This window comes from Ambystoma mexicanum, chromosome 10, assembly GCF_040938575.1.
Source record: "Ambystoma mexicanum isolate Mex_15411 chromosome 10, UKY_AmexF1_1, whole genome shotgun sequence".
In the NCBI taxonomy this organism is placed as follows: Eukaryota; Metazoa; Chordata; class Amphibia; order Caudata; family Ambystomatidae; genus Ambystoma; species Ambystoma mexicanum.
This window is the reverse complement of record NC_090932.1, coordinates 1,046,345,426-1,046,489,604: the sequence shown is the minus strand read 5'-3', so window position 1 is coordinate 1,046,489,604 and position 144,179 is coordinate 1,046,345,426.

Here is a 144,179-nt window from a genome sequence, read left to right as displayed (position 1 = left end):
CACAGCTATAGCTGTAATGTGCAAAAAGTGCCCTCTTTTCTTGTACTCTCTATACTGTCTGTTTTGTTATTAATATTTTATAGTCAGTTTATGAAAAGCAACACAGACAATCTTATACCCGAGGCTACAAAACCTAGGGCGCCATTGTTTTTTTTTGTAGCCGCGGCTATACTAAATTTTGGGAAAATAAATTCAATGTGGAAAAATATTAAAGATGTATTGAGTGTAGTGTTTGTAAACAGTTATTGTAACATTTTACATACTTTTTTATACATTTATAATACATATAAGTGTACATATTTCAAAAGGGTAAACAAATATGCAAACAAAGTTTGTTCAAAACAGGTTTATTTGGGTGGGGATGTGGTTGTGAGTTTTCTTTTTGTCGGAACACATGATATATATTCTTCTTTAGCCCAATTATCTGGATTCTTACTCTCCATGATTTGTCGTGCATTTTCAATGTGATTTTTCATTGATTGTATTTCTTTTTCAATATTAATAAATAGTGCTTTCAATTCTGTTAATGAATCCATGATTAGTTTTGTGGTGCTTCTTGCTTGGTTCTTTTTGATACTTGAATGACTTCTTCATCTGTTTGAAAATTTTTGAAATATTTTTTAAACAATTGAATATATAATACACTATACATATTTGTGTTGGTTGTATTCAGATTTGATAGTAGGTAGATGAAGTATATCTGTTTGGTGACTGATATTTGATCCTTAAAATTGTATTTTTAGCCCAATTTTAAATAAATATAAAGAATGGACTTACAAAATCCAGAATGTGGTGTGTTTTCTTCTGGTTCATTTTCTTCAGTGTCTTCTTTTCTAATTTCTTCCTTTACAAGGAAAGTGACCGTCCCCCAAAATGGCATTTAAAAACTCTACAATGGGAGTCAATAATGGACATACCCCAGCAGGGAATGAGACCAAGACCAAGTGCGGGTGAAGTATAAAAGCTTTTATCTAAATCAATATAGGGCATGCAGAGGACTCTGCAAACTCGGAGAGCACTCTGCTCAACATCAGTAAAACACTCACATTTATTACAAAATCACGTCATTGATGATGTAAGCTATAGGGGGCAAATAAGTCGTGGCGATTCGGTGGCAAAGACTAGATACTATGTAATATGTAAGTGCAGTGCTCCATGATTGGCGGAGGTCCACGTGGTGCCAGCACGGGGTGCTTGGGTCAGCTTGGCTCATCGGGGTGGAATATCAGGTCACAAGCTGTTCGAGTTGATACATCTCGGCTGCACTAACATTTTGCCCTTGTGGCCACACATACACATTCATTACTAACTTCTACTTCAATCTGTCATATAAATCATACAAGTTGTTAATCTAACATCACAAAAGAAATAGCATATAACTCTGGGTCTTCTCAATACATCATCATAAAGTCATTGTTAACAGAGAGGGGCAGGTTCATGAGTCCAGGTGTCTTATCAGGGGGCATGAGTTGGGGTACCTTTATCATTCCACTTTGTTAGATGTAGTAAGAGACATTTTTATAGTATGTTAGTACAAGAGTGAATAACTGCCACCATGGCCAGTCGAGGTTGGGGTGAACTAAAATGCCATTGGGTCAGGGGGGCACATAGCTGGTACATCAAAAGGTGGTGGCATGTGGGGCCTTGTTGCTCATAATTCTTCTAACCAGAGTGTGGAGGTACACCGTGATATTATAATGGAGTCAGGTGTCAGGGGGAATGGGGGAAGGGAAATACCCAGTGTATGTTCAACAGGAAAGCAAGGAGGTGTAGCTGTATTATTCTAACATCAATAAACCAGAGACCTTCAATCAACAGCCCGGCCTTGGAGGGAGGAGGGTGGGGGCTGAGTACACGGCTCTCCAGGAGAAGGGGGAGATGGCCTTGTAACTTCTTGCACGTCTACGTTACAGGGTTGCATGCACATCATTATAAATGAAAAACAGAGTTATGCCAGTACAATTGCATGTATGCACATACATATCAACAATCATGTGAGTTTATGAACACTATTTGTATTACACATTTTCGTAGTTCATGGGTACTGTATTTACAGAATCAATAAAAGGCTTTGTTGACATCACATCATTCACTGGGCTATGGTTTTGCATCTGGGTGTGGGGACACATGAGAAAAGATAGCATAAAAACGTGAGGTTGAACCAATTTGGCGTATACATCACCATCAGTGAAAGTCTTCAACATTCTACTTATGATCAGACTTGTGTACATGCTTAAAGGTTAAACAATTACTTCACACAATGTTTCGTTAATAAAGGCATTGTTTATTTCTTTAAAAAGACTTGTACATATTGCAACACCTAATTGTCCACTTGTAAACGTGCGTATTTATGGGAAATCATATTGTGCATAGGGATTTTACACATTGCTTTTTACATCTTGTGCAGCAGCACTAAGCTTTAATTAGTAACAGTCGGTTTGAATATACATATATTTGATAACTTTACATGTGGGTGTTCTGGGAAGGGCAGAGGTAGTCCCATTTTAATATGAACAATCAGCCTCATGGACTTGAGGCTATTTCATACAAATGGCTTAGTAGCACAGGTAAAGCTGGGTGGCACACGGGTTTAACATTCATGTCTGACACTTCAAACAGGGAACAGGGTTGGGGGTTATTCACAACATATATTATAGATGCTGGGGTCTGTGAGGAGACAGGACATGTTTTGTAGAGGCAGTTTTGTTTTTCTCAGGTCCCCGCTTAATGTCCGGTCATCGTCAGGTCAATGATGTACTGCGGAAGGTGAAAGATACAGTGTTTGTGCTGTTACTTGTTTGCGCCTAGTCGCTCGTGAGAACAGGCCTTCAGTTGAGCCGCCATGGGGAGGAGGGTGAGGGGAGTGCTGGCTCGCTGTGCGCGGTTGGATGGGGGAGAGCCGCAGCCATGCAGGCCGCTTGTGCCACTATGAGCTAGATTGTGGCACTCAAAATGGAGTGTAGGTGTATCACAAAATGGAGTCTGTACCATGCTACAGGGTGAACCCCGCAGCCATCCCACATCCCGGGCCCAGGTGCATAGATGGCTGCCGGCGAGTCATAAGCCCCACATAGATGAAAAATGTAGGGGGAGGGGGTCCTAAAGACCTTTCCTCCCCTTTCCTCCCATACATTAGGATACTTGTCCTCCAGCCAATGCATGTAGTTTTCCATTTTTGTGTGTTGGAAAGAAATACTGGTTGTCACTTCCGATATTAGAATTAGCAATGGAGGAAGAGTACAGGAGAAGAGAAGGTGGAATGTTTCTATGTACTTTCTGATTGTTTGTTCATTGTCTTTGTGGTTGGTGGCTGCCAATAAATTGTCAAGTACCTCAGATGCTGTTGACTTGTTGAACCTATCAGAGAATGTGTTTTTTGAGTGATGTTTATATATGCCAATAAATGTGCATATTATATTGTATTATTGTATTAAGAGTTGTTTTATATAGTATATCATTATTGCTTGAGCGTGAGATGTAGTTGTAGGAGATTGTGATATTTTTGGGGGATATTTATTGTTTGATTGGATATTTGAAACATGTTCATTGTTCAGAAGACTGTGGCGAGTTTGAGAATTTTGAGAATAGGTTCATAGTGATATTGAGGGCATAGGTGATGTGTACTCAAAACATTGGCTTAAAAAACGTTTTGGGTTCTTTAATATTATTTTCGATGTAGTGTTTTGAATGAGAGGTTTATGCTGCAATTGTGAAGACATATTTTTGACGGGGAGTACAGTTTTTTTCTCTTCATGAAAATAAAATTAATTAATCATCTGAAGAAAGAGCACAGAGAAATGTTCCAAGATTTATTTATTTTTTAATAGAGGTGAAGAGTATTTCTCTGATTGAAAATATATTGTTTGGTTATATATTGGTAAAAGAACACAAAGGCTCTTTTAAGAGCCATCCAAAGAACGTTTCAACTATATCGGAAACGGAAAATACCATTGATGCCTTTTTTTAAATAGCCGTAGTTGCAACAACAGCCAATAAAAGGTAGTGCCATGTCAGGCAAAATCTAGCCATGGGTAGAAGTAAGCCAATGATATGTGGTGTATTTTTGACAGCTGTAGCCGCGTCTATGACCAGAACATTAGCCGCAGGTATAACAATTACAATTTATGTGCATTGATCAAGTTGTTGCATTGATTTCACACTACACAATTTAAAATTTGTTTCTGATTCTATGCCCCCATGTGTACCTTTATATTATTTCAATTAATTCACCTTGTCAATATGTCTTTTTGAATGCGTAAAAAGTACTGTAGGTTGACTTCATCCAAAGCCATGAATGCTCCAGTTGTACACCCTACCTTGTGGCAGGCTTTGGTAGCCGCAGGTATGAACCCATTTGTTGTACCTGCGCTTTTACCTGTCTGTATTTTGGTGTAGTGATCAAATTATATTATGGATGCTTCAGCACAGATTTGTACATGTGTTTCTGTTTGAATGTTCTTACCTGAAGGCTAGAGGGAATAGAGTTTGAAACCTTTGTATAGAGTTTGAAACCTTTGTAATACGTGTTTTTCATCACATTTTGAAAAATGGACGTCTAACCGCATCTATAAGTGGGGTTTCATCGTGCAACCGGGGTCATAGCCCTGGTTATGTAATATGGCAAATTAGGGGAGGAAAAATGTTTTTTTTTTATATAGTGTTTAAATGTTTTATATGGTATTCTTTGGAAGGATTGTGTTCGGGTGTATTGATTGATATGGGTTGAAATAAAAACGGGTTGGGCATTTTACTTGTTTGCTTTCTACAGTCCTCTTTCAGTGCTATTGATTTATGAAAGTTATCAAAGTGACCCTTTGGTGAACTTTTCTCATTCTGGTTCCAGAATTCAGAGTGTGCCAGTGTTCTGTGTTAGGCTATTGTGAAGATCTATTAATTACTTGGAGCAGCTGAAGGTGAGTGATAGTGCTTTTTTGTATATTGTATGCACATTTTGTATTTCTAAGATAAATGAAGTATGTGCAGGTGTCTGATTTAGTCAAGTTTATAAGTATTGTTTGGCATGTAGGGCTTTCCATATTGTTTTTTAAGAGAGTGATTAAGCCGTATCACATGTTATTATGCACTGCGTATGTGTGACAAACTATATATTTCATAATAAAGGTTGTTTGTCATTGCAATTGAAAGATGTGATATGAATGTGGGTATACCCGTAGTGTGAACCAATGATTATAACTCTACCCTTGACCAATAATGTGGCTGTGTGTATGCTTTCTTTAGTTGGATATTAGCTTTTTTTTCTGTGACCCTATATTGTTGATTTTGTACTGTCTTCGAATTGTGGAAGTGTTTGAATGTGGCTTTAAAGTTGAGAAGTTGTATGAGACAGTGCACCTGGTGAATGTGAATTTGCTAGTCTTTTAGAAGTAATAATCAATAACTACATTTGGCAGTTTCATATTTTGGGTTTCATGCTATGTAATGTTGTTACGCAATGCACTGACATATGGAGATATAAAATGAATGGGGTAGCATAGTGGGATGGGGAAACAATATTATTGATGAGGTTGGTAAAATAGCTTTCTTGGGCTGGCCGGGGCACTTGGATATTCAAACCCTAGTGGAGTGGGGATGGACAGTGAAGGGAGGACATACTGCTGATATGTTTTGTTGAGTAGTAGTAGACATAAAGTGTTGGTAGGTGAAAGGTGTATAGTGGGTCAGGCCATTGGCTTATGATGCTTAAATAGGCAGACACAGGTGAGGTGGTACGTTTTGCATGTTTGATGATGAGGATGGCAAAGGAGGCCTAATTAAGTGGGTGTTGGGAGACGCAAGGGTGTTGAAATGCCCAGTTATGTGACCTGAAGTATACTTAATTGTGTGTGCCTGCAGTTGGCCTACAGTTGTTAAGTAGAGGCTTTTAAGATGTGAAAACTGGAGCTGGGTGGAGGAATTAAGTGGCAGTGCATTATGTTTGATCTCTTACCACAGCGTCAAAAGCAGACTTGAAGTTCACGTAAACCAAGAAGCGAGGGGGGTTGCCATTTTTTCTTGTCTTGGTTGTCAGTAGGCCAAGGGTAAGAATGCTGTAAGATTTGGATCAGCCTGCTCGAAAACCTGTTTGAAAAGGGGACAGTAGTTGCTTTATATTTACTCATATTTTTAAATCCTTCAGTATCAGTGATACATAGATTTTCTGGTTACAACAAGCATTTATAAGAGACAATAGTTTGCCGGTCATTGTGATCCTTGATCTTACAGATGGGCATTACTATTGCCCTTCTCCAGGATCCGAGGATAACCCCTTCCTTACATACACATGCAAACAAGACCAGCTAAATTTGAGTCCAGACCTCTGGATTCCCTGTTATCAGTATAATAGCCAGGCCAGCTGACCAAGGCGCACTGGAATTGTTTAGTTTTCATATCAAGGATGATATATCAGCCCTATTGAAACTGAGCTCAAAGCTTTTGGTCCCCCTTTGACGGAAATGTGCTCAATGCTCAGAATTTCCCCCCACATGTTTTCCTAATGTGGTTTGTCCAAGTGTCTACAAAAACTGGATTTATGACACCATATGATTGAGGCCTTTTCAAATCATTTTCAGACTTCCATATTTGCTCTTAGTGAAGTTAAGAGTCCACTGCTCTCAAATGTTTGTGTAACTTATGAAAGAAGATTAATTAGTGAGAAACTGCTTAAACATTTACAGAAAGATTGGAAGATTCTCACATATAATCTCTCCGATCAATTGGAATCAGAACTTCATGTAATGGATTCACAACACATGATTACAAGATGGTGTATGTTAAAAATCAAAATTGGAACAGAAACAATAAATCATAATTTCTGGGTCATTAGAGATGTTATTTCTGATGTTTCTATCAGTAATTACATTCTATACTGATTATAAATTAAGTCTGATTTTATTAATCACATAATCCTGATCAGAATCGTTGGAAACCTGATGGATTTAAATAATCATGTGAAGGCATGTTTTGTCTTATTCTGCTGAAGCTCAAGTCAAAATTATTTTTCCCTGAAATATTCAACATTACACGTTGCCAATAAAGGTCAGAAAAAGGACAAACCTTGTTTAATGAATACCTTTGTATTAATGTAAATAACATTTTCATAACATATTGGTAAAGAATTAAGATCCACAAAGTGTCATGTCATAGAAGGTCTAATAAAACTCACAAGCCCAAAGAATAGTTCAAGGTTTTTTATTAACAATTTTTTTGAGATGGCGTAGATTTGTATTGGTTGCTGCTTAATGTTATGTTAAAGTGCATTTGTATAGCGCTTTATGTACCATTGGTATCATTTGAAAGCGCAGTCAGTTGAAAGAGTAGTGTAGCCAAGAGTGCTTGGGTGCACTTGGTATGTGAGCAGCCAGAGTGGTTTTCGTGGGTTGGCTGCATTCTAATGCAAAGTGTGGTGCGGTGGATGTGAGAGATCAGTGTAATGTGCACAGCAAGGAGGGAGGTTTCCAAGTCTGCATTCTCGCTGCTGTGAGGCATGTATGGAAGAATATGTCTTCAGGGGGTATAGCTGCGTTCTACCAGGCTGTTGATGTGTTTTTTGAGCAATGTAGGTATGTGTGCAGATAGACTAAATTGTTTGAGGGGTGTAGCTGCATTCTATTGTTTGTTGATGTAAAGAGGAGCGTGAGCATAATGGTATGGAGGACTGTCGTTGGTTATCGGTGGGCGGCTCTTGGCTGTTGAGGGTATGATTATTTATTTTGGATGGGCAGTCCTTTTCGAGATGCTGTGTGGTTGGACTTGGAGGGCCCATTTTCAGGGTACTTGTCGGAAATTTGAGTTGGGTTGTTGGATGCTTCTTGGGATATTCTGTGGTGATGTTTATTTCCGGTTGGGTCCCTGTAGGAATTTTGAATGGGTTGTTGGATGTTTCTTGGGATATTCTGCAGCAATGTTTTGTTTCAGGTTAGTGCTGATTCTCACAGGACAATGGCTATAAGGCGATGGGTAGATGACCATGGTTGGTCCTTTTGAGACATTTTGTTATTTTACTTGGAGGGCCCATTTCCAGGGATTTTGGGTTTGGTTGTTGGGTGCTTATTGGGATATTATATGAAAATGTGACAAAAGGGTTCTTCTAACTGGTCTCTCAGATTCCCTGGTGTTCCCTTCAGCATAGCCCAGGCTTCCCGGGAACCAAAAACACCTCTCACTTCAACTCACATCTTTCCCTGATCTTAGGTTTCCATATTTCCCTTCCCCCTTTCTTCCTCTCCTTCTCTCCCTTGTTGCCCTCTCTTGTAAATTCTGTACCCCACCCTCTCTTCTCCCACTTAGTCCTGTTTTCTTCTGGTCTCCCTCTTCTATTCTACTACCTACTGCTCTCACCTCATACTTCCTACTATCTCCTCCTTTCTCTCACACTTAAATTATCTATTTGAACCTGCTGTCTTCTCTGTCCCTCTAATCTTCTCAAAATCTTCTCCCACCTTGCTAAGATATTGGGTAACATACCAAAAACAGCTACCCACTTCACTGTTATCGTTCTCAACCTTAGTGTGTCCTCTTTTACTTTTCCCCAACATCCTCTGCTCAGGTGTCCAGGGAAAGGCCATCACTCTTGGATCCTGACCCTGGGGGTGGAGATGGAAGGCAGGATCACCTGGTTGGAGGAGACTTGGGGAGTGGGGAGGATATGTCCTTGGGTGAGACATGGTATCCCCATTCCCTTTTCAGTCCCAGCAGCTGTTTGTAGGTTACTGTCAACCCGTCCCCTTTCCTTCCTTTCATAATGACCCTCAGAAATGCTATGATGATACTGGGATGAGGACAAGCTCAACTAGGAGGACAAATCCTCATTTATGTAAGAAAAACCCACATCAACTTCCCCTTGTTAATAAAGAGAAATATCAGATAAACACCAAAATGAGGAAGAAACACTTCCATTCATTCACACCACTTTAGTACTGAGACAAGGAAGTATCATTGTAATAGCCAGGCATATCCAGCTAATCGGCCTAACCAGAGTTAGGCAATTGAAGTGAAGGACCTATACCTGCAACCCTTTAACAAGTGACAGGTGTATAAAATGGGTGACTGCCAGTGAAAGGGAGTGAAGGCTGGGAGAGAGACGGCCTGGAGAACGAGACATGTCTTGCTGAAGTGGAACAGTCTGGAGGGTAGCAGTGCTGAGCAGGAGTAGGAGAGAGACATTGGAGGCAAAGCTGGCCGTGAGAGTGTCAAGAAGCCTGCTGCCCTCCCTGCCCAGTGTCCACAGAAGAAGCTACGGGGCACCAATGCCTCACAATTGCCGCCAGCCGCTGAGAGAGCGAGTGGTGTTCTCTGTAGTTTCTGCTGAGGGAACGTGGAGCTACCCGCTGCAAGATTACAGGACAGCGAGAGCTGCTTGCTGGGGCTTCCACAAGGAATAGGCAGAGTGGAAAGAAGCTGAGAAGCAGAACCGAGATGCCTGGAGGAGCGATCCCAACCGGTGAGTGTAAAGAAGGGAACACTCATACCTGGGACTAGATGGGCTGGAAACAAGCATATCTGAATGCTGAACTATCTGAAAATGAATATAATTGCTGTGAAAGTACAAACCAAGGGATTTTGAATAGCAAACATGATGCAAAGTGCTATAAATATTTTTGAGAAGTGCAGCAAGCATTATTGAATACCAAACTAACTAAAAGACATGATGAGCATATGTGAATACAGTACAAGATGAAAACAATTGGTGAACACTTATGAATACGGTGTAAGCAACACTTATGATTGATGTGCAATCAAGAGAAAGCAAGTGAAAGCAGGGTGGTGGAAAAGAGTGAACACCATCGATAGAGTTGTAAGAGATACATTTCAATAGTGAACACCATATGAAATGATGTGATATGATATGATATGATATGATATTTATAACGCAGAATACATACGTGTTTCAAGATGCGACAAGGCAAAAAGGGGAAACAATGGGTGGACAGGATACTGATCTTACTAGGGCTAGTGACATTGAGATCACGTAAGTGCAGGGGTGAAGGAAGGGGAATAGTGCCAGGGGAAGGTGGGGAGGAGAAGTGCAAGACACAGGTCAAACATCAAAGAAAAAGTAGTGCAGCCAGCAGTTGGCAGTGCAAGGTTAGGTGCAGACGGCAAGGGTCTGAAAAGTGCGGGCATGGGAACTGTAAGGATGCAGATAAAGACCCAAGTGCAGGGTTGACAGGAGGCAGTGCAGGTGTGCAGCTGGGAAGGAAGGGACGTGGGCCTGTATTTCAGAGGGTAGCCAGGAGACCAGTGTAGTATCAGACAGGAGATCAGCAGGGAAGAGGAAGAGAGAAGGCAGAAGCAAAAAATAAAGTCTGGAGGGGCTGTTCCAGAGGGAGGCAGAAGCTGAAGAGAGAAATCTGCCCCAAACTCGTTGCTTGGAAAAGCGACTGACCCTCAAGGAGTTGGAGGTGGAGGAGTGAAGAGCTCGAGTTGGAAAGTACTTCCAAAGAGAGAGTTGGAGGTATTTTGGTTCTAGGCCCCAGAAGCCCTTGTGGACAATGCAAAGAGTCTTGAACTTGAACCATGCAGCCACTGGGAGCCAAAGCAGACATTTCAGGGCTGGAGAGATACGATCCCTGGGCTTGAGGCCAATGACAAGTCTCGCAGTCCTGTTCTGGATGAGTTAGAGAGGCAGGGGAGTAGAGGCAGACAGATTTAAAAAGAGGCTGTTGCAATAGTGAAGTCGAGAAAGAACCAGAGCTCTGGAGACAGAGAGTTTCTGGGTGAAGGAGAGGAAAGAAAGAATACCTCTGAGGAGGTGCAGTTGGTAGTTTGACTTCTTAGAGATGTCAGTGATGTGAGGAAAGAAGGAAAGTGTGGAGTCGTAGATGACACTGAGGTTCTTAACCTCAGAGGTGGGAGAAGGAAGACGGCCAAGGGAGGCCAGCCAGAGTGGCAGGAAAGAAAGGTGCAGGTGTGCTGATGAGGAGGATATCCCTCTTACTGGCATTCAGGCAGAGATCGTTGGTGGCACACCACTCCTGTATTGCAGATAGACAATTTGAGATGAGAGAAGGAGAATAACCAGCAGAGGGGAGCCAAAAGGTAGCTGCATGTCGTCCACATAGCACTGGAAGTTGGAGCAGAGAGCAGCAATGCAGTGAGCGAGAGGTGCCAGGTATTGGTTGAACGACCAGGAAGAAAGGTTAGACCCCTCGGTAACACAACAGGTGAAGAGAGAGATAGAGGAAGAATGCAATTTGGACCTGGGAGGGTCAGTCCTTGAGGAAAGATGTCAGCCAGGCCATAGCATGATCAGTGATACCCAGATTATCACAGAGCTGGTTGAGCAGGATGGCATGGTTGACCGTGTCAAATACATAAGAGAGATGAAGTAGGATGAGAAGAGAGGAGAGATTAGCATCAAAGTTAGAGAGTAGATCTTCATGGATGTTCAGGAGAGCAGTGTCCATGCTTCTTGCTGCTCTGAAGCTAGACTGATGGTCATGGAGACAGGACAGGATGTCCTGGGTTTCAGAAATGAAGTGAGAAGCTGGGGCTGTACAGAGGGCATGGGAGGGCACAGGAGAGGTAGAGACTGCGGCAGGATTGGCCAGTTCCTTGCTGATTTTAAAAAAGCTTGGCCGAGTTGTGAGATGCTGCAGAGACACAGGCTTGAATGTGAGCTCTCTTCTTAATGAGGACAGAGAGTCGGTATTGCCTTTGGAGCAGGCGGCAGGCCAGTCTGTCAGAAGATGTACAAGATGCTAACCATTTCCTCTCAGCCACCCTACACTTGCGTTTAAGGGTGACGAGGTCTGAGTTGTACCAGGAGTTGCACTTGGTTTTAGGCTTCATGGGGATCCTCATGACAATGGCAAGTACAACAATTGTGTCAGAGATAGCAGAGTGGAGAATAGAAAGGGCTGTGTCAGGGTGTGAATCAGCCAGAGGTGCAGGAAGGGGAGAGAAAGATGCAGCGAAAGCCTCAACTGACAGACGCTTAATGGGTCGAATGACTGAGAAGGTGGGTGGCAGTTTGCGGGTTGGCTTGGCTTGAGGGGTAGAGAGAGAGAGATGAGAGGAGGGGAGAAAGTGGTCACTCCAGGAGAGAGGAGTGGTGAAAGGGTTAGAGAGGGGGAGGTCTGAGGAGATCAGACCATCAAGAGTTTGCCCTGTAGAATGAGCCGGGCCAGAGGGAAGAACAGAGAGAGAGAGAGAGAGAGAGAGAGAGAGAGAGAGAGAGAGAGAGAGAGAGAGAGAGAGTCGCAGAGGTCAAGCAAAAGTCCAGTGGTGAGACAGGAAGCTTCGAGTTGGATGTTAAAGTTTCCTAGGAGGAGGAGTTGGTGGTCGAGGCCAAGAGGGAGGAAGAGAGGTCTGTCAACTCAGAGTGGTTGGAGGAGATCTGACCAGGTGGTCAGTAGATAGTAGCCACTGTGAGTGAGTGGCCTGCATACCAGGCATTCAAAGGGGGTGCAGGCCTGCTTAGTAATGATAGAAACAGGAATTCACTCCGGGTAGGTCAAGGCTATACCCCCACCAGAATGGTTGGATCTGGGCGTAGAGAGGATCTTGTAGCCATCAGGGAGGAGATATCCTGGAGACAGCTGAAGTCAGAGGAGTGTTTGAAAGTTGAGCGACAGGTAAGAATGGCTGGGTGGAGAAGGTTGTCATCCTTGAAAGACTTCTGGGGAGGGGTACACACTCCCTACGGAGGTGTAGAAAGAGCCCTAGGGTGGGCAGAGGAGGTAGGAGGAGAGGGCAAGGTAGCCAAGGTGGAGTAAGAGGGCACCAGAGAAGTGGCAGAGGATGTAGGTGAGGAAGCCAAAGAAGGGTGAGCAGGGACATCGGGAGAGGAAAGGAAATTGATAAGGCACAGGAAGTGTCTATCAAATAGGAGGAGGTTGACCTGAGGGTATTTGACCAAGACAGTGCAATTCAGGTAAACATTAATGATGACCTTAGAGGTGTGGAAGGAAGCCAGGAGGGCCTGCCAGCGGGTGCCAACATTAATGTGAGAGGAAGAGAAAGGAGAGAGAATCCATAGGTCTGGTAAAGCAATGACAAAGAGGATGTCGGTGAGGGTCTGTATGGAGGAAGCACTGGTGTAGGTATCAGCGATCAGGAGACCTGGGTTAGAGACCAGAATATCCTTTTTAAACTTCCCCCTACCAACTTAGTGAGAAGGGCAGGATATTCGATAGAAAAAAGCAGTTGGAGAAGATAGGAGAAACAGAGAGCACCATAGATAGTGCAGAGGAGGGGGAAGAGGAGAGATGGGGGGGTGGGCCAAGAGAGAAGAGCGGAGTGGGGACACTGGGGGAGAACACAGGGGGGGTGCAAGAAGAAAAGACAAAGCAAGACAAGAACAAGTGCTATGTAGATAACTAGCTGAGCTAGTTAGAGGTCTCATGAGAGAGCACGAAAGCACAAGGCAGTATGATGAACAACAACCTGGTTAGCAGGGCAACAAGACCAGAGAAGTCAAAGAAAGAGAACCTAGAGGAAGGAAGAGCACAGCAGTATAAAAGACAATTTGAATAAACACAAAGAACACAGGGCAGTATGGTGAATAGCAACCAGGTTATCAGGGCAACAAGAACCAGACCAGTCAGAGACAGAGAACCTAGAGGAAGAAGAGCACAGCAGTACAAAGACAATTCACAGAGCCATAACCAGAACAGTCAAGGAAGGAGAAACCTATAGGATGGAAGAGCACAGCACAACAAAAGACAATCCACATAAACAACAGAACATGTGATGGATGAAGAATCTAGAAGGGGGAGAAAAAGCAAGGCAGAACACAGAGCAGTGCACATCAGAAACCGCAATAAAGACGGGCGAACAGCTCACGCAAACGAGGGCTCGCACAGGACCGCATGGGCAAAGGATGTGCAGTGCACGCACAAGGGAAGAGGGGTGCAAGGAAACAATGCAATGAAGGATCGCTTGGGAACTGCAGACTAGGGCGTAAAGGACCAAGGTGGCCGAGGATGCAGGCTACGCTGGGACAGGTAAACACTGAAATGCGTGTAACAGTGCAGACCGAAGCTTCGTAGTGGGCAGGCAGGTAACGAAAGGGACACAGAGGCCCACATGATTGAGGGATTGCAAGGGAACGTGCAGGCAAAGGACTCACAGTGCGAGCAGCCAAAGAAGTGGCATGCGAGGAACCAGCAGAGTCGTGGATCGTGTGGGAGCATGTAAAGGGGGCGCACCAAGGACTGAGTGGGGCAGAAGCACACATGCTTTCAAGATTGCGAGGGGCCAAGCAAGTCGAGAATGTGCAGATCAGACAGACAGACAGACAGGGCCATAAGGGACTCTGAGGCAACGCGATAAGGGATGTGACGGACAACGCATGTTACAGGCAAGAGGCACGATCAAGAATGCAAGGGGACACGCACGTCAGAGACATGCAGCACATGAAAGCCAGCGATGGAAGTGGCACAGACAAACTTGCGTAAGGAATGCACGGGACCACGCAGGGAGAGGACCTGGAAAGGGGACAGACTGGAGGGGTGAGAGGGGAACTCATGGAGGGGCGGGAGGGGAATGTGCAGGTAGGGAGTGGCAGGGAAGGAGTGCACTCAGCAAGGGCAGGGGCTGAGACAGAGGTAAGGTTTCAGGACAAATATGGGGAAAGGCTTAGGAGGAGAGCTAAGAAGCACAATGCAAGCTAACTCCCCAACCCCTTACCTGGTGGCCACAGGCAGGAGGGTTAATCATTTGCATAACCTGTGATGGCTGGACTGTACGGTCCAACAACTGTGCGTAGACCAAGTGACCCCTACATGGAAAGAGCCAAGGAAAGAAGATATGAACAATCTTCTTTTGGGCAATGGTTGCTGAAGTGCATGAGAGCAACCTACATGAACTATTGCAAAGCCTGGATGACTAAGCAATTTAACTGGAACTGTTTGAAAGTCAGGAGAGTTGAACTGAGTATAGATTTGGGAGCTGAAGGAACTGAACTCTTGGGGAAGGGAACCCTGAGAACCTAACTTGAGAAAAGCCAGGATATCCAAGGAGGTTTCTGAATTGGTCATTGTTCTTTTTTCAAGTTGAAAGATTGGTACTCTTGGGGAAGGGAGCCACAAGACTTTGTGAACTAAGTTGAACTTGTAAAGAAAAAACCTTGAGACTTTTGGAACTGTGTTGAACCCTTGGGAAAGGAAATCCCACAATCTTTTAAACTGTGTTGAACTATGGGGGACGGGAACCCTGAGGCCTTTTGGAACTGTTCTGAACTTGAAGAAGGAAATGCTGCATGCTGGTAAGATAGCTCAGCGTGTTGAGCGCTCGCTGCTGTGATCTGAGCGTGACCTGCATGTCGCAGGTTCGAAAACTCAGCCTTTCATCCTTCTGAGGTCAATAAATGAGTACCAATTTCAGTTGGTTGATATTGTATGTAAATATGTGCTCTGTAAAGCGCTTTATAAATTACACATCATTATCATATAAGCCGGGAGATGGCAAACCTTAGAACTTTATTTCAAACACTATTTCTTTTGTTGATGACATCCATACACATAGTATATATTTAGTTGTGAAGGCAAGAATAGGGTTTGGATACTGAGAGACTTTTTAGTTGAATTTACTGGCACAGAATATGTTTAGTTTCCTTTACGTAGGGAAATCCCACTTAGGCATAGGGCAAGCTAGGCCTTACTCCATCCTGACCTTTAAGGAAAATAAAACCTTGTATTTCAAAAATAACATCTGTTGTCTCTGTCTTACTTCATGATGCCTTCACAGTTCCCAGTACCATTATCCAGTACATGGTTGATTTGTTAGTGTGCAGTACAAGTGAGCAGCAGTGCAGAGCAGATTCGTTCACCAATTTGCAATTACTCGGCTGTTAATGGTTACAAGGTGGACAGAGCAAAATTGCAGTATTGTCAGCAATATGTATTATACATAGGTCAGCTTATTTCTGTCCACAGAAGACGAATAACACCAAACCGTTCTGCTGCCATGCGCAAAACATCACAGCCAACTACAGTAAAATAGATGCAGACATTTCTGTCATTATGTAACAATGGCTGGGCCGGGATTTTTGATTACACCACATATACACAACCATTGTTGCAGGCACTCAAGGATTCCCAGAGGACAAAAACTATTATCGAATGAACAGCGGAGATGCTCAATATTTTCAACGAGCTGAAGGAAGTAATTGCCACAGCACCAGTGTTAGCAACTCCTGATAACACCCAAGACATTTACCTTTTTGCACACTCTGATCGTCAAATGATGACAGCCGTGTTGATACAGAAGAGCACAATGGGCCACAAGACCCTGGCATATTACACTGGTATGCTTGACTCTGTCAAGTGGTTGTCGGAAGCGGCTGATCTATGGCTTGTTTGTCAGACCCAGTGCGGCTTGTTGACCGTTTTATGATTGTTTGGTGTTCCTTGCGTGCTGCCTGCGTTCAACGCTCTATGTGCCACGCACATGGAGAAGGGCCTGGAGTTGCAGGGTCCTTTCCTCGAACCTCAGAGTCCGAATCCGAGGTCTTGCGACTAAGCAGCTGGGGAACGGGACTTCGCCTGCTGCCGTTTGCGGACCGCGGAGTGACTGCAGAGCTGGAGATTTTGGGCTCAACTCGGGACATGGTAGTGTGCTCGGGGATTAGCGGTGTACAGCGGGCCCAGGGATGCTTTCGAGTTGGACGCTGTGTCTCCAGCTGCAGAGCACCAGTACGTGAGCCCAGACCCCTGTAAGCACTGTAAGTATTGGAGCCTTGGAGCAAGGGCTGATCGGAGCTCAGGCAGATCAGAGCTTGGTGAGTCACGGTGTGACACGGCTATTATGCTGAGCTTAGCTCTGTGTAGTGTGCACTTGTGCAGTGCATTTTTATTGCTGTCCTTGGGGCTGGGGGCAGGGGATATAGGGGTTTAAGGAACCCCCCTTTCTGGCAGTTCAGATTGTCAAGGCATATTACCCCTTGGCTGTGTGTCTGTGGGTTTAGTAGACTGCTTGAACAACTATCACTGATCTACAAATATAGCAGACTGCTTGAACACCTATCACTGACTCATAAATAAGGGATTAACCAGAATTGGACAATTTAAGATTCTTAACGGCACTTCAGGCTACTCAATCTGGGGACATTATAAAGCAGCTGTCCGGGGAAAGGTGTGGTACAGCAGAAACTGTGAGGACTTACTCTAGCCCTTTGGCCTATGCACATAAGGAAGCTTAGGCACTGGGACCAACTCTGGGACCAGCTGCTACTTATTAGTTGCAGAGACTGTGGGGCACGAGCCCTTTGATCTGTGTTTATAAGTAGCACTATTATATAGTGAGGAAGTGGTTCTCCTATCATGAGTGACGGAACAAGTGTGGACTTAATCAATCCCTACAACCATCTAAAACAGTTATTTGCTGTTAAGAGGAATACTGCAATAGGAAAGATGCCTGCGGGTAAGAAGGGCGCAGCAGCAAACTATAACCTACGAAGAAAGAAAGGGAATGAACGTGAGATGAATTTAGGAAAAAAGGATGATGAAAATAAAACTGAGAAATCTGTCCTGGTAAAGTCAGGGTCCATTACTTCTTTCTTTTGCCCTAACTTGGGAAAGGAAAAAAATCTCGTCCCCCAAGAGATGGGCGACACAACCAGCATGAGCATTAACGAACCACAGCAGAAACAGAATGAAGGAGCTATTGACAACAACTCGCTGTTGGAATTATGTTTGTCATGCAAAGATCAATGGCTTCCCCTATGGTTATGGAGGGGGACTCAATTGACCCGCCGATTGAAGATAATCATGATCGAACTGCTCAGGTGGAGCGGCTATCTGTATCACCAAATCTGGCGGCCCTTGCTGATCACACTGCAATGGAAGTCACTGGTGAATCCTTTTCTTATGCCAATGCACTGATTGAACTACAGTCGTCGGTGGCCTCGCTCCAATTTGCCCTTCAGATTTTATTGAAGAGGTGTGGACAAATACTGGAGAATACTATTAATCCTGCCCCCACAATTAATACTAATCAAAGTTTGACTGAAGAGGCAGAGAGCAATCTATCTGAGGCAGTAAGGCTGGCTGCAGAATCTAAAATTACACAGATGCCCGACACTAACGGGGACAATAACTCTGAAATATATTTCTCTCATAAGCAACGAAAGCTAGCTAAAAGAGATGCGATGAAAAAACAGCCCTGCACGGTCGCTTCCCCCTTAACGCCTACACTGCCTGTGGTAAAGCAGATGAAGAAAACAAGGAAAAGAGTGGCAAGGGCTAAAAAATGCAGTCAGATGGGAGAAGGTTGTCTTACGATCTGGTTAATCCATGAAAGGGACGAGGCTCCAGTGATGGTTGAGGAAATGGTGGCCCTTACCCGGTCCTCACTGAAAGAAGAACATGATAAGATTTCCTCAACACCACTCAGCACATGGCAAATTGAGGCACCGAGAGACAAAACAACTCCTACAGTGGCAGTCAGCGGGTCGCGATCAGATGGGAGCAAGAAAAATACCCTCTTTGTTAAAAATTTGTATCAAAGTAATGATCACGAATGGCTCACTCGATCTAACTTCATGACTAGATTACATTCAATTCCACAGTTAAGAGTATGACAATCAGCTGATTTTGAATTTGTTGAGCCTCTCAATAGTAAGAACATTAATGTATCAGCTATACACTGCAATTTCCAATCAACAGTACAAATGATCCAGACATATAAAGACAATTTGATGGACGTGGACCTGGAAGTGGACGCTGATCCCGATAAAGTGGACCTGACTTGTCCAAGGGAAACAAAGAAGTTAATTGAGAACAAGCCCACTGTAACCCTGATCACTGTAGGGAAATCAGTACAGGTTGAAGATATTCAAAATATCCTTAAGTGGTTAGCCGAATCCCTTCCAGTGGCCCTGCATAAAGAATGAGATTACACGATATTATCACTGAATTGTAGAGGGTTCAGCCACTTATTTGCGGCAGATGGCTCGCTCTCTCTTTTATCACCAAGTTCTCACTGATTTGCTTACAAGAGACATGGCTTACTAAACATATTGTATTGAATGGACATACTCTATACCAGTCCTGTGACAAAAATGGTCCCCGTGGTAGACCATATGGAAGTTTAATTGTTGGAATACCTCATGGGGTTAATTCCCATCGTATATTTACAAATTTGGATGATCTACTTATAGCTGTGGAATTTCAAATGTTAATTGAAGGTTGAGAAAGTCCTATTGTTGAATCTGTACTGTCCACTGGGAACTGTTGAGAATGTAGTATTGCAGGATATATTGCACAGGGTCATGATTGATTGGTCATTAAGAAAGGAAAATAAATGCATTATTACTCTAGGGGATTTCAACTGTCATATGACGGGTGGGTAATGGCCCACGATCAATTCTAACATAAGATCAAAATGTATAATGTCACACTCAATTTATGATTATATAAGCCTTCAATGGCTGCGTTTTTTTTAAACAGTGGGGCATGGGAATGATTAACAGACGGACGCTATGTGATCACCCTGGCAAATCAACATGGGAAAGCAGAAAAGCTAAAAGCACCTTAGAATATATTTTTCTCACCCCAGAAATTGCAACATATGTTAGAGATCTTGAAATTAACAGTAATAGTTGGAGTGACAATGCGCCACTCTCGCTATTGCTTAAGATAAAAGAATTGGCAGTCAATCAGAGACCACTGGGAAATATGAGAGCTTCTCATGCTGCTACGCATATGTGTTGGTCCGAGAAAAATATAACTAAAGCGGCAAACGCGATAGCAGCTGAGCAACACCCTGATATAATCTTATTTCAAGATATGTCTGTAGACGGTATTGAAAAATGGATCTCGTTGTTCTCTCAGGCTTATGCCACGGTGGGGATAGGGATGGATGCTGGCGGTCCAATCAAGAGTAATAGATATGACCTTGAGGTCAGAGATGCTAAGAGAATTTTGAGAGCAGCAATTCGAAGGGCTAAAAAGATGAGTCTCACATATACATCCTATTGCTCTAGTACTAAGACGCTTAAGAATAAATATAGAGCATGGATAAAGCAAAAAAGATGCATGAGGACATTAGTGCAATGGCAGGATCAGGTACGAATACTCTGTACTAAAAATACCCGTAATATATGGGCCTTATTGGGTGATGCAAAGGAAAACAGGCAAACCCCTATGATTAACCCTATAGGAGCACATACATGGGAAAGGTTTTTTGACGGAGCGGAACATCTCTCCAGATGAACTCGACAGGAGACCATTGAATGTTTGTCTGCCGTGCCCTCCATTTAAAATAACAGTAGACGAACTTTTACTCAAAATAAAAGAATTAAAATCCTCTCGTTCCCTGGGCCCAAATGGCCTTGCAAACATAGCTTTGAAAACTAATCCGGCATTTTGGGCAGAGGTAATGAAGATTCTATTTGATAGGACAGGAGCAGTGCCCAGTACTCACCTATGCTGATGATTTGGTCATTCTTGACCATACTATCAGCGGATAACGTAGATCGGCAGAGGCGCTGTGGCAGTATGCTAAAACTAATGATCTTATAATTAATATGGAGAAGACTCAAGCAATGATGTTTACCAGTAAAAGAATTGGCCGCACTAGAGTAAAGATACAAGAACTGTTGATTGTGTATACACCTAGTCATAAGTATCTTGGTATTGACTTCGAAAAGGGTAAGGGTTACCTACTATGCATACAAGCAAGAAAGGTCAGAGCTGCTCAAATTACGGCCCTCGTATATCGATTTACTAAGACGCATGGAGGCTATACAATTTGGGCAGACAGTATATTGTATTTACAAGTACTTGTGCCGATGATGGTTTATGGTCTAGAAGCCCTGCAGACAATTTATCTTGATTGGCTGCAGGTTGTTGAGGGCAAGGGTTGGAAAACAATTATGGGCCTTCCTACCTGCATACCTATGGCTGTTCTTAGATTGGAACTAGTGCTTTCCTCATTGAAATCCATGGTATTAAAAATAAGGGCCGAATTATACTTGAAAATAATGTCTACTTCCTGTAACCAATTACTGTTATCCATGAGACAGGAACCTAGTAAGGAGTCCAAGAAGTCCCTCTTCAAGGCTAATATTGAGAAGTATCCAGATGAGATAAAGTGGATTATGAGAGAGGGGGGAATATTGCCCGGCAGTATAAAGTGCTTTATCAAGGAAAGTCGATATGGGGGACTGGATAGAAAACTATGTTCGATTAGAAGGTCTAAAAAATATCAGTTTGTTCAGTATATTTTATATACTTACAAAAAACCTCAGCCATATTTGAATTTATGTCCAGCGCCAAGACTAAGACGATTTATACTTTTAGTCAGGATTAACCAGTTTCCAGTCTTGGCAACTACTGGCGTAATTGATAAGATCCCTATGGCAGATTGTTATTGCCGGCGGTGTAAGGATTACAAAATTGTTGAGACTGGGAAACATCTTCTGACCAGTTGCCCCAAGATGTTGAACATGTACAACAGATATTCGGCAAATATGTGCATGATATTAAACACATAGGCAAAGACCTTTTTTGGCGGCAAAGTGTTAACACTTCCAATTTGAAGATTTTTATTGCAATATATAATGTTTGGCTTACGCTTGAGAATCTGCTTAGGATATCGATTTACGTCAGGGTAAGAGGTTTTTACTGTTGCCCATATTATGTGTCCCCTGAATAAGTAAGTAATTAACTTGGAGAAACATAATTGACCTTATAAGTATATGTTTTAGGTGTATTTCTTAACCTTTTTTTAATAATGTTATGCGCATGATTTTAGCAGAAAGGATGAATTAATTTAGATGATTTTTAGATATTTGTACTTGTCTGTATATATGGATTATAAATGTATTTAAATATGTTCATGATGTATATACTATGCGAAAAGTTTATTTATAAACTAAAGCACATTAATTAATAAATAAATGGTCAATTCCCATGTGAGCAAGCGATTGCTGCTGCTACCTTTGCCATTGAGAAGTCTGCAACGATTACCATGGAGTGCTCAGCAACTTTGTACGTGGAACATGCACTGTTTTCTATCTTGGAAAGCTCTAAATTCAAACTCGCCACACAGTGAGCATTCACGCATGTGATTATAATGTCAAGCCCCACTATCCAAATAAGCTGATGCAAAACAGTGAATCATGCAACCGTTTTCACAGAACATATCACAGATGATGATGAAGTTCATGACTGTGCTACCTCGGAAGGGCTAGATGTAGACACCCGCAAAGCTTTCAATTATGCCCTAGATGAAGGAGAGGTGCTTTTTGTTCACAGGCCTGCCAACATTGACCAAGAGACAGGCCAAAGACAAAAGGGTGCGGTTGTGATCTTCTTAGTAGACGGAGAGTACGATTCCTTAGCACAAAAAAAGTACCCATGCATTAATCAGCGCAGGTGGTCAAATTGATAGCGCTGATAGAAGCAGTCAAAGCGTATCAGGGGTTTAGAGTGACCATATACTCCGATTTGGCATACTACCCCACCACAGTGCATTACGATTTAGCACAATGGAAAAGGAGGGGATTTCAAACAGCAGATGGATCCCCCATGCAACATGCCACCCTGCTGAACAGATTAACATACGCCCTACGCTAGTAGAGGTGGTGAAGTGAGCCACCCATACTAACAACAAAGCCAACATTTCTCCCTGAAATGCTGCAGTGAACGCAGTGGCCAAACATGCAGCGTATAATACTATACCCAAGATAGCTGAGTATCCAGGGGTTGCAAGGATGAAAGTGCAGATGTCACCACCACATACGTCCTCACCAACCATCGAGATAATTGAGTTAGAGGGGCGGGCTCCCCAAGAGGATACATTGTTATGGCAAAAGAGAGGGTGTGTGGAATCCCTGACTCACTTGTTGTAGAGGCAGAGTATCACAGGAAACGTGATTATGCTACATGAGTTGATGGTCATTGAACTTGAACAACTACACTATCCTTCTCATGTATCCAAACAACATATTACTGCAGACATTCAGGATGACTGGTTTGTCCCCAACCTGCAAGAAATGCTGAATGTGTTCATTTTTAACTGGACTGTGTACCAGAGCTATAAAACTGGGCAAACACTCTGCACAATACAAGGCACTCAGCCCCACTGGGCCGTTCCAGGAGCTCCATATTGAATACGTTAACATGGGGGAGCGGTGCAACACGTATTGGTATCTTATGGTGATGGTATGTCCCTTCTCCCATTGGGTCGAGGCTGGTCCTTGTACACATCCAGATGCTAAAAAGGCCACCAAGTTTTGGTGAGAGAGGTATTTCCTCAATGCGGTGTGTGTGACACTTTAAGATTGGATAATGGCACACACTTCTTCAATGAGCTGTTTAAGGAAAAAACAGCACGATTGGGCATAAAGCATAATATGTGTTCAATTTACCACCCCCAGTCCAACGGCATAGTGAATTTGATCAATGTCATCTTGAAAGCAAACTTCCCGAATTGGATGTTACCCTCAGTAAAAACTGGGTCCATTATTTGTCCCTGGCCTTGTTTAGAATGAGAACACAACCCTGTGAGGATCAACACCAACTGCCACACGAAAATGTGACAGACCGGTGTATGCATATGCTTTTATCACTGAATCAGAAGTGCTTCTGATGCTCACAGGGCTCTGTCGATCCTAGGTGATGAGTTTAAACAGTATCTATCAGTTTTGATGCAACCAATCAAAATTATCTCTCAACAGATAGCACCACAACGGGCTAAAGAAGAAACCAGTGCTCCATCAGACTATGCAGGCTCACCACCCCTTCAGCTGCCACCTGGAGATTCCATATACATTTGAAAACTTGTACGCAGGTGAAGCAAACCCAGATATAATGGTCCCTTCATAGTCATGTATGAGACTACATTTACAGTCAAGGTGAAGGGTTGCATTGTTGGGTGTACCTTTAGGATGTCCGACTTGCCCCTGTACCACTCCCTCCCCTTCTAATGTAGCACCAATACATGCTGTGAAATAGTGCTGTTGTTTTCTTTCATTTTGCATACACTGTTGTATTAAGTTAGGCACTCTGGTACAAATAACTGAAAAAAGGCAATTTGTGTATATACAATGGGCCTCATCACGAGTTGGGCGTTAACGCCGCCGGTGGTATTAGTCCTACCACCAACCCCCCTGCGCTATTAGCGCTGGATCACGGGTTTGGCAGTAATGGAATTCCCCACTGAGCCCATTCGGGAATTCCCCTCTCCCCATTGGGCTCAATGGGGAATTTTCGCGCTCTTACCGCCGGCGGATTTCCCGGCAGTGATAGCCCACAATGTTTGCATGCAGGCCTAGATGTAGAAAGCAAAGTTACAACTGACATATATTTTTAATCATTACTAATTCTGAAATTACATAGTTCTGCTATAGGCTTATATGGACGTAAAAGAGAAATGGACACCAGAAGAAAACATGATGAATACAGTGGACTTGGTTTAGCTGCAATGAAGGATGTGCACTATCCTGAATTTAGTAATGTTTGGTACAACAACATGGAAATGTGAGCTGCAATGTGTGCTCCCTGATCTGCCACACATCAGGGGCACCCAAACTATTAGTACCCCAAGAAACATCATTGGACACGCAGTGCTTAGTCCATCTAGCATTATGCCGAGTGCAAAGCTTGTTCCAGGTGCATAGGATATGACTCGTGTTGATGGATAAAGACAGTGAAAAATTTCCCCAGAACAGTAAAATCCTGCTGTGTATGCCGTGTCTGCTCATAAAGAAGGATGTTGTACTGTTTGTATCTAGCAGATGGCAAGGAGCAGTGGTTAGCTGCACAGGTGGAGGCCTGGTGGGGTTTGACGATGAGGTCATATGGGAAGTAAACAACCTGTGTTAAGAGATATGAACAGCACATGTTTCCAAGCTAACATGGATCGAAGCGAAAGAAGCTCCAGTGAAGGTGCAGGTGCAAGACAAATACCAGGTGTGCTTTCAAGGGGTCGGAACTGTTCTTGTAGGGAATAATAGCAAGTGTAACAAGACTTTGCATATTTCATATCACAAAAAGGGTACCGCAGCACTCATGAACATGTACTTGGTGCATGGTCAGCAGGTGTATTTGCACCTCCCACCATCATGGAGGGGCACCTGTATGTTGGCCATGCTGCATTCAGCAATCCTTGTGGTTCCTGTGGCACATCTGGTGACAGCACCAAATACTAGTGCAAATCAACCCGGATACCCCACGCCCCAGCCCCCAAAACCAAGAAGAAATAGGCGCTCACTCAGATGACAGAAGAGGCGTTTGAACTACGTGTCTAAGGACTCTTCCAAATTACTAAAATAAATCCCTGATAAATATAGGCTATACAAAAAAGCTGAAACATTCTTTGCATCAATACTGCTCGCTGGAGTGCAGGCAGCCACAAATACAAAATCGCTGCAATTAGTGAGGTGGGGAATCATCCATTTGGCCAACAATACAGAGTAAGGATGAAATTCTATCAATAGTTAAAATAGGGCGATTAGGTTGATGACACTCCAGAACTGCTATGTCCTCGACATGCTCACTGCCATGGAAGCGGGGGTCTATACTATCTTGATGTACCTACATACTCACAAATGATGCAGAAAATGGTTCCCTCATGCACATTATAGGTGCCCTACAAACAGGAGGTGGCATTGACATAAAGTATTGGTTTGATAACATGCTCTCATGGGCACCATCCTGTACGGGAGCAGTGGTGAAGATACTGGTCCCCATGGTAGAGCTCCTGTTGGTGATGTTCTGCATGTGGCAGATGATCCTTCAATGCTGCATAACGACACCCGGAAATAGCACCATGATGGTGGTTATAATTGGTATGTGGATTGAGAGGCCCATAGATCCCCCAGGAACTGGGATCACACCCCCACCAGAACCCAAGGACTATATCGAACGTTGGGTAGATCTATCTGGTGATGGAGAATGTGTTTATCTATTGTGTACTCCTGAACAATATTTCCAGGCTGGGGAATGTTTGAGAGATGTGTGTAGGGTTTGCGTACCAAGCAAGGCCTTTGGAGGTATGAGGAAGCATAGAGAATGGCAGCAGAGTTACTCAATCTAGGATTAACTGAAGGGAGAATCTTGGGATGCATACCCAGCTCCCCTGTCCCCACAAGTGGTTTAGACTGAGAGCAATACACTAAGAGTCAGTGAACCTAAGTGATTGCAGTGGCAGAGGGGAGAGAAGCAGTCTATAGAAGGGACATTAGAGCTTGCAGGAAACGTAGAGGTTGTAGATGTTAAGTTTTACAAGTGGTGAAAAGGCATGCTGAACCACTGCCTTTTTGCATGTTAAGCACCACAAGACAAGGACCCAGTACAAGGAAATAATAACTGTAGGCTCAGGAAGAATACCCACCCCCATCCCTGCTCCCATTCCAGGCAATGGCATAGAAGGTTTTTCTATCAATTAAGAATAGAGCCATTTTTTTGTCTCACATTGTAGGCCCATATAATCGGAAAGGAATGTGCACAGGGAAGCGTGGGTAAGGTTGTGCCTGGTTTTGAAGGATGATCTCACGAGGAGTAGGGCAGAGGTCTGAAGCTGCCAAAACATGGATCCCAGATTTAGAGCACCCACTTCCCCAAACCTCCAAACTTTCTGTTTGAGCTACCAGAGGCCCACTATCCAAACTCCTAAATCCCTCAAATATCAATTCATCAGAGTGTCCACAACGGGCAACTTGGGGAGGGGGAAGATGCCAAAGGGGGAGCCCAAATAGAATGTTCTGTGATTTGTACTGCGATGTGTGTGGGCTGAGGATAACAATTTTAGGCCAAAAATGGGGAGGCATGGTGAGGGCACCAGAGTGTATGGGATCGAATGAAGCTTCTTGCATTTCTGAGGGCTATCTGAACCTCAAGAGTATCCACTGAGCTCATGTCTAAATAACCAGATGCACATCACATGGTCAAAATGTGAAAAGAAAGGTCTATTCATTTAACAAACCAATTGTGTTGCTACGGTGTGAGCTTATCGAGGCCAAGGTCCACGTGGAAGAAGATCAACACAAGTGATGGCAGCCAATCATCTGGGAGTCAACAAGATGATGGCTATATGTACATATGGTCCCAGCAATGATAATGAAGAGATGATATTGTATACTGTTTTCATCATAAGTGACATTGTGGTAGCTTAAAATGCCTTGCCTGCCTTGAACTAACGAGTGAATTGCATAGCAGTAGGGTTTGAATGTCCCTGCTTACATATAATTTTCTTTTCGGAAGTAAAAATGTTATCCTTGAAAAATGCGTGCTGAGCTTTTTTCCCTAGAGGGTTACATTTATTTGTTTTTCCTGGTTGTCAGGAGGTCTTCCACACAGTAAAGAAAGGGTTATCTCTGTTATTTCACACAAAGCACATAAAGGGGTTGTTTCTGTGGCACTGCCCTCCCCATTACTCCCTCACACAGTTTCTGGGCAAGGACAGACTCTGGTGTTCCCTCCTGTCAATCTAAAGCCCCAAACGCTGTCACACTCAAGGCATTGCCATTTGAATGTCCCTGTATTTCAGAGACTTTTTAAAAGGACCTATCCATTCCACTCATTAGTTCAACACCTGAATATTGTTATACAATACTTATTCTAGCAGAACTGAGCCTCTCTAATCTTGAAACAGGGTTAATCTTATCGTGTACTGCCCATACCCTCATTGTGGAGGATGTTATCTGTGGTATGTTGAAAAATTAAATAGTCTTCAGAGTGACCAGCAAACACCTTGAGGTAAAGGAATCACCCATCCAGGTTGAAATGCTGAATGCAAATCTTACCACACAACTTCAATGCACTTCAGAAATGCTACCCCAGAAAAATGTGCAGGCTTCCATTCGATGAACAAAAAACAGAACAGCATGGCTGATGCCTGTGAGGCAGAAGAAAACAGACAACATTTGAGACAATACTTTCTGAATTTACAAAATGTTTTCTCGGTCAATTCACATGATTGTGGACATATGTCATTTCTTTACACAACAATTCCTTTGGACCCTAATATGGATGCCAGTATGTTGTCACAGATGGCCTCAAGAACACACCAAATCAAAGGTGTTCTAAAGTGTATATTTAAGAATTTTGTGTAGGGGTTTTCTAATGGCTGTATCTCTCTCTATGATCTCTCAGAGGTGATTCCCTTCCTAGACCAGGCATTCCTAAACAATGGGATTGGCAACAGATATTGTTAACCCCTGCTAGTTAATTGACTGACTGTGGGGTCCACAAGGGCAGAAGGGAAATGCTTTCTCTTTTTCCCCACTCTCTCTCTCTTTCCCTCCACCCCCTCGCCCTCTCTGGGAACAACAAACTAGGTCAATCCTAACTAAACTCCTCCAAATAAATCACAATAGTTATCCAACAGGGTCAAGTGCCCCACAAATACACAGGCTTCACTAGCCCACTTCTCTCACATTCGTTCAACTGTTTGCCATCATATATTTGTGTTCCCCATCCTTCCTCATGAGCCAGAACTTTAAGATGTGATAGCAATACCCTTGAGATGGATGGGGATAAAGAAATTACTCAAACATCAATAATCGAATTGGCAAAAGGATAACTGCTTTAATATCAATTATCTAAAACAGGGAGTACAAGGGACATCAATGGACGTCTCAGCGTAAAATCTCTCAATGCATTTTAGAAAAAAGTGTATTTATATAACAGAAAATCTTGTTAGGTGACATTAACCTGCGTATTGCTAACGTCCTCCTACGTGGCAAAATACAAAAACCTAGCGGCAAGTGTGATAGGGTCTAAGAAAACATCTAGGTATATGATCCATACTTGTTTAGGCAGTGGAATAAAGTGATAGTCTTCTTTACATCAGGTGGAGCAACTAAACCCTCCCTTCAAACAGGTCACTATGAACATCCCTAAATATACAACGTTCTATTGGCTAAATAACTATAACTTGATAGTTCGGTCCCTATCATTGTTTTGCTTCTAACCTCCGTCATTACTTTCCCACCTAGGTATAAAAGCATGGAGGCTGGACGTCCAGATGCTGATGAGCTCGTCTTAACCATAGCTTCCCACCAATTAGCATACCCATCCATCATCACCTCAGAGGTCTGCTGTCAATCAGGACTTTGAACTTTACCTTGGGAGTGTTCTTTGCTCTGGGAATTTCAGGGAGTAAAGGCATGCTCTGCCCTCTTGCGTATTTGTGACCATCATGCTCGTCCAACTTCTTCTCCCCACGTGACTGAAGACCACGAAATAGAGCTTCTAGTGTGTTAAAATACTAATTTTTAATAGACCTCCAACGTCTTCATGCCTTCTGAACAGGAGCTTCATTCTTTCACACAAATTGTATCCAATGCTAGCTCACCCGAGCCCGATACAGCCTGGGCTTCTTGGCTCATCCAGCCTCGCCTTTCTGAGATTAGCCTGTAATTTCACTTGTTTGTCTAACGGCGACATACTGGAAAAGCAGCCTTACTTCTTTTGCTCAGCTCTGCTATTGTACTTGGTGAAAACATCCATTCTTTACTGACTTATATATATATGTATATATTGGTGCATGCCGCAATCTATTCACTATAAAGCTTGCCTCAAGAATGCTTTGTCTGCTTGCGTTTTGTTGCATCTGTACACATGCAAAACAGCTTAACATTTTCATAAGTTTCTTCATCTTGATCCCAAAATGTCACTTATCTTCGATACTTCTTGATGTGTTATACAATTGCCTGCATTCTCTTATCTCTGCATCTCTTCTATCTATACACACCGGCTCTGTTCTGTATGACATCATCATTCTCTTCATTCAGTTATTTGTCCTGTTTCTTTCAGCATTTCTTTCAAACGATTGTCACATTGCCTCGTATGCAGGTATGGTTTTCTAAATGGGAACCTTGCCTCCATGAGTCTCCCTGGTATCTGTAGTTTCAATGGCTCTGTACTTGTCTCATACTCTGCCTCCCAACATATAGGCAATATGGGCGAGGTGATTGAGATGGGGGTACTTGGCTCCTTTTCTACACACCCCCAAGGTGATTAATTGAACACTCTCCCATCAATCTTCACCTCTAGACATCTGTATCTGATTAAATGCTTTTTAGGTATCCATATCTGTATGAAACCATTCAGGAATCCAGCCGATTTCACATGCTCATCCTTGTTCCAAGTCATGAGCATGCACTGTCCACTTGGACTGCAATAGAGCCATCTTCCCACATGCTTCTTATGCTTCTTTGGAAACAGGAATTTCGTTCCCTCAGGTGCATGGATACTAGCCTTCACAAAGTCTGTGATTTCTTCATCTGTCAGATCTCTGGCCTTCCACCTGGATTCAACGTCGATCACAATTTTATCCCTATAGCTTTCTTTGCTGTTTTCTTGCACTGTGTGATTGTTATCTTGATCACACAGAATCCCAGCAATACTAGCACAATAAGGTCTCCAAGGAACTTGAACATGCCTGCCATCCATTGTGGAACCTAAGAAAAGAGTGATCCAAACCAGCTGTCATCAGCCATGTCTTCTACTTCATCTATCATCTGGACGTGTAGTTTTGTTAGCATTTCTATGGCCTCTGTCAAAGTTCCATTTTCGTCATCATGAGAAGGTATGAATGTGCAACATGATTCTCTGATTTTTGCACAAACACCTCCATCCATAGCTGTGATCATGTCCAAGACGTATCTATTCTGAAGAGTCATCAGGCGTATGGCTCTCATCTCTTCCCTGATAGCATTGAATCCCTTCATGGTTTTGTTGATCGTCTGCAGCAATTCCCATTTGGTAATCTGAAGCAATTTGGTGTTTGCTCCAACCTGGATTCTCGGCATGAAGATCAATGTTAAAACTGACAAAGTCTAGCTGAACAGTCTTTGTTCATCCGGAATGGAGTCAAAAGTTTCCATTGATTTGGCAGAGAAATAGTTCTCCTTTTCTTTCAATTTGTTTGCTCCACAGATCTCTTCTTCCTCAGGTGAGCATCTGCTTTCGGGAACTGTCAATATTCAAGTCACTTTTCTGAATCACCAACGCCGGAACATGAACATTCACCTGTGTGCATATTCCTCACCCAGCAAGCAGGTAGGCTCATGTAAGCCCTTGCTCCACAGGCCCAAGAGTGATCCATGTTCACTGCTGTTCCAAGACTCATCTTTAGTCCATCAAAGATCCGACTACATTTTTGATTCTCTCCACCTGTTCTTGTGCCATTATATCTGAAACACAGCTTTGAACTTTCCAAAGGCACTATCTGCAAGGGTCCTCCTCTGTCTTCCACCCAGGTCAGTAGTTTAGCAAGTCTCGGCCACAATGGTTTGCACAGCACCTGTGCATTCCAAACAGTTGATTCAGTATGATCATATATCATCCAGGCTCAGCAAATAACCACTCCTTCTCCCATTAGGTGATAGCACTGATCCCCAAATCTGCATTTGGCCTCTGTTCTTCCAATGTTGGATGTCTTCTTCCATTTTTCCTGGACTATCAAGTCTTTTGTTTACTTCCCATCTGATTCCGGCTCCACTTACTCCAGGCTTTTCATATCTGATCACGTGATTCTTGGTATGAGCTCCATCTCTAGTCTTTGTGTCTTTCACATAGTCATCTATATCTGGATCTGTCCATTTAGTTGCCCATTTGAGATAGGCATCTCGAGCTATGAACTGGCCTCTTGTTCTGCAGAGTGCTATGTGTGACAGACAATGGGGGTCATTAGAAGTTTGCCCGTCTGGGAACTACGGTACCAGTAACATTTCTGGTACCGTAGTTCCCGGACCGGCAAACTACGAATTTGCTTGCGGGTTCCATTATGGCTGCCAGGTTTGTCCATTAAGAAATTGGTATCTTTGCCATGTCCTCATTGTAATACTCAGGACATTTCTGTGCTAACACATCCTCTGAGGAACTTCTTGTTTAATTGCTCTCACCCTATAAGAAATACTTGTTTCAAAGATTACCTCGTATCTGATGCATGATCTCTAAACAGGTCTTCATCCATGATGTTAGTCAATCTATAACCCTCCCCAATGGCAATCACAGTGACCCATCATCTGCCATCATAGTCAACTCCATCAAGCATCGCTAATTCTCCTCGTACTACAGCAGCTTGTAACTCTAAAGGAAAGACTTGTCCTTCCTCTTCAACCATAGGTATTTTTTGCCTGAATAAAGTTCATCAGGTATCTTCACAGTCTTACCCACTAAGTATGGCAGCCATGTCAGGAAATGTGTACACCATAGTGAAACACTTATGTTGGCACTCCTTGTATGGCTATTTGTCCTGCAAATGCCATAACAAACTCACACTATGCCCTCATCTGTAAATGAAATTGTCATGTATAATTTGGTCATTAAATCTCGACCCAATATATTGACAGGTGTCTTGAATATAATAAAGGTATAGACATATCACACTCTCCTTTAGAAACTGGTAGTGCATCAGTAAAATGAACTCTACTTGTAGCTCCTGTGAACCTGTGAGTATTCATGGCATTTCTAGACATCAAAAATGTCCCCTTTCGTAAACATGAGAGTGTTGCACCCATGTCAACCAAAAAAGAAACCGATTTGCCTCCTCTTGAGGATGCCGGTTCCTCTCGAGGATTAGGCGTTACTGATAGTATTGAACGCATCAAGTTTCCCAGTGAGCTGTCCTATTGTGGGCACAGCCTCATCCCCATACCTGTGAAGGATTCCCTCCATCAACAGTGACACCCCTTATTCTAGGAGTCATTAAGTGTCCTGTGCTCGTACTTTGCTGTATTTGCATAGGTGACTGCCGTGCCAGCTGTGTTTGAAAGTCTTGCTGTACTCTCAGCGCTTGTGTCTGCTGTACTGTCTGATTCTGAGCAAACACATCTCCATTCTGCTGTGAATATGCAGGCAGGTTTGAAGTACCCCGTCTCGTAAATTGACTATTCTGCACAAATCCTTGACTTTTTCACATGCGAGCCAGATTGCCTGTCATACCACATGTCCAACACGTAGGTGGAGGTCTCCACATCTGTCCTCCCTGCATGCCTTGATTATCATTCTGCATATTCTGAAGCCCACCTTGATTGTTCTGAAAATACACCTGATTATTCTGAAAACCACTTCCTCAAAAAACCTCCCCTTCCCCGTGATATAAACCCATTATTACTTTGGTCAAACCGCCTCTGGTTATTCGTCTGAGGCATGTTTGCTGATTGCTGTGGGCCTGATCCATCTCGACTAGTCAACATTGTCCCTTCAATGGCATACTTGGAGAGTTATTTCTGCACTATTTTTGCCTCTTCGCTTTTTCTAATATCATCTTTCTTACGATTCTTTTCTTGCAACCACCTGAAGTAAGATTTGATGGTCAGCTGAATCTCCGACCATGACTTTGCACACTAAACTGCTTTTGTACTGGATCTGGCAACCCTTGACATAGTATATGATATAAAACAAGTATGGATTTCCCCCAAGCTTTGCGTGTCTCCAAGCTCCACTGCTCTTGAAAATTCTGAATGTAAACAAGCGGACAATCCCCTTCCTGCATCTTTTTTGTCATTATAGCTACCATATCTGATGTGACTAGATACAGCACTCTAAGCGCTTTCCAAAGCGCAATTCTACAATTATTGAATGGTGCTCCATCATGAGCAGTGTTTACCGTGGTAACACCAGAATATCCTGCTCTTGACCAAACATCATCATCTCTTTCCCCAAGGATAGCAATTAGGAGACCCTTAATGTCACTTATAGCTAACGTGTTTCCTCCTCTCATTTTCTGTAATTCATGTATCCATTTTCCAGTGGCAGCAGTTAAACTCTGGAGTTTACACCTTACGTTATCATTGTCCATCTGCAGCCAAGGTATATACTGTGGTCTGGCCCCTCCCTTCTTTAACAATGGAAACTCTGAGACCCCAAATTTGCTCTTCATATAATGATTGTTAATGACTCCAATCAAGCATTCCCACTAAGTCAGTGCCTTGTCTAGGATTGCTCAAGGGAAGCCCTTATTTATATATTTTTATGACAAGTTATAATCTGGATGATGAACCCTTGTATAACGCCCCTCTTTTAGAATCCCTCCTGACCCCACTGAGCCAAGAAGTAGGCTTGTTTTGCAATTTAAAAGATTTATTGAATAATTAAACAATATATATATATACCACAATTTTATAATAAATTATTATTTGATATCACACTTAGACATATGACAGTGATCAACAATGGATGATGTTATACTAGCACACTGGTTTAATTACTTAGGAGTAGTATAGAGGATAAGGTAGCTGAGAATGCTTTATATGGTACAAGGAAATGCAAGGCGGAAAATAAGCAACACAGGAATAAACTTGATATGATTTCAGCAAAACATAATATAATCACTTTTACCCTTTTGGCAATTCACCCCCCCTCTATGGAATGTAAGGAGGTGGAAGTAACACACACAGTCTTCAGGAATACAATCACAGTACAATACGAATTCAGTTCCCCCCTAGCAAGCTTAGAGAAACAGGGATGATTTTAAACACAGGCAAAGTACTTTAAAGGTGGTATGCAATGAAGGGAAAAATATGCTAAAGATGATTTTAATTCCCTATAAGAGATTCAGGGTGGGTGATAGCTACTTTTAATTAGTTCAGTATCACTTTAGCAATGCTCTATGAATGATTGTCAGGTTGCAAACGAATTTCAGCAAAGGAAAAAAAAATATATATTTTTACACGTGGCTGGAATGAAGCAAAATGTCAAATCGTGGCAATTTAGTCGCGTGCGTCGAGCGCAATTACGGAGGAAGTGTAAGGAGTAGCAAGTCGGTTTAGAGCTTGTTGGAAAGCTTAGAATCTCACTTCTATCACAAACGGTTCAAGAGATACAGACGATTTTGTGAAGGTAGTTTTTCAGAAATTAAATTTTAAAGTTTCAGAATGACAGATGACAGTTTTGCAGCTTTGAATCAAAAGAAGGGACACGATTTCTATGATGCAGTTCTCAATAGGTTAAAATAGTTTGAATTAGATTATTTTAAACTAAGAGATTGGTTTTGCACAGTTCTGGCTGAGTACTCACACTATATTTTGGACAGGAATGCGACTTCGTCACGGATCGGGTCAGGATTGGCTGCGGTTCTCTTGCCACTGGGTACTGGTTCTGCGCACAGTGATTTGGGTCAGCTCTCAGCGATCTGGTCTGGGTCTGATCCCTCTGGATCTCTGGTTTATCTGGATAATTCTGCCTTCTGGGTCTGCTACCGGTTCTGGCAAAAGTTCTTGGCAAACATTTCAAACAGCAAACTGTTGAATAGTTTGCAAATGATTTGGAGGCCTGCTGAAAAAGGATTCAGCTTGTGGATTCAGGCCTCTCTGCTACAAGTTCTGGAGTTAAGTTCTGGTCTCTGGAGATTGATGGATTTGAAGTCTGGAGTCTCCCGGCAAAGCGTCCCACAAGAAAGTGGAAAGTGAATGTCCCTGCCTGGGTTCCAGTGGCTCTTTTTATGTCTTTTGAAAGTGGGTGTGTGCGTAGCATAACTGAGCCTGCCCCTCTCAACTTATCATTGGCCCAGTTCTCCTCTCTCCCTTGATTGGGGCAACTGAGTTGTGAGTCAGAGTGATGAGGTAGGTTTATGGTCAGAGGATCCGCCCCTTGTCAAATTGCACACAAATCTATTTCTGATCCAAATACATATTTCCCAGATACACAAGTGGTTGACATTACATGTACATATTACAGATTACTTATGGTACTTTCTGTTCCAACTCTGATGTTTCTAAGAGCTTGCATTCAAAAATGACAACTTATTTTCGTTTTAGTTGGTTTACCAATATCGGATGTTTACCAAAAAATGGCACACATGTACACCGCCTTTCTACACATATTCCAGTAAATTTTAATTTTTCTAGCGTGAACCCCGTGTCTGCAATCTCCATAATTCATGGGGTTTTGCCTCAGAACATGGTACAGAGTTCTAACACCTCTTAAAATGTGCACAAAAAAATCACAAGAATGATGATGTTATTTATATAATTTTTACAAGTCCGCACTATGAATTATCCATCTTTTTTAAAATTATGCTCTGGCCCCGAGGGGTGTGGTTTTCCAAAGCACATGGTAAAATTTCTGGTTTATCCACTTCCCCCAAGCTCAGCTTGCTCACAGATGCAGTGCCCCTCCCTGTTTCCTTCCAAGAGGAAGCCATTTACGAACCCCCCTAATTTAACATTTGCCTGGGCCAAGGACAGTGCTTTGTTTAGTATCCTGCAGTCCCCAGGTGCCACTCCCCTAATTCAATCAAAGAGGTGTCATCTCCTTTTGGCAGGGGCAGCAGAATGTAGCCAGGCCTGGGAACACAGCTGCTGATCAAGTTTCAACTCCTGTCGGGGGTAGTTGTCAGGCAGAATTCAATCTCTTAAGCCAGGCTTCAGCTAAATGTCACTTTGGTTCCCAGTTTTCTACATTCAAATTAAACTTTACACATACAGCTAGAACACTGATTCTAAGTTCAAAACTATGACATTTAACCAATTTCAACCTATGTGACACTCAAAAGTAGGTCACTCGTTTATTTTTAACATTTAGATATTAGTGGCTTTCAGTCCAATTTAACTTAGGCTGCTGACATCCACAGCTCAGCCAGTTTCATTATGAACATTATTTTAGGCTCTTTCTTTTCCCAGATTTTGTATGCACACAAGACTACATTCTGCCAAATGTCTGTTGGTGTTCAGTGAGAATTTTGAATATCTTGCAATGTTTAAAATAGGCATTTTTAGCTTGCATTTCAGAGAAACAAAGGTGATTTCAAAGCGCTTTCTGAGCTAACAGGCACTGCTGTTTTTCCTTTGGCACCACATTTCACTCATGGCGCTTCTGGCCTATCACGCTCGCACTGGTGGGTGGCAGGTCAGGCGACCATTTTGGTGTGCGCAAAACTGTGCGGTCCGCCAGGATTCTGGCACAAATGTGGGCTTTTCCGCCCTCTTGGATTTCCTAAGCCCACAGCACAAATGTTGTAGCCTAATAACTTGAACGTGGGTCAAGACATCCAACAAGCTCCCCCACCCGACTGCACTTTGATTTCGAGTCAAGGGGGAGTCGGGTGCAAAGGGTGTTTTGATCCACGCGCTGGTATGTCCGCATCATCTTCTTCGAATTCCGCAGATGGCACAGTTCAGCATCTTTTACTCCATCCGGTTGGATCGATCGGTTCTCCTCGCCTGTCTTGATGAGAATATTGGGCGGTACCCCGGGCCCCTCGGATCTTTGCTTCCGGTCTCCGGGTTGTTCTCCATGGTTTCATCTCTCCTAGGATGATAAAGCAAAACGGCAATACACATTCCTAGACATTTTTCCACCACTATTAATGGTGTAGCGAACATATACATTTTATACATCCGGATACATTTTTCAGTCTTATTTTAAAAAACAAGATATAACAGGAAACATTTTCATACCAGAATCATGATATTTTAGAGACTATATGCGGGATATTTTAGGGTTGGAACTGAATTACTCTGGAGCGGCCCCCTCCTCCAGTTGCTGCAGAGTGTGCCTGGGATGGCAACATTTTAGCTGATTTATATGTACCCACTTGTCTTCCCCTTCTGTCAGACTACCTTTGGGGATGCGGATCTTATAAGCTACTGGGGAGTTCTTGTCTATAATTTCAAACGGTCCCTTCCATGTAGGCAAACATTTTCGCTGTTTGGCCTGGTTCCTTTGGAAATTGTATAGATAGTCCCGGTCTCCCACATTATATTCCTTCCTGGTTGTCTTCAGGTCGTAATGAGTCTTCATGCTATCAGCTGATCTTTCTAGATTCCGCTGAGCATAGGCAAAAGCATGTTGAAGGTGTTTCCTTAAATTCTCCACATACTCATGAGTTGTGGAGGCATTTATCAACGTCTGCTCTTGGGTCCTGTAGAGCAAATGCTGGGGAAGCACCATCTTGCGTCCAGTCATCAGCTCAAATGGTGACATTTTGGTTGCAGATGAAGGGGTAGATCTGATGGCCATTAGGACCAGAGGTAATCGGATATCCCAACTTGGCCGAGAATCCGCCACAAACTTTTTTAAGATGCTCACAATGGTTTGGTTATAGCGTTCTACTGCCCCAGAAGAAGCTGGTCGGTAAGCAATATGTAGCTTCCTTTTGACCCCCAGTATCTCCCACATCTTTGTCATTACCTCGCTGGTGAAATGGCTACCTCTGTCTGACTCAATCCTTTAAGGTAGACCAAAACAGGAAAAGATGTGGTTAATCATCAGGGCAGCTGCTGTTTCTGCCTTGAAGTTTGGGGCCGGGAGACATTCCACCCATTTGGTAAACAACGATGTGACCGTCAACATGTACTTGTTATCCCTTGACGAGCGAATCACAGGGCCTACGAAGTCGATTTGCAAATCTGACCATGGCAGTGTCATCCCCCTCTTTTGGAGAGGCGCTCGGTGTGTGAGGGATGTTGGCTGAAATTGTGCACACACAAGAAACACCTTCAAGTATTGGTCGAGGTCCTGCCCCATGTGTGGCCGGTATGCAACCTCTCTTAAGATTTCCAGTGTTGTGTGAAACCCCCTATGACCGGCGGTGGCTGCATCATGAACGTGACTTAACATCAGGCTTCAGAATGAGGTAGGAACCACCCACTGATCATGGCCAGCTTGGGATTTCCTTACCAACAAACCGTCTTGGATTCAGAACATCTTTAGACATTTCATCAACACTCTAAGGTCCTCTTTCCCGATGTAATCGGTATCCGTCAGGGGAAAGTTCTCAGGGTCCTCAATGTGTTGGTAAAACTTAACAATTATTGGATCCCTTTTTGAGCCGTAATCAAATCGGCATCTGGGGTCTCCTTACTCCATTGTGCAGTTGAAAGATCGCTGTGAGCAGTTGTCTGGGACCTAGTGATAGCAGTGACCTGGATTTCCCCCAACAGGGACTCAATCTCTTTTAGATCCCCTTGGATGGCCCCGGTTTTGGCCAGCTGATCAGCTAAGTCATTTCCAGTTTTGTCTGGTCCCTCTACTTTGGAATGACCCTTGATCTTCTTCCAGTAGATGGTCAACCCATTCGATGTGACCATATCATCAATATTTTGGATTAACTTCCCATGTTTCAGGGGTTTGTTATTAGCACATAACATGCCTCTGGTTTTCCAATTAACCAGGTGCTCCACGAACCCGTTCCGTACATAATCCAAATCCGTGATTATGACCAGTTCGTGGAGTTGATGTTGGACAGCAGTGAGGATGGCTTGATGCACAGCCATCAACTCTGCTACCTGACTACTTCGGGGACCAATTTTGTACCCAGCGGAGGGTTCTGGGGACTCATTCACCCATGCATTCCCTACGCCGGAGACGAGTTCTTTTTCCCCGTTGTTGTCAACATGGTAAGAGCATCCATCCACATAGACAGTGAGCATTCCCTCACACTTGTCTTCTACAAAGACTTTGTGCGGGGAATTAAGGTAAGCCTCCATGTCGTCCTTGATTTTTAGACTTTCATCCTCGAGACAGTTTTCTCTGGCACAATCATGCAAGTCAGCCAGACCTTGCGCGAGGGGACTCTTCTTGTTTTGGCCATATCTGACCTACACAGGAAAGCCTTGCATTGACAGAATCCAGGAAGTAATTCGGGAATTACTCACATTTCCGGCCCGGATTCTGTCACTTTGGAGGTATTGCAGAGGCTGGTGTGGAGTCTCCACTATGATGTGTTCCCCCTGGATGAACGTGCGGTAATTCTTCAATGCCCACACCGTTGCCAGGAGTGCCTTTTCACAATCGTTGAATTTTTCCTCCACAGAGGATAAAGTTTTGCTCGCATAGGAGATTCATTTATTGACCTTGTCATGCTTTTGGTATAATACTGCCGTCAAGCACATATTAGAGAACCCTGTCTCCAGGAAGAACTCTTTGTTTCTGACAGGGTAAGCTAGGCAAGGCGCTTGTGAGAGGCTTCTTTTGAGTTGTCTTACCGCCTCGGATCGTTCTGGACCCCATTCCCACTTGCTGCCCCCTTCAAGAGATGAATCAGGAGTCTGGTGATCTCTGCGTAGCCCTCAATGAACTTTCTGCTGTAATTAATCAGTCCAAGGAGGCTCCTTAGTTCCCGCAGAGTTGTGGGATCCTTCAGTTTCTGAAGTGCTTCCGCTTTCTTTTCTTGGGGACAGAGACCCTGAGGAGTAATCTCATGCCCCAAGAAATTAACACGGGTTCTACACCACTGGGCTTTCTGAAAGGAAAGTTTTGCTTCGGCGGCCCTCAACTGTGTCAGAACATAACGGATCTCCGCTATGTGTTCTTCCACAGATGAACTTTTGATGAGGACATCATCTACATAAGCCAGGTTACCCCTCGCACCCAGGTCGGGCATGGCCTTATGTAGGAAAATGTTGAATTCATTGCCGGAGTTGAGGTATCCAAATGGAGTTCAGGTCCATGTGTACTGGTGGCCCCCAAAGGTAAAAGCCAGTTTGTATTGGTCCTCCCTACCGACAGGCACGGTCCAGTATCCATTGGTCAGGTCTATTGCAGTGAATACCTGTGACCCCTGAATCTGGGCCAGCCCTTGGTCATTGTAGGCCAGAGGCCATCGGGAAGTATGGACCCGTTTGTTGAGCTCCCTAAGGTCACCGCTGAGTCTCCACTGGCCGTTTGGCTTCAATATTCCCAGCACCGGATTATTGTAGGTGCTGTGTACTGGACATATTATTCCCTGGGACTCAAGGTTCTTAATTATTTCAGTAAGGGACTCCATCGATGCGAGAGGCAGGCAATATTGCTTCACAAACACTGGAGTCATGCCAGGGTCCGTGGGAATTGTTGTTGTGTGAATGTCGGTGCGACCACAGTCATATGAGTCTACCGCAAAGAGATCTTAGAAATCCAAGAAAACTTGTTTCAACTTTTGCTTCTTTTCTAGAGTCACACAGGCATCAGCTAGGTTGACTCTCTCTTCCACCATCTGCCTGAAGCCTGGAAAGACTTCTGGTTTTGCTATCTTAGCTGCCTCCTCCAGCTGGGTGGAGAAGTCCCAGGTCAGAGTGCTGATTTGGACCGGAGGCTTCAGGCGGGGAAAGGCAGCCCTCATGGACCTGGAAAATCACCTCATCCCCTCTGAAGTCACAAGTCACATCTTCCTTACCATAAGGGCAAGAAGTGTTCACCAGGAAGTTCCCCCCATGCCGGGTAAAGATCCTGTCTGGTGTTGTATTGTCATCACTGTCACTGTCAAAACAGTCCTTGGGGATTGGTCCTAACAGTTCATTTCCTAAATCAATGGAGAAATGTCGGTCATCAACCGCCATTCCAATAATGGTGCCTGCGGCTAGAGTAATACTCTTTAAGTTGCTGTTATCCACCTCTATTGGAATGGTGTCATGTTCTATGTTGACTAATGGTGTTGGGTTTACCCCTAACCCTTGCTGTTGGAGGAAATCATTAAGATGAATATAAGCATCAGGGTTTTTCAATTTTTGTCCTCTTTTAACTTTCACTTCCAGGGAGAATTGTCGGGTCCTTTCTAGGATGGTGACTGCCTCCTTAATCTGAATTTCAACTGCATAAGGTAGCAATTGAGCTGACCTAAATGCTTTTTCTGGATCATCAAAGCCCATGGGATTATCCGCTAATCGGGACCAAGCTTTGAAGTTTATTAGGTCCAAACTAATGGCAAAGCGATTGAGAATGTCACTGCCTAAGTAAAAGGTGGCAGTGACGTCTCGCACGACCCAACCATTATGGACTATGCTCTTGTTGCCAATGGAGATTTTGAGCATACACCTGCTTGGCAGGAGATGTTTGGAATTAGGTGCTTCCAGGTCCATTTCCCATTTGTCTATCAGTTTGAATGTGGGAATGGCTGGATCTTTTGGGAGTTGGCGGAACATGGCTTCGCTGATGAAGCTCTTACCATTGTTCACACACACTCGAGCGAGAACAGAGTCCTTCCCACCATTTAACTGAACAGGGATGAACAACTGCTCTCCAATTTGCTGAATATCAGCCAGGCTCTGAGCTGATTTCACATCTTTCTGGACTATCGGAGTGGGAATGTCTGATTGTGGATTAGTAAAGAATTTTAGAGTGTTTCCTTCCAGTGTGGAATACCACCTTAAACTGGAAGGAAGGTTGATTTTCAGAAATAGAGAGGACCCCCCATCACCAGTCTGTTGTCCTACTGCTATTACTGTCACGTCTGGAATTTGGTTGTCCTGGAAGTGAAATTCTACTTGGTCAGATTTTTGTTCAACCATGTGGCATGTGCCGTTTAAACTAACATGGTTGACACTTAATTTTATTGGTCGGCTAGTCTGGGTCCAGAGGACCTTGTTTATGCAATCTATTAGGGGTGACAACCTTCTCAGGAGGTAATTCCCTAGTAAACAAGCGGTGCCCTCTAGCATCACTACTATGACCGGGTGTTTCACCTTGTGTCGCCCAATTTTGATGTCCAAATCTGCAGTCCCCTCGACGGGAATTTCCTTCCCGTCAAAGTTCTGAAGCTGTCCATTCTCCCCCCTTCCTGCATTTAGTTTGTCAAAGGCCCTTCTGGACAGAAGGGTAGCTTGGGATCCAGGGTCCACCAGTGCCAACATTGTACCCTGCCCCTGTACTTGTACCGGGGCATAATATCTTCCCTCCTTCTCCTCAAGGGGGCACAGATAATGCATATTTTTGGATAACTGGTGGGCTAACTTTCGGGTTTTGGACATTGAAAGAGAAGAAATTTGGGCATAATTCTGTGGAGAGCCTTGGGAATCTGAAAGAAAAAGTTGGCAACAGGAAATGGTTTTGGATTCCCCTGGTTCCGGTTCTGGGCCGCCCCCGCCCCTTTTTGGAGTCAGTCATCAGGATGGGTTTGAACCAGGCGTTTTTGGTATTGTTGGTTCTGGGATAGAATGATGGGCGGCGACAGCTCAATCCCCACATCTACCCAGTCTGGGTTGGAATCCCTTGGGACCCATTTTTCCTTGGGAGGAGCTCCCCCATCTCTGAAGGAGAAGATCCTTTTCCCAGGATCCTCTGAGGATCCCTCTCCCTCAAATTGGAAGACCTGTACCTCCTCCACAAAATGGGTCTGTTTGGGTCCTTTGTTTCTCTTACCTCCTCTTTGCTCCTTGGGTGGCGGACTTTCAGGGGTAGGAGATTTTGTTTCCGGTTCCTGGGTTTCTAGGAGCTGTTTACAAATGGGGAAGGAAGCTTCCTCCAAGGCTTTACACCTCCCTTACCCTTGTGCCTCTTCCCTGGGAACCGGTGGGTTATCGTGGTGCTTCCCCCGTCATTGTTCTGGAGCACCAGGCCCAGGGTTTGGGGCATTCTGCGGTGGCATGCTCATCTGAGGTTTCTGTTGAGCCCTCAGTATGTGACCCAGATCCCGTGCCACATTTTGGACCTGGCGCTCTAACTGTGAAACTCGCTCAGGCTGATACGGGGTTCTATTTTCTCCCTTGGGCTGATCCCGGGAAGGGTAGCTACCCCTTCTCTGGTAATACCCTGGGTTGGGAAGATTTGGGTACCCCTCCACCCTTGGCCTCCCCTCTCCCGGATTAGGTTGTCTGGCCTCAGGGAATTGGGTAAAGAAGGATGGATGGTTTTGGGGTTGGAAATTGGGTGGATACCTGGGAAAAAAGTTCTGCCCAGTGTTTGGGGAATTTCTGCCCTCCTATGGGAAGTTAGGAGGGAAGTTCCCTGGGTCAGGTGCTTGGCTGGATCCCCCCCTCTAGGGCTGGAGGAGTCCACACATAACCCAGGATTGGTCTGTTTCCCTTGTAGCGGGGACTTACATAGTCAGGGGAGCGAGGGACCCCATTTGTGGGATTACCTCCTTGACTCCCTGTCTGTGACTGGTCCGAGGGCCTTCTGGGCTGTGAATTATTTGGTGCAGGTAGGTTTTTAGGTCCCCCCATCTCCAAATCTAAAATGGGGGCAACCTTTACCTCTGCCACCTTGGCAGCAGCAGGGGTGCTGTTGGGTTTGGGGTTTTTGGGCTGATTCTTATTTTCCACCGGTTTCTGCACCTCATAGATGTGGGTGGCTTGCTCAATGACCCAGTCTAAGGATCTTTTCTCATGAAAATCTCTCACGAGCTGGGTCATTATGTATTTGGGGAGAGCATGGAAAAATGTGTTGATAAATTCTCTGCTGTCTGTGCGCACCATTCTGGTGGTCTGCGCAAAGGCACGCTTCAATTCTTGCACAAATTCTTGTGGGGCCTTATCCTCCCCACATTGCAAATTGTAGGCTGCCTTGCGAGCCTCTTGGGGATTCCGGTGAACAGAAAAATGTTTCAAGATGGCCGCCCTATATGTGGACCATCTTGAATGGGTTTGGTCCTCCAGCCCCGCAAAGAAACTGGAGTACTCTGGGGAGAATGTCCATTTGACATACTGAATGCAGCTACTGCTGTCCTTCAAATGGAAAGTCTCCATCATTTGCTCATAGAGCTCCAAGTGTTCCCAAACAGAATACTTGGCGTTCTTGTGATAAGGCGTGATGACACTCCTTATTGCCCTGATCTGCTTTAAGGGGTCCCTAATCAAGGCCCTTTTTGCGTTATTGGCCTTTTTGGTTCGGGTAACCCTGGTCCACTCATCCTCTGACTCAGAAGCACTGCTCCCAGAGGTGCCCGTCTGATCTTCCAGGCTCTCCCAGATTCTGCGAGCCTGGGAATGGCTGGCCGAATGTGGGGACCTGGTCTCATGTGTCCTGGGCTGCTCAGAGGAGTCTTCAGATCCCTCCTTGCTGCCAGGATTTGATGGGTACCCCCCCCCACTGACCTAACTGGGCAAGGTTCTTAGGATGCCCTTAGTGGGTCTACTTTCCTGGGGTTCCCCACTAAATTGCACTGTGCTTAGGTGCCCATACCCGGATGCCCGCCCATCCATTCCTGGGAGGTACTGGCCTATGAACCCCATACTTTTGGCCAGATAGTAATCTGCCCTCCCTGTGGCCCTGTGCTCATGTGCGCCAGGGGACACGAGGGTGGCAGAGTCCAAGGACTGGGAGAGATGAAGGCCTCTGGTACTAGGGCTCCTGAGGTTATGCTCAGGTGTTTCCCTTTCCCAGCGAACTTCATCTCTATCAGCCCCTGCTCCCTGTTGCAATGCAAGAGCCTGTGTTTTCAGTTCCTCAGTTAAGGCCTTACTAGACTCTATCAGTCTCTCCTGCATGGCTAGCTGTTGCTGGAGCCTATCATTGTGCTGACAGAGAGCCTCATTTTCTCTTTGTGCCTCCTGATTGGTACTGGAGTACTGGGCCAGTCTTTGCTGCAGGAGGGTTACCTCCTGAGTCCCATCCCTACTGGCCTGCTCCTTTCTTGCCAGAGCATCTTCCACCCTCCTGGTGTGCTCTAACAAGTTCTGATGCTCTTTTTGGAGGTCACCCAGCCCCTGGAGGGCCAGGTGATTTCCTTCAATTTTTTCTTTTATTGGCAGACTTCCTGGCCTAAGGTCTCCCTTTCCTGACTGATAGCCTGCATCTGTGCCGCCAGGTCGTCCCTCTGCCTTTGAAAGGCACCAGCTTTCTGGCGTTCTTGATCAAACTCTGCCTGGGTATCCAGGTCTTTCAAAATCAATGTATTGCTTTCCTCTTTCTCTCTGTCTAGTCGGATTTGCAGGGTGGCTACCTGCTCTGTGCATGCCCTGTTAAAGTCTAGTTGTTGCTCCAGCTTTTTCTGGCTCTGCAGTAGGGAGTCCAAACCTTCTTGGTACTCCTTCTGCAAGGCCATAAATCTATTATCCTGGTCAGCCTTTTCCTGTTGCAGGATATCCATATCCTCCTTTATTTTAATAATGTACTGCATACTATCATTTTCTGACTCCTGGCTCCTCTGCAGCCTCTGCTCAGAAGAGACCAGGTCAGATTGGGCCTTCTCTAATGTCATCAGTTGCCTATTTGCCAGATCTTGGCCTTCAGCACATTTGTCCTGTATGGCTCCCATATGTAAATATAAATATGCCGCTACCCTGGCAATCTTGTTATGCTAATCCTTGGCCTTAGGGGCCATATATAGTTCACTCAGGGCCACATGTAAGGGACCCTGATCTCTCCACATAGCTGACCCAGTTGTAGTGACCTGTTGTGTGATCGCCTGCAATACATTTTGGTCCTGTTCAGACCATTTACCTCTCACAAACAGTTTATGTAAGAGGTGCTCCTTAGCTATCTTCATATCTACCAAGGTCGTCATTCTGGAACTTAATTTCCTTCCTGACTTACAGAAGTTTGTATTTTATTTTGCAAAACAGACCGTTTCCTCAGAGCGTTCCTTTGAGGAGTGCTTTACAGCGTACCACAGCGTGGTGATCCGACCGGTTGTATGTATCCCGTCAGTTAGCACACTGTATTTAAGCTGCACAAATGGTAGATGTTATCCAGAAACCCCGGCTACGAGCCCCCACTCTGTCAATGACTCCAATCAAGCATTCCCACTAAGTCAGTGCCTTGCCTGGGATTGCTCAAGGGAAGCCCTTATTTATATATTTTTATGACAAGTTATAATCTGGATGATGAACCCTTCTATAACACCCCTCTCTTAAAATCCCCCCTGACCCCACTGAGCCAAGAACTAGGTTTGTTTTGCAATTTAAAAGATTTATTGAATAATTAAACAATATATATATACCACACTTTTATAATAAATTAATATTTGATATCACTATTAGACATATGACAGTGATCAACAATTGATGATGTTATACTAGCACACTGGTTTAATTACTTAGGAGTAGTATAGAGGATAAGGTAGCTGAGAATGCTTTATATGATACAAGGACATGCAAGATGGAAAAGAAGCAACACAGGAATAAACTTGATATGATTTCAGCAAAACATAATATAATCACTTTTCCCCTTTTGGAAATCCCCCCCCCCCTCTATGCAATGTAAGGAGGTGGAAGTAACACACACAGTCTTCAGGAATACAATCACAGTACAATACAAATTCAGTTCCCCACTAGCAAGCTTAGAGAAATAGGGATGATTTTAAACACAGGCAAAGTACTTTAAAGGTGGTATGCAAAGAAGGGAAAAATATGCTAAAGATGATTTTAATTCCCTATAAGAGATTCAGGGTGGGTGATAGCTACTTTAAATTAGTTCAGGATCACTTTAGCAATGCTCTATGAATGATTGTCAGGTTGCAAACGAATTTCAGCAAAGGAAACAAAAGACAAATACTTTTACACGTGGCTGAAATGAAGCAAAATGTCAAATCGCGGGAATCTAGTCGTGTGCGTCGAGCACAATTACGGAGGAAGTATAAGGAGTAGCAAGTTGGTTTAGAGCTTGTTGGAAAGCTTAGAATCTCAGCTTTAAACTAAATCTCACTTCTATCACAAACGGTTCAAGAGATACGGACAATTTTGTGAAGGTAGTTTTTCAGAAATTAAATTTTAAAGTTTCAGAATGACAGATGACAGTTTTGCAGCTTTGAATCAAAAGAAGGGACACAATTTCTATGATGCAGTTCTCAATAGGTTAAAATAGTTTGAATTAGATTATTTTAAACTAAGAGATTGGTTTTGCACAGTTCTGGCTGAGTACTCACACTATATTTTGGACAGGAATGCGACTTTGTCACGGATCAGGTCAGGATTGGCTGCAGTTCTCTCGCCACTGGGTACTGGTTCTGCGCGCAGCGATTTGGGTCAGCTCTCAGCGATGTGGTCTGGGTCTGGTCTCTCTGGATCTCTGGTCTCTCTGGATAATTCTGCCTTCTGGGTCTGCTACCGGTTCTGGCAAAAGTTCTTGGCAAAGAATTCAAACAGCTTGCCCGGCTGTTGAATAGTTTGCAAATGATTTGGAGGCCTGCTGAAAAAGGATTCAGCTTGTGCATTCAGGCCTCTCTGCTACAAGTTCTGGAGTTAAGTTCTGGTCTCTGGAGATTGATGGATTTGAAGTCTGGGGTCTCCCGGCAAAGCGTCCCGCAAGTAAGTGGAAAGTGAATGTCCATGCCTGGGTTCCAGTGACTCTTTTTATGTCTTTTGAAAGTGGGTGTGTGCGTAGCATAACTGAGCCTGCCCCTCTCAACTTACCATTGGCCCAGTACTCCTCTCTCCCTTGATTGGGGGAACTGAGTTGTGAGTCAGAGTGATGAGGTAGGTTTATGGTTAGAGGATCCTCCCCTTGTCAAATTGCACACAAATCTATTTCTGATCCGAATACATATTTCCCAGATACACAAGTGGTTGACATAACATGTACATATTACAGATTACTTATGGTACATTCTGTTCCAACTCTGATGTTTCTAAGAGCTTGCATTAAAAAATTACAACTTATTTTCGTTTTTAGTTGGTTTACCAATATCGGACGTTTACCAAAAATGGCACACATGTGCACCGCCTTTCTACACATATTCCAGTAAATTTTCATTTTTCTAGCGTGAACCTCGTGTCTGCAATATCCATAATTCATGGGGTTTTGCCTCAGAACATGGTACAGAGTTCTAACACTTCTTAAAATGTGCATAGAAAAATCACAAGAATGATGATGTTATTTATATAATTTTTACAAGTCCGCACTATGAATTATCCATCTTTTTAAAATGATGCTCTGGCGCCGAGGGGTGTGGTTTTCCAAAACACATGGTGGAATTTCTGGTTCAATCAGATAGGTGCCATCTCCTTTTGGCAGGGGCAGCAGAATGCAGCCAGGCCTGGGAACACAGCTTCTGATCAAGTTTCAATTCCTGTCGGGGGTAGTTGTCAGGCAGAATTCAATCTCTTAAGCCAGGCTTCAGCTAAATGTCACTTTGGTTCCCAGTTTTCTACATTCAAACCAAACTTGCAATTTTTACACATGCAGCTAGAACACTGATTCTAAGTTCAAAACTATGACATTTAACCAATTTCAACCTATGTGACACTTAAAAGTAGGTCACTCATTTATTTTAAACATTTAGATTGTAGTGGCTTTCAGTCCAATTTGACTTAGGCTGCTGACATCCACAGCTCAGCCAGTTTCATTATGAACATTATTTTAGGCTCTTTCTTTTCCCAGATTTTGTATGCACACAAGACTACATTCTGCAAAATGTCTGTTGGTGTTCAGTGAGATTTTTGAATATCTTGGAATGTTTAAAATAGGCATTTTTAGCTTGCATTTCAGAGAAACAAAGATGATTTCAAAGCGCTTTCTGAGCTAACAGGCACTGCTGTTTTTCCTTTGGCACCACATTTCACTCATGGCGCTTCTGGCCTATCACGCTCGCACTGGTGGGTGGCAGGTCAGGCAACCATTTTGGTGTGCGCAAAACTGCGCGGTTCTCCAGGATTCTGGCGCAAATGTGGGCTTTTCCACCCTCTTGGATTTCTTAAGCCCACAGCACAAATGTTGTAGCCTAAGAACTTGAACGTGGGTCAAGACACCCAACATGATAGACCTTATCGATTGCGTCCCCAACGCTTCTATAGTCAAACACATCCTCTAGATTTTCTGTAGACGGACCTGCTATTGGCTCATGTTCTGGGAAGAACTTTTCTAAATCTTCCCATGATACTACTGGATCAGGATACTTCCTTCTCCATGAGATGAAGATTGCATGCTCTCAGTTTTCTAATTTGTTCTATTTCATCATCAAACTCTCTTTGTTTCCTTGCTTCCTCCCATATACTGTCTTCCTCTTTCTATTTCATGTCCCTACTCTCATTTGCCCTACGTATTTCTTCATCTCTAAGTCTTTGCTTTCTTTTGTCCCTCATTTTCTGTTCCTCTTCTTCCCTCCTTTTTCTTTCTTGCTCTTTGATTGCCCTCAGTCTGTTGTCAAACTAACACTTTTCCTTTGTTCTTTTCTGTTTCCGCAGTAGCTCCTCTTGATACTGCTGTTCCCGTCTTTGTGTATACTTTATTTTTGCCCCATCGTCTTTGCATCTTTCTTCCCTTTAGTTATCCTTTTGATCCTGCCTGTCTCGATCTTTCACTTTGCTTTACATCCTCAATGCTTTTACCGTCAAGTTTGAGCAAAACATGACCACCCTCCATTTGTTCTGTATAAGCGGTAACTCATCAGCCTTATATTTTTCTCCTTTCCATCTCTTTATTTCTCAGGATGTACTTGGTCATTCACTCCTTATCGCATTTTTCCCTGTATATGCAGCATGTAAATATGTCATCATATGCTGCAAAACTGCCTTTGATATCGTTCCCCCTTGTGGCATGAACATTTTGTCTGCGATTCCTTTACCCCTTCTGTACTGTAATGTCTAAACTTAGTTGCATGTTTCGGCAGCTGTTTGTAAAGGTGTATAAGCGGAGTAATATCTACCATTTTGACATGTTACTCTTTGACCGTCAATACTCACTGTTTACTCTTTGCAAATGTAAAAAATATTTTTTCAAGAAAAATAAAACAATATGGGCGTGCACCAATCGTCGCAGCTCCAAACCCTCTATATCACGTTTTTTTACTTGAATCTGCTAAAAATATCATGAATTCAAGTTCATTAAAATACACGCTGAGTTCTCACGTTTATCCTCTTTTCTTTTCTCAATTTTGTCTATTATTTTATCATTATTATACAATTACATAAAACAAACAGACAAACCAACACACTAGGCGGGCCACATATATCTTAGCCTTGCTCCTCAAGACTTCTTTTGTCTCTAAAATTAGTCCTACAGAGTTTGAACTGCCCTCCTTAAACCTGTCTTTAACCGGGTTTATCCCCTACATCTTCCACTATAGGATTTTAGGTGCTGTTCCTTCTGTTACGTTCTTTAAAACACAGGTATCTAGGCATACTCTTTATTGTGCACGCCCTCCCAATACTTCTTAATTGCTGGGACTCCTCTCAAGTCAGTTTTGCTCAATATTTAACACACATCATACTCATAACACTCACTATTCTCAAGTTGCTTTATCCCCAACCCCACCTGCTACTCATCTTCCCGTTATCACTTTCTTCACCCACTGCCCTTTCACACTTATGCCACCTGACTCAGTTTTACTCACCATTCACATTTTTCAACTTCAGACTCTCGGGATCATACGCTTCTTCAATAGCCTCTCTAATTTGCTGTTCGTTCAGCATCCTGTAGACGCTGGGAGGGGTTTCTGCATGAAAACAAGGGGCCCGACTAACCTGGCTTGCAAGACTTTGCATTACTCTAAACGGCTATCTACAGGTAGCTTGACATCCTTTCGACTGAATGGCAGAGGGTGTGCGATATTTCCGGGACCCAAAAGCTTACTCAATGGGTGAACTGGAGCTCTGTTAGGACAGTTTTTTCTGAAGTCCAACTAAGGGCTTAGTAAAACCATTCTATAGAGGCATTAAGGACTCCACTCTTAGTATAAGGCTGTACCACCTGAGTTCAGAGCAGCAAGGCGTATCTTAGGAGGGAGAGAGGGCAGTAGATACAGTACAAGTGAAATTGTAATACAAATGATCCAAAGAAACACTGAAACACTATGCATTGTAAAAATGAAGGATGTATTTAAATACAGGTAGGCCCAGATAAATCTAGGGGTTAAGTAAGTACTAACACATTATATAAAATCACAATATAAAACACAACACTATACTTGAAAGTACACAGACCCAAGTATAGACCTTATTTGGAACACCTAACAGTAGTTCTAGGGAAGTCAACACTTTGTTATACACAATTAGTATAGGTCAAGCCTATTTTTTGGGAGTAAAAGACCAATGGTTACTTTCCGATTACTTTTGGTAATACAAGAGCAGTAGGCCCTTCCAGTTGTACAGTGACTCTTGGAACAAATCACATAAACAGTCAACTGGACCATATACTTTTTGGTGAATAGTGAAATACTTATCCTAGGTGGAGAAGAAACCCATAACCACTTTTGTCATAACACATAGTTATACCAGGTGAGTATAACCTAAGGATGTAATATACAATTACAGATGCTTTGGAAATCAGGAAACCCCAGATTGAGGTAAGCAATAACTCTGGTAACTTGTTTTGATGGCACACAGCTAACACAAGGTAAGTAAAACCCACATACTTTAATTTCACAATGAAGGGGAAAGTAAAACCCAATGTCACACTTTACTGAATAGTTATTCTAGGTAGGCAACCGACTAATGTAGATTTATTAAGGACAGGCTAGCAGCAAGTCAGGAGAAGCAAGACCCAACTGGGGGACACTCATACAATTACCCTTCAGGAATAATCTGGGGGAAACCAACACATTACTTTTGTAAAGACGGACAACCTAATCACAGGAGAGTAAAATACCTTTACATCTACTTTCTTTTAGACTGGTAAAACAGTGGCTAAGGAAGAGAAGATGTTAACCATACTTTTAAGAATAGTGCATCACACAATCAAGATTAGTAAGAACGTATGTAACTGGTGACTGTGAGAATTACAGTTACCCACCAACTCTTTACAAGTAAGTACACAACTTGATTTCTTTTCTAGGCAGAAGTCCCAATCCCTTCAAAGTTTTTACCTTATTCTTGGAGCATGAGTGTTCTCAGTGGCAGAAGGGGGGGGTCACTAGAACTAGTGACCAACAGGCAGTGTTAGAATAAGTTCTTTAGTAGCAAAACTGGCAAACAGGTGAGTACCTTACTTCTAGGGTTAGAAGAGGTTCCAGGGGTTCACAAAAGACACCCAAGCAGGATTCTAGCAGTGGGATCGGGTGCACTGGATAAGGGACCTCCCAATCACAGAAAACACCCCAGGACTACACAGTAATCCCAACAGGCTTAAAGTAAGTATATACCCAAGCCAACACAGTACCTCAGCAATTAAGAAGAGATTGCAGCAGGAGAACTTCAGGGATTGCAGCCAAATACCCGGTCAGTGGATTCCTTGTCCTGGAGACTTAACACAAGACTTCAGAAGGGACTTTGCAGCAGGGATCGATGAAGAAGGCTCTAGGCAAGATTTCTCTCATGGCTGACTGCGGTTCTGTGGGTTTTGTGCCTTTTCAAGCAGCACAGAAGAAGACAGAAAATCACGGTTGAATTCCTGTCGTTTAAAAGGTCCAGCACTCTTGTGAGGGGACTTTTTGGACTTGATTTGTGTCTCTGGAGATACACCAGGATGCCCACGAAGGTTCAGCGAGATTCAGAATTCAGAAGACCGTGCACTGCACAGTGGCTGGAGGTCCCAGGGTATTGGGGTATTGCAAGAACGCAAGGTCGCAGCAATCCGTGGGATGGCTTAAAATGCAGGTCTTCTTGAGTCTAGTGGGTCTCATCAGGCTCTGGGTTCAGAGCATCAGAGACCAAAGGTTGATTGGAAGGAAGGGCTGCAGCAGGCTCTGGTTACACAGCAGGCGCTCCGGTCGCTGGAAATCATTCCCGCCGCTTTTCCTTCCTCATCCTCTTCGGTTTTCTGTTCCAGCGGTCGACATGACTTCAGCTTCCAGGTTTCCAGTATTTATCAGGAACTACAGCACAACCTCTGCATTCTCTCCCTGCATTTTACAAGAAAGGGGTGTCTGGTTGTCCAATCAGGACAGCCAGCCCCCCACCGGGATTTGTCCCAGTTGAACAAAGGCATAAGACAAAGGATGAGGGAGTTTTGGACTCCTCCACCACTTCCTGTGCTTACAGACAGACTGGAGCCTGGGCGGGGTGTCCAGGGGACTCCCTCCAAAGACAAAACTCAAACAAAGGATTTTCCCACCCTGGATGTCAGGGGAAGGAACACGAAATGGCAAGAAACACTAAAATGGCAGAAAAAGAAGACAGGGGCCATTTTGGTAAAATGAGCACCCTTAGCTGCCTTTACTGCAGCTGCGATTACAGTCCGCGCTAAAGGTGCACCAAATTAGTAAAAGGTATCACTGCCACCAGCCATTAAAGGTGAGCTTGTCACTGTAACATAATTCCACATAAGGTGGGGTGTGCTGGTTTCACAGAATAAAATGTAAAAGGGATCCAAAGATCCTTTCTATCCTTGGGAACTGTAGTTCACTCAAGGTCTTCACAAGAAAGTAAAATTGTCATGATGCCTACCTCCAAGGAGCCAGGTCCGACCCAGCAACCCCAGAGGCAGGCATCATTTCCCCCAGGGAAGTGCCAGCGGGCCCATTTTGGACCCCTGTCCTGGCGCCTTAGGCGCCAGGCTCATAAAGCTAGACATCTGTTCAAGTGTTTTAAGGTGCACTTACCTGATGCAGACCATGCTGCTACATCCAGGCCCTCTTGAGGCCTGAATGGAACTACTTTACCTGTGGACCTACTTTCCACTGGGTGTGGTCGGGGAAGGATACATACCTGATCGGTGGAAGGATACATACCTGGAACTTCTTCCAAAGCTATTTAAACCACGCCCGATCAGCAACTCACGCTTCGCGTTGTTCTGCTCCTCGCAGCTGGACGCTCACCGTGTCAGCTCCTGCATCTGGACTTCAGCCACGCCTGTCAGCATCCTGGGTCACCTGCTAAGAGAGAATTGGAGAGAAAGAAGACCTTACCTGCTAAAGCTGCATCACGGAGACTTCACACCGACGATCCTGAAAGGGAAGACATCATTTTAAAAGCATTTCGCTTCGATCGCTGCAACGCTGCATTTCACTCACCTTTCCTGGGCACCTCCATCTTCAGCAGCGATCATCCGGATCCGCAGTCACTTCCCAGAGCCTAGAGAGAAAAAGACAAGAACACAAGGTGAGAGAAGGAAGGGAATAGGAAAAGCTCAGTTTCCTTCTAAGACTTACCTGTTGGGTCATTCCCATTTCATTTCGGGTCCTGCCGCTTCCTGGCATTCCGGACCCCGGCCCCTATGGGGAAAAAAGACAAAGACATTGAATGAGCGAATGCAAAGACATTACCCGAACGCTCATCCAGAACTTATCTGTCATTTACTGGAACTGCACGTTTCACTTCGGGTCGGCGCCATATCTCCGGCATTCCGAACCCCGGCCCCTAAGGGGAAAAAGACATAAGCGTTAGCGCTTGCTGCAATAAGACAATGAACATTATTATTAAGCTTGAACTTTTGAACTTGCTACAGAACTCTTACAGCGCCTTACCTGAATAGTCAAGCTTATTTGAACTCCCATCAAACCTCAATCCAGTGAAGTAACTGGGTTTCAACGCGCCCCTGCATCAGAAGCAGGATGGAGAACTCATCCTTCCAGACCCTAAGCTGAGACTTCACGGGGAATCGAGGAAGGGTATCGTGGAGGGTTGGAAGAGAGTGGGAGGCTTGAGCATTATTCCGTCAGTAGGTAATACTCCCTTTTCACGCACAGGGGAATATTCCTGCGAGCCAGTGAGTCCATCTTCAGAGTCGTGCGCTTCACCATAGAAGAAGCATCAGCACTCGAAGCCAGACCTGCGCCTCCGTGGGAATCAGGTCAGCGTGACAGAACGCGAATCCTACCCACAATTTCCCACCCGGGCGCTATGGAGACTTCCGAGACAGATCAGCTGGCCCAGCTTTTGGGGGAATTACGGGCAGAAGTGCACTCAGCCCGCCAGGAGACTAACGCTCTCAAAAGAGAACTGATCCTATCCAAGGAAAGAACAGATGACCTGGCCAAAAGGTTATTGCAGGCCCAGGCAGGGCACACTCCTTTACCTAATGCCGGAGATACTTCCACATCAATCGGTTTGAATAACCCGGTACAAATCAATCTACCTGGACACATGCCTTTGGCCCCGCCTGAACGTTTTGCGGGGGATCCCAAGAAATTTGCCGTCTTTATGAACCAATGTCGTTTACACTTTCTATGCAGACCCGGGGCCTTCCCTAACGACCAGACCAAGGTAGCCTTTATACTATCTTACCTCAGTGGCAGTGCTGCCGATTGGTCTATTCCATTGGTAAATCAGGATGATCCCATTCTCCAGAATTTTCAGGGTTTCCAGGCCAGCATGGAAAGATTGTTTGCTCGACACTCTCAAGGACAGGCCCTTGATAACGAACTGCTATCCTTACGACAAGGTAATCAGGATCTTCTGTCCTACGTTGCCACCTTTAATAGACTGGTTGTGGAAACTGGATGGCCAGAAAACAAAAGGATCACATTGTTTCATCGAGGCCTGCGCGGAGAGCTTAAGGATGTTCTAGCTCAGATAGTAGATCCACCCCAGGTCTGCGCAGACTACATAGACTTGGTGGTTCAACTTGATCACAGACTTCAAAATAGAAAAGCAGATCGGTTCAAGTACGAAACCCGAGTACCGATCAAAACCCAAGCAAACTCCAAGAGTACCGACGTATCCGAACCTATGCAAATCGGCGGTGTTAAAGGACCATTAACACAGAAGGAACGAGAGAGAAGGCGGCAAATGCAACTTTGCCTGTATTGCGGGACTTCCGGTCACTTTCTTCGAAATTGTCCGGTTAAACCACCTAAGAAGGTGGTTGGAGCCACTGATAACGATTTATTGACACCTGATTCGGGAAACGACCTAGCCCGACAAGCGTAGGGGTCCGCTTGCCGAGCTTGAAAACAAACTCTTTGACCTCGCATTTTGTCATGCCAATGGTGCTTGTGGACCCAAAACAGCCTCAGCTGTTGCATGCTATAAAAGCATACATCGACAGTGGAGCTATTGGAAATTACATAGACCGTGAATTGGCTTCCAGGATTAAGCTCCCTCTCCGCCCGAAAGTAACCCAAGATGTCATTACTACAGTAGATGGAACCGAAATAGCCTCAGGGCCTGTAACGCATTCCACTGTTGAAATGACACTGGTGGGTCAGGATGGACATCGGGAAGCAATCGTGTTTGATGTGATCAAGGCCCCACAATTTCAAGTAATTCTTGGAATTCCTTGGTTAGAAACACATAATCCCAGAATTGACTGGCGAGCAAAGAAGATACGTTTTCCTGATTGTGAACCAACTTGTTACCCAAGAAATCCAGTTATGGGTCTAGCCTCAGCAACTTCCACCCCTGTACAGCTACCGTAAGAATACCAAGAATTCCAAGACGTTTTTCAGAAGGAACAGGCTAACACGTTACCTCCCCAACGGTCTTATGAATGCCAAATCGATCTGGTACCCAATGCTCAACTACCTTGTCGTAGGATTTATGCTCTTACGGAACCTGAGAACCTACATTTGCGTCAGTATTTAGATCAGTACCTAGCCAATGGTTTTATTCGCCCGTCCAAGTCTCCTGTCTCCTCAGCTCTGTTCTTCGTGCCGAAAAAATAGGGCGACCTTAAAACATGTATAGACTATCGCGCCCTAAATCAAATAACGATTAAGAATCGTTATCCTCTGCCCCTGATCCCTGAGCTTATCGACCAGGTGAAAGACGCTTGCGTGTACACCAAGTTAGATATCGAGGAGCTTATTACCTGGTGCGTATAAAAGAAGGCGACGAATGGAAGACTGCATTCCGCACCAAATTTGGGCTCTTCGAATATCAGGTGATGCCCTTCGGTTTGTGCAATGCACCTGTTGCCTTTCAGTACTTTATGAATGATGTTCTTCGGGAACTTATCGACGTCTGTGTCATTGTTTATATTGACGACATCCTTGTGTACTCCTCTTCAGAATCCGATCACAGAAAACATGTTAGGGCAGTTCTTGAGAAATTGCGCCAGCACAGACTTTTTGCAAAGCTCGAAAAATGTGTTTTTCATACCACAGAAGTGGAGTTTCTCGGATTCATCCTGACACCTCAAGGAGTCCGAATGGACTCGCGAAAGGTGGACGCCATCCTCAAATGGCCATCTCCTAGCTTGGTGAAGGGAGTTCAGAGCATGCTCGGCTTCGCCAATTTCTATCGAAGATTCATTCCAGAATTTTCCCGAACAGTCCAACCCATCACAGCTCTCCTAAAGAAAAACAAATGCTTTGAATGGACTCTTGAAGCCGAACAAGCCTTTCAGGACCTGAAAACCAAATTCACCTCTGCACCTATATTGAAGCACCCGCACCCAGATCTCCCTTACATTGTGGAAACCGACGCATCCAGTTCGGCCATGGGAGCTGTCCTGTAGCAAAGAGACCCAGAAACTAACCAACTACACCCTGTGGCCTTTTGGTCCAGGAAATTTTCTCCTCCTGAAATCAACTACGCAATTACCGACAAAGAGTTACTGGCTATTAAATCTGCTTTCAAGGCTTGGCGTCACTACCTTCTCGGGGCAAGACACACCATCACCGTAATTACGGACCACAGAAATTTACAGTATTTAAAGACAGCCAAGGCTCAATCTTCACGACAACTCCGATGGGCTCTATTCTTTGTGGAATTTGATTTTGTAATCACCTATCGCCCTGGCTGCAAGAATGGTAAAGCGGACGCCTTATCCCGGATTGGCATGGAAGAACCCAATTCGAGTTTAGAACCTGTGCCAATCATACCAGAACAAAGAATATTAGGCCTAACTTCATTGCAAACTATTGAGGACATCCAAACGCAAGTAAAACAACTTCTAGACTCTGCAGCCTTACTGGAATGGAGTCAAAAGGGTCCTCATTACACCGTTAAGGATGACTTACCCTACTTCCAGGAGCGGTTGTTTCTGCCTAGTAAAGAATTGCAAGAACTTGTTATTGCCCATCATCATGAATCATTAATGGAAGGACACCCTGGTATCGCTAAAACGGAGGAAAAAATCAAACGCCAGTTCTGGTGGCCTTCTTGGAGAAAAGACATAAAGGGCCTCATTACGACCCTTGCGGAAATCGAAAAACGATGGCGGAAACGCAATACCGCCATCGAATAGCGCTCGGTGCGACTATGACCCGTCACCGCAAAGTACGATGCCATTAGCGACACCGTAGTGAATGCCAACGCTAACTGCACCAAGTACGCGCGCGCGCGCCATGCCAAACCGCAAAAACCACCATGGCGCAAGGGTACGCGAATTCCGACCCTAGCGGACATGTACCTAACGCCATCAAGCACGGCGGAAAGTACCATTCCGCCATGGCGAGAAGTACGGCATCGCGAATCAACCGTAAACGGCCCAACTGAGTGCCTGTACACCGCTCCCTGCCCACATAGTACAACTCCCCGTAGGTGCAATGAAGTCACAATGCAACCAGTGAAATGTACAAGTCACCCATGCATGCCAACGAACAAATGAATCTCAAGAGGGCCCAATGGGAGCTGCAGGGCACAGATGGCACGAATACAGAAGCCATTCCAATGGACATGACCACAGTCCCCCACCAAGAAACGCACGCAAACACAGGCACCTGTGACCAGCAACATTCCGAAAATCACATCATTCCACCAGTCCACCTGGCTGACCGGCATCTGTTACACAAAACCTAATCCCCCGCCCCTGAGCATGACATCATTTAAACAGTCATATTGGCAGCCCTCATCCCTGACCTCACTGGGCTTCGTAGGCAAACGCGCCCAGCACAGTACCACGCAACTATACTCCGAAGCTGGAACCCAATGCAGATCTCCTCACAATACATCGCTCCCCAAATAGGAATATGCCACATCACTTGCAAAGAAGAACGCTACACGGCCCATATCAGAATAGAAATTTAATGCACAACAAAATCACCAAGGCCATACAGCCATTAGGCCATGAACTCCAAAACACATTTCACCATTGTGGGCTGCATCCGCAAGAAATGACCAGCTACTTCTTGTGTGACGCCCTGTTCCTTCATGGTACACAGAGCCACATTCACGTACGAAAAGGCAACATGGAAGCGCACAGTACCGCAGGGCCGTCCCAATGGGGAGGCACTAGTCCAGCTGAAAGGCCGAAATGTTGCTCCGAGCCACTAGTACTGCGTAAGGGCATGTGGCCCATTGGCGATCGTCCCATAAGATTGTAATGCTGCTCCACTGATTAACACAAAGCAGCAGGTGTCGGGAGTAAAAGCCATCTGCAGGAGTGGCATACAGATGGCAGTGGCAAAAGGGGAGGAGATACCTGTCAACCAAAACAAAAGAAAAAGAACAGAATGGCCATCAGAACTACATTCGAACAACTCACTTCAATGATCACACTAAATCCACAGCCATATGCATGCTAGCCCACTCCAAAGGATCATCACCACCCCAAAACCTCTTGCGACTCATAACTATCTATATCGAGGTGTAAACACCATCACACACGAGTGTACCTGTGCATGCGTCTGTGAAAACAGAATCCATCAGATGGGATTGGTAACGTGCATGGACACAAGTGTCTGAGGGCGCGTCGAGACAGGGAGGGCTCAACAAGGCCAGATAGACGATGGTCCCACTATGGCAGCCCTGCATCACATAGCGCAGGGGAGGCAGACAGATTCCAAGAAGCCCTGTACATGGCAAACTCTGTATCAAATCATCTGTCCATGCATCCATTCATCATTCCCTCATCCCAGGATAAAAACGCCTGAATATTTACTCACATAACATTAGAAATATCCATTGAGTCTGTGCGTTATGCAGCCTGCAAAATCCACTGTGCCCCAGCCCGTAATTCCAGTGTAGTGAAGTAACATGTATTTGGGAACGTCCGGCCTCATCGCCCACGTCGCTATTGCGCATCCCAAACTATTCATATCAATCATTGCATCCTCGCCATGGCCCCTGTCTCAAGGACATTGAACAATAGAACGTTATATTTGCAGTCAGACCTGTGGGCATCTCCTCGCCGCTAGCTGATAACCGAAAGCGCCGCCCTTCGAATTCCTCATTTGCAACATCACGTCGAAAAGGCATCTGTGGCCGCTTGAAATCACAAATTAATCCATCTAGAGCGGCTGTGTGTGAAAATGGCAACTGCCTTCACTCACAAATGGGACGCCCCGCCCGTCGTTGCAACTCGGTACAGTGATGCATGAGGGCCCACCGTTACTCGAGTACTACGTTCCACTGACCCCTCACAAGTCTGTTCGCGACTGCAAAGATTGCATGTGAAACAATGGGACCATAGCCGAATGAACATATCAACCAATGTTACACGGCCATCGGGTACAAATACATGATTGCAATTGCAAGATGCCATGCATCGAAGTGCAGCGTTGTGTGCGGGACGTGCTCGGCCAAAGGGGAGAGCAGCTTGCACAGGTGGAATGAATCACCACAGGTGGAGGCCATACAGCCTGAAAACACATAAATTGCACACCCAGTCTCCTCCCACAACCACACCCACTCCGAAATGCTACCGGCAGGACTCGCGATGTTGGCCCTGGGGGACCTGATAGCACTGCAAGTACTCCAACTCCAAGAAGAAGACGAACACCAACTACAACCGGGCGCACGGAGGAGACGCAGGAGGAGGAGGAGGGCAAGGCAGGGCCAGCAAGGGCCGCCAGCACAGCCACTACCACCACGCAGGCAGCCCGCAATCCCACGCCTCCGAGCACATCCGTTCAACCTCACTGATGAGCAGATCCACACCCTCTACCGTTTGGACCGGGACACCATAGCCGCCATCGTGGACATGACACAGGCTGACCTTGTCAGCATGATAGATAGCCCAACCGCCATCCCACCCCTACTGAAGGTGGTGTCTGTACTCCACTTCCTGGCCACAGGCACCTACCAGCACACAGTCGGACAGTTGCATGGCATTTCTCAGCCACTGTTCTCACGGACACTATTGCAAGTGCTCGATGCCCTCCTGCAGCACGCAGACGACTACATCTCTCTACCACGCTCGGAGCAGGAAATTACCAACACAAAAGTGGGATTCCATGCACTTGCCGGCATACCGGGTTGCATTGGTGCCATCGACTGCACCCATGTGGAATTGGTCGTCCCACATGCCATGGAGGCCCAGTACCGCAACCGAAAACAATTTCATTCTCTGAATGTACAAATGGTGTGTGACTCCAACAGGATCATTACACATTGTTGTGCCCGATTCCCTGGATCAACCCATGATTCTATGGTCCTGAGGAACTCTACAATACCACGCTACATGGAGCGACACGCAGGGAACAGATCCTGGCTACTCGGTGAGTCTCATTTCATGCATGATGATGTGGGGTATGTGATTCGGTAATGACCTGGCAGGAAGGGGGGGGTGTGTGCGTACGTAGCAATGGCATTCCACATTATACGTTTATCGTCCACATACAGGTGATGCTGGATATCCACTGAAGAGATGGCTCCTCACACCAGTCCGGAACCCACGGGACCAGCATGAGGAGGACTACAACCATGCCCACTCACGTACCCGTGTAGTCATAGAACAGGCATTCGGCCTACTGAAGACTCGTTTCCGCTGCCTCAGCAGGTCTGGCGGGGCACTCCTGTACCGCCATGAGAAGGTTGCAAAGATGGTGATGGCATGTGTCATGCTCCACAACATGTGCGTACGTAGAAATGTGCCCATGCCCCCTGACGCAGAACTGCAAGCACCTGAGGATGGTCATGATGAGGGTGGGGATGTGGCAGCACCTCAAGGAGTCCGCGAGGCACAGGAGGGCCGTGACATTCGTCAGCATCTCATTGATGCATGCTTCTAGCACTCACGCCTGGTGGCAGATACATGGACACGGTACTCGTGGCACTGTGTGTGTCTGGTACATGCACAATATGGACTGTACGCCTATGATGGCCTAGTACACAAAGATCATTGTCCACATATCTCATTGGTTGATCGTGCATTGTTTATGGCATATGTGATATCATGTTGGACACCCTACCGACCCGCCACCCAAGTGAGCCCAACACACCCCCTCCACCCTCCTACCTCCCCCCCGAACACCAGTGTCCAAATATGCTCATTGTCAGTGGGCAGTCGCTATTGCAAGCCCCCTCTGCGGGTATCAGGGGCACCCCTGCCTGTGGAGCGCAGGTTCCTCCCAGATCTACGTTGGGGGCTGCCCTGGACGGAACTTGCAACGGATGATGTCTCTGCCTGCTCACGTCCATGCATGTCCCTAAGGGTTTGTGAGAGCTCAGTGAGCACACGGCGCACTGCGGCAAGTTCGGCACATACGTCTTTGGACGTCGCATGCAGTTCCCCCCTCAGGCTCTCGGTGCTCCTCTCCATTTGGACTCTCAGGCTCTCTGTACTTCTCTCCATTTGTGCCCTAAGTGTCTCAGTTGATGTTTCTATGTCTGCCTTAGTGCCCCCACATTCATCGGCATGGTCCTTGAGGAGCGTGGCCAGTTGCTGCTGTTGCACGATTAACTGGTCGAGGGACTGTTGCCTCTGCTGGGCCATGGCCATTTGCGGTGGTGTCACAGAGGGGCTGTTCGCCTCATGTTGCCCTGCCACAGGGCTTGTGGGGGATGGCCAGTCGTCGTCTTGTGGGTGCTCCTGCGTGGTATCCTCATGTTGTACGGGATGGGACAGACAGGGGGATTGGGACAGGTCATGGATGGATCTGACTTCGACATCCCCGTCTTCTGTGTCGGAGCATGCTGCCATCAATGGGGTGTCACCTATGGTGCTGCTGCCACCAGAGGCAGTGCCTTCTGTGGCATCCATTGGGGGGACCTGTGGTGGTGGTGTTGTGGGCATGCTGGCTGCTGGGGTGCCTGTTGATGTTCCCTCCTCTGTGCTGCCACCTGATTTGTGCTGCTGCCGTGTCTTGATGCGTGCAGCTGAGGTGGAGGGTCTTTGGCCGTTGGTCTTGGCCCTCTTTGCAGGTGTGCTGGTAGGGGTGTCCTGAAGCTCGTCGTTTGGATCGGACCCTGTGGTGGAGTAAAGGAGGGCGAGGGTTATTAATGGGTCTGTGAGAATTGGAATGGCATTGTATCACATGCATTGGGGTGGTACCTGAGGGTGATTTGGGTCGGGGCCTTGGAGGTGGTTTCATTTGTGTGTGGAGTGAGGGTGCAGTTGTTTGGCAGCCTGCAGTTAGGGTGTGCCTGCTGCACGTGTAGTGGGTGTTTTTGGGGTTTTTAATTATTTATGTATTTATTGTGTGTTTTAAAGTGCGCTATCAGGCCAATGTGTGTGGACGTCCTCCTGGCCATGTGTTTCTGTTGCACTATGTGGACACATGGTACTTCACATGATTGGACATTGTGGATTTGGCATTGTTTTATTTGGGCCACCTACCTGATTCTTCGGATGTCTGCACTCCTTTCTCCATCCCTCCGACTCCCTCTATACTCTCCATTCCAATGGTGAAGGCACAGATTTCTTCCCAGGGGGTCAACTTGATGGGTGATTCCGATCCTCCCCCGGTGGCTGTGGCAATGTTGCGGTTGGCAGAAAGTATGCTACGGACGCGTATCCGCAGGTCGTCCCATCGCTTTCTGCATTGCTGTGGGTTGCGGGGTGCGGTCCCCACCGCACTTACCCGCTGTGCCACCAGAGCCCATATGGCCTTCTTGTTCGCAAGTGCCGTCCTGGTCATTTGCGTGGAGAAGACGGCGGCGGCATTCTCCTGGAGGGTCTCTGTTAGCACGGTGAGTTCCTCACGGGAGAAGTGGACCTGCCGCTTGCGGTCGCACGCTTTCTTCGCTACTTTTCCCATTTTTCTTGGTTTCGCTAGGGTGGATGACGGGTTGGGGTGTGTCTCAGGGTAGTGTTGTTAGTGGTTGTGTGGATTTTGTGGTTTTATGGGTGTACGGCGGGATGTTTCCCGTTCCGGGCCCATGTTTTTACTTACGTTTCCGTATATTTCCGGTCACCGTACTTTCCGGTTGGCGCTCACTGCGGTGTCCGCTAAGATGGGTGGCGGTATTGCACCTAGGGCGCAGTACGGCGGCGGTGTGGGCCGTTTTGGGGTCATTTCCGCCATCGCGGACTTTGCACTTCCGCCATGCCGTGGTGCTCGTGCCCGATGGGTCGGAATGGGCCGCACTTTGCTCCATCGTGCAATGGCGGAAACGCTATTTACGCTGTGGCGGTCCGGTCTGTCACTTTCCGCCAGGGTCGTAATGAGGGCCAAAGTCTTTTGTATTGTCTTGCGGAATTTGCGCCCAAAACAAGGGTCAAAAGAAAAGGCCAGCCGGCCTACTTCAACCCTTGGATATTCCACCGGCACCATGGCACACCTTGTCAATGGACTTTATAACTGACCTGCCTCCTTGTGCTGGTTACAACACTATCCTTGTAATTGTGGATCTATTCTCCAAAATGGCCCACTTTATCCCTTTAAAAGGTTTGCCTTCAGCTTCCACATTGGCCAAGGAATTTCTGGAGAATATAGTTCGCATCCTTTGGATCGCAGAATATGCATACAACAATTCAGTGCATTCTGGAACCGGACAAACTCCTTTTTATACTTTGTATGGTCACCATCCTCGGACCTCTGATCTAGATCCACCTCTGACCCTGGAAATGCCCGCAGTAAATCATCTGCTTTCCACAATAACCCAAGCCTTCAAAGAAGCTGCAACTCATTTACAGCAAGCCAAGAAAAAGTATAAAGAAAACGCTGATTTGCACCGAAGTAAAACTCCTCCTTACCAAGTAGGAGATCAGGTATGGCTAGCAACGAAACATTTACCCCTCAAGGGCCCGCGAACCTTCAATCCCAGATTCATAGGACCTTATCCCATCAAGGCTATAATCAATCCCGTGGCCTTTAAACTGGATTTACCGTCTAACATGCGTATTCATCCAGTTTTTCATGCATCAATTTTGAAGCCAGTACAACCAGGGACCCGACTGTCCAAGCCTCCAGACCCAGTTCAAATTGAAGGGAAATTAGAATTCGAAGTTAAAGACATTTTAGACTCCAAGGTGTTCAAGTCAAAACTCTTCTATCTTGTTGACTGGAAGGGATATGGACCTCAGGAGAGATCGTGGGAGCCTAGTAACCATGTTCACGCACCTCGATTAATACAAAGGTTCCACCGGAGATTTCCGAACAAGCCAAAACCCCCGGAGGGAACAACCTTGGGAGGGGCCTTGAGGGGGGGTACTGTCATGAGGCCTACCTCCAAGGAGCCAGGTCCGACCCAGAAACCCCAGAGGTAGGCATCATTTCCCCCAGGGAAGTGCCAGCGGGCCCAAGCTGGGGCCCTTTGGACACAGTCCTGGCGCCTTAGGCGCAAGGCTCATGTTGGACCCCTGTCCTGGTGCCTTAGGCGCCAGGCTCATAAAGCTAGACATGTGTTCAAGTGTTTTAATGTGCACTTACCTGATGCAGACCATGCTGCTACATCCAGGCCCTCTTGAGGCCTGAATGGAACTACTTTACCTGTGGGACTACTTTCCACCTGGGTGTGGTCGGGTAAGGATTCATACCTGATCGGTGGAAGGATACATACCTGGATCTTCTTCCAAAGCTATTTAAACCACGCCCGATCAGCAACTCAGCTTCGCGTTGTTCTGATCCTCGCAGCTGGACGCTCACCGTGTCAGCTCCTGCATCTGGACTTCAGCCACGCCTGTCAGCATCCTGGGTCGCCTGCAAAGGGAGATAAGAGAGAATTGGGGAGAAAGAAGACCTTATCTGCTAAAGCTGCATCACAGAGACATCACACCGACGATCCTGAAGACATCATTTTAAAAGCATTTCGCTTCGATCACTGCAGCGCTGCATTTCACTCACCTTTCCTGGGCGCCTCCATCTTCAGCAGCGATCATCCGGATCCGCACCCACTTCCCTGAGCCTAGTGAGAAAAAGACAAGAAAACAAGGTGAGAGAAGGAAGGGAATAGGAAAGGCTCAGTTTCCTTCTAAGACTTACCTGTTGGGTCATTCCCATTTCATTTCGGGTCCTGCCGCTTCCTGGCATTCCGGACCCCGGCCCCTATGGGGAAAAAAGACAAAGACATTGAATGAGCGAATGCAAAGACATTACCTGAACGCTCACCCAGAACTTACCTTTCATTTACTGGAACTGCACGTTTCACTTCGGGTCGGTGCCATATCTCCGGCATTCCGAACCCCGGTCCCTAAGGGGAAAAAGACATAAGCATTATGAACATTATTAAGCTTGAACTTTTGAACTTGCAACAGAACTCTTACAACACCTCACCTGAATACTCAAGCTTATTTTGAACTCCCATCAAACCTCAATCCAGTGAAGTAACTGGGTTTCAACGCGCCCCTGCATCAGAAGCAGGATGGAGAACTCATCCTTCCAGACCCTAAGGTGAGACTTGACAGGGAATCGTGGAAGGGTATCGTGGAGGGTTGGAAGGGAGTGGGAGGCTTGAGCATTATTCCGTCAGTAGGTAATACTCCCTTTTCACGCACAGGGGAATATTCCTGCGAGCCAGAAAAACCAGAGTAGAGGGGCCCTTCCTGTCCATCTTCAGAGTCCTGCGCTTCACCATTGAAGAAGCATCAGCACTCGAAGCCAGACCTGCGCCTCTGTGGGAATCAGGTGAGCGTGACAGATGGATGGCCATAGGGATTAGGATGGCCATGGGCAGTCAATGGGTGGGCAAATAACTTAGCAAACAACGCATATGCCATTCCTCCCTAGCCTTACTCTATACAATAGCGAAATCATACACTTTGAAGTGATCAATGTGAAATTGCGGGTAAGTGTTGCTATAGGTTTGTGGTCCACTAAAGCGTTTTTATAAAGTTCAATGTCTTCCCATCTTTGCAACAACTATTGCATAGTTATTATTAATTGAAGCCCTTGTTTCAAGTCCACCCACAATGTTAATAGCTCAAAATAACAATCTGGTCCTAACCTGGACTTCGGTATGTTGTTGTTATCTTTGTTCTTCCATTTGTCTTCCCGGAGCTGGAGATTGAGTGAGGGAGCTGCTCAGCTAGACTAGCAGAGCACGGTCTGCGTGACTTTCCTTGCTATTCAGAGTCGGCAGCAGTGAGTGAGAGTGGCGTGCATGCTCTAATGATAGAGTGGCTCTGCACAGGCTGAATGTCACCAGGCAGCCCGACAGCCTGATGATGGCATGGCATGATTGACGGTACAGCGTGCTGTGTGCTATGATTGCAACACAGGACCTATGTGGCACAGCAGCACACTTACAGCACCACAAAACCCATACCTTTGTCCACCACCACAGTATTTACCTCCAAATTAATAATCTGGAGGTGTAGGAAAAATGGTGACAATTCCATTAATGTAAATCAAAATGGCGTTGTGAAAATTACCAGCGTGTTTTTACCAGACCACCAATCTTTTAAGGAGGCCCATAGACATTTTCTTGAAAACAGGATTTTCCAACATCAGTTTAACTTCAGTCTATTACCAAAAGCATGAAAAGTTAATAAAGTAAATTCATATGCAAGCAAAAAATGATCACCTGTTGAATATGATTTTAATGAATGTGAGAAATGTCTCCTGGCAATGGTATGGTAATTCAAAAACTAATATCCATTTATCCATGTGGAAATCATTATAGTTCAGACCTCCCACAAGCCTCTACACTATTTTTAGTGTCATGGCATACATGATATGATATTTTATTTATAGCGCGCCTATACACAAGTGTTTCAAGGTTCGACAAGGCAGGGGAGGAGAACAGGGGGAAACAAGACAATGATCTTACTAGGGTCAGTGACATTGAGATCATGCAAGTGCATGGGAGAAGAACGGGGAGAGATGCCAGGGGGAGGGGAGGATGAGCAAGTGCAGGATATAGGATCGAAACATTGAAAACACACGCCAGCAGGTGGCAGTGCAAGGGTTGATTGCAGACAGCAAGCGTTAGATAGTGCAGTTAGGGGAAATGCAGGGTTACAGATACAGCCCCATTATGTCCTAAATCAATTTGTTGTAGAGTTAATTAGTTGGAAAGCAGTGTTATGCTCTGTGTCAGTACCAAATCATTGAAACATGGGAAGTTAATCTGAACAATAGATGATTTAGTGATATCAAACAAAATGAGAGCATTCTGGAAAAAAGATAAAAAGACACTAGAAGGCAGAGAATCCTTACAAAACAGGAAATGCTTTAGCCAATATGTTAACCAAACTGCACTCTCCAATACATTTATACCAAACATATACTCTGAGAAATATAAATAGCAGCTGTCAGTCTATAAAAATAGTGTGGAAAGTGTGCTTTCCACTCCTCAGTGAAGTAGAGATGCTACTGATCTGCTCAGAAAGAAGATGCAGCTTTTGAAAAATGTAATAATTACCTGCAAGATACAGAAAACGTCCCCTACTTGAACAGGATTATCAGGAAGTTGAAGTTTCGCAAGTCTTAATGAGGTTTCAGAAAATGTTTAAGGTCCAAGATGGTTTCAGAAACTCCAATCTGGTTACATTAATTTCTTAACCCACTCTGGAGCATAATGTTAAACGATGCACATGATACAGTGACAGTTGACCATCAGGGATTTCAGAAAAACAATGGAGGTCCTCCATGAGGTTACCTTTAAGCCACATAGGCATCAAGACCTAAATATGTAGTTAAAGGGTTATGGGCTCATTTCCAACCAAATTCTTCCACTCACCAGGCTCTTCTACAATAAAGGTGAATGACATTACCACTCTAATGACTCTGAAACCATTAACATAGGCTTCTGTACCATTCAGTCCTTGCTGACTACCCACAACCTCTGCCTCAACAACAAGAAGATGTACCTACTCATCGTGGCCTCACGTGGGGGTCTACCTTGATGCTGAACTCTCTATGACGAGTTATGTTAAGCCCTGGCATCCCCGACTGCCCACACCCCTAAAATCATCTCATTAAGTAGACATTTCCTTAGTCCTGACAATGGTCTGATGCTCTCAAGATCCATAATCCTGAGCAAATTGTTTTTTTTTTTTTTGTAAGGCCCTATTCAAGGGCACCTCCGCTTCCAACCTTGTAAAGCTACAGTTGATTCAAATTAAAGCCCTGTGGGTGGCACTGGGCACCTGGAAATCGGACCACATATCTGCAACTCACCATAAAGTCCACTGGCTACTAATAAAAGCACAGATTGATTTCAAAACTATAACCATTGAGCACCACTGCATTTCCAATGAAGCCCCCAAATACTTGACCTCCTCTATTGTAAGGAAACAGCATTGTCACTCACTCCGCTCCTCCAACAAGCTTACCCTAGCTACCCCAGGCTTTAAACGTGCCAGAGCTGTGGGGGATAGCTTCATTACTATGGCCCTCTCCCTCTGAAACTCACTTCCTCTGCACTTAAGGCATGAGCCCTCCTATGGAGCATTCAAGAGACATTTGAAAACCTGTTTGTTCAATAAGTATGACTAATGTGTATGTATTAGCTGCCTCCTGCTTGACGACTCTGAGTCTTGCCTGGCCACCTTATTGGTCTGTTAACTCATATTCCGTTAACCTAATGTACAAATGTTGTGATACCTTTGGGTCTGGGTGGTTACCTGTGGGTCTGGGTTTTACCCAAATATTAAAATGAAATTAAAATAAATAGCATGGTACAATCTGTAGATAGATATTATTCGACCCAAGATTGGTTGTACTTGTGGCACGAAATATATGTTGACTGTTGCTTACCTATTTTCTAAATGGATTGAATATCTCCCCCACCCAAATTGTATAGTGCAGACTTCTGCCACTTTATCAATCAACCACATCTTATCTTACTTTGGCCTTCCTAAAAGGATTGAGTTTGACATGGCTAGTCATTTTACCAGTGATTTGATTACTAACATGTGAGAAATTATTGGAATCAAGAGGAAGTTACATACCTCCTACCACTGACATCTAGTGGAGGGGTAGAGCAATATAACAAAACAATTGTCGGAATTCTAAAGTGGGTTGTGTTGTATTGTGGACCCCATTGCAATTTGTGATTACTACTGGTTCTGGTGTCTCTGAGATGTACACCTACCTGAATGTCTTCTTTTGAACTCATGGCTGATAAAAAATGATATTGCCCCAACATCTGTTGTACTAAACACAGTAGCAGACATAGTAAAATGCCTTCTGCCACCCATGAATATGTAGAACATCTTCAACACCTTCAACACATATTTACATTTGCTCAACAAAAATGTGAAACATCTGCAGCACGTATGCACACTTAGCCTGACTCGAAGATGCACAAACAAGAATGATTACTAGGTAACTAAAGCTATCTTTACAATTTCCAGATCAACCAAACTAATCAGTGGAAGCAGGATTAGCAGATCTGCATGACTATGTCAACGCTAATTGTTAAGAAGATGAAGAAGATGAGTAATTAAAAACAGCTGATGATATGGTCGCATGTCTGGTATCTCAAGTTAAATGAAGAAAACCTCTGTCAGAAATGCTCATAGTTTATTTAAAAGGATGTTCCTACCATAACAGAGAAAATAATGAGAGGTAAATAGTAGCTTCTATTGGAAAGTATTGGGTGAATGATATCCTTGAACCATCAACCACCTATTATATTGGTGCTCGGAATAGTCAAGTCGCAGAACCTGTGTCCATATATAAAGCTGTTCTTACTGCCACAAATCAACAACTCCAGGAACATGTTATTATTACTGATTCTGATTATGTCATACATCAATTTGTTGTAGAGTTTATTAGTTGGAAAGCAATGTTATGCTCTGTGCAAGTAACAAAAACGTTGAAACATGGGAAGCTAATCTGAACAATAGATGAGTTAGTGATATAAAACAATATGAGAGCATTCTGGAGGGGTGCTTTTGCAAGTAGAGATAACATATCTATGGTTGCCTGCAAAAAAACATGCCAAAAGGGGATCAGAAACGGGAATTCGAGATTTATATTAATCAGCTGGAAACCTTTCATCGAGTCTTATTTCTTAGATATATCATGGAACCCTACAAACCCATGGATGTGATGACCTCTAAGTACAAATGGAATCTGAATAAGAAGAAAGGTAATGATGTTAAAATGAAGAAATTGATGCTTGCATTTTTCTGTTTACATTTAGATTGTTACAGGATAAAAGAACAGTGTAGGATGCCTAAATATCTTCTGCATATGTGCTTTATGTTAACACACCTGTTCTAATCCTCTCTTAATTAAATGAATAGAAGTTATTTCTTGCCTGATTCAGAAACGAGTGAAGGAGAAAAACCCCATTTCCCAAGTATTAAAAGAAGTCAAAGCTAAGGGCTTGTTTGGGTTAGTCAAGAAGATTAGAAAGAATCCTTATTTTTCTTTCATGATGTATATACATATTTTACAAAAATGCAACATCTGCCATTGAGGTTTTTTCTACTGCAACCTCAGCCCAAACCATGAGTGTTTTGTTTTCATTGCTTGTTAGATTCTATGATTTAACTGAAACGTGGATCCATTAAATATGATGTATGGTGCATATCCTGTAAATCTCTATTATGAAAACCTACAGTGCTAATGGGAAGCAAATGGTGCATTTTAACAGTGTCTCTTGTGATCAGACACATTACAAACAAGACATACATATGCATTTACATATGCAAGGAGGCAACAACTGTATTTTAAAATGTGATAGGCATTGTACATATTGATTTAAATTACACCAGTAACCGCTGAATTAAGTAAAACTAACAAATTACATTGCTTTCTATTTGCATGTCACTTTAAGTGAAACCATATTCAAATACGATGGAAGTCTGGCCTATCCTTTGTAGGTCAGTTCCCAGGACCTCTGTTCCAACTTAAGTTCTCTGGCACAATTAAGACACATTCGGTAACTAATCCATTAAGCTTAGATGGACACACTGATAGGTATTTTCAGCATATGTTCAGCTTTATAAATAATATAGCAAGTAGACCCCTTTCCTTCTACAATCCTCTTTCTGTGGTATCTCCCAGGTTTATGGCCAGTGCCACATCACAAGGAATGGATGTGTTTTTCAATAACACAATACATCCGATGACCAGGCTTCAGACAGACCTTGATCTTTTTAAACTGTGCCTCGGCAATAAAATGACCACATCTGCATAAATGTTTAATGGCATGGATCTTAAGGGTCCTAAGCTGGGCTTCCAGTTAATATTTAGTTTTGATAAACACATGAAATGCACGGAAATTAAAACAGTTTTGAATTCAGTGAAACATTCTCCATAATATAAATATGGTATATTAATATATGCAAATTGTTAATAAATGTACCTAGCATAATAACTCTCTGATATGTCAAGTGAATGAAACATGTGGGATATCTGTTGATTGTAGATTATCTAGTGAATTTGAATATGTGAACCTCCATAATGGGACAAGTTTGTAAAATAAGTTATGGATAAAAATAAGGCATATGTCCAAACTGACACAAATCCCAGATTTAAGGGGGGGAACTTCACATTGCACATGGCAAAATACATTGGACCAATCTAACTAAAGGGGAGAATACTTGAGAGTGATAGTCATGCCCCTCCCAATGATGAAATGTTACCTTAAATGATATTTCATGAATAAAGTTTATTGGGTATTTACTTCCAAACACAGAATATAGAGAAATATCTGGGAACATCTGCAGACTTTTCCAGCAGGGCAATTGCGGAGAGGGATTCTACCTTTGAATTTGCTGATGGTTATAGCCTATGCCCAAGGCAGAACCAGATTGTCTGAGATGGATTTTGTGAGCAGTGGACAGATTAGGATCTGTCTGGTGCTGTAGATATCTTACCTGCTCTGTGATTTTAAACAAAAAACTAAGGGCCTCATTACAAGTCTGGCGGTAGCCATGCCGGTATAACGGGAAGGCTGATTCTGGACTTGTGAATTTTTCCAGCATCTGGCTTCACGGAAACACCAGGGGATTACGACCCGGGTGTTCCTGGAAGTCAGGTGGCGGAAAATCGTTAATCCGCATTCCCATTTGAGTCCCTTAGGACTAAAATGAAATGGGGATGGCAGAAGCACCAGCACCATTAATAACGGTGCCGGTGCTTCCGCGAAAGTCTGCGGGCAGGTACCGTCCTCCTCGACAGGTCAGACCTGGTGGGCGGGACGGCAGCCACCTGCAGACTTGGAGTGTGCCGGTAGGCTTACCGGGACCGTTGGTACCGGACCGACACACTCGTAAGAAGGCCCTAAAAGTGAGTACTGTATTTCCCTGTGCATTTAGATGTATGTCCCAATAACTAATTAAATCCCTGATTGCAATTGAAACTCCTTTAAGGGAATCTTTTGAACAGTACTAATGAAGGGGGACAGGCTGTAATGGAAACTATTTGAAAACATACTTAAATCAGTGTGAAACAGTGATATATTTGTAAAGGGCACATCACATTCTTTGACCATAGGTGAAAACATTACATTGTGCATTTGTAAAGGGACACATTAAGACAGGACATGTGAAATAGAGTGCACATTTTCACTGATTTACATGAAATTATTTAACTTCTTGAGTTGTGCTAGATACCAACCTGCCCTGAGACTTTAAACAATACACTAAAATTGAGAAGTATAAAACACTGTGAATTTAGATGTATGTACCAAGGACTAATTAAACCCCTGATTGCAATTGAAACTCCTTTGGGTAATCTTTTCGACTGAGGCAATGAAGGGGGGCAGGTTGTAAGGGAAACTATTTGGAAATGTACTTTAATCAGTGTGCACCAACATTATATCTGCAAAGGGAACATCACATTCTTTGACCATAGCTGAATACATTAAATTGTGTGTTTGCACAGGAACACATTAAGGGGGTAATTCATAGAATTCAGCGCACAAGTGGCGCATGCGGCTGGCGCACAGTGTGCGTGTGTGACAGTCTGCGCCAGCAGCATGCGCCAAAATCCATTTCCGCACACAGCATATTCATGGATTTTAACATCCATTACCAGCCGTGGCGCAGAGTGGTGGAGCGACCCAGCAGCAGCACCACTTATGCCCCCAATCCCTGCCCATGCGCCATGTACAGCGCACAAATCCCGTACATGGCGCACAGGCCAGTGGACCGGCATACAGGCCCCAACCACGAAAACGCCTCTAAAACTCCCTGCACACCCCTCCGAATACACGTACCCCGCTGCGCGGGAAGAATCACACGCGATTGGCCCTGTGTGAGCAGGGTACGTGTATTTCGGGGGTTCGCGGGAAGTTTCACACGCAATTTGCCCTGTGCGAGCAAGGTACATGTATTTTGGGGGTGCGCGGGAAGTTTCACACGCGATTGGTCCTGTGCAAGCGGGGTATGTGTATTTCAGGGGTGCGTCGGAAGTTTCACACACGATTGGCCCTGTGCGAGCGGGGTACATGTATTTTGGGGGTGCGCGGGAAGTTTCGCACTCGATTGGCCCTGTGGGAGTGGGGTACATGTATTTTGGGGTACGTGTGAAGTTTCACACGCCATTGGCCCTGTGCGAGCGGGGTACGTGTATTTCGGGGGGGCACGGGAAGTTTTACATGCGATTGGCCCTGTGCGAGCGGGGTACGTGTATTTCGGGGGTGTGAGGGAAGTTTCACATGCAATTGGCCTTGTGCGAGCGGGATAGGTGTATTACTGGGGTTTGCGGGGCGTTTAACACGTGATTGGCCCTGTGCGATCATGGTACTTGTATGTCAGGGGTGCGCGGGAAGTTTCACACACGATTGGCCCTGTGCAAGCGGTGTACATGTATTTTGGGGGTGCGCGGGAAGTTTTGCACGCGATTGGCCCTGTGGGAGTGGGGTACATGTATTTTGGGGTACGTGTGAAGTTTCACACGCTATTGGCCCTGTGCGAGCGGGGTACGTGTATTTCGGGGGGGGCACGGGAAGTTTTACATGCGATTGGCCCTGTGCGAGCGGGGTACGTGTATTTCGGGGGTGTGAGGGAAGTTTCACATGCAATTGGCCTTGTGCGAGCAGGATAGGTGTATTACTGGGGTTTGCGGGGAGTTTAACACGTGATTGGCCCTGTGCGATCAGGGTACTTGTATGTCAGGGGTGCGCGGGAAGTTTCACACACGATTGGCCCTGTGCAAGCGGTGTATGTGTATTACTGGGGTTCGCGGGAAGTTTCACACGCGATTGGCCCTGTGCGAGCGGGGTACGTGTATTCAGGGGTGCGCGGAAAGTTTCACACGCAATTAGCCCTGTGCGAGCGGGTATGTGTATTACTGGGGGACGCGGGGAGATTCACACGGAATTGGCCCTGTGCGAGCAGGGCGTGCATTTCAGGGGTTTGTGGGCAGTTTCACACGTGATATCGCTGTCAGAGCGGGGTACGTGTATCCAGTGGGGTGCGCAGGGAGTCCCACACATGAATTGCCACCCAGGTGGACCCTCTACCCTCTCCACTGCCCCTGCAGGCAGCCCACACCAGAGGGGACTACCCAGCACTCCTGGTCATGTCCCGCATGCAGCCCATCCACCATGGGCATGCCCCCCAGCTAGCCCACATGTCACCTTGCACTAGTGATCACCAACTCATGTCCCCCAGCACCCCCAGCCCCCAGCAGTGAGCCTAAGGCCCTGAATCATTTCCCACAGTGCCCCCACCCCCTCCAGCCGTGAGCCTCAGGCCCTGACTTATGTCCCCCAGCACCCCCACCCACCCAGCAGTGAGGGACACCTGCCAGCAGGCCCCAACTCATGTCCCCCAGCACCCCACCCTCCAGCATTGAGCCTCAGACCCTGACTCATGTCCCCCAGCACCCTCACCCACCCAGCAGTGAGCCTCAGGCCCTGACTCATGTCCCCCAGCACCCCCACCCACCGAACAGTGAGCCTCAGGCCCCGACTCGTGTCCCCCAGCACCCCCACCCACCCAGCATTGACAGGCACCTACCAGCAGGCCCTGACTCATGTCCCCCAGCAACCCTATCCCCCAGCAGTGAGCCTAAGGCCCTGACTCATGTCCCCCAGCACCCCCACCCACCCAGGATTGACAGGCACCTGCCAGCAGGCCCCGACTCATGTCCCCCAGCACCCCACCCCCCAGCAGTGAGGTTCACCTGCCAGCAGGCCCCGACTCATGTCCCCCAGCACCCCCACCCACCCAGCAGTGAGCCTCAGGCTCTGGCTCATGTCCCCCAGCACCCCCACCCACCCAGCAGTGAGCCTCAGGCCCTGACTCATGTCCCCAGCTCCCCCTCCCACTCAACAGTGAGCCTCAGGCCCCAACTCATGTCCCCGAGCACACCCACCCACCCAGCATTGACGGGCACCTGCCAGCAGGCCCCGACTCATGTCCCCCAGCACCCCACCCCCCAGCAGTGAGGTTCACCTACAAGCAGGCCCTGACTCATGTCCCCCAGCACCCCCACGAACCCAGCAGTCAGCCTCAGGCCCTGACTCATGTCCCCCAGCACCCCCACCCCCCAGCAGTGAGGGGCAGCTGCCAGCAGGCCCCGACTCATGTCCCCCAACACCCCCACCCACCCAGCATTGACGGGCACCTGCCAGCAGGCCACGACTCATGTCCCCCAGCACCCCCACCCACCCAGCAGTGAGCCTCAGGCCCTGGCTCATGTCCCCCAGCACCCCCACCCACCCAGCAGTGAGCCTCAGGCCCTGACTCATGTCTCCAGCTCCCCCTCCCACTCAACAGTGAGCCTCAGGCCCCGACTCATGTCCCCGAGCACACCCACCCACCCAGCATTGACGGGCACCTGCCAGCAGGCCCCGACTCATGTCCCCCAGCACCCCACCCCCTAGCAGTGAGGTTCACCTGCCAGAAGGCCCTGACTCATGTCCCCCAGCACCCCCACCCACCCAGCAGTGAGCCTCAGGCCCTGGCTCATGTCCCCCAGCACCCCCACCCACCCAGCAGTGAGCCTCAGGCCCTGACTCATGTCCCCAGCTCCCCCTCCCACTCAACAGTGAGCCTCAGGCCCCGACTCATGTCCCCGAGCACACCCACCCACCCAGCATTGACGGGCACCTGCCAGCAGGCCCCGACTCATGTCCCCCAGCACCCCACCCCCCAGCAGTGAGGTTCACATACAAGCAGGCCCTGACTCATGTCCCCCAGCACCCCCACCCACCCAGGATTGACAGGCACCTGCCAGCAGGCCCCGACTCATGTCCCCCAGCACCCCACCCCCCAGCAGTGAGGTTCACCTGCCAGCAGGCCCTGACTCATGTCCCCCAGCACCCCCACCCACCCAGCAGTGAGCCTCAGGCTCTGGCTCATGTCCCCCAGCACCCCCACCCACCCAGCAGTGAGCCTCAGGCCCTGACTCATGTCCCCAGCTCCCCCTCCCACTCAACAGTGAGCCTCAGGCCCCAACTCATGTCCCCGAGCACACCCACCCACCCAGCATTGACGGGCACCTGCCAGCAGGCCCCGACTCATGTCCCCCAGCACCCCACCCCCCAGCAGTGAGGTTCACCTACAAGCAGGCCCTGACTCATGTCCCCCAGCACCCCCACGAACCCAGCAGTCAGCCTCAGGCCCTGACTCATGTCCCCCAGCACCCCCACCCCCCAGCAGTGAGGGGCAGCTGCCAGCAGGCCCCGACTCATGTCCCCCAACACCCCCACCCACCCAGCATTGACGGGCACCTGCCAGCAGGCCACGACTCATGTCCCCCAGCACCCCCACCCACCCAGCAGTGAGCCTCAGGCCCTGGCTCATGTCCCCCAGCACCCCCACCCACCCAGCAGTGAGCCTCAGGCCCTGACTCATGTCTCCAGCTCCCCCTCCCACTCAACAGTGAGCCTCAGGCCCCGACTCATGTCCCCGAGCACACCCACCCACCCAGCATTGACGGGCACCTGCCAGCAGGCCCCGACTCATGTCCCCCAGCACCCCACCCCCTAGCAGTGAGGTTCACCTGCCAGAAGGCCCTGACTCATGTCCCCCAGCACCCCCACCCACCCAGCAGTGAGCCTCAGGCCCTGGCTCATGTCCCCCAGCACCCCCACCCACCCAGCAGTGAGCCTCAGGCCCTGACTCATGTCCCCAGCTCCCCCTCCCACTCAACAGTGAGCCTCAGGCCCCGACTCATGTCCCCGAGCACACCCACCCACCCAGCATTGACGGGCACCTGCCAGCAGGCCCCGACTCATGTCCCCCAGCACCCCACCCCCCAGCAGTGAGGTTCACCTGCCAGCAGGCCCTGACTCATGTCCCCCAGCACCCCCACCCACCCAGCAGTGAGCCTCAGGCCCTGACTCATGTCCCCCAGCACCCCCACCCCCCAGCAGTGAGGGGCAGCTGCCAGCAGGCCCCGACTCATGTCCCCCAACACCCCCACCCACCCAGCATTGACGGGCACCTGCCAGCAGGCCACGACTCATGTCCCCCAGCACTGTCACCCCCCAGCAGTGAGCCTCAGGCCCTGACTCATGTCCCCCAGCACCCCCACCCACCCAGCAGTGAGCCTCAGGCCCTGACTCATGTCCCCCAGCACCCACTCCCACTCAACAGTGAGCCTCAGGCCCCGACTCATGTCCCCGAGCACCCCCACCCACCCAGCATTGACGGGCACCTGCCAGCAGGCCCCGACTCATGTCCGCCAGCACCCCAGCCCCCAGCAGTGAGGTTCACCTGCCAGCAGGCCCCGACTCATGTCCCCCAGCACCCCCACCCACCCAGCAGTGAGCCTCAGGCCCTGACTCATGTCCCCCAGCACCCCCATCCCCCAGCAGTGAGGGGCAGCTGCCAGCAGGCCCCGACTCATGTCCCCCAGCACCCCCACCTCCCAGCAGAGAGGGGCACCTGCCAGCAGGCCCCGACTCATGTCCCCCAGCACCCCCATCCCCCAGCAGTGAGGGGCAGCTGCCAGCAGGCCCCGACTCATGTCCCCCAGCACCCCCACCCACCCAGCAGTGAGCCTCAGGCCCTGACTCATGTACCCCAGCACCCCCACACCCCAGCAGTGAGCCTCAGGCCCTGACTCATGTCCCCCAGTACCTCCACCCCCCAGCAGTGAGGGGTACCTGCCAGCAGGCCTGACTCATGTCCCCCAGCACCCCCACCCCCCAGCAGTGAGCCTCAGGCCCTGACTCATGTCCCCCAGCTCCCCCACCCACCCAGCATTGACGGGAACCTGCCAGCAGGCCCCAAATCATGTCCCCCCCTACATGACATGAAGATGCACAATCAGGCCCACCTCTCCACCAAAATACCACAGCACGCCACCCCAGTCTTGAGAGCAATGATTTCCCAATCCACCTCACACTGACATGCCTATCTCAAGACACAAACCAAAAGTCAACTATGTACATCAACAAATGTCCGTCACACACACACACTGGTTGGCATTGATTGTGTAAACCCACATTTTCACATGCATGAACTCAAAGAGCGAATTACACACATGGAAGTAAAATATCAAAATGTATTCTGGACAAAAATAAAGCAATGAAATGAAAGCATAACAAAATTGCAAACATGAAATGAAAAGCATGTCCAAAAGATGAGTACATGAAAAGTACACCCGATCCAAAGAAAAGAAAAATAATACAAACTCTCCCTTCACCAAAGCAAATCCAAAGGAAACGTAAAAAGTAAAATCCATTAATCCATGGTGAAATCCAAAGAAAAAGTTCCAATAAATCCATTGTCCAACTATGTACAATCAATTGTCAGGGGTCCATGAGCCCAACGAAAGAACAGAAACCTATGAAAAAAACTACCTAATAAAAAAAACTGTATACAAATGTGTGGGGCAAAGTCCAAACAACCCAAAATAAAGGAAAAGGAAAATGAAACCTAACACTAAAAACTATATACAATGGCGGCGGGCTAGTTCGACGGCTCACTTTCTGATTTCCCGGGCACGGGCATCATCGAACTCCTGCTCAATGTCCTGGAGGTGGTCCTCTTCCATGACCCCGAGGGTTCGCAGGGAGGATGCCATGTTGGACTCCAACTCCCTGCGAATAGCCTCGAGGCACTCGGGCCGCCTCAGTGTCCTCCGCATGGAGTTCTCCACCCTGACCATTGTGAGCCGTGCCTCTTCTGCCCGCCGCCGCTCCGCATCTATACGCCAGCCCAACCGCAGCCACACGGAAGACACACCCATTCCAGGGTCCTCCTGTCCTCTGGCCGATGCCTGCCCCTCTGATGTCGATGGCCCCGAGCCATCATTGCTCCCACCTAGAGCCTGCTGCTGCTGTCCATGTGCCCTGTCTGATGATGCCTGCACATCCTCCATCAGCTGGTCTCCAGTTGTTGTGGTGTCCACCCCTGCTGGACTGCCGACTCCCGACTGTGGCAGGGATGGGATCTCCACCAAGCTTGCTGTGTTGGTCAGGCCAGGTCCACAGGGGGCCCTGGTGTAATCTGGGCCGGAAGACGGCAGGGAGAATGACTGGCGCATAGTCTCCACAGAGGAGGAGAGGTCCGCCAGAGTGCGCGACACATGTAGGAACCCACTGACCAGGGCCCCTCCCAGCAGTGCCATGTCGTGACGCTGCTCTTCGTGATGGCGTGCGTGCTCCACACCGGAAGCACGCACGTCATCATGAATGTCACGCGTGCGCAATACAACACCAATCAGGACGGAGAGCATACGTTCATGGGACCCCTCATCTGCAGGTAGTGGAGAGGCAGATGACGTGGCACTCTCCCCTACCTGCGGATGGGCCTAGGACGGGCCATCCCTGCTGGTGCATGGTGGTGCAGTCACAGGGTCAAGGACAGCGACATGCACAGGCCCCTCCGCAGTGACCTGTGCTGCCTCCTGACCCTGGCCCTGGACTGCACCAGTTGCACCAGTGGTACTACCCCCACCAGGCCCCATGTGCAGCTCAGTAGCGGTCTCCTCCTCCTCTGTGGAGACAACCAACCTGGATGTCTCCACACCGTCTTCTGCCATTGCAAGCCCTTGTAGGGGCTCACCCGTCCCTTCTGCTACAGCCGTAGTGGCAGACGCGGCACCAGTCCCTTTTCTCCCGGATAATGGCAATTCCTGGGAGGGTGGCTGGGCCTTGCGTCGCCACCCGGTGGAGGCATCCCCACCACTTGGCTCCACAGCGCCGTCTCCGCCCTCTTCTTCACTTGACCCTGCGTAGAGGGAGACATAGAACACAAGCATCAGGGTACAGTACAATATTCCAATAGACAGGAAGCAATAACACATGAGTGGCACCGTCAAATGTCACTTCCATCCTGTTCCTCCACAATACATGGGTGAATGCACGCAACACACATGCAAAAACAGGCACAGTGCCTGCAATCAACATCAGCATCCATGTACAAGGGCCTCTTTTAACCAAAATGTTGACTTCAAACTCACATGCAGCATGGCTCACACTGATCCCATGCACACACATCACTGGAGGGTCATGCATCATGGCTTGTACACCACAGACACAGTGAATAGACACAGTGGATAAAACGGTGACCACACTGCATGAGTGAATCTACACATCATCACGGACATGTGTCATGCATACATGGCGTTTCAAAGTCACACACACACTTCTCAGACACACACACATGTGCACCATACATGAGAGAAGCACCCATCCCTCACCCCCCCTCCAAGTCCAAGAACAGGGACTGGCATGCATTCATGTGTGCATTCCGCATACAGCTCCCCATGTTGCATTGGAACACATGCACCATCCATGTGGTTCAAACATTGCTGGTCTCACATGCATGACCATGATGTCCCTGCACACACACATCCATACATGGCCTATGTCACACATACAGGCAAGTATCAGACTACCAGAACACTGCAACATGCCCTGTCTCACACAGCAATGCTTGGCCACTTACCGTTCAACTCCAGATGGGTCTGCCTCCAAAGGATCTGGGCGTGGAGCGCTGGGCCTACATGTTCCAGGACCCTCATCTGGATGTTTCTCATGCTGACCCGGCACCCCTCTGCATCCTCTGCCTTCGCGAGGCGCCGGGCCTTGTAGAGGGTCCTGGACCTGAAGTCCTCCCAGCGCTTCTGGAGGTGCTTGTTGTCGCGGCATGCCACCCCCTCCGCGTTGATGACAACCACTGCATCCTCCCAGATCCTCTCCCGTCCTTCCTTGTTGGCGGTGATGTTCCAAAGAGGGCATCATAATGCCCCAGGACATTCTCCACCAGGACACCAACTTCCTTCTCACTGACGCTGGTGGCCCTCTGCCTCTCTGGCTGGGGGTCGCCAGTGGTCTCAGATGGTGTTTGCCCCGACATTGCAACCCCCGAGGCAGGCGTGGGTGGGCAACTGGGTCCTGGGGCTGGGCTGTGGGGCGATGGTATCCCAGTCGGGAGTCTTCTGTTCCAGCAGAGTTGGACACAGCAACTGGACCCCTGCAGATGGCTGACGTGCAGGCACCAAATAGCAGGGCATGTGGGTAGCAGGCAGGCAGCAGCAGATGGCTGGTGGGAGCGTGCTCGGGGTTCTTGGGGGCAGGAAAATGAACTTTTGGGCAGGAGCGTGGTCTTCCGTGTGTTTTCGCGTGGCCCGCTTGATACAGAGTGATTTGTCATGTGAAAAAAGTGCACGTCATCGTGAAATCTGAGGAAAGGCCCTTAGCGCATAAGCGCGTAAGTGACGTTACGCGCGCGGGCTTTCCCCACAACACGGGTGCATTGTGAATCAGCACGTGAGAAAACTGCACGTCACCGTGCTATTGGAGGAAAGGGCCTTAGCGCGTAAGCATGCAAGTGGCGTTGCACGTGTGGGCTGGCTTAAAAGGTACGAGTATTATGCTATTTTCTTGCACCTGCTTTTTGTGGAGAGCGAGCGGGTGATTCTTGTACTTCTGTCGGTTCACACGCGATTACTTCACAACGTTTCCAGTTCGTACTCCCTGTTTCCTCAGACTGCGTTCTTTTCTTCTTTTGTTCGGGGGTGTTGCCAACGAGCACACACGTGTCTTTTTACCATTCTTTTTCAAGGCAGATGGTGAGTCGCGCACGTATTTTCCAACTGTGGTTGCCCCCGTGTGTCGCGTACCCCTTCAGAGGCCATTGTAGGCTGCGTGTAACACGCGTACGGCTATTTTTGTGTTTCTGGGTGCCACAGCGTAGTGCAGGTTCATTTTTCCACATACGTGGTCTACCAGGGGTTGCGTGCACGTGTACTTTTATTTTTGGGGTGCCTGTGCATTGCATGACCTGTCATCTTCCCCCAGGGGTCACATACAGCCTTGCTAGAGCACTAGGGTACGAATTCCATCTAGTACCCTACCCCTTTCACCCCAATTGTCCAGGACAATTGTTTACTGCAACTCCCATACGCACAACAACATCAGTGCCATGGTTGGGATGCAACCAAGCAGTAACGGAGGCAAAGGTGGCCGACCTCCAAAAGGTGGGCGTGGTGGGCGCGGTAGGGGATGTGGCCAGGATTTGCCTGGGGCCCCTAGAGCCCCGTGTGTGGAGGATCAATCGGGGCCACCTGTGCCCCCCCCCCCGCCCAATGGTTGTGGGAAACATAGCTGACACCATCCCAGCTCAGCCCTTGTTGGACCGGCCCATTTTGTCACCTGAACCGGCACAGGATGACTCCCAGGCTAACTTCCAGGTCAGCAAGTCTAATCCACGTGTGGCGGTGAAAGTTGCTGTCACCAGGCCACGTGGATCTGGGGCAGCAATGTCATCTGCTTCCCCAAGTAGGCAGGGTGGGGAGGCTGCAGGGGCAGCTGCAGCTCAATCCACCCCAGCTCTGAGTCTCCCAGCCGGGACAGTGTCGGTCCAGGTCCATCACACCGGCGTTGGCCCTGCCGACATCACCCTGCAGCCAATGCCTGCACCAAGACCTTTGGTCATTGTGTCTTTACAGGCTTCTACTACCTAGTCCACCTGCACTTCTGCCCCTACTGACCAGAGCGGCGTAAGCCACTCAGGATCCGCACCACCTTACAAGAAGAAGAAGAAGGGTGCTCTTGCACTACAGGCTGAGACCCCAGACACGGCTACACACTCCGGCATGTCAAGGAAGCCTAGCTTCAATGAGGCCGAACTTGATGTACTTGTGGCCTATGTGTCGGCACATAGCCACAAAATGTTGGTGACTGCAGGCTGTAAGACTACGACTGCTCAGCGTAGGGCCCACTGGCAGACCATCGCGGACCACATTAGTGCCCTTGGATTTGTGAGGCGCACATCTGATGATTGCTACAAGCGGTGGAATGACCTTAAACGCAGAGCAAAGAACAAGCTGGCTTCCAATCATGCCTCTACTCTGGTGACTTGCGGTGGGTCTCCACCAGAGGACGACCAACTCACTGAAAATGAGTCTGTTGCTGGAACCTTCGTCACAGAGGAACAGATCCAAGGCGTGGGAGACCTACCAGATTATGAGGCATTGTCCGCTGAGTGCCCATGCAAGTGTGTGTAATCCATGTGTATGTTTCTTGGGTGATGTGTAATGATTGAGTGTCAGGTGAGGGTGTGTACTCCTGAGTGGTATGGGTCACCCATGTGCTTCCTCCAAACCATTCACCGGCCTTGGGTTTGGGTATGACAGTATCCCTTCTGACCACAGTAGCCAATTAGCGCCACATTACTGCAGTTGCCCTTGAACTGTCATCTTGCAACAACATTGCTCTGATTTTTCAGTGTTCATTCAGCCTGATTGTTTCAATCCTCCCATTTTTGCAACACATTTTTCTACCCTAATGCCACATATGTGACATGCTTCTGTCATAGATTACAACCCACATTGGCCCACATTTATTACCTTGTTATGGGAATGATTTGACCATTCAAGCTGATTGATAAAGGGCCTGCTCACATTTATTTTTGGGGCCTGTTTGAATGTGGAGCATGATTGTTGTTTCCTGTCATGTTGAAGTGACCAACCATTGATGTATCCATCTGCTTGCCATCACTGTATTATTGCACACTGGATGTGTTGCACTGCGTGGCACATGCGTATTTTGTCACACTATTTTGCAATTTTCATCTCATCATGTCCATCTCACATGGATGGGTGACAGTACTCATTCACTGACATATGGCTGTACTTGTCAAATGTACCATGGCTATGCTACATGCCATCTGTGTTTTGGCATGTGTCATGTATGTGGATTGCCCATGCCACTCACAGGCTAATCTGTGATGCCAGTGCTAGCACATGTGTTGATTTTCCATCTTGGAGTCCTCAGTGTCTGCTTTATGCCTCCCCTTCCAACTCATTGACAGTTCATGCATGCCAGGGTTATAGTCATGTGGGACATGTGTTGTTCATGTACTGGATCTCTGCCTTGTCAGGCTTATGTGTGTGCTATGGTGCTCATGCCTGTTTCCATTTGTTGTCTTTCATGTTTTTGCAGGTGATGACGCACTTGATGCTGATGAGGTGGAGGAGATGGTGCAGACCCAGGAAGAATCTCGGCCACGACCGGGCACCAGTGGAGGACGTGGTGTGGTGGTGGGTGAAAACCCTATCCTCCTGCAGACCATACTGTCCACGGGTGTCTCTGGGTGCACCTCCCCAGACCTCTATGATTCAGGTGTTGAATCGGACAGTGGGACTTATGTGCTGTCATAGGGGAGTGTTTCTGGCAGGGATGCTGTTCTGTCCAACCCACCTGCACCGGGGGCAGGCCCCTCTGTGGGGTTGTCATTGTTGGTAACTCCGCCTTTGGCGGTTACGGATGCAGGGTCACACTCCACTACATCTGATCCTGTTCCTGGGCCAGCAGATCAGAGGGGGAATGCAGTCCTGCAGCCTCAGGCAGTGCCAGCACAGCAAGGTGCAGATCGCCTTGCCCCAAACAGGTGTGGTGCCCGCTGACGCGGTGGCCGTACGCCACCAGGCAATACTGTATGGGAAAACTCCATTTACAGTATAGCAGCACAACATGATGGCTCAGGCAATGGAGAGGGTGTCCACTTCCATTCTCCCCCCTGAAAGGCAGATGGAGCAACAACAGCAGGCAACAGACTCCATTTGCCAATCACACAGGGAAGACATGTTGGCGTCCAACAGGGACCGACGGGCGGCACTGGAGACTCTGCGCGAAGCCATATCTGTAGAGTCACAGGGCCACTGGGAAGCCCTGAGGTTAGAACTCCATTTCCTCAGGGAGACTCTAGGTGAACTTGAGGCTTCCCGAAATTTTAGGTGAGAACAGCAGCTGGAGCAGCTCACACGTTCGCTCTCAGCTGAGCTGCAGGCAACTCGTGAGGAGATCCAGGCATCACGCAAGGCCATGCGTGCAGAAATGCAGTCAACCCATGAGGTGCTGCATGGGGATCTCCGTACTATCATCCTCCAGAACCAGAGCCTCCACACCCGCATGCTTGCTGCCATGGAGGACCATACCAGAGCTTTAAGTGGGCTGTCTCCCATAGCACTGCCAACTCCTGATGTAGCAGCAGAGGGTGAAGAGAGCGACAGCAGTTCTCCCACATTGGCGTAGCCGTGCAGGCCATGAGCCCATGGAGGCATTTCTTTTTTCCGCAAGATCCACGCAGGTGGGTGTTGGTGTGCACCCTGTCCTCGAACCTCCTGGGTGGCCTCCCCCACCCCCTTGGTCCACACATGGCCATTTTTGATTTTTGTATTTTTCTTTTTTTGTTTTTACAGTGTGCTGCCGTGTGTGGCTCCCGTGGGCATCCACTGTGTATTCCAGCTGGGCACATGCAGGCTTGTCCTGTCTTTGGGTTAAATGCTTGGGTTCATGACACACACACCCCTCCTGCTTCCCCTTTCCATGGGCTTGCAAAGGGTGTGACCAAGTGACACTGACTTACACAGTGACATTGGGCTCCCATGAGCTGTGTGGGCAGTCTGTAGTCAAAACTGTGTGGACATCCCTAGTGGGGAATGTTGTTGTATTGAACACTGCATGCTGTATTGATATGTGCTTGTGCATCCATGTCTTCCTCCTTATTCACAGGTACCTTCTTCATGTCTTCACAGGGCCATCTCCTTTGCAGATGCAATTCATGTTGTATGCAGTACACTGACACATTTGCCTGACAGCAACACTCTGCAGTTGGAAGGGGTCGATGTGCTGGCTTATTCAGGTTGTAAGACTTGCACTACTTTGATTGTGTACTGTGATATTTTGCCACTGTTTCATCCTGTGTTGCTGTATTGTGTTGCTGGTAAGTATTTGTTCATGTGTGCTGTTTGTTATTGATTACTGGGAGCATATTGTCTGTGGCCTGTTTCCATTTGGGACAGTGCACTTTGTGACACTTGTGTCATGTGTTGTGCATTCATTTGGTTGCTTTCACATTGCATGACATGCCATGGTGTGTTGGGTAGCTGAGATGGGGAGGGGTTCGGTGACATGGCGTTATTTTCATGTTGTATTTTGCAAGGGGGTAGTCATTCATGCAGCATAAATGTGTGTCTTTTTGTGACACAGCATTGGTTGTCTTTCAGTAGGTAGGGATGCACACAATGTAACACTTCCAGGTGACCAATCTCAGGCTGGTATGGTTGTGACAGTTGACTGTCCCTTATGTAATCATCATTGATTGTCAGCTGGTATGTGCCAGGGCTGTGTGCATTCCACAGGGGTGTGATTTTAGGTGAAGTAATTAGCCACCAGCTGCGTACGGGCTGCCTCACCACGTGCCCTTTCCCCTCCCATGTGCAGCAGCCGTGCACGTGGTTGGGGAAGTGGGGGCACCACCATATCCACCGGCAGGCCCCGGCGTGTTGCAATGTTGTGCAGGACACATGCTGCCACTATGGGGGGGCGCGTATAGCAGCTGCCCACCAGAGCGGTCAAGGGAGCGAAAGCGTGACTTGAACACTCCGAATGTGCGCTCCACTATGCCCCGGGTTGCAATATGGGCTGTGCTGTATTTGTTTTTTTTGTTTTTTTATTTATTTAGTATGGCGCGCAAAACCCAGAGGTAACAGGGCGCAACAGAGAGCAGGAAGGTAGGATTACATAACAACTTAGTTGCAGGATAAGGCACACATGAAAGAGAGGCATAGCATTACATTGCGTGGAATGTGCATATATATCTGTAGTTAATAAATTGCTTACATATTTACATATTTGTTTGTTTGTTTATTGTTTGTTTGTTTGTTTATTTTATTTGTATGGCGCTCCAAACCCAGAGGTAGAAGGGCGCTTAAGAATTTGGTTACAGCGTTGTGAAGTATCTTAGTTTTGCATACTTCGTACAAGTTTATAATATAAGCATATATCTATACAGTGAACAGTAAACAAGAGCAAATGCGTACAATATGCAGTTTTCAATATAAATACAGATACCGCACGGGTCTGGTGTTAATGGCGTTATTCTTTGTTTAGAAGCCAGCTGATGACCTGCTTCCTAAAGATCTGGAAGGATTCGATCGTTTTGATGTTAAGCGGTAGGGAGTTCCAGAGTTGGGGGGCAAGCACTGTGAAGCTTACCCCTCCAGCTCTTTTTAGGTGAAACCTGGGCACTGTTAGCAGAGAGTGTTGGAGGATCTGGTGGATCTGGTGGCTGGTTTCAGGGTGAATTTATTAGCTAGGTAAGGTGGTGCTAGGTGATTGAGGGATTTGTACGTGAGGCAAATGGTTTTTAGGTAAATTTTTTGGCGTATGGATAGCCATTTGCAGGCTTTCCTAGTAGCGGTGATGTGCTCATGTCTGGGAATGTTGAGGGCTGCGCGCAAGGCGTTGTTTTGTATTACCTGCAACTTGTTGAGTACGGATTGATTAGCACCTAGGTACAGGCTGTTACAGTAATCGAGTTTTGATTGTATTAGGGCCCTGGCAAGGGTGAGGCAGCTGTTGGGTGATAGGAAAGGTCTGCTGGCCCTAATGAGCTTGCCAGTATAGGCAGCAGCTGAGGCAGTCATATTGGTGTGTTTGCTAAGGTTGGTGTTGGCATCTAGATAGAAACCAAGGGTTTTTACGCTTTTGGCTATGGGAATGGCGTGGCCGTCTATAGTGATGTTGTTATAGCTAGGGTCGAGTTTAGTTAGAGTGTTGGGGGAGCCGACGATTAGGAGTTCTGTCTTCTCATCATTCAGGCAGAGGCCATGGGAGGCCATCCATGCCTGAATGATGGCGAATATTTTGTTCATCCGGGCGGCGTCTTCTTGGTAATTACCAGAGATGGTGAGGAGTATCTGGGTGTCATCTGCATAGTTTGTGTAGGTGACACCCAGACGGTCCAGTTGGTCAAATAGAGGCTTTGTAAATATGTTGTACAAAGTGGGGGATACACAGGATCCTTGTGGGACCCTGCATGTGAAGGGGATGGGGTCTCCTGCAGCTGTGGTGGAAAAGACTCGCATGGATCTGTTTGCCAGGAAGGATTGTATCCATGTGATGGCGGAGGGGGAGAAGTGGGCTGCGGTGGCAAGGTGATTACAGAGGACTTCGTGGCTGACCAGGTCAAAAGCCGCTGAGAGGTCTAGTAGGAGTAGGATTGCGGCATTGCCTTTGTCTTTAATTTCATCAATCTGGCTTTTGAGATCAACAAGGGCGGTTTCAGTTCCGTGTTGAGGTCTGAAGCCGGATTGACGTATTCCTAGCATTTGGTTGGATTCCAGGTATTCCTGAATTTGGATGTAGGCAACTCTGTCCTGGATTTTCAGTAGGAATGGACTGTGGTAATGGGCCTGTAGTTGGTGGGTATGGTCGGGTCGAGGGATTGTTTTTTCAGGAGTGGGAGAACCCATGATTGTTTTAAGTTGCTGGGGATAGAGTTATTGGTGAAGGATAGGTTGATGAGTTTGGTAATGAAGGGGGAGAGCTCTCTGGCTGCATCTTTTATGATCTGAGCCGGACAGCTGTCTCCTTTGCAGTTAGAGGGTTTTAGGGTGGTGATGATTTTTTGAACTTCCGGGATGGTGACTTTCTTAAACGAGAAGCCTGCGCTAGTGTTGTTGGGTGTGGGTAGGCTAAGGTTGGTGACCTTATTGTTGAAGAGTTGTTGCCGTTTGTCTTCAATTTTAGTTTGGAGTCCTAAAATGTTGTTGTTGAGGGCGTTCTGGATGTTGGTGCACCAGGATTTGTCTTTTAGGCCGGTTTCTGGAGGTGAAATAGGGTTTTCTAGTTCCTTCAGAATTTTGAATAATTCTTTAGTGGAGGATCCTGCCTGAGTGATCCTGGTGTTGTAAGCATCTTTTTTGGTTTGGATTATCTCACTTTTGTAGCGTGAGGATAAGTTAGTGAGGTTGGATTTGTTTACCGCGGTGGGGTTGGTCTTCCAGGTGTGATGAGCCTTAGCTTTCTCTTTCCTGAGTGTTTTGAGCTCAGGGGTGAACCACGAGTTCAAATGAGCTTTAGGTTTAACTTTGCGTATTTTTAAAGGGCAACAGTGTCCATTGCTTTAGCCATGGAATTATTGAAGGTGTCGATCAACAGGTTTAGGTCAGCCTTGGCTGGGAGAGCATTAAGGGTGGGTAAGACCAGTGGTAGTAGGGCTTCAGCAGTAATGTTGCGTTTATTCCTGGTGGGACATGCTGGTGCCATGGGGTGCTTATTGGGCAGTGCCTGATTGGTGTTGACCTTAAGGGGGATCATGTGGTGATCGGTCCATGCCAGAGGTTGGGGGTCTTTGCAAGTTGTATTGCAGTTGTGAGTTGCTACCCAATCGAGGGTTCTACCTTTTAGGTGGGTGGGGAGTGTAACGAGTTGAGTAAGACCATGATGGGTTAGGACATTGGCTAGGGATGAGCTAGGGTGAGCGTTTACTTGCAGAGGAAAACGTTCGTTTGTGTGCCCGACTTCGATCCAGCTACACGCTTCCTGGAGGAGGCGTGTCATTCAGCACGTGACTGTATCACGTGACCTGGCGCCACCTTAAAACCCGGAGGCTGCCACCCGCTCAGTGTGAGCGTTTACTTGCAGAGGAAAACGTTCGTTTGTGTGCCCGACTTCGATCCAGCTACACGCTTCCTGGAGGAGGCGTGTCATTCAGCACGTGACTGTATCACGTGACCTGGCGCCACCTTAAAACCCGGAGGCTGCCACCCGCTCAGTGTGAGCGTTTACTTGCAGAGGAAAACGTTCGTTTGTGTGCCCGACTTCGATCCAGCTACACGCTTCCTGGAGGAGGCGTGTCATTCAGCACGTGACTGTATCACGTGACCTGGCGCCACCTTAAAACCCGGAGGCTGCCACCCGCTCAGTGTGAGCGTTTACTTGCAGAGGAAAACGTTCGTTTGTGTGCCCGACTTCGATCCAGCTACACGCTTCCTGGAGGAGGCGTGTCATTCAGCACGTGACTGTATCACGTGACCTGGCGCCACCTTAAAACCCGGAGGCTACCACCCTTGTGGCTGTAAGCCCGGTGGAAAGAAGCCCATTGGCTGTTATACAGCTGTTGTACGCAGTGGACGCAAATAAGCCGTATGATGGGCCCCCAAACACGCCAAAAACAGAAAACACGAATACAGTCCGAACGAGCGGATCATCCCTTGCAGGCATCGGTAAATACCGCTGAGGAAAATACCTCGAGGGTCAATGATGTAAATGAGGTAAGAACTGTTACATTAAATGTGCCTACGTTGTCTCAAATCACACAAATTGAAAATGGCGGACATACAACGCCACTATATACAGTAAGCTCCTTGCTTACTTTGACAGAAAACCTTATTATTAATGTCAATTTACTAACTCACTGCCGACTGAAATTGACGCCAAATGCAACACGTGAACAAATACTTTTACTGCCCTGCGCTCTATGCTTAACGAGGCAAGCAAGAAAGAGTTCTCTAAGTGCTGCATACACAAAATTTGCCCAAGTACACGAAAGTGTAGATGTTCTGGATAAAACAGCATTAGCGGAGAACTGCAATAAATGTGAAATCTTTACAATCCGGTCCGTGACTTTATCTACTGGCTCTACGACCCGAGTTGCGGAACTGAGAACGCAGGATAATGTGTGCGAGATAAATACCTCCTTGATCCAGTCTCCTTTCGATGTAACGGATTCAGAATTATTGTCAATCCAAGTGTCTGCAAACACCTTATCCATGTCCCCCCTAAACCAATCAAATGGCCAGGTAGACAAAAATACTGTACAAAATATATCTCAAACTAAAGAAGGAGCTATGACGCCCATGATGGTAGCAACTGCAAAACTGCATGAAGCTGAATCTAATGTGCTAATGTCATCATATGCCTCCCGAGGTTCCACAAAAACTGGACTTGTAAACCGCAAACAGAGCTCAACTAAGTCTAACCTGTTACACTCTCGTCTACCTATAACAGCAAATAGCAGCGGAGAAGTACATGAAGTGGAAACTTGGAACCCACATGAAATTTCTACAACACCTCAATCAAATCTGCTTAATATAGAAATAAATCCAATACCAACTTTAGAGACCTCATTAAAAGCTCTAGATCCAGTAGGACGAGAGGCACGTCTGACAGAGAGGCTAACTGCTGATTACAATGCCATCAAAGAAAAACTGATACAGAGTTTTGGAGAAAAGTCCAACTCTAAGCATGTAAATCGTATAATAAGCAGACATAGCCCCAATAACATCTGCCGTCACTCTAAATTTGGTTTTTTTGATCAGAATCTTCCAAACCACAATTCAACAATTGATTACACAACCATCGGTGATAAAAATGTTGTAAAGACAGTTGAGATGGAGAATATAATCCAAATGAATGAAGATGAGGTAGAAAATGAGTCTCTACAGCAACGTAGGAAGGGACGAGATTCCATGGCCAAACAAACACATGAAACGGCGCCAAAACTTACATCTGCTACTTCTGCACAGGATCAAATGAATAAATCCAACCTGTCAGTAGCAGCTGGCATTCAAATCCACAATAATGTATTGGCCGCCACTTCTTTGGCGCTAATCCCGTTCGTAAAACTGTACGAGAGTCTAAATGAGGCCATAAAAGAGCAGAGTACGCAAATTACTCAGCTTATCTCAAAAGTTGACAAGATGGAACATATGAATAATGCCTTGCTGCAAAGAATGGACAGAGAGGCGGAGACGTCCTCACAATGGCAATATCGCCTGGGAGATCTTCTAGCAAGTACCCACGTGGATAATTCCACCTTAATGGCCGCAACGCTTGAATGTATGAAATGGGCAAGGCACAATATTCCAATAAATACGGAACAATTACCAGAGCACTTAAGTGGAGCTGTCACGCTGAATAAAACTACTCCTGCTCCTAAAATCACAAACTCCGTATCAGCTGCGGCCCATCTCTCAAAGAACAATCCTCAAGTGGAGTCACCTAGTTCTAACAGGAATAATAGACAACTCCAGGAAATTCCTGCTCAAGCAGTCAAAACTAAACCAAATACTGAAGCCCCGCTGACCTGCTCAACTACAAATACTAGTAGGGCACTTGCAGACAGAAGAACAACCTCAACGGCACAAATACAAGAAACCCAGACCTCCTCTGATGCTGTAGAAATAACAGATCCGACCCACTTGGCTATAGAGATCGGAGAACCAATACAATCACTGGAAACTCACAGTGCGACTGGAAATCAAACACTACCGTCTACATCGAGGCTCATAAACTCGTTTGACATCTTTAAGGGTGGAGCAAAAAATTTTCAAGTGGACAGCTTAAAGATACCAACACTGTCTGAAAAAAAGGTACGATTGGCTCCAAAAAAGCAAGCAACCAATCAAGCAAAAAAACGTAATACTAATGTAAAACAGTTTGTAAGAAATATAGTAACTCCACAAAAGCTTGCGCTGTTCGAACGACCTACAAAAGAGGCTGCTGTAGATAATGTCATCACTGTGCAATCAAAGGAGAGACGGAATAAATTGAATGATGCAAAATCATCGTCAATACAGAAACAAAATCCAAATAAGCGTGCTCGTCTAGATTCGATTTCTGCACAAGATGAGGACTCAGTAGACCTATGTGACCTCTCAACTTACTCAATTGACTCTGACAGTTCCTCCTTAACCTTATCTACAGAGACATTGAGTAAAAGACGGCCAATTGGACCAAGCGAAGTACTCTCTAGGAAACTTATAGGTGATGAGGATAAAGGGCATAGAAAGGTCACCATGTTTCCTCCTACCTTTGATACGAACTCCTCGGAACCTAATCAACCTAGAACACACCAAGTTACAAACAGAAAAATGGTATCTGAATCATCACAAAATTTCAATCCGAAAATGACTGCTGCTCAGCGAAATAAACAAATCTCATTAAGAATAAGTGAAAGCGATGGACGTCAATCTAGCTCCAAATATCATTCTTGGAGAATTAGAGTGGAAAATGTGATGTCTGATGATAAAGATGTTAACTTAAACAGAAGAAACATTATGAAACTACTGCATATCATCCCTTCACTCCGTACAATTACATCAGAAGACATTCAAATTGTTGAATACATTTCAGAGGAATCCGCTGACAAAGTTTTCTTACATATTAATTCATCAGCAGTGGAAAAAACTCTTTTTGCTGCACAAGATGAATTGCTGGCCTTTGGTTTTGAAATACACTCAGAGAGAAATATGTTAAATTATGGGAAAAGTGATGAAATAAAATCAAGAAACGATTGTCGTCGCGAAAAATTGAGGAACCAATTGTCATTGCGAGAATGTGGAGTAGAAACCAAACCTACATGGAAAAATTATGATGAAACCATAAAACGAGCTACATCACAGAAAGATCAACAAACATAACCATCACCAAAAACGGATATGGAAAAATGTGGGATCCTCTCTTGGAACACCAGAGGATTCCTTCATTTATTCAATGAGTTTCCTAAGGCCTTAATAAATAATTTTGCCATTTGTCTCCAAGAAACATGGCTTCGAGAAGTTCCATCGAAAGACGGTTATTCCATCATTCTAAATAAAGCAGGAAAACATCAACGTGGGAGACCTTTCTCTGGTTTAATCACAATGGTTAATAATGCCTATGGATGGGAGGTCATTCAAACATTCATGCCAAACCTCTTTGTACTAGGAACTCTACTACAGCTGAGCCAGAAGGAAAATATACCCTCCCCACAACTACTAATTATTAATCTTTATTGGAACCCAGCCATGATCTCTACTGCAAGTTTTATTAAATCAGTAACGGCAATTATTGATCCCTATTTAACATCAGATTTGGAGACCATTATAATAATATGTGGAGACTTTAACTTCTCATGGCTCAAAATACCTCCCAAAAATAAGACTGAACAAACTGTAATACCAACTAGAGGAGACAAATGGTTAGAAGCGATGCAATCGAGAAACTGCGAGATGGTCAATGGTTCAATTAAAGGTGACATTCCCCCAAACTTTACCTGGAACAAAGATAAAAGCCAAAAAATATTAGATTACTTTTGGATCTCTGCTCCTTTTTGGTCAAAAGTTACAAAAATGTCAATAACTAAAACAGCAGTGAGTGATCATAGTATATTGGAACTAATCTGTATTCTAGAACAGCGCATAACATCAGCGCAGTATGATTTACCTCTGGAAGTAAACGAGGGGCTGAGTAGGCTACGAATTAAAAACCATCACATCCGTCAGCTGAGAGATGGCCTTAAGGATGACATAACAACAACTCCCGACAAAATAAACTATGCACCTTTGCTAATCCAATTTGGCACTACAAAAAAACAAACTCATAAAACCTCGCAAACTCAGAAAAAATATATATATAGTGCACAGGTAAATTTGCAAAAGAAACAAATGACCAAAAGCATCAGGCAAATCAACAAGAAAGATATTAAGTCTTTTGAGAAAAAAAGGGAAATCCAAAACTGTAAAACGAAATACCGAAACTGGTTAAAATCTTTCAAGATAATCAGAGATCAAGAACGAGCTGAAACAATGGTAGGCCTAATTATTCAGCGGAACTCACGAGACATCTGGAAAATTTTAAATAACAACAACACTCAAGATTCTGGTTTCATTAATGGAATATCAAAGCTTACCTGGGAACAACATTTTAGGAAAGTATTTGTAAGCACCTCAACTTTAAGCAGCCCAATACAACGGATAAATCCGGTCACATGGGATGTATGTGAATCTAGAGAAAAAATTCTTACTCAAATAACACAATTGAAGAATTCTCGTGCAGCGGGCCCTGATGGGCTAACAAATGTTCTATTAAAAGAAAAAAAGGAGCTTTGGGCCGACTTTATTGTAGACCTGTTTGAGCTAATTTCAGAAGCTAGGATGATACCGTGCTCATGGAGGACTGCAATTATAGTACCAATATTCAAGAAAGGCAATAGGGAGAACCCGGCCAACTACCGCCCAATAGCCCTCTTGGATATAATAGGGAAAATCTTTGCTACTTGCTTACAACAAAAACTCTCCAAATGGGCATCTCGTAACAACTTATTGGATAAGCGACAAACAGGTTTCACAAAGGAGGTCGGAACTGAAATCAATCTCTTCATTCTAAACATACTTAAACTTGAATCATTGAAGAACAAAGGGAGCATCTTCATAGCATTCATAGATATGCGGCAGGCATTTGACCAAATCAATCACACAAATCTATGGGAAAAATTAACATCATGGTCGTGCCCTCCAAATATTCTCCATCCACTTATGGCCCTACACACAGGTACCTCAATAAAAGTCCGCATCGATAATAAAGGCACCGTGACAAATGAAATTCCAACCACCAAAGGAGTGAAACAGGGATGCCCCTTGGCAGCCCCACTGTTTAAGTTATACATTGCTGATTTACCAAAGGCTTTCGCGAATATTCGCTGCTTTCCACCGAAAATAAATAACCAACCTATTAGTTATGCGACATATGCCGATGACATTGTATTATTTGATCAAACTAAAATAGGACTCCAACGTCTAATACAAGCATTGGTTATATATCTGCAGACAAACGGTTTAGAAATAAATGCTGGGAAATCAAAGATCATGTCCTTTGGACCAACAAAGAAAAGATTGGCTGAGAATTTCAGTTGGTATGCAGCTGGAGAAAAGATCGAGACTGTACACACTATACGTTATCTAGGGATACAAATAAACAAATCCATCAGAGAACAAGAGTGGATTTTAGATTTGAAGCATCGTATGACTTCTTTCACCCTACAAGGAAAACGCCTACATAATGAATTTGGCAAATTTACCCTGATTCCAGTCTTAACCTTCTATCGACAAAAAGTCATTCCTACTCTGACCTATGGGGCGGAGGCCGGACTAAACATCGATAATCGTATTTGGGCAGTTTTGGAAGGGCAATTTTGGAGAGGAGTTTTAGCTTTGCCAAGCTGTGTGTCTATTGTCGCAATAAGACATGAACTAGGCCTTGATCCCTTAGACGGCCTGATTCTTTGGAAGTCCATTGTTTTGTTACGAAAAATGAACTTAAAAATAGTCGCTCCAGCCTATGAGATCTTAAAACAAAGAGAAGATAAACAATATTCAGGGATGATACATATTTGGGCTACGAAAATTAGGAAATCTCTAGCGGTCATGGATATCTCTTGGGAGTCTGTATGTAACACACCACAGATTGCAAAAAGAAAACTGAGATCCTGGTACTGGATAAAAAACGAAGAACGTCGAATGGCAATGTCATCTTCGCTTAATTTAGGCTTGACATGTAATACTCTTGACAAGCTGCCCAAATACTTAACAAGATTTCCGTCAAGATACCATCGCAACAAATTTTTAAGATTTCGGCTAAATTTATATGAAACTAAAGAGATAATGTACCTGAGACACTACAAAGAGATAGATAATAATAAATGTAGGCTCTGTAAAAACGAAGTAGAATCACTTAAACATCTAGTCTCTGATTGTGACCAGGTGGCGACTCAGCGTGCATTTTTCTTTAAACATCTAACAACTGTCCAACCAACGGACCATCTGTGGTGCATGCTGGTAGCTGGAAATAATGTTAAATCAATTTGTGCAGTGGTAGATTTTCTCGATAACATCTTGGAGAAAGCCTTGTGCTGAAAACAAACTTTTCATCTGAAAGAGCCGGAAGAAAACAATGAACCTATAAGAGAGCTAATTGATGACAAAGAAAGAAGATGAATTTTTGTATGAATTTTTGTAATTGAAGTTGTGTAAATAACTAATTGTTACAAGTAAAATAAAAAAAATAAAAAAAAAAAAAAAAAATTGGCTAGGGATGCAGCATGTGCATCGTTTGGGTGTTATGCAGCATGTGCATCGTTTGGGTGTTGGTAGCCGAGATTGAAGTCTCCGAGGATCATGATTTGTGCTGATGGTTTGGAGTTTTCGGTGATGAGGGAGGTGATGTCTTCTTCAAAGGTCCCAGGGGGGCCTGGGGGTCTATATATAAGGTGGATGGTGATCGTGGTTGTGGGGGAAGTTTGTAGCTTGGCTGTGAGTAGCTCACAGGATGTGAGAGCGACTGTGTCGGTTAGTCTAAGGCCTAGGACAGATTTGGAAATGATCGCTACACCTCCACCTCTGGCGTTTGGTCTGTCCGCTCTGAGGATAGAGTATTTGACTGGGATGGCTAGCGATAAATGGGGTCCGGACGTCTCATGAAGCCAGGTTTCTGTTAGGGCTAGAAAGTCGAGGTCGTTGGTAAGGATAATGTCTGCAATTTCTGTGGGGTGGGCAGCCAAGGATCTGACGTTGAGTAGGGCGCCTTTTAGAGGGGGAGGTGTGGGCTTGTTCGAGGCGATGTGCTTTGTGTTAGTTTTGGTGTAAGGTTTGGAGCTGGGAGTGGAAGTTGTGGTGGGGAGCCTGGAGCCTAATCTATCATTGCGTGCTGTGAGGTTGGGGGTAAGGGATGGGGTGGTTGGGACGGGCGGCTTAAAGCAGGCGGGGGGTTTGGTGGTCAGTTTAGTTTGGTTAGATTTAGCAATGGGGCTGGGGTGGCTGTTGGCAGGTGGGCCATGGATGGCAGTGGTGGTGGAGGTGGGAGGGTGGTTAGTGGAGGGGAAGGGGGATGCGGAGGGTAGGAACAGAGTGGGGCATGGGATGGGGTGGTGTCTGGGGCACCCTAGTTTAGCTAGGCCGTCCTGGAGGGCTATGTAGCTGTTGTTGCTACAAGGTACGTTGTCCTGTATTAAGCAGAATGGGAACATGATTTGGGCGAGCCAGAAGATCATGGTCTGTAGATACGGGTAGCACCGACTAAAATGCAGTGAGGCAGTAAAGACACTGGGGCTAGAGGCGAGAAGTGTGTACAGATAAGGCTAACGTGGCATGTGCAGACAGGTACAGTAGACCAAAAAGGTTCACCTAAATTCAAAATTCACAGGTAAGGCTAGTGTGGCATGTGCAAACAGGTACAGTAGACCAAAAGGGTTCACCTAAATGCAGGATTCACAGGTGAGGCTAGCGTGGCATGTGCAAACAGGTACAGTAGACCAAAAGGGTTCACCTAAATGCAAAATTCACAGGTAAGGCTAACAGTAGACCAAAGTGGTTCACCTAAATGCAGGATTCACAGGTAAGGCTAGCGTGGCATGTGCAAACAGGTCCAGTATACCAAGAGGGTTCACCTAAATGCAAGTTCACAGGTAAGGCTGGCGTGGCATGTGCAAACAGGTACAGTAGACCAAAAGGGTTCACCTAAGTGCAGGATTCACAGGTAAGGCTAGCGTGGCATGTGCAAACAGGTACAGTATACCAAAGGGTTCACCTAAATGCAAAATTCACAGGTAAGGCTAACAGTAGACCAAAGTGGTTCACCTAAATGCAGGATTTGCAGGTAAGGCTAGCGTGGCATGTGCAAACAGGTACAGTAGACCAAAAGAGTTCACCTAAGTGCAGGATTCACAGGTAAGGCTAGCGTGGCATGTGCAAACAGGTACAGTATACCAAAGGGTTCACCTAAATGCAAAATTCACAGGTAAGGCTAACAGTAGACCAAAGTGGTTCACCTAAATGCAGGATTCACAGGTAAGGCTAACAGTAGACCAAGGTGGTTCACCTAAATGCAGGATTCACAGGTAAGGCTAGCGTGGCATGTGCAAACAGGTACAGTATACCAAAAGGGTTCCCCTAAATGCAAAGTTCACAGGTAAGGCTGGCGTGGCATGTGCAAACAGGTACAGTAGACCAAAAGGGTTCACCTAAATGCAGGATTCACAGGTAAGGCTAACAGTAGACCAAAGTGGTTCACCTAAATGCAGGATTCGCAGGTAAGGCAGTGAGCTCATACGATAGGGCAGCAAAATCGCGGCACAGTAGATTCAAAGCAGTGTGGACAGCAAGATCCCGGCAATATGGGAATAAAATGCAGTGCGGGCGACAGGCTCTATTTGGGCGGCAGTATGCGGGCTAGTAGAGTCATGAGAATGGGTTGTCCCAAAGCGGATAGGTGGGTTTGGGTGGGTGGCTGGGTGTGGATTACATTTGCCCTCCAGTGGATAGCAAGTCAAATGAGGGGTGGTGAGATCACCTCGAGTTCTGTGTGAATAGGGGTCCCAGGCAGGTGCAGGCACAGGTGTAGAAGAAGTGTACCTTATGGTGATTGCAATCGCGCAATCCGGCGCATAACAGGCGCAGAACAGGGCCTTATCAAACGCGGGCCTTTGCAACAAGCGGCCGGCTTCCGCCTACCGGCGGATGTGCATCATTAATATGCACGAGCATTGCTTAGCAACGCGTTCAGGCGCCATCTTGGGTGCAGGCAACTCCGAAATGGCAAGAAACAACGTGTATTCATTCAGCACGAGAGCAAATGCTCAGCCAAATGGGGTATTTGGGTGAAGTGGGGTCAGGGCACATCAGTGTTCACCTGAGGCAGATGTGGATCCAATGTTTGCTGTGGGTGCGTGCGTTACAGCAGCTCCTCGTGGCAAGGTCAGCGTCGCGTGGCAGGATCCAGGTGCAGGATGGGAAAGGGCTCCTGCCCTCTCCAGATCAGCAGGTACTGAGGCAAAGTCAGCGCAGAACAGGGCCTTATCAAACGCGGGCCTTTGCAACAAGCGGCCGGCTTCCGCCTACCAGCGGATGTGCATCATTAATATGCACGAGCGTTGCTTAGCAACGCGTTCGGGCGCCATCTTGGGTGCAGGCAACTCCGAAATGGCAAGAAACAACGTGTATTCATTCAGCACGAGAGCAAATGCTCAGCCAAATGGGGTATTTGGGTGAAGTGGGGTCAGGGCACATCAGTGCTCACCTGAGGCAGATGTGGATCCAATGTTTGCTGTGGGTGCGTGCGTTACAGCAGCTCCTCGTGGCAAGGTCAGCGTCGCGTGGCAGGATCCAGGTACAGGATGGGAAAGGGTTTCTGCCCTCTCCAGATCAGCAGGTACTGAGGCAAAGTCAGCGCAGAACAGGGCCTTATCAAACGCGGGCCTTTGCAACAAGCGGCCGGCTTCCGCCTACCGGCGGATGTGCATCATTAATATGCACGAGCGTTGCTTAGCAACGCGTTCGGGCGCCATCTTGGGTGCAGGCAACTCCGAAATGGCAAGAAACAACGTGTATTCATTCAGCACGAGAGCAAATGCTCAGCCAAATGGGGTATTTGGGTGAAGTGGGGTCAGGGCACATCAGTGCTCACCTGAGGCAGATGTGGATCCAATGTTTGCTGTGGGTGCGTGCGTTACAGCAGCTCCTCGTGGCAAGGTCAGCGTCGCGTGGCAGGATCCAGGTGCAGGATGGGAAAGGGCTCCTGCCCTCTCCAGATCAGCAGGTACTGAGGCAAAGTCAGCGCAGAACAGGGCCTTATCAAACGTGGGCCTTTGCAACAAGCGGCCGGCTTCCGCCTACCGGCGGATGTGCATGTACATAGAGACAGCTTGGTTGCACTTACATATTTAAATATTTAATGCTGTGCATAGCATTCAGGTTTGAGCAAAGGCATGGGCGGGTGAGATGGCAGGGTTAGTCATGGGGATAATTGGACCGCAACCAGGTGAGGGTGTTTCGCCTGAAGCTGTAGTAGGATTGGTCTGTCCTAATGTTCAGTGGGAGGGCGTTTCAATGTTGGGCTGCCAAAACAGGGAAGCTACTGCCGCCGGTTTTCTTTTGTCTGAGGTTGGGTAACTGTAGGCAGTAAGAGTTAATCATTCTGGTGGGGCGGGTGGAGGTTTTTTTCTTTATTCTGGATGCGAGATAAGGGGGGCTGCATTGTTTAAGCATTTGAAAGTGAGTGATGCCGTTTTGAGAGAGATGCGGTCAGAGATTTTGAGCCATTTGTGTTCTCTCCTTTTGTTGGAAATGTGTTCCTTGGAGGGTAGGTTAAGGGCTGTTCTGAGAGCGTCATTTTGTAGTGTCTGTAGTTTGTTGGTAATGTATTTGTTGGCTCCATGGTACATGGCATTACAATAGTCAAGTCTGGATAGTATTAGGGCATTGGCAATGATGATGCAGCTAGCTTGGGTGAGGAAGGCTCTACTTGCCCTGATTAGCTTGCATGTGTAGGCGGTAAAGGATGCTAGAGAGTTGACTTGTTTCTTTAGTGTCATGGTTGCATCAAGGTGAAAGCCTAGCGTTTTCACTGTTTTGGCCACTGTGATGGTGTTGCCACCAATGTTGAAGGCCTTATAGTTGGAGCTGAGTTTTTTTAGATTAGTGTTGGATCCGAGGAGCAGGATTTCAGTTTTCTCATCAATCAGGCATAAGCCGTGTGTGGCCATCCATGCCTGAATGATGAGATATATTTTGTTTACCAAGGCCGTATCTGAGTCGAAGTTGCCCGAAAGGGGTATGGGGATCTGGGTGTCATCTGCATAATTAGTATATGAGACACCCAGTCTGTCCAACTTGTCAAATAGGGGCTTGGTAAAGATGTTGTAGAGAGTGGGAGAGACGCAGGAGCCCTGGGGTACCCCACAAGTCATTTTAATGGGGTCTGCTGAGGCTAGGGTAGAGAAGACCCTCATGGTTCCATTGTCCAGGAATGATTGGATCCAGGCTATGGCCTCTTTCGAGAAGTGGGCAGTTGAGGCCAGGTGTTCGCAGAGGACTGCGTGGTCCACCAGGCCGAACGCTGCCGACAGGTCGAAGAGGAGTAACATGGCAGTGTTCCCTTTGTCATTAATCTCATTGATCTGGGTTTTAAGATCGATTAGGGCTGTCTCAGTACTGTGCTGTGGTCTGAAGCCCAATTGGTGGGTGCCTAATAGTTTGTGAGTTTCAAGATATTGCTGAATTTGCAGGTATGCTACTCTTTCAATTATCTTTAGCAGGAACGGCACCGTGGTGATGGGCCTGTAATTGGTGGGAATGGCAGTGTCTAGGGTTTGCTTCTTGATGAGAGGCAGGACCCAAGATTCTTTGAGGTTGCTTGGTATGGTGTTGGAAGAGAAGGATGCGTTGATCAGTTTGGTTATAAAGGGGGCTAGGTCCCTAGCAGCATCCTTGATTATCTGGGGAGGGCAGTTGTCGCCTTTGCAGTTAGATGGTTTAAGTGAGGCTATAACTCTTTCTGTTTCTGGGATAGATATTTTCGTGAACCTGAAGAGATTCTGGCCTGGAGGGTTGTTGGTAGTTTTGGCGTGGTTGCTGGGAGTTGCTTCATTAGTGGTGAGGGAGTCTTTTTTTTGTGCGATTTTAGTTTGGAGAGTTTTGATTTTATTGGTTAGGGCATTTTAGACGCTGGTGCACCATACTTTGTCCTTAATTATGTTGTCTGGTGGGGGTATGGGCTATTCTAGTTCCCTTAGTATGGCAAATAGTTCTCTGGTGTTAGAGCTAGATTTTTCGATTTTTTCATTGAAGAGATTCTTTTTGGTGAGTAGAATTTCTTTTTTATAGTTGTTTGCAAAGAGTTTAAGATGTGATTTGTTTTCTTCTGTAGGGGATTTGCGCCATTGGGTTTCAAGTTTACTTTTGTGCAATCTAAGTTCTTTCAGATGTGGGGTGAACCAGGTCACATGGGTGCAATCAATGGCACCTAGCACTTTGGGGAAGTGTGCCACCCTGTTAAAGTCCTGGACGGCAGCCTGCCTTTCTGCAGGTGTTCTGTGCATGTATATGTGCCTGCGGACTGAACAGCGTGCAGTCATGATGGCCAACACCTGGTGTAAGCAGCGTGACTGCGTGGCCTGTGACACCCCCCCCCCACTATGGCACTTGTCCGCTGAAATGAACCAGTGGCCAAGAAGTGCAGTACATCGAGCACCTTTTCCAAGGGGATCAGTGCTTGGGAGCACAGGGTGGGTGATGTGAGGTCATCCTCCCACTCACTCACCAGGTCGAGTATTATGTGTGGTCGGAATCTGTACCTCCCATACACCTGGTCATCAGGCATCCCAAAAAGGCTGGTCCTGGGTGTAAAAATTCTGGGCCTGGCTATCCTCCTCCTCCTGAGGTGTCCCACGACCACTGGTGCAAGGAACGGTATATTCATTGTAGCGTCTGAGCTTGTTTGATGTTTGCGCAAACTTTTATGCTGCGCGGGGACGCGTGCGCCTGCTTCCTGCTGGCGTACGTCTTTCCGGATTAGCGCATCTTTTTTGGCGCACGCACTTCCCCTGTTCGATTCCATGAATATGTGTTGTAGGCGCGCGTGTGGGCGTTCCGCGCATTTATCTCCTGTACTTCCCCCGTAACGCCCACATTTTCACGCGTTGTTCCCCATTCCGCATGTTACGCCCCGTGTTCCGCCCACTTTTGTTGTGTGTGCTGTGTTATGTGCGCTTTCGCTGTGCACGAGGCGCACGCTGTTTGATGACATGTGCGCCCGCATGCGCCACGCACGATTTTAGCACACATCCCAGGATTTACACGCACACGGACTTCCATGAATCGAGGTGCACGGCTTTCACACGCTTGCGCTGCGATTTTTGTGCTTGCACTGCGATTTGCACGCTTTCGCACACTTGCGCAACGATTTTCGGCGCTCATTAATTCCATGAATCGACATGTAAGACAGGACATGTGAAATATAGTGCACATATTAACATATTTACATGAAATAATGTAACTTCTTGACTTGTGCAAATTATAGCTCACATCAAAAGAGGAATCCTCAGTATCGTTTAAGTCAGATAGGAAGGTCATTTTGTCCACTTTTTTCCCCAAGAAAATATTTCCAATTTACATGCCAGTTGACATGTTTCTAAATAGCATTGCACAGAAAAGAAAGGACTCTGCTCTCAGTGGACTTCTGATTCTAATTAGAAGCGAATTGTTGATTCATGTGTTCATTCAGATCCTATCATATCATGATATTCTCATATTTATGTGACACTTTAAATGCAGCTACAGGCCGTGCTTTGTACCTGTAATACTTATGGCCTTGAGGCTCTTGCTATGCAGGACAATTCCTGGCTGAATTAACTAGAGGGATCTTATTGGCGCTCGGTTCTGGGTTTGTGCCCCTCGTGTTCCATAGAATACATACGACTAGAACTTGCATTAACCTCACTGGGGGAATGGCACTGCATGTCAGAGCCTGTTTATATTTAAAATCTCGATATGACGCTGTCTGTAAATTAATATCAGTCTTGGGCCAGATTTGTCTCGGGAGGATAGTCCAGGGGCAACGTGCTCGCCTTTGAAGCAAGACAACATGTAGCAACACAGGTTCGATACTGGGTCGGCGCTTAGATTCCACTGGGTATTAAGCACGTTATAAATAACCAATCATGTCATATCATATCAGAGCTATGAAGCAGAAGCTGTACTCAGGCATTCCAACTACAAAACACTGAACAAATCTCTCTTTGCTGAAGTAAACTGGATCCCTGACTTCAGCAAAGGCACACCTTACTTTCACCTGAAAAAAGTCTTTCAAGAGGATGTTTAACAAGTGGGATGTGTGTAATAAGCATGGCCACCTACAAGGCTGTCTATCATGTGGTACACCACTACAGGAGGACCCAGCCGTATCTGTCATTGTGCCCAGACACTGCAGTAAGACAATTTCTACGCCAGCTTTGTACAAATCAACTTCCAGTACTGGCTGTCAAAGGACCACCGATGGGCTTAGCCTTTGAGGGCCAGTTTTGTTGCATCTGTGGGCTGCCAGATATTACTGAAACTGCTAGACACTTGCTGACCCAGTTTACGAAAATGGGCTCCCTATATATGTGCTACTTTGGAAGTCATGTCCACAGACATGAGGCAATCCTATTGGAATCTTTTTGGGATTATTGCCTAAACGCGGACAATATCTTATTTCAAATTGCCTTATAGCAGGTCTATCTACAGGTGAAGAAACTATGATCACCCCCACAGGTGCTGACAAGCTAACTACCATCACATAAGGCGCCTGTAGGGAGCGCCAAGGCATTAGCAAAATCAGTGATTTGTAATACTATGTTTGCATGGCTGTGACGGCAGTCCATAAAGCCTGCTGTCACTAAAGGAAATGAAAAGGAAATGTAACAGAATGTACCATCCTGTAGGATCCTGTGAGCTTTAGGTCTTGACAGTCAGGGACAGTTGGGAAAGTAGCCAGAAGAACACTCCAGACTCAAATTGTTTTGAACTGTACCTACAGAATTGTAGTATTGAGTTAATCTAAGAAAGAATCATGTGAACGTCATAAATGAATTCTTTGAAATATATCCCAGGAATGATTTTATAGTTTTTATGGATTTTAAGGCCTATGAGGATTAACTTGATTATTTAAATGTGTACCGTTTGTGTTGTTGACTCCACTGGCTGTTTAGTATATTGTCTATTGTATAGTGTTGTATTCATTCCAACTGTGCTTGTTGATACACATTCTATTGATTGGCTATCATATATGTATTCATAACATTGTGAAGTTGGACCTAATCTTATTTTAAGTAACGTTTTATTTTCTTTTGTGTAAAGTTCAAAATGAGCTAATCACAATAAAAGATTATTATTGTAAATGCAGCTACATGTTTTGCTCTGCAGAAATGAAGCTTCTATTCTAAACCCAAACCTGTAGACAACGTAGTCCAGGATCACAGCCTGAAATGTACATGCATGCCCAAACTAGAGACCAACGATACACTGCATTTTAGAGTATAGTTGTCACGAGAATAAGTCATATGTGAGTTCAATGTCACATTTGGTCTGATGACAACGTTTGTCAATGGTGTTAGACAAACTCAAGTAAAATGTATGTCATATTTATTTTTTCTGATGCCAACACTTGGTGTAATTTTGTTACACGTAGTAATTGCTTGGAGAGTAACACCAATGTTAGCGTTTATGTACTCTTCTGTCCTCTTCATGCAATGTTCCCCATTTCCAAAACTGAGTGCAGATGCATAGAAGGAAAACAAAACATGAAAAATCGCCTTCACTCCTTCATTTTTACCTTCGGTTTTGGAAATAGTGTAAATGTTGCTTGCCGTTTAATCTTGCCAAACAGAAATTACAAATGATTACTTTAGGATTCACATCCTTTTAGCAAATACTATAAACAATAAAAAAAAATAGGAATGCATTCGTTGTATGTCTCCCTGAAAAAAGAAGGCAGTTAGAAACGTTTCCGGTTTGTTGCCTCAGTCTGCCTTCAAATGTGAAGAAAATACCCTGTAGTCTAGAAATGAGGTACTACTGTCCTCCACCGTGCTTTTATGCCCCAGGTTTGCACTCTGGTGTATGGGTTCCTATTGGAAAAACAGAGTAAAAATCAAGCTGGTTTTACTGGTTAATACACTTTGGTTTTGCACTCTGTTATGTAAAGGATGGAAATGTCTTGCATGACACGAAACAGCATTTAAGTGCAAATATTGCATGTCCCCTTAATTCAGTTAGCACCTTTAGTGAAATTAAATCGTCTACCCGCAATACAGGCTAACAATGATTAACTTATTAACAAACAGAAGATCACAATTTCCTAGAAGTGTTAAATGCATGAAAGGTGTCCCCTCCAAGCAATTTTGATCCATTGCAAAATGAAGTGCAAAACCAAAGCGTACCAATAAACAGAATCACATTTACACTTTGTTGGTATGCTCTGTTTCACAAAAAGTGTGAATGCCAAATGTCATGGAGGCTTGGCTGACAGAATTTACAACGGAATGCATTTGTTCTACATCAACATTAAAATGGCATGCTGCATTAAAACAGGGTTGTCTAGCAAGCCGAGGTGGGAGGGGGGCAGAAACAAATATCCCTTCTAAATCCAACTGCAACTAGTAGGTTCATATTACCCATTGCCTACAAAAGAAAGAACATGTGTAAATACAGACATAATCGTTTTAAGCCTTAATTTGAACCCTTTGTTTCCTCTCCAGAACTTGCAAAACCAGCCCAATGCAGCCAAATTTTGGAGCTTTCTTCTGTAAACTCAGCAGAAAGTGGACAACCTGATGTTATTCAGAAAATCAATGAAGAATCGGTTAAGACTTATGTGGAAACTAAATAGTTTAAGGTGTGCACACAATTCTGGTTCTCACCAGAGATCCATCCTATTTTCATCCACTTGGCATCTCCCATTCCATGACCATTCCTTTTTCACAGGTTCATCACACCCTCCTTCCTATATCTTTCTTTCTTCTCCCTTTATGCTATTAATATAAACATCGTGCCTGTCTTTTTATAGTCCTTCAGATCATAAAAGTCATGTATAAAACAAGGCAGCAAGCCATTTACGCTTTGATTTAAAGATCCAGGGGATGCCACGGAATGGGACATACATGTCTATATTGCTCTTGTGCTCTACCTTGAAACAGCACAATTTTTTTCCACCAGCATGCATTTTCATGCTGGTGGAAAACCAAATTCCGGTTGAATCTGGCTGAATTTTCCACCTGGTAAAACAGGTGGATCCGATAGGAATCCAATGTAAATGCCACCTATGAACCATAATTTGTATGCAGCATTTATACTTTTTCCCAAAGATATTTAAAAAGTGAAAAGTAAAGATAATGGGCCTCATTCCGAGATTGAAGGTAGGTATCCATGGCGCTAATAGCGCCATGGCTGCCTCCAATAACGGTACAGAGTCCGCCCTCATTCAATGGGGACTTAACGGTCTAGTCGGACCTTTGCAGGACCTGTAGGTCCCCATTGAAAATACCATTCCCATTTGAGCCCCGATAGGGCTCAATGGGAATGGGGAAGGTGCAAATAACGGTACCGCAATTTGCGGTACCGGTATTTGCTCCCTGGACCCATTGCGGCTCCTGCTAAGGCCGCCTGGTAGAACCAGGCAGCCTTAGCAGGACCCGCAAAGGGACCTCGTAGTAGGGCGCAAAGGGATTACCGGCACCAATGTCCTTAATGGTGCCCGGTATCCCTTTGCACCCTACTCGGAATGAGGCCCAATGTCCTCTATTGTTTACTGTTCACATTTCCACTCCATTTCGAAAATCAGATCGGGTCTTTTACATGTATTCAAGTCCAAGACGATCTAGTCTGCTCCGGTGAAATTTAGAACTGTCAAATGACCCCCTTCTATTCATGATGTGTTTGTGTTCATTAGCTCTTTGTAAGAATGAACACCAGTGTCATTACTTTAACAAGTTTTCTGAGATTACAAAAAGCCTTTAAATAAAATAAAAAAAAACTCCTGAGTTAAACTAAAAAAAATGAGTTTTGAATCAAACATATGTCTTTTGTAAAAAAAGAATCGGGCATTCTTGATAAATTGTTGGGCTTTTTGAGTCCTTTAAAATGAACTGTTAGTCGCAGTTGTAGACAGCACACATGATATCATTAATTGAGATATTGGTGTAGGGAGATTTACTGCATCTAAACGCTAAGTACCCATCTCCATGCCTCTCATTGCTTTACAACGCCTCATGTATCATCTCTTTCAATATCTTCTAATTCATGAAATTACTCATTCAGGAAAGTCACTCTTTTCTTACCATCTGCAGGTGCACTGATGCGGTTCTGAATGGTCTGAGGGCTGCTTCTGATGCCTTTTGAGCAGGAAGCTTCGTAGAATGCCCAGCACAGTGTGCTGACTGACAAAGAGTGTCCCGGAGTGCCGGAAAATGCGTAAAGAATACACATGGTTTTGTTTGATAGGCCTTAAAAAGCATGCTTATACATGCATTCAATAAAATCATGTGCCCTCTCAAAGAGATGTGCTTCATGTTCAATGACTAGTTATGGAGCAATCGCACCATTGCCGCCACCTACCCTGCGTCTACCACGCTGTTAGCACAGTATGTCGGCAAGTGTGTTTTGTCTCTGCATCACATGCCCAATGTTCTGATGAATGTTTGATGAAAATATAAGCACTGTGAAGCAGCTGAAAATAAGTGCAGGAAATGGCTCCTGGGAGCAAGTGCAGAAACGATTATATGGATCTGTTCTAGGAAACAGAAAAAGAGAGTGAAAGTGCATGGCTTTGTAAGGCATAGCGAGCATGTCTGTTTGAAGGAAAAGGGTGTACAAAATGTATACTTTATTATCTCGATCCAAATGCAGTGTGTGTAGGTGCCAAGTTTGCTTTATTAAAATCTTGTGCTATCAAAAGCTTGGCATGTGGCTGACAGTGGTAGAGGCGAGTCAGTCACATGACAAGCTAACTAGCAAGTGACTTGACCAACCTAAGGTACATTATTTGTTCTGAAAACACCTGACTTGTGGGGATCCACCTCCTCACCCCAATAGATATAGGCCAGTCAATTGCTTTTGAGCTAATGGGACACAACACACTTAGGTCCTAATTCATGGAATTATGTGCAAACTGAATAGTGGCTTTGCGCGCCATTCCCCCTTCGTAGATTCGTGGAATCGACTTTGCAGGGCTTTTTTGGTACACTGCAGGGACTTGGTGCTGATCTGGCACATCTCTTTGTGCAGTTGAGCACATTGCACCCGACTCCACACAAGGTGTGGGTCGGGCCTGCGCAGAGCTTTAAACATCGGGCAGGATATGCAAATTCTGAATGCTCCACGCAGAATGGGGAAGAACAAGGTAAAATGTGGTTGTATCGAGGGACGGCCTACGTGAGGAAATTGCATGCCCAGGACCACGCCCAACCAAGCGTATTCAAGGATCTGACAGTGCAACATCACATCAGTAAAATCAGCACACGAATCTTCCGAGCACACTTCCACCTGAAAGCAGGCGCGAGGCCCCAATTGCGTAGCAATCACTGCACACAGGTAAGATCTGATCGGGAATTTAGGGGTGCGTGCACGCGGTTGGGGCGCCGATCGCAGTTGGGGGTGCACGTATGCAGAGTAGCATGGTGCAGCTACTGTTTATGGGGTTTGCATGCATACTTACCGGGGACTGACTGCAGTTACGAAAAAAAGTATGCATATTGATGGGGTGCTGCAGATAGTTATGTGGGACCCTACACAGTGTTGCCAGGGTGCTGAATTTGTTGTGGGGGTTCACATGTAATATTGCTGGGGTGCATTACTTTGCATATGAGGAGGGCGCAAAGGTTGGTATACGTGGATGGATTTTCTATGTGCGGGGGGCCTGTCGATGGCATTCCGGCTACTACTTGCGCATAGGGTTACTTTGCGGTCATAATTCCATGAATGTGTGGATGCACACCGAATCTTCAGCATGCAGGGATGTGCAAAATCATTTTCGACCCAGGGACTTTGTGTGATCAATGTGCACATTTCTATGAATTGTGACCATACAATTGTGAGGTCAAAAATGTTAAATAGACTATTCTGAGCTATATATTGTTAGGTAACGTTGTAGCCACATAGCCATATGTATTGTAGATCTTGAAGTTGGCCCAGCTCTATATGACACAGCATGCAAAATGGTTAGGGTAGAGAATCAGTGAAAAGCAGGATGCCTACAGAGGTTCACTACCTTAAAACGCATACAAGAAGAAGGCAGGTGGTGGCTATAACCAGACCAAGGGGCAAAAGCAAGGCCTCGATCCCAAACAAAAAAATTGTGACCTACCTACTACTTTAAACGCATATCAGAAGAAGACAGGTGGTGGCTGTAAAGATAGAGATAAAGATGTGTTATTTATATAGCGCCTTAATCCAAAGCGCTTTACAGAGCACATATTTACATACAATATCACCCAACCGAAATTGGTACTCATTTATCGACCTCGGAAGGATGAAAGGCTGAGTCGGCCTTGCCGAGATTCGAACCTGCGACATGCAGATCACGCTCAGATCGCAGCAGCGAGTGCTCAACCCGCTGAGCTATCTTACCGGCCTATAACCAGACCAAGGGGCGAAAGCAAAGGCGCGATCCCAAACAAAAAAAATCGTGACCTACCTTAAAAGGAGAATACCTCTGAGGCCATAACTGATACTGTGGTGGCAACAGAAAAGCCACCATACAAGGCTTAACACAATGCACAACCTTGAGCACCCAAGTTAGGGGCTGATTCATGGAATTTTTTGCCCCGAAAAACGGGAATTTGTGCGCCGTCCTTTTGTTAAACAGGGATTTGCCGGCACAATGGTGCGTTCAGTGGCTCTATCAGCAGTCACAAGAATTCTAGTTACTATAAATCTCTAGTCCTGTGCACGGACACCCTGGGACGTGCAGTTTATATCACGGACATGGACTTTGGTGCTCAGAAGGTTAGGTCCTATAGAATAGTTTTCTTCATTTGAGTGTTGTATTCCCATCCTGACATGTTTTGTTATAGGAAACCTAAATTTGTACTGCTGACGCCGTAGGTACCACAAGCATTCATCCCATCCCTTCCCTATATTCCAGGAGAAAGAGGTGTGAGACAACACCAGCACAGATTTAGAGACTGAAAGGCATTCAAAGAAAGGGGTAGATAGAAGTTTTTAAGGGTTGCTGGGAAATATTGACCTTTACCGCCAAAAATAGCTAGTTCAACGGCTAATCATTTGGAACGGAATGAGGGATCTAGGGTAAACAATTAGAATACATTAGCACACTATCCTAGCGGGCGTCTTTTTCATTAATCCCCATTAGGGACGTCTTTTTAATTTTGTTATAAAGCCTGAGTCAACCGTGCATTGCATCACTGTCTGTGTGTGTGTTTTCATTTCTTCCCAACTCATGACAGGGACTGAGTTAAAATGATAATGCTGTGAAGGTAATGTCCATTTGCTAGAAGACCCTGCGATGTACAGCAACGCTGTAGGACACATTATTTTGAAAGAATCCTGTTCAGACATGGAAACAATTACATTCAGGGTTCATATGCTACAGTATGGTTGGGATAGTTAATGATCCCCAAACAGAAATTGTTTAATGATTGGTTGAACACTAATCTGCTTGCATGTTTTGTGGGAAAATTTAGTTTGCAAAATAGGGGTTTTCTTGGAAATATTTCTTGATGTCTTCCATACTCATTCTTGTGGTAAAGTCCAGCTTTAAAGTAGGGTATGCTGTTCAGCATCTCACAGCTTTCTGTAATAGAAAGTCTACTGTTCATACCAACAATGGGGTATTTTACACTGTTCCAAGTTGAGCACTGCCCAGTGTTTTGTGCTTGGTCGGGGAACTGATTTTAAGTGGTCCTAGTATGATGGACGGTATGACAAATCTACTTTCAAACATCCTGATAGAAATTGAATTAATTACCCTTTTTGATAGACAATGTGGGCCTCATTACGAGGTAGGAGGTAGCCATGGTGCTATTGGCACCATGGCTACCCCCGTACCGCATTCCAGGTCCGGGTTCCCGAATAGGGACTTACCGAGTCATTCCAACCGTGGAGGACCCGGTAAGTCCTGATTCCGGGAACCAGTCCCCATTCCCATTCGAGCCCCCATAGGGCTCAATGGGAATAGGGATGGAGCTAATAACGGTACCGCAATTTGCAGTACTGTTATTAGCTCTGAAGTCCCTTAACGGGTCCCATCCATAACGCCTGGTAAAACCAGGCATTAAGGAAGGGACCTGCTAAGGGACCTTGGAATAGGGTGGTAAGGGATTACCAGCATCGGTGTCCTTACCGGTGCTGGTAATCCCTTACCACCTACCTCGTAATGAGGCCCAATGTGTGAGATATGACACTTTTCAATAATAATCTAGCAGCCTCAATCTGATGCAGGATTTAGATAGTCGAATTAGCCATCACTTCCTAGCAGTATTTTGGAAAATTAATGGTAAACTGACACACAATCTGTCTGCCTCCCCATGTGATATCTTGACTCCATAAACTCTCCCTGCAACATTTGGACAAGAGTGGTATACAGACCTGTGGGCTCCTGCGCTGCATCTTGCCTTGCCCTTATTGGGCCAGTATGCAGTCAACATCCTGGAGTGGAACACAGCGTGTTCCTGCTATGCCCGCCATTGTGCATTGAGGGTGCAGAGCAGGCACAGACGGCCACACTACTTTCCTTGTCCTACTCCAGACTGCTTTTCTAATGGGAGCCAGGCTGAGCAGGAGCACACAGCAACACTGCTGTTCGGGGCAGGATTCCCCCCAAAAAAGCATGCCACAGTAAGAAAGGGCTTGACTGGCTGCCCCCAAATGCCAGTCTAGCCATGTAATAGCACATACCATATATGCAAACCTCCTAACTTACATTTGGATTGTACAGACAGAAGTCACTTCACAGAAAAAGACATTTCAAGGAACATCATCAGTCTGATACTTGGAGAGGTTTAAAGTGATATTTTTTAATGCAATATTTTCGAATGCCATTTTCTCGACAACAATTTGTCGAAAAAAAAAAAATCACATTTTTTTTCATTTTATTTTTTAAATGGGGAGGGGGGGTGGTCCCCCAAACCACTGTTTGTTATGTACACTTTTATTTTACTAACAAAACCAAAAAATAAATATAAAATAAAAAATAAACCATTAGAAAAACTTTTTTTCAGCTAAATGTTTTCGACCAAATGGCATTTCGAAAATATGCTTTCGAAAAATTGACCGGATACCACTTGGATGCACCATGGAATTGACGTTACAAAAAGTTGCTATAAGTTAGCGAAGTGGCAAATACCTTTGTGGTGCAAAATACCTAAATTGCTCTAATAACTCTATAGTTATTAGGCTTTGTTTATAATACCATGAAATATTAACATAAGCTATGCAAGGAATCACTTACCGAGCTGCAATTAAGACATCATGGGCCTTATTAGGTTTTTGACCCAAAATTGGCGGTACATTACTGCTGCATGGATCAGCGGAATTAACGATGAATTACAACCTGGTGGCCACGCACACACACCAATGGCGGTAATGGTATTTCCTCCCAGCGGATTTACCGCCGAACAACTGTGCAACAATGTAATTCGGTCAACAATCCGTGGAATTATCATTACCTCCATGGTGGAAATTCGTCACCGCCATATAAGTAAGCACCACAGTGGCCATTTTGGAAATCACAACCTATTGAATATCTCGAGATAGGAGTGCCATCCAGACACCCAGCAAAGTACAATAACGTCATCAGGAAAGGGCAAAGGCCGGGTGCCCGATAAGAGGCTGTGGAAGCCTACATTTATGGAGCATGAGCTCACGCTGTTGACAGAACAAGTGTTTGCCCACTCTGAGGAGCTGTATGGGGCATCGAATAGGAAGACCAGCCAACATCGCAAGAATACCATATGGGTGGAAATCTGGGACAAGGTGGTGACTGTAGGCCACATCCAACGTGAGGTGGATGACATGAAAAAGCAGTGGAATTACCTCAAGGCCAGGGTCAGAAGCCTCATCTCCATCCACAGCCGAAGACAGCTGCCAATGGAGGTGGGTCAGTGGAACCCTTGCAACTGACACAGTGGGAGGACATCGTCAGTGGCATCCTGCACATGGTCAGGATTGAGGGCGTGGGCATGGCCGAGCATGGAGCCAGCAGCCAAGCCACAGTGATATATGCACCCATAAATGGACAACTCTGCAGGCATCCACAAACAACCACACTGTCATGCAAGCAGGTGACGTGAACCCCAGCAAGCATTCACCATCCATGTGAGCCATCAGGCCACAATGACATGATTCATTGGGTATAGGATCCCCCTAAACCCCATGCAAAGGCGACATAGCCACCATGCAAAAATATGACATGTCCATGCACAATAGTGCATAGTTGTGTCAGAGCCATTGAGGAGTACATATTTGACAACATAGCCACCTGAGCTACACACAACCAAATGTACTGCACCCACCCGACTGCACCACCAGATACCTGTCACCACCAATTCTGATGCACTAGTGTACAGGGCAGCCTGTAACACATCACATCCAAGCAATGCACAGCCAAAGCAAGCCAGCCAACCCACACATGGCCAGCCAGATGCAAGGCATGCCATGTACACAGTTGACGACACATGATGCCAGCCCCATCAGGTTGCTCAACATACATTAACAACATAGTACAATGGACAGTGAATGTTGATTTGCCATGTAACCTAGCACCAATGTGGTAATGCACATGTCAATTTGCCTGAACAGGAATGCAAGACACCCAGGAAACAACCAAGGTATCTGGCCCCTCCAGGACACGTGCACCAACCACTCCCAGCAAGCAGCTAGGCAAAGACAGATCAGGGGGAGAGCCTGTGCCACCCAAGAAGAAGCACCAGTCCATCAATCCATCAGTGGACACTCCAGCCATCCAGATGGACACACCCACGGGGCCACCACAGAACCCCATTATGCAATCAGTTTCACTGGCAACAAGCCAGGACACGAACACAGCTGGTCTGACTGTGAACACACAGGTGGGGAAGAGAACGGACAACAGCCTGCAATCAGAGCAGGCCCCTGCAGGCAGAGCAGATGAGCAGTGTGAATATGCCTCCCAGCATCCAGTGAGCTACATTCCCGGTCTGCCATTTCACATATGAGTCCTCACCCCTGTGTAGTCTCTCCCACCTGCACACACCACCATCCCATTGTGCATCCCACCTTGCCCTACACTATGCTGAGGAGGCATGTGATGAGCAAGCCAGGAATGCTTGCCATCAAGGTCAGCACGAGGAACATGACAGTAGACATTCACCATGGGCCATCTGGACCGATGGAACAGAAGCAGGCGGATATGCACGCCATCGCACAGGAACTTTTGGGGCCTGCTGAGGCCATTTGTCATTGCATCCATGGGGCCTCTAGACAGTTGTTGAGGTTCATCAACCTTCTTTTCAGGAGCACAGTGACTTGCAATGCAAGTATGTGCCTAACAAGCCAGAGTGTGTGGTAGCTGGCTGAACAAATGTCATCATACCATGAGTCCATGGCCAGAGCCATACACCTCAGCATGGATCAACTACGGGGGAGCTTGCAGGGGAGCTCACAGTCTGCTACCCGTACTGATGGGTCATTGGCGAGCACCCCGCCCAGGTGCGCACAACAAAGTGTCTCAAATGCTGCTACGCCTGCAGAAAAGTGGACTTTGTGGTGGGAGTTGGTGTTGGGGTGGGAGTTGGTGTTGGGGCTGGGGGAAGGCAGTGGTAGTTTCTGTTGATGCTGGGGTAATGAGGTGGGGGTTGGTGCTGTTGTTGGGGCAGGGAGTGGAGGTTTGAGTTGGTGTAGGGTGGTGGGAGTTGGTGTTGGGGCTGAGGTGTTTCCTTGTTGCCAGACATAAATACACTTGAATCGTGATCAGTTTGAGGGTTTTGATTCAATGCAATTTAGACATGTCCATTAATTGAATGTATGGGCAGCATGTTTCTAGAGTAAAAATAAATTGTCCATGATATCCTGGTGGACCCTCCAACTATCCTTTACATCCCCACATATGTCCTCTGGTACCCTATTTGCTCGTCCATCTACTTCCTCATTATAGCTAGGGGGGTCATTTTCCTCATCTGCGGGAATTGCAATATTCCTGAGTATGCACGCAGTACATCAGTACACCACCTGCGTGATGTAGGCACCTGAAACATGATTTCCAAAGGCTCAATGTCCACTCAATGCAGGACCTGGTCTTCCTCTGTGCCTTATTATCGCCTATCTCCTGTGGTGTAGCAGGGTTTCTCACAGGTGTCATTAGCCATGGCAACTGCTGGTATCCAGCGTCACCTGCAAAACATGAATGTACTGTGTGAGACATGGCAGTGTGTGGGCCGGGAGCAAGCTAACGGTCCTAACATGTATACCCCAATGTGTATGACTCATTGGTTGGACACGGTGCACCTTGTGTGCATCAAGGTTTATGGGACTTGGGCTACATGGTTCACTTGCAGTCATTCACATTGTGGTAGTTCGTAGTCATGTGGTGTCTATCACTGCTGTGACATTAGCAATGCACTGGTCAACTATGGTCTCACAGTACGACAAGTAGGGTACATGGAAATGCTTACATGAATTGTATGTAGCCCTGATTGCGTGGTCATGCCTTGCATGGCTGGATGCCCTGTATTGTGACATGGTTCAAGTCTGTGTCCTGGAGTGGGTCACTCAGGGTGCTTGGTCTGTTCTGAGTATTCGTGTTTTTGCTTCATGGGATTTGAGTTCATTTACTTTACTACTGCTTATGTGCCCTGGGTGTGTTTCAGTAGTTTCGGGAGTCAGGTCTGAGTGATATGATATGATATGGCATTTGTAACGCGCCTATACACAAGTGTTTTAAGGCGTGACGAGGCAGGGGTGGGGGGAACAAGGGGAAGACAGACAACGATCCTACTAGACCAGGTGTCATTCAGATCGCGCAAGTGCAGGGGTGGGGGGAAGGGAAAAGTGCAAGGGGAAGGGGAGGGGGGGAAGTGCAGTACAAGGTAAGTAGCATAAAAAATAATAAATAGGGCCAGCTGGTGGCAAGTGCAAGGTAGATGAAGAACAAGTGCTGGGAAGGGGGGGCTGTAAGGATACAGTGACAGTCCTGCAGTGCAGGGGGGTGCCAGGGAGGCAGTGCAAGTGGAGAGTGGCTGGGCCCTGGACCGAGGTCACTGAGAGTGGCCCAGTTGCAGATTCAGAGCAGATTCAGTGAAGAATTAAAGCTGTTCAGCAGGGGAGAGGGAGAGAGAAAGCAGAAGCAAAGAGAAAGGTTTTGAGGTGCTTCCGGAACCGGAGGTGGTTCTCCTCAAGTTTCAGGGAGGCAGGAAGGCTGTTCCAGAGGGAGGCCCCTGCTGCAGAGAGAGATCTACCCCCAGCTTGTTGCTTCGAGAAGCGGCTGACCCTGAGGGAGTTGGAGACGGATGAGCGAAGGGCTTGGGAAGGAAGATATTTAGGAAGAGAGAGTTGAAGGTATTTGGGCCCCAGGCCCCAGAAGGCCTTGTGGACAATGCAGAGGGTTTTGAACTTAATCCTCGCAGCCACTGGGAGCCAGGCTTGAGTGCTACTTACCCACAAGCCAGGCGTGCTGTACTCAGTGCCTCTCATTGTATACAGGTAGGGTGCTGTTGTGCAAAATCATTGAGTCATGTGTTGCCCCAGGATATCTATCAAAGCAGTGACTGATTGTGAGGTCGGCATCGTAGATCATCTGCACATTCTTCGAATGGTACTGTTTCCGGTTACGGTATGACTGCTCTGTTGCCTAGGGGGTACCAACGCCACATGGGTGCAATTCAATGCTGCAATGGTGTTGGGGAAATTAGCAATGTTGTAGAACCTTGCCTTGGCTGCATGTACCTGTGCCTAGGTGACGGGCATGGAGATGTGGAGATGGGCATGCCTCGTTAGGGCATCCAGGACTTGGTGCAGCACCTTGGAGAAGGTGGGCTGTGACATCCCATGCAGTGTCCCAACTGTGTGTTGAAATGCATTGGTGCCACAGAAATGAAGGACTGACATTAGCTTCAGCAGGGGGTATGGCTCTTCTGATGGCAATGGCACTCTACAATTCTGCTTGTGTCAGGGTGAGCAATTTGGCGATGGTGGACGATCCAATCGGTATAAGGTGACTCATTGGCTGTCCGTGAGTTTCCATGGGGATGGGAAGGCACGTGGTATGGGTTCCCTCCACCTCATACATCTTCTGCACCTTTGCTGAACCTCTATGCATCTGTGCTGTGGTTCAGCATGCTGCTGTAGCTGGATGTAGAGTAGCAGGTTGTGGAGCCCATAATCTATATCTGCTTGTGGCTGCATGTTGCTTGGATGTGTGTTGGGGTGGGTGTGGGCCTTTTATATTTCACCTGAGTGGTTCTGTTGCAACTGGGCCTTGGTTTGCGACACCTGTATGCATTTACCTACAGCTTTTTTCTGGCGGTAATTGTTCTGTGTTTTTGGCCGAATTTCCTTAGATGTTTTGAGGTAATAATGCTGTTTTTGGAATTGTAAAGTGGCGAAAATGAGTTTTTGTTTTTTGGCAGTGATTCCGCTGATTCTTTGTTGGATTTATCGCTGGGGGTAATTCCACCAGAGGTATTCACACTGGTGGAATTACTGCCAATGTATTGCCCACTCGTAATTTGGCGTAGTGGTCAAGTTGGCCGTAACAGAGTTACTGGCAATTTTACTACTTACCGCCATACTCATAATTAGGACTGTGATTAAATGATTTGTCCATGATCACACACTTTTGTTACATGGTGAAACCGGGATATGGATAATTTAAGCACCTGAACACATCTACACAGGTTTAGTTGATATTGATATTAATGTAGGTGTTGCTTTTGATTTCATATCCTTAAACAATACTGTATTTATAACAATGCCCTTGAAGCAAACCCCATTACATAAAAAACTAGCCTTTCACAATAAACTAACTTCACAATATATACAAGAAATATGTTGAGCAAAAAGTGTGTGGCTTTGGTTTATTATCCCCATACTGCATGCAAAGTAACAATTTCATGATGCAAAATAATGTGAACCTAACAAATCCACCTTGGGTTTAAAAGCTATAGTCATAATTTCATAAATCATGCAGCATTATGCACCCTTCTCACTTCCCATCACCCCCATTCTCATTCCTTAAGGGACAAAAGTCCCTGTTAATAGACGCCCCTCCCTCCCATCAGTGCCTAATTGCTCCCATTGTAATTCTCTGTTAAAACAGATGTGTTCATGTTAATGTGTCAGTTCCCTGTGAGAGCCGCTCTGCTGCTCGAACTGTCACACAAACGAGAAAGGTGTCCTGTTGCCAGGACAATGAGGGTGCTGAGCAGGAAACCTTCATTGTCCCAATTTGGCTCTTAAAAGAGCCACTGGGGGTGGGGGGCAGTCTGCCCCCCTGGTGCCTCCACTCAGTATGCCACTTTGTAGCCATGCTCTCAGCTCAAACAGAGTCAGGGATGTTTTTAAGATTTTGAAGGAGCTAACTACATGGTGTCTCTGTGCTTGCTGAGGAGAATGAATCGAAGAGGCCTTGAAATGAGGGGGAGATTGCAATAAGACTGGAAAAAACCCTGTCAAGTGACCGAAACTTCATATGGACATCTAAGGCATACAGTTATGTCTCTGAGCTTCTATGAGGAAAGGCTATCATGCTATATATATTACTGTAACCACCTTGAAATCTTTATATCAATGAGGTGTACCGTAGGTGACCTTCTTCCCTGACTTAACGTCCCATTTATAGGGGATGGAACAGAAATCATTATCGGCTGGAAAGGTATTTTTAAACTGAAAGCTTACCAAAAAACGTCATGCAGCTGATAATTGAAAATGGTAAACCTGCTGATATCTAAAACAAGTATGCACATGACCCAGGAAAGGAACTGACTGCAGGTTTTGCTGTCAGTGTTTTACTAGATATCACAATCATGTTGCACTGAATGTTGACTAGTGTTCAGGAAGTAGGCACCAAGATGTTTAATGACCTGGCTTTTCCTGAATTGTATCGAAAAAGTAAATGATCAACTTTGTCTAACAAGTCCTTGTGAAGGACTGCCATCTGGCCAGGGTAGGCAAGACCTCGTTTTTTTGAGCTTTATTAATAATGAAATAATGTGTGTAATCCATCTCCGAAAGGGTTGTCTGTTAACCACACCCGTTTCATCAAACTCCACACCAAAAGCATAGTGTACACATGCACCATGCTGCATAAGTAGCCTCAGCTCATGTACTGCAGTGGCACACAGTATGTCTAGAGGTCACAGGTGCTCTCCTTGACAGCTGCTGTGGCAACCAAGTCACTGCAGTGTAGAAGCATTTTCTGCACTTCTGTTCCAAAACCAGATAATTATGATAACTATCAACCTGGTGGCAGGATAATCTGGAAATACAAGCCATATTTAGATTTTGCAATGGTGTCTGATGGTTCACATAATCATTAAAAGCCCTATCTGATTTGTATCATATCAGTGTCAACTCTGTGAGCTCAGACTAGCTATTAGAGGCAATGTGGATTTCAGTCACCTGTCTGTCTGCATTCCACAGAGTGATACACAATATAGTTTGCCTGCCTTTATTGACATTCTAGGACATTGGGTAACTCCTTCCTGCAAAGCCCCTACCTTTTTGTCACACTTCCTGCGAAGGGAGATACAAAACTAAATCTCCTTTTCCATTACATCGGTCATAACCCTTGAGCTGCATAGACATTGGAGAAACAAAATCATCTTATATATATATGTATATATATTCAGTAAAAAAACTTTGTTAACGGGACATTATGGTTAAGTTGCGCAACTAAAAACCTATGAAATTCAGTGAAACAACTTTGTTAAAGGGATGTTATGGTTCCAAGTAAAACCGAAAAACCCCTGAAATTCGCCAGTTATGGTAAGCTAAGCAACCATAACTCGCGCCACCATCGTGCACTGCTAAGCCTAACACCCAGGACATCAAAGATGACATCACAAATGTCATTGATGACAAAGGCCTTTGGTCCAATGGAATCGCGTGCGTGTGCTGACGCACTTACGCGCTAAGGCCCTTTCCTCGAATTACACGCTGACGTGCAATTTTTTCATGTGCCAAATCACTCCGTATCAAGCTGGCCACTCGAAAATACACGGAAGACCACACTCCTGGCCTGAAGGCCATTTTCCTGCCCCCAAGAGCCCCAAGCATGCTCCCACCTGCCATCTGCTGCTGCCTGCCTGCTGCCCACGTGCCCTGCTATTTGGTGCCTGCACATCAGCCATCTTCAGGGGTGCAGTTGCTGTGACCACCCCTGCTGGAACAGAAGACTCCCGACTGGGAATACCATCGCTCCACAGCCCAGCCACAGGACCCAGTTGCCCACCAACGCCTGCCTCTGGGGTTGCCATGTCGGGCACACCACCATCGGAGACCACTGGCAACCCCCAGCCAGAGAGGCAGAGGGCCACCAGCTTCACTGCCACCGAAGTTGTTGTCCTGGTGGAGCAAGTCCTGGGGCAGTATGATTCCCTCTTCGGAAGTTTGCGCGCCGACAAGGAAGGACGGACCAGGATCTGGACGAACATCGTGACTGCCATCAACGCGGAGGGGGTGGCAGTCCGAAGATTCCAACATGTCAAGAGGTGCTGGGAGGACTTGAGGTCCAGGACCCTCAACAAGGCCCGGCGCCTCGTAGAGGGGGGCCGGGGCAGCATGAGTGCCATCCAGATGAGGGTCCTGGAATGCGTAGGCCCAGCGCTCCACGCCCAGATCCTTCGGAGGCAGACCCGTCCGGAGTTGAGCGGTAAGTGGCCAAGCATTGCTGTGTGAGACAGGGCATGTTGCAGGGTGCTGGTTGTCTGATACTTGCCTGTATGTGTGACACAGGCCATGTACGTATGTGTGTGTGCAGGGACATCATGGTCATGCATGTGAGACTAGTAATGTGTGAACCACATGGTTGGTGCATGTGTTACAATGTAACATGCGGAGCAGCATGGGGAATGCACACATTAATGAATGCCTGTCTCTGTTATTGGACATGGAGGGGGTGTGAGAGATGGGTGCTGCTGTCATGGACATGTATGGTGTCCATGTCTGTGTGTCTGACTTGCGTGTCTGTGACTTGAAAATGCCATGGATGCATGACACATGTCTGTGACAATGTTCAGATTCACTGATGCAGTCTACTCATCCTTGTATCCACTGGGACTGGTGTGTACGAGGCCAGATGGATGAAACTAGGGTGAAGTGTGTGCATGTGATAGGCATGACCCATGATGCATGTGAGTTTCAAACCAGCATTGTATGTTTCAAGAGTCCCTTGGACATGTATGCTAATGTTCATAGCATGCGCCATGCCTGTTACTGCATGTGTTTTGCCTGCACTGACCCATGTGTTGTGGAGGCACATGATGGAAGTGATGTTTGACAGTGTCACTCATCTGCTATTGCTTCCTGTCTAGGGGACCATTGTACAGTACCCTGATGCTTGTGTTCTATGTCTCCCTCTACACAGCGGCAAGTGATGAAGAGGGCGGAGATGGCGCTGTGGAGAAAAGCGGCGGGGATGCCCCCACCAGCCGGCGACGCAAGGCCCAGTCACACTCCCAGAATTTACCATCGTCCGGGAGTGAGGGGACTGGTGCTGCGTCTGCCACTACGGCTGCAGCGGAAGGGGTGGGTGAGCCCCCACAGGGCTTGCAACGGCGGAAGACGGTGTGGAGCCATCCAGGTTGGTGCTTTCCACAGAGGAGGGGGAGGCACAACTGAGCCGCACATGGGGCCTGTTGGGGGTGCTACCACTGGTGCAAGTGGTGCAGTCCAGGGCCAGGGGCAGGAGGTAGCACAGGTCACCGTGGAGGGGCCTGTGCATGTCGCTGTCCCTGACCCTGTGACTGCACCACCATGCACCAGCAGGGATGCCCCATCCCAGGCCCGTCCGCAGGTAGGGGGGATGTCCATGTCATCTGACACTCCTCTACCTGCGGACGAGGGGACCCCTGGCCGTATGGAGAAGGTCCTGATTGGTGTCGCGTTGCACACATGTGACATTCGTGATGACGTGCGTGCTTCCCGGGGGGAGTACGCACGTCATCACGAAGAGCAGCGTGCCAACGTGGCCCAGTTGGGAGTGTCCATGGTCGGGGGTTTTGTACATGTGTCGGCCACTCTGGTGTACCCTCTCCTCCTCTGTGGAGACTATGCGCCAGTCGTTCTCCAGACCGTCTTCCGGCCCAGATGCCACCAGGGCCCCCTGTGGACCTGCCCTGACCAAAGCAGCCAGCTCGGTGGGGATCCCATCCCTGCCACAGTCGGGAGTCGGAGGTCCAGCAGGGGTGACATCACAGCAACTGGAGCATATGGAGGATGTGCCGGCATCATCGAGCAGGGCACGTGCACGACGGCGTCAGTGGATTCCATCAGCCTGGATGCCGTCGTGCTGGCAGAGGCAGTTGCGTCGGAGGCAGGGGCAGGCGCAACGTGGGAGGCATCATGGCTCGGGGCAATCTACATAAGAGGGGCAGGCATCGGCCGGAGGGCAGGAGGACCCTGGAATGGGAGTGTCTTCTGTGTGGCAGCGGTTGGGCCAGCAGATAGGTGCGGAGCAGCGGCGGGCGGAGGAGGCACAGCTCACGATGGTCAGGGCGGAGAACTCCATGCGCAGGGCACTGAGGCGGGCTGAGTGCCTTGAGGGAATTCGCAGGGAGTTGGAGGTGGACATGGCATTATCCCTGCGAGACCTCGGGGCCAGAGAACAGGCCCGCCTCCAAGACATTGAACAGGAGTCCGATGATGCCCTGGCCCATGACATCAACAAGTGAGACGTTGGACTTGCCCGCCGCCATTGTATATAGTTCATTAGTGTTAAGTTTCATTTCTTTTTTCTTTCATTTGGGGCACATGGACTATGCCCCACATTTTTGTATATAGTTAGTAATTAGGTAGGTTTCATTGTAGGTTTCATTTATGTCGTTGGGCTCATGGACCCTGGATTTGCTATTTGTACATAGTTTTACAGTGGATTTTTCTCCTTCATCTTTATTTTTCTTCACCATGGAGCAATGGATATTACGCTTTTCTTTCCCTTTGGATTTGCTTTGTTGGACGGTGACTTTGGACACATTTTCATTTGGATTAATTTGGATTCTCATTTTTTTTATTTATCATTTTTTGGGACATGCTGCATTTTCATTATTATTGGCATTAATGTGTGTTTTTATTTCATTCCCTTCATTTTGCCTTGATTACATTTTTGTTTCTTACTTCAATGTGTGGTCTTCTCTCATTGGTTTCATGCATGTCACAATGTGGGTTTTGTCAGTCATGTGTTGCCATTGTGTGGGTCGGACAGACTTGTACTCATACGCATACTGCTTATTTGTGATCTATCATGTAATGATGATTAAAATTTGGAGTGGATGTAAAGCTTGGTTGGGTATTTGGACTGGGGTGCTGTGGGGTGGGATTTGTGTGGCCATAAGAGCCAGGGATCTGGTTTGTGATGATGTGTTGGCTGGGGGACGTGTGTCAAGGCCTGCTGGCAGGTGCCCCTGACTGCTGGGGTGTGCTAGTGCAGGGGGACATGTGTGGGACATGTATGGGGGCCTGCTGGCAGGTGCCCCTGACTGCTGGGGGGTGGGGGTGCTGGGGGACATGTGTGGGGGCCTGCTGGCAGGTGCCCCTGACTGCTGGGGGGTGGTGGTACAGGGGGACATGTGTGGGGGCCTGCTGGCAGGTGCCCCTGACTGCTGGGTGTTGAGGGTGCTTTGGGACATGTGTGGGGGCCTGGTGGCAGGTGCCCCTGATTGCTGGGGGTGGGAGTGCAGGGGGACATGTGTGGGGGCCTGCTGGCAGGTGCCCCTGACTGCTGGGGGGTGGGGGTGCAGGGGGACATGTGTGGGGGCCTGTTGGCAGGTGCCCCTGACTGCTGGGGGGTGGGGGTGCTGGGGGACATGTGTGGGGGCCTGCTGGCAGGTGCCCCTGACTGCTGGGGGGTGGGGGTGCAGGGGGAAATGTGTGGGGGCCTGCTTACCGGTGCCCCTGACTGCTGGGGGTGGGGGTGCAGGAGGACATGTGTGGGGGCCTCCTGGCAGGTGCCCCTGACTGCTGGGGGTGGGGGTGAAGGGGGACATGTGTGGGGGCCTGCTGGGAGGTGCCACTGACTGTTGGGTGGTGGGGGTGCAGCGGGACATGTGTGGGACATGTGTGGGGGCCTGCTGGCAGATGCCCCTGACTGCTGGGGGGCGGGGGTGCAGGGGGACATGTGTGGGACATGTGTGGGGGCCTGCTGGCAGGTGCCCCTGACTGCTGGGGGGTGGGGGTGCAGGGGGACATGTGTGGGGGCCTGCTGGCAGGTGCCCCTGACTGCTGGGTGGTAGGGGTGCTGGGGGACATGTGTGGGGGCCTGCTGGCAGGTGCCCCTGACTGCTGGGGGGTGGGGGTACAGGGGGACATGTGTGGGACATGTGTGGGGGCCAGCTGGCAGGTGCCCCTGACTGCTGGGGGGTGGGGGTACAGGCGGACATGTGTGGGATATGTGTGGGGGCCTGCTGGCAGGTGCCCCTGACTGCTGGGGGTTGGGAGTTCAGGGGGACATGTGTGGGGGCCTGCTGGCAGGTGCTCCTGACTGCTGGGGGGTGGGGGTGCAGGGGGACATGTGAGGGGGCCTTCTGGCCGATGCCCCTGACTGCTGGGGGGTGGGGGTGCAGGGGGACATGTGTGGGACATGTGTGGGGGCCTGCTGGCAGGTGCCCCTGACTGCTGGGGGGTGGGAGTGCTGGGGGACATGTGTGGGGGCCTGCTGGCATGTGCCCTGCACTGCCTGGGGATGGGGGTGCTGGGAGACATGAGTTGGTGATCATATTGCAATGTGACATGTGGCTTGGCTGGGGCGCATGCCCAAGGTGGATGGGCTGCCTGTGGGACATGACCAGGGGTGCAGGGTAGTCCCCTGTGGTGTGGGCTGCCTGCAGGGGCCGTGGAGGGGGTAGAGAGGACACCTGGGAGGACCCACACTGCCAATTCATGTGTAGGACTCCCCGCGCACCCCCGAAATACGCGTTCCCCGCTCTGACAGCAAAATCGCGTGTGAAACTTCATGCGCAGCCCGGTAATACACGTAACCTACTCCAATCGCGTGTGAAACTTCCCACGCACCCCTGAAATACACGTACCCAGGCCAATCACGTGTTAAACTTCCCGCGCACCCCTGAAATACACGTACCCAGGCCAAACGCGTGTGAAACTTCCCGCGCACCCCTGAAATACACGTACCCAGGCCAATCGCGTGTGAAACGTCCTGCGCACCCCTGAAACACACGTACCCAGGCCAATCGCATGTGAAACTTCCCGCGCACCCCTGAAATACACGTACCCAGCCCAATCGCATGTGAAACTTCCCATGCACCCCTGAAATACACGTACCCAGCCCAATGGCGTGTGAAACTTCCCGCGCACCTCTGAAATACACGTACCCAGGCCACTCACATGTGAAACTTCCTGCGCACCCCTGAAATACACGTACCAACCCCAATCGCGTGTGAAACTTCCAGCGCACCCCCGAAATACACATACCCAAGCCAATCGCGTGTGAAACTTCCCGCGCACCCCCGAAATACACGTACCCAGGTCAATCGCGTGTGAAACTTCCCGCGCACCCCTGAAATACACGTACCAAGCCCAATCGCGTGTGAAACTTCCCGCGCACCCCTGAAATACATGTACCCAGCCCAATTGCGTGTGAAACTTCCTGCGCACCCCTGAAATACACGTACCCAGGTCAATCGCGTGTGAAACTTCCCGCGCACCCCTGAAATACACGTACCCAGGCCAATCACATGTGAAACTTCCCACGCACCCCTGAAATACACGTACCCAGGCCAATCGCGTGTGAAACTTACCGCGCACCCCCGTAATACACGTGCCCCACTTGCACAGGCCCTTTCGCGTGTGATAGTTCCTGCGAACCCCGTAATACATGTACCCTGCTGAAATCACATGTGAAACTTCCCGCGAACCCCAGTAATATACATACCCCACTCGCACAGGCCCTTTTGCGTCTGAAACCTCACGCGCACCCCAGTAATACACGTTCCCCGCTTGGCGTTTGCTGTTTGGTGGCCCTGTAAACTGGTCCAGGGTTAGCGCAGCCCTTTGCGCTGAATTGGGAATTTTGATGGCTTTTCCTTGCGCGAGGGTGTTCTTGGGGGCGTAACTGGCGCTGCTGCAGGGTCGCTGCGCCACTCTGCGCCATGGCTGGTTTTGGAGGCTAAAATCCATGAATACGCTGTGCACGGAAATTGATTTTAGCGCACGCGGCTGGCACAGACATTCGCATGCGCACACTGTGCGCCAGCCGCGTGCGCCACTTTTGTGCGAAATTTTATGAATTACCCTGTTGGTTTTGCATCAGCAATTTCTAAATAGCATTGCCCACAATGTCAATAGCTCATGCACCTGTAAAGGCATTTCACTACAATGAAGATATGTTTCAATACTGTACAAACATTATTTAATATTAAATTATGACAAATTTGCAGATCAATTTAATGAACCTTTACCAGGAAATCAATAGATATAACCTAACTATGTCTTCAGTTTTACTAATAAATATATGAAGACTTGCCAACACTGTGACATTATTTTGAGTATACATTTTTTTAAAGTGTAGTCACACCACTATTTTGAATAATAGGAAGACAACACAAATGTTTGTGTGTGTAAATGTATAAACACCAAAAGCTCCACCAAGTACCCAACACATGTAATTTCTATACTTCTTGGGACACCTGTGTGTGTCCTTTGTTTGGCCATGTGCACACATGAGAAGTTCATAATGACATTTCAAAATGTACACATCATATTTCATTTTCTTAAAAGTGGGAATAGGTATTTAAACTTCTATTTGCACAGATAGTTGTGTGCAGTGTGGAATACTTTTTATTATGAAATCAATTTACATTTTAAAATATAATCAGCATCTCTATATTGCAATAAGAATATTTCGTTTTGAATTTGGTGTGCATTTTTTTGTCTACCAACACACTTAACAAGCTAATGACAATGTTGTGTAAACTATAATAAAAAACATGTTGGGGCCGATTCATGGAACAAACGTGCGCCGAAAATCTACGCGCAAGTAGGCGCAAGCAGGCGCAAGCAGGCGCAAGCGGAAAAAAACAGGCGCACGCGCACGCGCGCGATTCATGGAAGTCCCTGCGCGTGTTCACCGCGCGATGTGCGCCAAACCCGTGCATGGCGCACAAGTCACTGCAACATCGCGAAAGGCGTGCGCGACGGTGCGCGACGCGCACAGTGAAAGCGCACAACCTCAGCGCACACAGCAGAAAGTGGGCGGGACATGGGGCGTAACGCGCGGAATGGGGAACAACACGCGAAAATAAGGGCGTAACTGGGGATGCACTGCACGGAAGCAGAGGTAACGCCCACACGCACACGAACCACACGTATTCATGGAATGGAATAGGGCAAACCCACGCACAGCCAAAGCCGCGCACAAGCTGAAACACGTCCGCCACACGAAGGCAGGCGGTAGAGTCCCAGCGCATCAAAAAAGTGGCGCCGCGGGAAGTAAAATACGCGATTGAGCGGGGTACGTGTATTCCGGGGGTGCGCGGGAAGTTACACACGCGAATGAGCGGGCTACGTGTATTCCGGGGGTGCGCGGGAAGTGACACACGCGATTGAGCGGGGTACGTGTATTTCGGGGGTGTGCGGGAAGTTCCACACGCGATTTGGCCGGGTACGTGGATATCAGGGGTGCGCGGGAAGTTCCACACGCGATTTGGCCGGGTACGTGGATTTCGGGGGTGCGCGGGAAGTTCCACACGCGATTTGGCCGGGTACGTGTATTTCGGGGGTGCGCGGGAAGTTCCACACGCGATTTGGCCGGGTACGTGGATATCAGGGGTGCGCGGGAAGTTCCACACGCGATTTGGCCGGGTACGTGGATTTCATGGGTGCGCAGGAAGTTCCACACGCGATTGAGCGGGGTACGTGTATTTCGGGGGTGCGCGGGAAGTTCCACACGCGATTTGGCCGGGTACGTGGATTTCAGGGGTGCGCGGGAAGTTCCACACGCGATTTGGCCGGGTACGTGGATATCAGGGGTGCGCGGGAAGTTCCACACGCGATTTGGCCGGGTACGTGGATTTCAGGGGTGCGCGGGAAGTTCCACACGCGATTGAGCGGGGTACGTGTATTTCGGGGGTGCGCGGGAAGTTCCACACGCGATTTGGCCGGGTACGTGGATTTCAGGGGTGCGCGGGAAGTTCCACACGCGATTGAGCGGGGTACGTGTATTTCGGGGGTGCGCGGGAAGTTCCACACGCGATTTGGCCGGGTACGTGGATTTCAGGGGTGCGCGGGAAGTTCCACACGCGATTGAGCGGGGTACGTGTATTTCGGGGGTGCGCGGGAAGTGACACACGCGATTTGGCCGGGTACGTGGATTTCAGGGGTGCGCGGGAAGTTCCACACGCGATTGAGTGGGGTACGTGTATTTCGGGGGTGCGCGGGAAGTTCCACACGCGATTTGGCCGGGTACGTGGATTTCAGGGGTGCGCGGGAAGTTCCACACGCGATTGAGCGGGGTACGTGTATTTCGGGGGTGCGCGGGAAGTGACACACGCGATTTGGCCGGGTACGTGGATTTCAGGGGTGCGCGGGAAGTTCCACACGCGATTGAGCGGGGTACGTGTATTTCGGGGGTGCGCGGGAAGTTCCACACGCGATTCGGCCTGGTACGTGGATATCAGGGGTGCGCGGGAAGTTCCACACGCGATTTGGCCGGGTACGTGGATTTCAGGGGTGCGCGGGAAGTTCCACACGCGATTTGGCCGGGTACGTGGATTTCAGGGGTGCGCGGGAAGTTCCACACGCGATTGAGCGGGGTACGTGTATTTCGGGGGTGCGCGGGAAGTGACACACGCGATTTGGCCGGGTACGTGGATATCAGGGGTGCGCGGGAAGTTCCACACGCGATTGAGCGGGGTACGTGTATTTCGGGGGTGCGCGGGGAGCAGCACACCCTCTACAGTGTACCCTCTACACCCTCCACGGCCCCTGCAGGTGGCTCACACCACAGGGGCCTACCCAGCACATGTCCTGCAGGCACCCCATCCACCATGGCCATGCCCACCAGCCAACCCACATATCAACTAGCACTACTGCCCACCAACGCATGTCCCCCTGCACCCCCAGCCACCAGGGGCAGCCTCCAGCAGGCCCCCACCCATGTCTCCCCCCACCCCCCACCCCCCAGCAGTGCAGGGGCAGCCTCAAACAGGCCCCCACTCATGTCCCCCTGCACCCCCACCCCCTAGCATCCAGGGGCACCCTCCACCAGGCCCCCACTCATGTCTCCCACCCCCCAGCACTGTGGGGCACCTGCCAGCAGGCCCCCACCCATGTCTCCCACCACCCCCATCCCCCCAGCATCCAGGGGCACCCTCCACCAGGCCCCCACTCATGTCTCCCCCCACCCCCACCCCCCAGCAGTGCAGGGGCAGCCTCAAACAGGCCCCCACTCATGTCTCCCACCACCCCCACCCCCCCAGCATCCAGGGGCACCCTCCACCAGGCCCCCACACATGTCTCCCAGCACACCCACCCCCCCAGCATCCAGGGGCACCCTCCACCAGGCCCCCACACATGTCTCCCAGCACACCCACCCCCCAGCATCCAGGGGCACCCTCCACCAGGCCCCCACTCATGTCTCCCACCACCCCCACCCCCCAGCATCCAGGGGCACCCTCCACCAGGCCCCCACTCATGTCTCCCACCACCCCCACCCCCCAGCATCCAGGGGCACCCTCCACCAGGCCCCCACACATGTCTCCCAGCACCCCCACCCCCTAGCATCCAGGGGCACCCTCCACCAGGCCCCCACTCATGTCTCCCACCACCCCCACCCCCCAGCCACCAGGGGCACCCTCCACCAGGCCCCCACTCATGTCTCCCCCCACCCCCACCCCCCAGCAGTGCAGGGGCAGCCTCAAACAGGCCCCCACTCATGTCCCCCTGCACCCCCACCCCCTAGCATCCAGGGGCACCCTCCACCAGGCCCCCACTCATGTCTCCCACCCCCCAGCACTGTGGGGCACCTGCCAGCAGGCCCCCACCCATGTCTCCCACCACCCCCACCCCCCCAGCATCCAGGGGCACCCTCCACCTGGCACCCACTCATGTCTCCCATCACCCCCACTCCCCAGCAGTGCAGGGCACCCTCCACCAGGCCCCCACTCATGTCTCCCACCACCCCCACCCCCCCAGCATCCAGGGGCACCCTCCACCAGGCCCCCACACATGTCTCCCAGCACACCCACCCCCCCAGCATCCAGGGGCACCCTCCACCAGGCCCCCACACATGTCTCCCAGCACCCCCACCCCCTAGCATCCAGGGGCACCCTCCACCAGGCCCCCACTCATGTCTCCCACCACCCCCACCCCCTAGCATCCAGGGGCACCCTCCACCAGGCCCCCACTCATGTCTCCCACCACCCCCACCCCCCAGCCACCAGAGGCACCCTCCACCAGGCCCCCACTCATGTCTCCCCCCACCCCCACCCCCCAGCAGTGCAGGGGCAGCCTCAAACAGGCCCCCACTCATGTCCCCCTGCACCCCCACCCCCTAGCATCCAGGGGCACCCTCCACCAGGCCCCCACTCATGTCTCCCACCCCCCAGCACTGTGGGGCACCTGCCAGCAGGCCCCCACCCATGTCTCCCACCACCCCCACCCCCCCAGCATCCAGGGGCACCCTCCACCTGGCACCCACTCATGTCTCCCATCACCCCCACTCCCCAGCAGTGCAGGGCACCCTCCACCAGGCCCCCACTCATGTCTCCCACCACCCCCACCCCCCCAGCATCCAGGGGCACCCTCCACCAGGCCCCCACTCATGTCTCCCCCCACCCCCACCCCCCAGCAGTGCAGGGGCAGCCTCAAACAGGCCCCCACTCATGTCTCCCACCACCCCCACCCCCCCAGCATCCAGGGGCACCCTCCACCAGGCCCCCACACATGTCTCCCAGCACACCCACCCCCCCAGCATCCAGGGGCACCCTCCACCAGGCCCCCACACATGTCTCCCAGCACCCCCACCCCCTAGCATCCAGGGGCACCCTCCACCAGGCCCCCACTCATGTCTCCCACCACCCCCACCCCCTAGCATCCAGGGGCACCCTCCACCAGGCCCCCACTCATGTCTCCCACCCCCCAGCACTGTGGGGCACCTGCCAGCAGGCCCCCACCCATGTCTCCCACCACCCCCACCCCCCCAGCATCCAGGGGCACCCTCCACCTGGCACCCACTCATGTCTCCCATCACCCCCACTCCCCAGCAGTGCAGGGCACCCTCCACCAGGCCCCCACACATGTCTCCCAGCACCCCCACCCCCCCAGCATCCAGGGGCACCCTCCACCAGGCCCCCACTCATGTCTCCCACCACCCCCACCCCCTAGCATCCAGGGGCACCCTCCACCAGGCCCCCACTCATGTCTCCCACCACCCCCACCCCCCAGCCACCAGGGGCACCCTCCACCAGGCCCCCACTCATGTCTCCCCCCACCCCCACCCCCCAGCAGTGCAGGGGCAGCCTCAAACAGGCCCCCACTCATGTCCCCCTGCACCCCCACCCCCTAGCATCCAGGGGCACCCTCCACCAGGCCCCCACTCATGTCTCCCACCCCCCAGCACTGTGGGGCACCTGCCAGCAGGCCCCCACCCATGTCTCCCACCACCCCCACCCCCCCAGCATCCAGGGGCACCCTCCACCTGGCACCCACTCATGTCTCCCATCACCCCCACTCCCCAGCAGTGCAGGGCACCCTCCACCAGGCCCCCACTCATGTCTCCCACCACCCCCACCCCCCCAGCATCCAGGGGCACCCTCCACCAGGCCCCCACACATGTCTCCCAGCACACCCACCCCCCCAGCATCCAGGGGCACCCTCCACCAGGCCCCCACACATGTCTCCCAGCACCCCCACCCCCTAGCATCCAGGGGCACCCTCCACCAGGCCCCCACTCATGTCTCCCACCACCCCCACCCCCTAGCATCCAGGGGCACCCTCCACCAGGCCCCCACTCATGTCTCCCACCCCCCAGCACTGTGGGGCACCTGCCAGCAGGCCCCCACCCATGTCTCCCACCACCCCCACCCCCCCAGCATCCAGGGGCACCCTCCACCTGGCACCCACTCATGTCTCCCATCACCCCCACTCCCCAGCAGTGCAGGGCACCCTCCACCAGGCCCCCACTCATGTCTCCCACCACCCCCACCCCCCCAGCATCCAGGGGCACCCTCCACCAGGCCCCCACTCATGTCTCCCCCCACCCCCACCCCTCAGCAGTGCAGGGGCAGCCTCAAACAGGCCCCCACTCATGTCCCCCTGCACCCCCACCCCCTAGCATCCAGGGGCACCCTCCACCAGGCCCCCACTCATGTCTCCCACCCCCCAGCACTGTGGGGCACCTGCCAGCAGGCCCCCACCCATGTCCAACTCATGTTCCCCACCCAACATGTCATCACAGTCCAGATCCCTGGTCTCTATGGTCAGCCCCCAAATGCAAAACACCCACCCGAGTATTGCATCCACCCACTCATATTCTGCAATTACATCACAGAACACCAATTGCAAGTTCCAAAACAAACACATGTCCCTCACATACACCCAATGGGTGTCAGTGAATCTCAAAACACATAACATGAAATGCATGAAAACAATGAGACACCACACATTGAAGTGCAACAAATAAATAATGTATTAAAGGAAAGATGAATAGAAACAAAAATGAAGAAACTGAAATGTGAATGGAAAAAAATGAAAAGAAGCATGTCCGTCCAAAAAAAAGAAAAAATCAAAGAATATAGAAATCCAAAGTAATGTACTACAAAGTCAATGTCCACCAAACAAAATCCAATGTGAAAAAAAAACATAAGCCATTGATCCATGGATAATTCAAAAAAAAAAATATGTACAAGTCCACAACTATGTACAAAGCAAGAAGCCAGGGTCCATCATCCCAACAAAATAAAGGAAACCTAACTAACTACACTAACTAATAAAAAAAACTATATACAAAAATGTGGCCAATGTCCAAAAGGTCCAAATGAAATAAAAACAAAAATGAAACTTAACACTACCTACATAACTATGTACAAGGGCAGCGGGCTAGTTCCACGGCTCACTTCTGGATGTGCCGGGCCAGGGCATCATCGAACTCCTCCTCTATGTCCCGGAGGCGGTCCACCTCCATGGCCCCGAGGGTCCGCAGGGCCGTCGACGTGTCCACCTCCAAAGCCCTGCGGATTGCCTCGAGGCACTCGACCCGCCTCAGGGCCCTCTGCATGGAGTTCTCCGCCCTGACCATTGAGAGCCGTGCCTCTTCCGCCCGCTGCCGCTCCGCATCTATGGCGTGGCCCAACCGCTGCCACACGGAAGACACTTTTTGTCCTGGGTCCTCCTGCCCTCCGGCCGATGCCTGCCCCTCCGATGTCGAAGGCCCCGAGCCTTCATGGCTCCCACCATGGAGCTGCTGCTGCTGTGCCTCTGCCCCTGCACTGCCTCCTGCTGCCTGCACATCCTCCGCCGGCTGGGGTGCAGTCGTTGACGTGGCCACCCCTGCTGGACGTCCGACTCCCGACTGTGGCAGGGATGCCTCCTCCACCAGCCTGGCCGCACCGTCAGAGGCAGCTCCACAGGGCACCCAGGTGACTGATGGGTGGGAAGATGGCACAGAGGACGACTGGCGCGTAGGGGGTCCAGCTGAGGAGGGGGTCGTGGCAAGCCCCATCAGACGGAGGAATCCGGCCTGGGTGACCTGTCCCAGCAGGCTGACGTGGTCAACGAGCCATTCGAGATGACCTGCAGTCTCTTCATGAAAAGACTGCAGGTCGCCTCGCATGGCCCGTTGACGCAACGCCACTCCAGCCAGGACAGGCTCAACCCGGGCCTGGATAGCCACGTCCGCAGGCAGGGGAAGGCCAGTTGACGTCAGCTCATCCCCTGCCTGAAAACTGGTCTGGACATGGGCATCCCTGCTGGTGCAAGATGATGCAGGGACAGGATCAGAGACAGGATTGCACACAGGCACCTCCGCGGCGGCCTGTGCTGCCTCCTGTCCCTGGTCCTGCACTGCACCACTAGCACCAGTGGGATCCCCACCCCCAGACCCCGTCTCCGGTGCTTGCACGGCCTCCTCCTCCACCAAACCCCCCACCAACCTGGATGACTCTGTGCCATCTTCCCCCGTTGGGCCCTGTGGGGTCCCAGCTGCCCCTTCTGCTGCCGAGGAGTCCAACTGCAACCTCCGCCTCTTGGACCTCCCCCCGGCAGCTGCGGCCTGGGACGCGGCACCGGACTCCTCACTCCCCGACGAGATGACAACCTGGGAGGGGAGCCGGGCCTTGCGTCTCCGGCTGGCGGTCGGATCCCCGCCGCTGTGCTCCACAGCACCTTCTCCGCCCTCTTCATCAGTTGACGCTGCAGACAGGGAGAAACAAAACACAGGCATCAGGGCACTGTACAATGGACACATACACACATGACAGTTGTACATGAGTGGCATTGGCAAACCTCTGACATGTCATCACAATCCCCAACACACATGTCATTACAACTTGCACACACGAGCCATACCACAGCCATGTTGCAACTGCCAACACCATCCATACACATACAACAGCATCAGCAGGCAAAGGTGAGCCAGACATCACATGCAACACAGGAAGTGCACCACACATGTACACACACCACCACACTTGCATGCATGTGTACACCTCTGCTAAGTGTCGCAGTGTTCAGACGGGCATCCATGTCACATCTGCCAATCAGGCTTCCACATACCGCTGTCACATGCATCCATGTTGCATCACTGTTGCACCCTTGTCAAATACACACACATGCACATGTACACAGCGCTGATACAATCAGCTGAAAACAACATACATGCGTGACATCACGGACATGTCTACTCACATACACATTCATACAGACTTGTGTGCCCACACAACTGCATTTGGCATGCAAGCCCACACACACAGGCACCATCCATGTCTCACACATTACAGCCCTCGCATGTGTCAGCCCCACGGCCCTGTACACCCGCACCCATATTCGACCCCATACAAACAGATGTGCAACCTGCACACTACTGAACAATCACCACACGCACTGCTCACAATCAGGATGCATGTACACTCACCGCTCGACTCCAGACGGGTCTGCCTCTCAAGGACCTGGACGTGGAGCGCTGGGGATATGTGTTCCAGGACCCTCATCTGTTCTTCCGACAAGTGGCCCCGGCGCCCCTTGGCATCCGCTGCCTTCAAGAGGCGCCGGGCCTTGGTCAGGGTCCTGGACCTGAAGTCCTCCCAGCGCTTCTTGACATGTTGGAAGTCGCGGACTGCCACCCCCTCCGCGTTGATGGCAGTCACGATGTCAGTCCAGATCCGAGTCCGTCCTTCCTTGTCGGCGCGGCAACTTCCGAAGAGGGCATCATACTGGCCCAGGACTTGCTCCACCAGGACACCAACTTCGGTGGCACTGAAGCTGGTGCCCCTCTGCCTCTCTGGCCGGGGGTTGTCAGTGGTCACAGATGGAGTTGGCCCCGACATGACAACCCCAGAGGCAGGAGTGGGTGGGCAACTGGGTCCTGGGGCTGGGCTGTGGAGCGATGGAATCCCAGTCGGGAGTCTTTGGTTCCAGCAGGGGTGGTCACACCAACAGCACCCCTGGCTGATGTGCAGGCAGCAAATGGCAGGGCACGTGGGCAGCAGGCAGTCAGGCAGCAGCAGATGGCAGGTGGGAGCGTGCTCGGGGCTCTGGGGGGCAGTAGTTCGGCCTTCTGGGCAGGAGCGTGGTCTTCCGTGTGCTTACGCGTGGCCAGCTTGATACGGAGTGATTAGGCACGTGAAAATTCTGCACGTCAGCGTGTAATTCGAGGAAAGGCCCTTAGCGCGTAAGCGCGTCTGCACGCATACGCATTTTCATTGGACCAAAGGCCCTCAGCGCGTGAGCGCGTCTGTGACGTGACGTGCGAGGGAGTATCCCTCATTGCACGTGATGACAGTACACACGTGGATCCCAACCAATCGCGTGTGAAAGTTCACGGGACCCCGAAACACACGTACCCCGGCCAATCGCGTGTGGAACTTCCCGCGCACCCCGAAACACGTACCCCGGCCAATCGCGTGTGGAACTTCCCGCGCACCCCGAAACACGTACCCAGGCCAATCGCGTGTGGAAATACCCGCGCACCCCGAAACACACGTACCCAGGCCAATCGCGTGTGGAACTTCCCGCGCACCCCGAAACACACGTACCTAGGCCAATCGCGTGTGGAACTACCCGCGCACCCCGAAACACACGTACCCAGGCCAATCGCGTGTACGCTCGCTCCCCTCCGATCACACGCGATGACACCAGAATACGGGAAACCAACGATTCCGCCCACACGGAGGCGTCCCGCGCACAGCATAAAAGTGCGCGCAAACAACAAACGCGTAAATACAGCGACGATGAATGCCCCATTTGTTGCTGCAGTGATTGTGGGACACCGCAGGAGGAGGAGAATAGCCAGGCCACGCATTTTTGCACCACGGACAGGCCTTTTTGGGATGCCTGACGACCAGGTCTACGGCAGGTATAGGTTTCCACCCCATATCATCCTAGACCTGGTCAGGGAGTGGGAAGATGACCTCACATCCCCCACCCTTTGCTCCCAAGCATTGAGCCCCTTGGAGAAGCTGCTCAATGTCTTGCATTTCTTGGCCACTGGGTCGTTTCAGCGGACCACTGCCATAGTGGGGGGGGTCTCACAGGCCACGCAGTCACGCTGCCTACACCAGGTACTGGCAATCATGACAGCGCGCCCCTCAGTCCGCAGGCACATATACATGCCCAGAACACCCGCAGAAAGGCAGGCCGTTGTCCTGGATTTTTTCAGGGTGGCACACTTCCCCAAAGTGCTCGGTGCCATAGATTGCACCCATGTGGCCCTACGTCCACCTAGGGCCACTGAGCACATATACCGAAACCGCAAGCACTGGCATTCCATCAATGTACAGGTGGTATGCGATGCAAAGGGAATCATCACCTCTGTGTATGCAAACTACCCTGGCTCCACCCATGACAAGTTTCATATACAGAATGTCCGCCCTGAGCCGGGCCCTGGAAGCTGGGCAGCATGGCGACACATGGCTCCTAGGTGAGTACAAATGCCCTTGCACATGCATGCAAGTCACACACAGACAAATATACCAACCCCAATAATCTGAACAATTATCACCTCCCCAGGGGACAGTGCCTACCCTCTGAGCAACCACATGATGACGCCAATCCGGAACCCCACCACACCACCCCAGGTAAGATACAACGCTGCCCATATTGCAACCAGGGGCATAGTGGAGCGCACATTCGGAGTGCTCAAGTCACGTTTCCGCTCCCTTGACCGCTCTGGTGGGCAACTACTCTATGCACCAGCAGTTGTGTGCAGGATCATTGTGGCAGCATGTGTCCTGCACAATGTTGCAACACGGCAGGGCGTCCCGGTGGACATGGTGGTGCCCCCACATCCCCAACCACAGGCACAGGCGCTGGCCATGGGAGGGGACAGGGCACGTGGCGAGGTAGCCCGGACCCAGCTTGTGGCCACATTTTTCACCTAAACTCCCACCCCTGCGGAGTGCACACAGGCCTGGCACATACCAGGTGACAATCGATGATGACAAAGTGACAGTCAACTGTCACAACCCTACCACCCTGAGATAGTTGCCATGGAAGTGCCACATCGTCTGCATCCCTAGCTACTTAAACACAAGCTATCCTGTGCAACCAAAATGCACACATATGACATGTGACATGACATGAGCCATACACAAGTATTACAAGGCACAATGAGGCAGGGGGGGGGGGGAACAAGGGAACACAGAGAATGGTACTACTAGGCCAGGTGTCATTGTGATTGTGCAAGTGCAGGGGTAGGGGGAAGGGAAAAGTGCAAGGGTAGGGGGGAGTCCAGTACAGGGGAAGTAGGCCAAACAATTATACATAGGTCGCCTGGTGGCAACTGCTAAGGTAAGTGCAGACGAGTGCTGGGAAGGGAGGGCTGTAGGGATAGAGAGACAGTACTGCAGTGCAGGGGTTGCCAGGGTGGCAGTGCAAGTGGACAGTGGCTGGCCCAGGGACCGAGGTTGGTGAGAGTGGCCCAGTTGCAGCTCATGTGCAGTTCCAGTGAATAATTCTGCAAGGGAGAGGCAGAGAGTAAGCAGAAGCAAAGAGGAAGGTCTTGAGGTGCTTCCTGAACTGGAGATGGTTCCCCTCAAGTTCAAGTCAGGAAGTCTGTTTGAGGGGGAGGGCCCTGCTGCGGAGAGAAACCTACCCCCAGCTAGTTGCTCTGAGAAGCGGATGACCTGGACATGCAAGGTGTGCATCACACACACCTGCAAAACAGGCCATGGCCATCACTGTCATGACAGTCAAACCCTCCCAAACATCAACATGACATGGCAAGCAATACCCATACACCCACCCAGTAACGATAAGGTACACATTTCCATGTCCTAAATGTACAGTGGCATCGGACAATGATGCCTGACCCGGAATCCGATGAAATGACAGACCAACAAAATGTCCCACCAAAAATTAGTCGATTCCAAATGCATTACAACAGTCGTAGACGTAACATCACAATGAATGCCTGGCTATATGCACATGATGCATTGCAAAATGAACACCGCAGCTCATGTGTGCAATGTCCTACTCCTGCATCACACTGCTCAGCGCACAGCACAGTGAACAGCCATTGTGTGTGATGCACACCCTGAGCATCACATCTAAGTGACAGACTACATCAAACATCAAATTAGGCATGTACTCGAACCATAATCGGTCACAGAACATGTGCTGGCGGGACACAGTGGCCACCAGAAGGCAAACAGTGTACACGTGGATATGCAAGGGTGGGAGTACATGGAGTGCATCCGAGTGCAAGTGTGTGGTTCTGCAAGGACATGCACTCCACATATGCATGTGCACTCAAGTGACCATCAGTGTTCCCTACACATCACATGTGAACATCCACCATGTGTACACCCCAGCATGTCAAACCACTACTATCCCCTCGCACCTGAAAGGAAAACACAACACATGAACAGGCATTGATCAGCAGAACACAACATGTACATCGGACAACAACATTACAATGTCAGAGTTCCCATCACACTGCAGGGCAACGCAACTATCAACAACAACCCCCCCCCTCGCAAATGACCATGACCCACTGAACAACTGCACCTGGGTCATGGAGCCTCCAACCCTCATTCCCACCTGGCCACAGGATCACCTTTACCCTTCGTGTCCATCTCCCACCTTGTGTGTAAAGAGATGCCTGAACCCTCAGAATCCACACTCATTTCCAATTTCACATAATCCAAGGCATGAAAAGGAACCCAAACACCCTCCAGTAGATGACTTGACATAGCAGTACGTCTCAAAGGCCAAGTACTACCACAATGATGCAACAACCAAGGTAGCACAGCAAAACAATGTCACGACTGGATGTGAGACATGTGTGGTACATGACATAGGATGATGCACCATGAATGGATGTGTACTGTCACAGATCCCCTGTACAGGCGCTGGAGTCTCATGAAACAACCACCCACACCATGTCCCGGGTGCCTGCAAGGTCAAACTCACACAGGCCCCTGAGATCCTGGTGGGGAAAGAGGTTCAGGGATATGCAGTCTGGACAGGTGTAGACACACTGGATGACTGGAATGCGTGGCAGGTGAGGGGAGCAGGAATGACACATGAAACCAGGGAATGCACGAAAATGTACAACCTGCATGAACACATGCACAATACAAACAAACTTGGACATCATTGTCATGGCCTTCTGTAGTCCAGGCTCAGGAGTGGTACGAACCAACCACCCCCTCTAGGGTTTTGGCGCCTGCAAGTTCGGGGCTTACACAGGCATCCGCAACCCCAGTGGGGAAAGAGGGTCAGGGAACATTGCTTGGATAGGCATGGGAAGCAGGAACACCGGGTAGAGGGTACAGGTTTCGAAATTGCATAGGATCAAGGGTGATTAGGGTAAAAAACATACCAAATAGGACCACACATACATCCATGCATCAGTACACTCCCCAGCAAGCCTATGCAGGGCAGTTTGTAAGAAAATACAACAAGACACTTAGCTCTGGTTTTGAGTGCTGGCCTCCTGCCTGCGCACTCTCAGGTCCAGTTACAGGAGCACTGCAATGCTGCAAAGAGAGACACAGTCAGCAACCAGTACATGCCAATTGCACAAAAACACAACACAAAACATGCCCCATAACAACATACACCTCTACAAACAGAAAATCTGTGCTCCATGCTTCGTACCCATATATAATATCAACCCTGTGACGGGTCATTCACAGTCAATGCAGTAAGTCAGCCGCTGGTGGGTGCGTGGCAAATGGAACACCAATGTGTCACAATGCACACAACATGCAATGTTCCCTGGGTAAGCAGACAGACCCATATGGCAAGCCATGACTACAGATCAAGTTGCGTACCACCATGACCAAAAGAAAGTTGCCAGTGCATTTATCATGAAGTACGTGGAATAGACATGCACTGCACCCGAGTATGTCCCTTGCTGTATGTCCCTGTGAGCTGCCCCTTTCCATGTCTTGGAAGGCTACATGGTTGATACAAGTGCCTCAATGAACCCTGGTGTACCGCAGGGTATGTGCCACTGCCCCCGCATGTGTCCCAGACAACCCTACTATCAACAGCCATCAGTCCACAAACACATCTGAGCTGCATTCTGTGCTTCAACACCAATATTTGTCTAAGCTCACCCTCAGTGCTGTGACTAAGCCTGCACGTGCAACTCGCCTGGTGCAAGCTTTGCTGTCTCGTGGCCCCCCTGTGATGCTCACCTTGCCTGGAGTTGCTTGGAACATGTCAGCAGTTCTAGGATGTGGGTCTGCAATCACTGTGGCTCTGCTTGTGCACACATGTGCATGTGGGCACCAACAAACGGGTCAGGAATTAGGTCGTCCAATGGGCCATGTCTGCTGGCAAAGGTGCTCTGATGCCTCATCCCCCTGCAGAAAGTGCATGAAACACATGATTAATGCATCAAAGTGATCTGTGTGTGTCTCATCAGGCATCTCATTACTTGACCATGTCAGAGAGTCACATCACAAATCACACCATCAGTCCGTCTTTCACCTCCAAAGTGTGGAACACTAACTACAGCATGATTTGCAACAAGCACGTGTACAGGAAAGATATGAAACATAATACACAATGCATAGCAATCAATGTCCACATTAATCATGACACGCCCCATCTAGCAAAAGCTGAACAGTGGACAATTACACCTAGATCATCCCCACTAGGGGTGTCAACACAAGTCAAAAAGCACCAGACATGCCACAGATATGACAGTCCAAAGCCCTTGTGTAAAATTCTGTTACACCGAACCATCCTTGCGAGCCCATGGATAAGGGAGGCAGGAGTGGCATATGTGAGTCAAGGAACCCAAGCAGCAAACACATACACAAGACAACCATGAAGGGCCCAGC